Source organism: Centropristis striata, chromosome 16 (assembly GCF_030273125.1).
Source record: "Centropristis striata isolate RG_2023a ecotype Rhode Island chromosome 16, C.striata_1.0, whole genome shotgun sequence".
Taxonomy (NCBI): domain Eukaryota; kingdom Metazoa; phylum Chordata; class Actinopteri; order Perciformes; family Serranidae; genus Centropristis; species Centropristis striata.
In genome coordinates, this window is record NC_081532.1 from 34,284,777 (window position 1) to 34,428,955 (window position 144,179).

General features: G+C 36.7%; 2 protein-coding genes across 5 annotated transcripts in view; both read left to right on the plus strand.

Annotated features, from left to right (window-relative positions):
- The first annotated feature begins 15,643 nt into the window (after window positions 1–15,643).
- arhgap5 (Rho GTPase activating protein 5) lies at window positions 15,644–88,801 on the plus strand. 4 transcript variants are annotated; one of them, XM_059352744.1, is made up of 7 exons: window positions 15,644–15,876; window positions 22,161–26,098; window positions 28,154–28,307; window positions 64,025–64,102; window positions 70,493–70,624; window positions 75,521–75,626; window positions 82,116–88,801. In XM_059352744.1, the coding sequence occupies exons 2-7, from the start codon at window positions 22,373–22,375 to the stop codon at window positions 82,432–82,434; spliced, it is 4,515 nt and encodes a 1,504-aa protein (XP_059208727.1). In that variant the 5' UTR covers window positions 15,644–15,876; window positions 22,161–22,372; the 3' UTR covers window positions 82,435–88,801. The 4 variants fall into 4 exon arrangements, with proteins under 4 accessions (XP_059208727.1, XP_059208728.1, XP_059208729.1 ...); XM_059352745.1 differs by having other exon boundaries at window positions 22,165–26,098; XM_059352746.1 differs by having other exon boundaries at window positions 15,644–15,844.
- A 33,831-nt stretch (window positions 88,802–122,632) lies between these two features.
- Window positions 122,633–144,179, plus strand: part of akap6 (A kinase (PRKA) anchor protein 6) — a 296,322-nt gene continuing 274,775 nt past the window's right edge. The window contains exon 1 of the mRNA XM_059352817.1: window positions 122,633–122,784. The gene's annotated coding sequence lies outside the window, so the exon portion shown is untranslated. The remainder of the gene's footprint in view (window positions 122,785–144,179) is intronic.

A 144,179-nucleotide genomic window follows, 5' to 3' on the forward strand; every position in this document is an offset into this window, starting at 1 on the left:
TGCAACTTTTTTCTCAACCCCATTTTGATATCCACTGAAGTTACCAAATATAGTTCTTTGCCTGATAAAGGGTTAATGTTGTAAATTATTTTTTTCCTTATTTTTTTTAGTATATTTGTATTGTTTTTATGCTTGATAAATAATATTGTGGAATCGTGGAATGGGTGAGATATTATTTTGCACAACATGGAAGCTAACTACACTGAACAAAAATATTAATGCAACTCTTTTGATCTTGTTTCTATTTTTCTCTAAATTGAAATAAAGCATCTGACACTTTCTGTGCACAGAAGAGACTATACAATTTATGTCACACATTTGTTAAAAATCAATGCACAGAAATACTTTTCATTTTAAATTAGATTTAATAATTTTGTTCAGTTTATTATATTATTATATCATGACACACACACACACACACACACACACACACACACACACACACATTTATGTTGCAGATTCAAATTGACCCATTTCAAAGTTTAAAAAAATAAAAATAGTTCAAGTATTTTTTCATAAAATAAAAATGTTAAATAAAATGTTAAATATATATATATATATTATGTAGGTCTTTCTCATGTTCATGAAAAAAAGTTTTAACATACATTTTTTTAATGAAAACCGAGTCATCCTCATTGAACCTGATCTATGAGAGGTAAGGAACACCATTGCACTAAATACTGATTGAATTGGTTTCTGACATTTTTGGATAATTAAACATGCCAGGGTCAAATTGACCCACGAATGATATTGCTGTTCCGGATAACCGAACATAACAGGAAGGTTAATTTTTAGAATACAGACGAAATTAAGCTTAAATTTAAGATTTTATAACATTTATTCTACAATTATTAATGCTTTTAATGTGATACACTCCACAGCAGTAGGAATGCTGGATGCTTATATACACAGTTTGGATTTTCAAAGGGAAAAATTATGCTTCTTATTTTCTGACAAAAATATAAAGTTACAATGACTAGTATGAACCTGAAAATTAGCATAATAGTTCTGCTTCATAGCTTGCTCCAAAACCTGGAGTCAGATTATTTTTTCCTCCTCCTGTGGGCTCCAGAAAGTCTTTGTCAGGTGCTACAAACTTTTTGCATCAGTCATCTGTGCCCTCATTACAGACAAACACACTTAACCCAAAGTGATAAATACAGAAGAAAAGAAACAGAAGAAGAAGGAGGCGGTTCTGCAGTTATGTTATGTTATTGTGTCTGAAATCAGTCCTGCTGTTAGACACGACTGTTGGGACAGACAGACAGGCGGAGACGGAGAGGTCAGAGTCTCAGTATTGAGATGTTTGACTGGAGGCGGTGGAGTGTAATGAAAGTGCTCCTCAGGTGGGAGCGTTCCCACATCAGCACCTGTCACTGCTCCCGCCGAGCCGCCTGATGGAAAACATCCAACACCATAAACAGCTTTGTCGTTCACTCCGACGCTGAGGATCAACTAGGGGAGAAAAACTCACAAACAAAAACTCAGGATCACACAAGGAAAAGTAGAACATTTTACATTTTAATATGTGCAAGTTTGCAAACACAACTACACTGCAAAAAAGCCAACTTGTATTTTTTGGCCTAAAACAGTGATTTCATTTGGTAAAACTTTGAAATATAAATTACAGACATTTAGAGCAATAATGTAAGTTAGCACAACAAAGGAAGCCAGTCATATATTTTCCTATTGGTTCGTTCCAAGTCACGTGACTTTCAAGGTCCCGGCAGTCAGAACAAAAAACATGGCGGACAGTTCTCTCATTTTTAGTGAAAAAAATCAATATTTTGACTTAGTTTCTGCATAAAAATGGATTTTGATCACATTTCTAGCGAGAAATACACGTTTTATTTTCTAAATATTCACTCAGTGAATGTACATAATCACTTTGTATGTTGGAATAGCCACGGGATATGACTGTCATTAACTTGCATTGTAGCAAAATCCGCGTCAGTTTCACGGAAATTTGAGCGAAATCCGTGGCTATTTCGCGGATTCCTGTGAGACCAGGTTGGAACGATGAAACCATGCCAGTGTGTGTTCTATGTCAGCTGACACAGATGGATGAAAATAACAATGTGACATAATTTATCAGCATGATTGTAAAATAAATCCGTACACGGTAACATGACATCATGCCACGAGGGATCCTGGCTGTGAATGAGCAGCCGGACAGAAACAGAATCACGTCTCCGGTTTATGAAACACCGGTCGACCCTGTGAAGCTGGGAGCTGCTGCAGGCGAGGACAGGACGTCCTCTCAGCCCATCTGATGTCTTTTTCAAAGCTCTCACACCCTCCAGGGGCTTTACTTTCAGAGTGGGTTTTAAGGAGATTTTCCCAAGAAGAAAAAAAATGGTTCATAAGCCCTCGAGTGTTACTATTGAATGATGTATGCGAGAGCGGAGGCTGGGAGAGTCTGTCTCCGTGTCCTCGGCTGTGTTTTTTAATCTTTATATTGCTCCAGTAACAGACACACTGCAGGGTTCAGGGTGAGGAGCAGGCCAGGAAATCAGCTTATTAATCTTTAAATCCAACAGGAGGCACTTTCACTATTTCACCAGCCAGGAGAGATTTATTTATAATAACAGGATGTGATGCGGAGGAGCATTTCTCTCTGTAAAAACCTGTCAGAGAGCTAATTCTAAAAACTGCTCTTTTCTAAATTAGCTTCTGTGTGAATGGTGTTATAAAGAGCGTTTCCATCCACTTGTTTTGATGCAGATTTTTAATTTGCATATTTAAATCTTTACACTTGGCCGAGGTTACTTCAATATCCTCAGAAAAGACAAAAAATAGCTGCAGATCTGAACCGTCTCCCTCTGATGTAAACAAACAGTCCATCACGTCAGATTTCTATCAAGTTGTGCACGTTGTTTTTCAATATTTATCTTATTGCTTCTTCTTCTTCTGCACTAGAGAATTCATGCCACCTGCTGCTTATCTCAATAAAACGGTCTCCACTGCGGTAATAGCTCACACTGTAAAAAAAAATCTGTTTAATTTACGGTAAAATACCAGCAGCTGTGGTTGCCAGAACATCACCGTAAAAAATACAGTGAGCGTATGTAAATGTAAATATCAGCAAATGAAAATGAAAATTTTATATTTTTACAGCAAAACTGTGTGTTTTCTACAGTTTATGGCGGTAGAATTTAAAGTTTTATACTATTCTTTGATTTACAGTAAATAAAAGTATCTACTACGGTGATGTACAATGTTTAATTTTACGGCCTATTTATGATGCAATTTGTCAGTTTTTTACTGTAATTTAAACAAACATTTTTTACAGTGCAGTTCACCACCTTTCTAAGAAGAAGGTTGAAGGAATTAAGAATGGAGGCTATGTTTGTAATCTTATCTGGAGCCTTACAGTGAAGATGTAACAGCCTACTTAATTAGCCTACCAACATTAATAATAAGTAATAATGAGCATTTATTCATATGATTTTGTCAAAGTGCAGCAAGGAGATAAGTGCAAATGAGAGGCTGGACACCAAAGAAATATCTATTTGGAATCAGAAGCTAATCTAGCTAGAGAAACTCAAAACTTCTTCATTTTAGGAATATACTGGCGATAATGGTTTCATATGAAACTACAAGATCTAAGGAATCTATAATAGTGTGTCAGAATATCGTGTCGGGAATGAGTCAAAATAACATTGCAAAGTCCAGCTTTTTTTATATTTGATTCAAAAAAGTTCAGAGCAGTGTAGCTTGTTTTTTAAAGTTTGATAAAACGCTGCAGTTGTTGTCGACTGAATAGTTTGTTGGTCGGTCTGTGGGTTTGACTCTCATTGTGGAGAAATAAAAAGACTGAAGTGAGATGAATACACTGAGAATTCTCTCTTATTCGACAAAACAATTCTTGATTGAATTGAATTTTGTGCCCACAAAATCAAATTCAAACAGTTAAATCGCAATATTTTGTATCTCAATACTCACCATATCACAAAATGCTTAAAATCACAATATTGTATCGTGACTCAAGTATCGGGATAAAATCGTATCGTGGGGCCTCTACCAACTCCTCTACACTGCAAAAAAGCCAACTTGTATTTTTTGGCCTAAAACAGTGATTTAAGTTGCTAAAACTTGGAAATATAAATTATTGACATTTAGGGCAATAATGTAAGTTAGCACAACAAAGGAAGCCAGTTGTCTGCTCAAAAACAAGTTGGTGAGTTGTTGTTACTTATATCTTTAAGTTGGGGTTCACAACAAGGGACAATAGTTCTGATAACTCTTATTTCTTTGTTGGGAAATGCGGGAAAGCGGTGAAATTCATTAGCGAAAGCTAGCGGCTAACTGATGCTAGCGTTGCTGCTTGTTACAGCTACAAGAGTAGCCATTAGCGTATCAATGCTAACTCAAAATTGTGGTCGCAACATTAGCTGACATTTCATAGTGGCGTTACAATCGTGCCAATTCAGCACATTGCAGAAGTTAGCAGAAGTAAGGATTAAATGTTAATATAACTTACAGTTGAGTTGACAAAAATCTGAATCCAGAGTTGCGCAAACTCAAAAACAAAACTTAAAATATTTAGTTCAATTATTCAACTTAAAATTTTATCGAAGTTAGTTGAAATTTTGAGTTCACCCAACTTTTCTTTTTTTGCAGTGTATTGCCGACCCCTGGTGTAGACCATCAGGATGACAAAATATCAGACAGTTAAGATGAAAGCAGCCTGTGCAACATGGTCTCACAGGAATCCGTGAAATAGCCACGGATTTCGCTTAACTCAAAATCCGTGGAATAGCCACGGAATCACTCAAATTTCCGTGAAACTGACACGGATTTCGCTACAATGCAAGTTAATGCCAGTCATATCCCGTGGCTATTCCAACATACAAAGTGATTATGTACATTCACTGAGTGAATATTTAGAAAATAAAACATATATTTCTCGCTAGAAATGTGATCAAAATCCATTTTTATGCAGAAACAAAGTCAAAATATTAATTTTTTCACTAAAAATGAGAGAACTGTCCGCCATGTTTTTTGTTCTGACCGACGTGAACCGAAGTCACGTGACTTGGAACAAACCAATAGGAAAAAATATGAACTTGCATAGAAATCTGTGTCAGTTTCACGGAAATTTGAGCGATTCCGTGGCTATTTCAGATTTCTGTGAGACCAGGTTGGCCTGTGCCACCTGCACTCCCTCTCTGATTGCTGCTACTTGAACACAATCCTCCAGTTTTGGTGAATGCTTCACCGCAGCCTGTTTATTGACTCAGTTTGACTCACTCAGCCCTCTGACTCCTCTGTCCATCACTGAGCAGCTCCTAGCAACAGGCTGACCGGGGCCTACACCACCAGCTCACATCACATCACAGCCATCATGTCATTAACTCTGCAGCAGAGCAGCTCTCCACTAACAAGCGTGAGTCAGCCGAAAGAGATCTGCTGCAAGGACGACCACCTCCCTCTGTCAGAGTCAAGGAGGAGAGGCTCCTCCACTTCAGAAGGAGATCTCCACACAGTGAGACAGCCATTAAGGGAGCAGACTGAGGAGAGGAGGAGCAGCTGTTCCAGATGTGACACAAACAGCTTCCATGTCTGATGTTTACTTCTGCTGTCACAATCATTTCATGTGAGCACAGTTATAACAAAGTAATTTGACAACATGTTTGTTTAACATCATGAATGAAACATAGTGGTGAACAAAATGTTTTTTTTATTTGACTTTGCATTTTAATATTAACCCTCTATGGTACACATTATGATGCCAGTTAGGAAAAATAATGTTTGAAGTGTTTTTGTCTTAAAATACACTAAATAAACATAATCTGAAGAATTTTTTTTAAATATAATAATAATAATAATAATAATAATATAATTCTTTTATAAGAAGTTTTTGGGGTTTGTTGCCTGTAGGCAACATTGTACCATAACGGTGCACAAGTGAAAAAGAACGTTTTTAAAATGAATTTTAACATGATTTAACACAATTGAAATAATCAAAAATGAAGGTTTACTCACCTATCAGTATGATTTTTTTCCCAGATGGAAAAGGGCCAGGAAATGACGTTTTGAGTGATTTTTTTGTGGCGCAAAATGGCAAAGCTGTTTCCTTTGGAAAAATCTGCAAAATAGGGTTTCAATATGGCCTCCTGGAGGTCATGTGACAAATTAAAGCATTGCTATTGGTTCCCTATACTCTTCCCTCTTTTTTAAAGTATTGCATCACTCAAAAACATGCATTGCAGAAATTTAACAGGCCAAAAATGGGTATGTTACCTGAGGGCAACACCGTACCATAGAGGGTTAATATCATTATTATTGTTATTAATAATAATAATAATAATAATAATAATAATAATAATAATAATTTATTTTTCTTATCATGGTGGAACATCTACAATTTTTAAACTGTGAGATTAACTTATTTTTTGTATAAAAAAAAATATCTTAACATAAATAACTTTATTTTTGTCATAAAGTGTTTTAAAACTATTTTACAAAGAATCTTTGATTCATATTCTGCATGATATTATTTTTATTTCCCCACATAAAAAGTTAAAGCATTTTTTTAATGGATTACTTAGAAATATTACAAGTATTTAATTAAAAAAAAAAAAAAAAAAAATATTATATGGATAGTCAATAATTAATTTAGGACTAATTCATACAAGTGCTGATTTAGAAAGCTGTTTACAATTTAAAAAAATATATATTTAATCACATTATTTAGTTATTGAAAAGGAGTTACAGAGAATATTAATAATATTAAAAACATTTATTTATATAGCATATTTCCTTGTAATGTTACAAGGATGGAAATGAAATCAGACAAGACAGAAACATGTGATTAAATAAATGGAAAAAAATATTCCAAGAATTTCCAAAAGGTTGCAGGATTATAAAGTATGCATAAAAAATAAAAATAAAAATACATAGTGTTCAAACAGTGGGAAAAATATAACATATATGAAATGAAAATTAAAATGAGTATAGATTTGTTTATTATTTGTATATATGTGTTTGTAAATGCTGCGTCGAGGTGAACACACGTGTGTGACGCTGCAGATTAAAAGCTCTGTAACTTCCCATCAGCCTGATCAGGAGCCTCAGCTTCCTTCATCACACCTGCAACTGTTATAAGACTCATTATGTGTTTTTCTCGACACGTCAGCAGAGAGTGTCACATCTGCAATGCTAATAACTGCTAATGTGTCAGAGCAGACTCAGCTAATGTTCTGCATGAGATGCTTTACCTTTTCGTCACAAGGTGGTGGAGAGGAACTCATTACAAGTCCTCTTAACCCTTAATCGGGCAAAGAACTATATTTGGTAACTTCAGTAGATATCAAAACTGGGTCCCCATGTCTCTCTGGTCGTAGAACCACATGGATTTCTTCCAGCTAATCTGCAAAGATCAGGCTACGTCACAGACGGTGACACCATGACATTTGAGAATATTTCAAGAAAAAAGATTAAAGTAGCAAATCTACAAGAAAAAGAGTTGCAGATTTAAGAGATTTAAAATGGCAAATCTGTGCGAAAAAAGTTGCAGATTTATGAGAAAAAAGTGGAAAAAACACAACTTTTTTCTCATAAATCTGCCACTTTAGTCTCGTAAACTTTTTTCTCAAAATATTACCCCCCTCCCCCGGGTCCATATGTTTTTTTTTTTTGTTTTTTTTTTTTACATATTCTGGCAGTATGTAATATTCTATAGTCCTCCAATATTCTCTAGGGTTGAAATTTGGAATTTGCAAGTATTTCAATGAGTGCCCTATTAAGGGTTAAGATTAATATTCAGACATTAAATTCATATTATATTCCAAGTTACAGTTTGCAAACATGTCTGTCCAGACTCATAAAGCCATGACAGAAGACAATGTGTCAAATTTGGATGTTGCTTCAAAAAAGCTTCAAATGAAAAATAATTGGATGCTTCACTCACATTTTCAACAATCAAATCACCAAAGTGTACGTGGAAAATTAGCTAATTCATTCTTGAGTTAAAGCCAAAAAGTGGACTTTGAACATTTGTGGCAAGTTTGAAGAAATTCCCTCATGGCTCTCCTGAGATATCACTTTCACGGATGGGACAGACATGATGTCACAGGATAATTACACTGACCTTTGACCTTAAAAATCGAACTAGTTTATCATTAAGTTCATGTTCACATTCATGCAAAATTTTATGAAAATCCATCAAGGTGTTCATCCTGAGATATTGTGTTCAGAAGAAAGGAACAGACTGCATCAAAAACACCTTCCAACTCCTCAAACTGTCTTATTTTACAAATGTAAAATACAAAAGATGTGAGTGTGAATTAAACATCTTTGGAGTTGTATGAAGCTTTTGAAACAGGATTCTCTGTGCAGCTTCCAGCAGCATGCAGCTGAATCAGGGTTCTCTCAGCTGAAGGACAGAAAACTTCCAAAGGAAAATGAAAGAACCAGAGCACACGGATTGATGTGCAGCCTGTAATTGTGCAAACAGACATATTGGATTCATTCTCTCAACCATAGACTGTATAAAGAAAAGACAACATGTCTCCTCTTCCTCCCACTTTACAACACTAGGCGTGTTTCCATTAAAGTTGAAACAAATTGAAAGTGAAATTTGATTAATTTGGCTTTAACCCATTAAAGCCGGAAAAGCGGATACGTCGTTTTGTAGTATTTGCAGTTTTTTTCCACCTATTTTCGGTCTCTTGGCCAATGAAATGCAGACACAAAATGACCAAAAAACACAAAATTACCAAAAAAAGACACAAAATTATTTAAAAAAGACACAGAATTACCCCAAAAGACACAAAATTATTAAAAAAGACACAGAATTACCAAAAAAAGACACGAAATTACCAAAAAAGACACAAAGTTACCAAAAAAGACACATAATTACCAAAAAAAGACACGAAATTACCAAAAAAGACACAAAATTACCAAAAAAGACACATAATTACCAAAAAAGACACAGAATTACCAAAAAAAAGACATACAATTACTAAAAAAACTTCAGGTTTTAGGGGATTATTTTAAAATCGCCCAAAGGTTTTACAGGCATTTTTTCCAGGCGTTTTAGGCCTAAATGGGTTAAGGAAAATGTGAATAACTAACTAAAACCAAACTGATCAGAAAAATGCTCTTGAACAATATATGAAGAAACATCAGCATGATAAGAATGACCTAAGATGACGGGAAACATTTATTTTCCCTCTACTTTGAGTTTTTAGTTTCGCTCATGTTCCATCCACTAACATTGAGGGGGCGGGGCTTATAAGCTGTACTGCAGCCAGCCACCAGGGGGCGATCCAGATGTTTTGGCCTCATGTTCTCCATCTTTATCCACAGTCAAGGGTTTGTTCTCGTCCATTCATATGTCTTGTAAGCTCAGCTAGCTGTTCTTTCTGTTGTGTGCTGAAGCTTTAATACTACACAAAGTAAGTACAACAGTTTTTTGTTTTAATTATCACATCACCTCCTGTTGTCCTGTGTCTGTTACTCAAACACATTTGTCACTTCTCCTGTCCTGTGTTTGCTGTAGCTGCTGTGTTTAATTTATTGCTCCTGATCACTTCTTTAACCCTTTATCGGGCGAAGAACCATATTTGGTAACTTCAGTGAGTAATATTTCGAGAAAAAAGTTGCAAATTTATTTGATTCAAGTGGGAAATCTACAAGAAAAAAAGTTGCAGATTTAAGAGATTTAAAGTGTCAAATCTGTGCGAAAAAAGTCGCAGATTTATGAGAAAAAAGTGGGGAAAAAGCAACTTTTTTCTCGCAGATTCACCACTTTAAATCTCATAAATCTGCACATTTTTTTCCCGTAGATTTGCCACAGTATGTAATATCCTCCAATATTCTCTAGGGTTGAAATTTGGAATTTGCAAGTATTTCAATGAGTGCCCTATTAAGGGTTAATGTCGGCTCATGGTTCCACAGGAATTGCATTTTGTTCCTCTTATACTCGCTGTAATTAATGAATGATACTTTAACCTGAAGCTGAACTTCCTGCTTCTGCTGCTGGCTGTAGCAGAAGCACCACAACATCACCACCACAACATTTATAGCGAGGGTCCTGCTGCTTCAGTTTGGCATCGTTACGTTACAGCACCAGACTTAAACTTTGAGGCACGCAGAGAACTGAAGTAGCTGGATGCACGCTGAGAAAAGAGAAAAAAAAAAAAGAAAAACGCTCCGTCAGGATTTTACAAACCAGAAAGGTGTGAAACATGAAAGGCTGACAGAAAGTGAAATATCTGCAGATTCCATATGGAGGTGCTGATGGTGCAGCGCCTGCAGCAGGGGTCGCCTGTGGCACACACACACACACACACACACACACACACACACACACACACACACACACACACACACACACGTCAACCTTCTCAGCAACTTCTCCCCTCGTATTGATTCACTACATCTCCCAAAACAGGCTTTGTGAGAAGAATGCCTGCGTGTGTTTTCGTGTTTATACCAGCATGCAGTTGCTAAAATAAGAGTTGTTATTGCACAATCAAGTTTTGGATTTAATGTTCTTCCTGTGCCTGTGTGCATTTCCTCTGGGTTCTCCAGTTTCCTCCCGCAGTCCAAAAACATGCAGGTTTCGGTGCATTTGCATCTCTGACTTGAACCGTATGTGTGAATGTGAAGCCTGGTGACAAACTGGTCACCTGCTCAGGTGTTCTCCTCCTCTCTCGGCTCCAGAAGAAGAAGGTGTCTAATTATAAACCAAGGTGTGTGTGTGTGTGTGTGTGTGTGTGTGTGTGTGTGTGTGTTTGAGTGAGTGTGTCCTTTGCATATCACAAGAACTGTTTTTCTGATCCGTACAGTGGTGGAAAAAGTTTTCAGATCCCTTACTCAAGTAAAAGTATTAATACACACTGTGAAATTACTCCACTACTATTAACTACTTATAATACTAACTTATATAGTACTAACTTATAATTTTTCATTGTAATAACTTTTAATCCTTACTTCTGCTAACTTCTGCAATGTGCTGAATTGGCACGATTGTAACACCGCTATGAAATGTCAGCTAATGTTGCGATTTTGAGTTAGCATTGATACGCTAATGGCTACTCTTGTAGCTGTAACAAGCAGCGCTGCTAGCATCAGTTAGCCGCAAGCATCAGTTAGCCGCTAGCATCAGTTAGCCGCTAGCATTCGCTAATGACCGAATTTTCACCGATTTCCCGCATTTCACAACAAAGAAATAAGAGTTATCAGAACTATTGTCCCTTGTTGTGAACCCCAACTTAAAGATATAAGTAACAACAACTCACCAACTTGTTTTTGAGCAGACAACTGGCTTCCTTTGTTGTGCTAACTTACATTATTGCCCTAAATGTCAATAATTTATATTTCCAAGTTTTACCAACTTAAATCACTGTTTTAGGCCAAAAAATACAAGTTGGCTTTTTTTTGCAGTGCAGAAAAGTTACATATTATACTTTTTAATCTTTCATTGATTATGGAAAGTGTTGCAATTTCCTTTAAAAACACCAATTGATTATATTGATTGACGGGCTGACCATTTCAGTCGAAGAATGCAGAATGATGTTGACAGAGAGGCTCATAAATAACGACATGTCGTGTGTCCACAGCTCTGGACGAGTCTTTATTCTTGGGGACAGCTGTCCCTGAAATACATCACACTCTGGTTTCTGTCCCGCTACAGATCGGACCCTCTGTTTCCTCTCCTCTGATGGATTCATTCCTGTGGGATTATTACATCACTGGTGCAAAATGGGAGGCTTTAGGAAGAAAAGAGGCACTCACTTTTTAATCCTGATGCACACACACACACACACACACACACACGTTTAATCATCATTTTAAATTACAGAAGCATATCTGTTGTGTTTAGCAGCTGGATATATTTAGAAGAAACGTCTCAAGAAGAACAATGCACCACAAAGCAAGTCTCCAATAATAATATTTTCTCTCCCACAGATTTTTATACTGTTTTTTGGGGATATTTTCCTCACAAAGAACCCATGAGCAGCTTGTTAAAGGGGATTTGACACATTATTAGCCTTTTAAGCTTCTCCCTTTTATATGTCTTTTAATTTCTGTTTCTAATTTTAGATTTTCTGACCCATCCCTGCTGAGTGTGTTCACTTTTATCTGGGTGAGTGGAGTTTTTCTGAGCTCTGAGGCTCATTAACACAGCATTGCACTCGAGGGAATCCGCTGGAACCAGCAGCCCATATTGATCCCAAACCAGAACAACTGAAATATAAATGAAGGATTTTTCACCAAGGACTCCTTTGTGCACTCACCGCACGCCATCATCTCACAGTGGCTGCAGTTTTCTTTTCATTACTGTCAATAACGCGTTGTTTAACTTGCTTATTATGAAAATTGTTTTCATGAAACCTGTGTGATTAACCAGGAAACCAAAACAGATTATCAGCATCCAAATGGATTAATGTTTTCATCACTTGATTGATTAACTGACTTGTTTTATTTTTATTTATTTTTTACTAAAGTAGGACATAATATGGCAGCTATGGCCACTTTATAATGATGGTGATTAAACACAGTGAACCTGCATTCCCTGTTGAGCAAATTAGCTTTTTCAGTTTACAGGAACATTATACATAATTAAACAATTTTCACAGGAAAAAAAAAAAGAATCCCCCAACATAATTACATCACAGAGAGAGTGATAGAGCGAGAGAGAGATTTTAATTTGTGTTTGGATGCTTTGGCAACATGGCTCATCTAACATTCATGCCAATAAAGAGGATTATTGGAACGAAGAAAAGAGACACAAAGATAGAAAGAGACACGTAAACAGGATGAAAGGAATAGTGAGACAATGAGAAAAACAGCACAAAAGACACATCTTTTAACCCTCGTTTAGCTGCCTGGTGTGTAATATATCTTACAGCATTTTTGCTATTAGCATAAATATTAATACAGTGATGGTGAATTTAGGTCATATAAACACTGCAGGTTTGTAAGATTTCTTTAATTTTCACTGATCCAACCTTTCTTTTTGCAATCAGAAGATTTTTATATATTGTCTAGCTCTTTACTTTATCTTCTATTTTGGCAGCACAGACATTTTTATCTGCTGAAACAAAAAGATGATGAAGTCAATTAGATGTCTGATGAAAAACAGATGACACTTTTTACTGCACTCAAAGCCGAATTTTAGTCATAAACTCTCATGGTTCTCACTCTTTTTGAGATATTATTTCTCAAGAGTTTTCCAGAATATTTTCCAGGATTTTTTTTGACAAATCTGTGCACAGATTGCAAACTGTAATATTCACGCTTCTTCCTTTGTCTTTCAGTTGGTCAGAAAATGTCTCAAGGTGGAAATCGTATTACCTTGCAGAGCAACACTGTAATCCCCTGACATTTTCATACAATAATAATCCATAGTTGCAACTCTAATTGTGATATTAAATGTTTTGCATCATAGGACATATGTATATTCATATATATATATATAAAATGTTTTACCTGTAGGACAAAGTTCGTCTCAGCCTCACCTGTAAAACACCACCATTTTTGTGTCCTCCTTCTTGACCACAGACTGTCAATAACAAAAGAAAAACACAAATAAATCATGTTGTCCTGCTGATGATGTAAAACATCTGTTTCTCCACATTATCCACTGAGACATACAGCAAGTTATCAATATAATCCATCTTATTATTGTGTAAATCAGTAGTTCTCAACCTTTTTGAGTTGCGTCCCCCAATTTAACATGCATGTTGTCCATGACCCCCGCTCACTGAACAGAATCTCACACGCACAGTTCAGATCACCCAAAAAAGAAACAAAATGAACAAAAAAAGACACAAAATGACCAGAAAAGACACAAAATGACCCAAAAAAGACACAAAATGACTAAAAAAAAGATACAAAATGTCCAAAAAAGGAAACAAAATGACCAAAACAGACACAAATTGACCACAAAATAATCAAAAAAAGACACAAAATGACAAAAAAAGACACAAAATGACCCAAAAAAGACATTAAGTGACCAAAAAAAGACATTAAGTGACCAAAAAGACTAAAATACATGAACACTTTTATATATATTTAAACACAATTATATCAATCAATCAATTATATCAATTATATCAAAGATTAACTTGTCATCAGGACAACATGATCTTTTGTGCCTCCCTTTCTTGATTGCCAGTCTGTGGTCTTGACGCAAGACACAAAAAAAATCCTGTTGTTTGTTTAAGGTGGAGACAAAGATGCACTTTGTCCTATGACGTATATATATATGTGTATTCATTATAATCAATAAATGTTAGGTGAGACTTTAACAGCTCTCTTATCTCATGTTTCAAGGAGAGAAGGTACATTTTGCTTCTCAATATCAAGATGGCACAACCTTAGACAAAAACTGTCAATATAAACCTGTGATGTGAATACTGTTGATTGATACTGTTTTATATTGACGCTTTGGTAATATTGTTATCTAAACTTTCATGCCAATAAAGCCCGCTGAATTGATTCAAGAGAAGGAGAGAGGGGGGATTTTGTTTGTGTCTTGCTTCTTGACCTCAAAAAAGGAAGACACAAAATATCCTGTTGTTTGACAGGTGAGGCTTTAACAAGTTCAACTCTCTTATGTTGTAAAAAGCGCTTCATGATCAATCAAATTTAAGGATAAAACTCTTCAGAGAAGGAGAGAAGGAGTGATTTAGTACTCACTGAACACAGAAATGTGTTAAAATTTAAATAATTGTTGTTGATTGTAATCAGTATAAATCTGTGAGTGATTGATCCTGTTATATATTGATGCTTTGGCAATATTGTTATCTAAACTTTCATGTCAATAAGACCAGATGAATTGATTAGAGAGATAGAGAGATAGAGAGAGAGAGAGAGAGAGAGAGAGACAGACAGACAGACAGATAGAGAGAGAGAAAGAGAGAGAGAGGGAGAGATATATATAGAGAGAGACAGATAGATAGAGAGAGAGAGAGAGAGACAGATAGAGAGAGAGAGACAGACAGACAGACAGATAGAGAGTGAGAGAGAGAGAGAGAGAGAGAGACAGATAGAGAGAGAGGGAGAGAGAAAGAGAGAGAGAGACAGATAGAGAGAGAGAGGAAGAGAGACAGATAGAGAGAGAGAGGGAGAGAGAGACAGATAGAGAGAGAGGGAGAGAGGGAGAGAGGGAGAGAGAGAGAGAGAGAGAGGGAGAGAGAGAGAGAGAGAGAGAGAGAGAGAGAGAGATAATTTTTTTGATTTTGCAAAAAACACTTTATTTACATATTTTCAATAGCTTTTTATAGATATGTTAAAAATAGAGTGCAATATGCAATTGATTAAAAATATATATTATATGCTGAGAGAGAGAGAAAGAGAGAGAGAGAGAGACAGATAGAGAGAGAGAAAGAGAGAGAGAGAGGTAGAGATAATTTTTTTGATTTTGCAAAAAACACTTTATTTACATATTTTCAATAGCTTTTTACAGATATGTTAAAAATAGAGTGCAATGTGCAATTGATTAAAATATATATAATATGTTGAGAGAGAGAGAGAGAGAGAGAGAGAGAGAGAGAGAGAGAGAGAGACTATGAATGGAAACGGTGGAGCGACATAGAGCCAGAGTGGGGGAGTGGAGGAGAGAGAGAGAGTCGCCATTACTGCCTGGCAGTGGTGCTGAGAGGGGAGGGAGCAGTGAGGAGCAGAGAGGAGCAGAGAGGAGCAGGTTTCGGCTTACAGCGCATACCACACTAACAACACTAAAACACAGTGAAATACAGGCTGGAGTACCGGGACTACACCGCCAGATGAGCCCAACTTCGGACACTAACGGCCGCAGACTGTGGATTGTAACAAGGAGTTTTTCTGCCCTGTAATGTGGGAATGCTTCCTCCTCTTTTCCCTGGTATGTGGATCTGGGAGCGACCATGTTATTAGGTGGGTAGGGGAATGTCTCTGGACCGGGATTGGGACTTCATTAGCTTTGCTAGCACTCTTTTCTGAGGGCGAAACCTGGCCTTAAAATTGCGGTATTATTCCGGGTTTAAGGAAGCAGGCTCGGCAGTGTGAACACAGGCTGTGACGTTAAGCCCAGGGTGTGATTTTAACCCGCTTTTCCTCCCAGCGTTAGCCTGGTTTGGTGTTGCTAATGCTAGCTAGCTAGCTAACTATCCCTCAACCCCCTTTTTTGGCACGCGAGGCTAGCTATGCTAATGCTAGCTAATCGGGATTGGAAAGGTGGTTTTTTTTCTCCTCTCTCTCCTGGAGTACCAGGGCCGAGCCGAGCCGAGCCAGGCCGAGCCAGGCCGAGCCGGGCTTCATATCCTGGCCCCAGGAGGAGTTAATAACCGCCCTATCAAACCCTGTGGTTGTTAGCTACGGTGCATTGACGCATTAACCCTATAAAGCCTGAACTGTGAAATAATTGCCAGAAAATTCAACATTTTCAAAACTGGAGTGTCTGTTGAACCAGCTAACATTTTTTTTAACCCTATAAAGCCTGAACCATGAAATAATTGCCAGAAAATTATATTTTTTAAAAACTTGAGTATTTATTGAACCTGCTGACAAAAAATAAATAAATCAATTTGCATATATACATCAGGTCTTTTTGTACAAGTTGTTGCTCACAGTTTGTTTTTCTTGAACTAAGAAAAACATAAAACCGAACATTTTTATCCTATTAAGACTTTCCTTTTAACATTTAATTCAAATATGCAAGAAAAAAATATTTATCTGCTGATATTAAGTTTTCACCCAGCAATGAACCTGTATCATTTTTGCTACATCTGGTATTTTTTGTGCAATTTGTTGCTCAGTTGTTGTTTTTTAAATCTCCAACACATGTATACATCAGGTTTTTCAGGAAAAAAAAATATCAGACTGATGATGTAGAGGTCTCAACAACTTGTGTATCAAATATGATACACTTGGCTTTATAGGGTTAAATTCTTTCATATATGAATTTAATTTGGATCATATTTGATACATCAGGTCTTTTTGTGCAATTTGTTGCTCACAATTTGCTTTTCTTGAACTCACATCATCACATAAAACCTAATATTTTTAACCAAATAAAACTTTGACTTTCCTTTTAACATTTTCCTCAAACATACAAAATACTTTTTTCCATATAAAACAACATCATACATCTGCTGATATGAAGTTTTCACGCAGTAATGACAGATCCACTAGTGGAACCAGCAAATCTTTTTTGTTACATCTGGTATTTTTGTTGCTCAGTTTTTTTAATCATCAATTCATGTATTCATCAGGTTTTTCAGGAAAAGAAAATATCACACTGATGATGTAGAGGTCTTAAAAACATATGTATCAAATATGATACACTTGGCTTCATAGGGTTAACATACACGTCTGTTGGTTTTAATGTCAATCTAAACCAACTCATTAACTCCTATAACTCACTCTCATTCCCTGGCTGTGCCTCCTTTTTTTGAGAGTTTGATGTTTTTACGTGATATCCACCCCTTTTTAATAGGGTTTCTAATGTTGCAAATGGGCTCAAATGGAAAATTACTTTGGAAATCGAGAGAAAATTCACATTTCAGCGAGTGTGCTGACATCCGAGCTCCGATCATTCCCACTGTGCCATCTTTTATCGCTAATTTTAGTTATTTAACCTATTCTGAGTTCGTTTGGAAGTTGCCAGTTTTAATGTCCAGCTAATCGCTAACATTAGCATTGGGAAGGGATGGATGGATGGATGGATGGATGCAGGGTCAGATCCAGGAGTGCCACTGGTTCAGATTATTAAATGTTCCTACAGTAATCAGGTTAAACGTCTCAGCTGCAGAAGTTTTATCCACACGCTGTCGTTAGCAGGTTATTAACTCTTTTATTCGGTGTGTAGCAGCAGTCAGTCAGGTCAGTGGGTTTGTCCTGCTGCAGCTCTGCATGCCATTTGCATCGACTCGGACTGCTGCAGCTCTCTGTGCCCTTTACCCAAACTCTCTTTAAAGGGATAGTCTGGCCTTTATCACGCAGGCACCCTGATGGTTTTCTCCAGCCTTTGCAGTCCTCTCAGTGCACTCCACATATAAAATATGCCAGATTCATCACTTAGAGAGATTGTTCGAGACATTAATTACGCATGGGGGCCAATAAATATCAGTTCATCTCCTTTTTTGGTCCCATTATCGTCTTGTTTTAGCAAGGAGTCCCCCCTATGATTCGATCAGCTGTTTGTTTTAGCTAATAAGTAAGCACAAGATTTAAAGTCTTGCTTTTGCACGATTCTGTGTGGAGAAAGTCCGTTTTGCAGATCTGTCAGTTATATCAATGAGTTGATTAGTTGACAAAAACATTTTGTAATTTGAATAACCCTGTCTTCAGTTAAGGACAGCCCTGGTTTTAGCTTCTACAAGGGCTCAATGCATGATATGACTGGACTCTGTCTTCATAGTTATTCTCACACATAAACTGCTGTTTTCAGCCTCTCAAATATGGAGATTTCCAGCTTTCTCTGTTATATCATAGTAAAAAATAATATCTTTGGGTTTTGCTGTGCGATTTTATAGATAAGTTAAATAGTCAGCATATCAATAGCTTTTCTCTTGAATCCAGATACAGTGTATGATATATATTATTTCATAATTTGTTTTCTTGTCCTCATGACAAGCAAGAGACTCCTTGTGTTGTCAGCTTTATCAGAATGGATACAGACATGCTTGAAAAGCTTTGCACCCACACCTGCTTTAAGGCTTGCAGAAAAATGTAGATTGGCATATGCTAATATGGTGGGAAATAATCAATATTAGTATTGGCTTCAACAAACCACATAAAGGCGTTGTTACCAATGACCTCTGCTCTGAGTGATGGCAGGGTTGATCGTGTCACTCAGCCAATAAACTGTTGTTGTTACATCACTGACTCCTCGGGAAGAGGAAGTCAGATGAGTAATAATCGGTTTCAGGTCTGGACCTGACTATTTTTGATTTTATTTTTTAGAAATAATCTGTCTGCTTTAGAAAACTTGTGAAGTTCTTCTTAAAGGAAACCATTTCCCAAGAATTTAAGATATCGACGTAGTCAGAGCTTTGTTTTAACTGGCTGCAACAAAGATTGAGCAATTGGCCAGTGAATTTAAAATGTCACCACTAAACGCCCAGTTGTTACAAAATGATTCATATTCCATTAATAGTGAGATGGCTTCATCTATTAATACACACTTGAAGGAGAGTATTTCTGGATTTATTTTGAGACAAGCATTTCATAAAGTCGGAGTAGTTTCAGTGTTGTGTTTTGTTGCTTTGTGTAGTTCCTCTGATGACGAGGGAGCTGAAATTTAAAACCGCATTACCCAACTTGGTGCTCTAGCGGCTGAAAAATGGCAGTGACAGGTAATGGTTTAAAAATTGGAAGTGAGTACCCAGAAACCCTGTGAGGCGGGGTCGGCCCTGGCTGGTCTGTCATGATTTATACTGAGAGGAGAGGGGAGGGACCGTTGTAACGTTTCAGTCCATTTTTCGCTGGCAGGAGAGCTCACTCTTGCTTCATAGGAGGCAGTTTGGAATTTTGGATTTTTCTGCTTAGTTTTGATTCATGTCTTCCTGTGGGAGGAGAGTTGTTTGTACACGAGATCAAAATATCTTCTGGGGGGAACATAATGAGTCTGTGGCACCTCATTTAAAGTCGATGGGATCCTCTTCTCAGTTGGAGTCCTGCTTTGTGATTGAAAAAACAAATTTATTTTTACCTGGAAATCCAGCCGAATGCAGCTTTAAAGGGTCTACCATCCTTGGCAGTGTGTTCTGCTGTGTTTCAGGCTTAACAGCATTTAGTCATCTCTAAAACCAGCTTGCCAAGTGATACCTTAATCCCCCCTGCAGCCTCACAGTGAATAGACTAATCATGATGCATAAGGCTACTTTTAGCTATTAGTGCAGCATATATGCATTTGGGGCTGTAGTGTTTTTCAGTAATAAGACCGTCACAGGCTCCATCCAGGTGTGTACAGTACACAGCTCACTGGCATGCTCCGCCACCCTTCCTCTATTCATACATGTTAACATTTATTCATGAGTCTTGTATCGACCCTGTGTGTGTTGACAGCAGAGCGACTTTGATATTGGCCGACAGAAATGCAAAGCAGATGTTTGCTGTTGGGTGGCTGATCTGCTCAAACACTGTGGTTTGGACGGGGATGCACGGGAGGAATGAAGGCCTGTGATAATTGCTCGGTTAGTCGATCAACACGAAATTAATAGATTTCAGTTGTTGTAATTGATGGTTTTGGTTTATTGGTTCCAAATGTTTCTCAGTTGCAGTGTAATCAGGGAGAGAGGCATGTTATTTTACTGCTTAATATCATAAATTCAACTCATTTAGGATTATTTTGGCTGTTATTTGGAGCGTGGACATGATTGCTAATATATGATTATTTTTTTTTGCCATTTTAAAGTCAACAGTTAGTTAGTGAGCAATGGAAATATTTTTGCTTGGGGGCATTATTGACATATATGTGCACATGTGCCGTGCTTCACCTGCTCATAATCTCAGGTACACGTCTCCCTGGCTGCCTGCTTCAGTCAGGTGTGGCACATGCAGCAAACAGAAGCTATTGTAGGGGCTCGTGGTTAGATTTGTAAACCTGACAGACCTGCTGGTCGGTTTGCTTTCAAACATCATCTAATGTCTTGGGTGTGTTTGAGGGACAACAAGATTCTGGTTAGAGGCGCCTAAATTATAGATCAGCTGACTAAAGTCACATTTCCTGAAGGGAATTTCCCCCAATTTACCCTCAGGTTATGCACAACTGTGTAGTCTCAGAAAAAGGAAAACTGGTTGTGTGATCTCTTTAATATATTAGATGAATTTAGGGAGTAACATTCATGTATCCCGCTTGTTTTGGGTTTCTACATAAATTACCATACGTTGCTTCAGGTTGCTGTAGCTCTGTCTATTTCCTTGCACACAACCCCCACACAGGTGACATCATCACCTTGGCCTCTATAAACAGTCAGGGGAAACCTCATTGCCTCGTCTCGGTGGACTGAATTCCTACTCTGGTGCAGTTTCTCAGGCTCAGCATGCCGCCATGCTGCAGCTAGCGGTTTCCAGCTCATGCAGGCAAATTCACTGGCTGATTGCCATCGTTCTGTAAAACACAACAGTGACTGCAATTCTCTATGCAGTTATCAGTTATCAGGCTCTAGTTAGGTCACGGAAAGGCTCAGGCTTATTTGACTATAACATTCCCAGATAATAATGAGAGAAAGGTTGCACAGTCATCAGATGTCATGTATTTAACTTAAACGATCTGTAATTGCTGAATGTTGGTATTGGGAGTGCAACATTTCATTTTACCTTGTTGTTAATGCTGAATAGATAATGTGCAAGCTGCAAAACAATTTCATCCCACAGATGGTCAAGACTGCCAATTCAGATTAATATACGTGACCAGAATGTCAGGAAGAATATACTAAGAGAATGACAGGCTAAATAATCAGGATTATACGTTTAGCCCTAATCATGTAGCTGTAGGTTATGCCAATGATGATAGCAAATCTGTGAACTGATTTATTTTTTCTGTTTCATTCTCACAGCGAAGCAAATCATTTCTAGGTCAGTGGCTGTCAAAGGGCTGGAGTTGCATGCCATTTTTATCCTGCCTCGGCACAAATTGGTTGAAAGCACTTCTTTTTCTCTGCGAGGGGAAAAGTGACATTGCTGAGCTCGGCCCGTGATTGAATTACTGTCCCTTTTCTCTTATATAAGTTGTACTGTGACACTTGGGTTTTTGTCTTCTCAAAAGTCTATTTTCATATTGTGGTTTTTGAAACAAATCTTCAAAAAATGCAGCAGGCCCTTCCATCACATCTTTAAATTGTAACTCTATTATGGTAGTGTTTGAGACCAACACATTTCATTACTTACAACATGAAACGCAGATCAAAAGTCTTTAATAAAGCTTTTGCTATTTAGGAGGGATTATTTTGTCCTGCACAAGTGTGATAATGGTAACCTTTGTCTAATTTCCTGATAACTCTATGTAATGCCAGATTAACATGTCTGATTTGTTGTTTGAATAACACCGTGCATACATATACATGCGTATCCCAGGGGGATATGCTGAGAAACAAAAAGCCAATTATATTATTTGTGATAAGGAGACTGAAGGGCTCTGAGGACAAATCAGTGCCAATATGTTTTTGTTTGTTCTGCCTTTATCTTTCCCTAATTGTAAATTCCATGTCTTGCAGGCAGGTGATGAAAGGAGAAGCCGGCTGTTCTATCCCAGCTTAAAGAAGACCCAGGATAGAAATTGAGAGAGATACATTAAGTTGGAGGGGGATTCACCACTACCAAGGGATCAGGATGAACGTGCTTCTATACCACTGACGAGCAGAACTGGAATGATATCTTGACCTTTTTTCCTGGAAGTGACCAAGTTAGCGATGAGCGGGGGGATATAATGGCCAGGAACAAGGATGCGCGCCCCCCGTCATTCGCCGTCAGTGTGGTTGGCCTCTCGGGGACGGAGAAAGAGAAAGGAAATTGTGGCGTTGGCAAGTCCTGCCTATGCAATCGATATATTCGTCCTAATGCGGACTGCTACTACTCGGAGCACACCTCAGTGCTGAGCACAATAGACTTTGGGGGACGCGTGGTTAACAATGACCACTTCCTGTATTGGGGGGAGGTGTCCCATAGAGGGGACGATGGGTTGGACTGTAAAATACAAGTCATCGAACAAACAGAGTTTATTGATGACCAGACGTTTCTTCCGCATCGGAGTACGAACCTGCAGCCGTATACCAAAAGGGCGGCAACAACGAAGCTCCAGTCGGCTGAGAAGCTGATGTACATCTGCACGGACCAGCTGGGCTTGGAACAGGACTTTGACCAGAAGCAGATGCCTGATGGGAAGCTGAACATCGACGGCTTTATGCTCTGTATCGATGTAAGCAAGGGTTGCAACAGGAAGTTTGATGACCAAATGAAGTTCGTCAACAGCCTCTACTCCCAAATCATCAAGTCAAAGAAGCCCATCGTTGTTGCTGCCACAAAATGTGATGAGTGTGTGGACCAGCACCTGAGGGACCTGCAGGTCTTTGTTGCCAGCAAGAAAAACCTGATGCTAGTTGAGACGTCAGCACGCTCCAATGTTAACGTGGAAGTCTGCTTCAATGCCCTCATCCAACAGCTGGACAAAGCAAGGGGGAAGCCAAAAACTGTGCCATACCTGGAGGCCTATAAAGTCCAACGGCAGCTTGTTGCCTCAGTAACGGATAGATTTGAGAAAGTGATGGTGCACACGGTGCGAGATTACCACACCACATGGAAAACCGTGATCAACAATCTGAAGGGCCAACCTGACTATGACGAGTTCATCACCTTGGAGGGCTCAAGGAAAGCACGCAACATGTTCACAAAGCACATTGCACAACTGAAGCAGGAGCACATCAAGAGGCGGAGGGAAGAGTACCTGACGACACTACCCAAAACCCTTAACAACCTCCTCAATAACCTGGAGGAGGTCGAACACCTCTCATGGCCTGAGGCACAGAGTGTTATCCGGAACCGGGCTGATTTCCAGTACTGGTTTGTCGTTCTGGAACAAACGCCATGGGATGAGACAGACCACATTGACATCAGTGACCGCAGGATACCCTTTGACCTCCTCGACACACCTGACGGTGAGAGGATTTACCACAACCACGTCCAGCACTTGCTGTCTGAGAAGAGAAGGGTGGAGATGAAAGAGAGGTTCAAAAAGACGTTGGAGAGGGTTCACTTTATCAGTGCGGGGCAGCCTTGGGAGGAAGTCATGTGCTTTGTCATGGAGGACGAGGCCTACAAGTACATCACAGAATCAGATAGGAGGGATGTTTATTGTAGACACCAGCAGGAAATAGTTGAAAGGGCCAAAGAGGATTTTCAGGAAATGCTTTTTGAGCACGCTGAGTTATTCTATGACTTGGATCTGAATGCCACCCCCAGCTGCGACAAGATGAGTGAGATTCACAGTGTGCTGAATGAGGAACCCAGATACAGAGCACTGCAGAAACTTGCCCCAGATAGAGAGTCGCTCCTCCTCAAACACATTGGCTTTGTTTACCATCCCACTAAGGAGACGTGCCTGAGTGGGCAGAACTGTGTGGATCTGAAAGTGGAGCAGGTTTTGGCAAACAGGCTGGTGCAGCTGGACCACGGACGCTCTAATCTCTACTACAACAGTGCCAACATCGATAAGATCAACCTCTGCCTCCTGGGAAGGGAGGGTCTCTCACAGGAACTAGCCAATGAGATCCGAGCTCAGTCCACAGATGATGAGTACACCCTGGATGGTAAAATTTACGAGCTGGAGCTTCTTCCCGTGGATGTCAATTCCACGCTGCTTTTCAGCCACACGTGGGTCTCCACTTTCAAGCCACATGGCTGCTTTTGTGTATTCAACTCCATAGAATCCCTCAACTGTATTGGAGATTGCATAGGCAGGATCAGAGCAGAGATGGCCCAGAGTAGGAGAGATAGGTTTGCTCAGCCACTACCATTCATTCTAATCCTGGCTAATCAGAGGGACAGTGTCTGCAAAAACATACCCATCCTGAGGCACCAGGGTCAACAGCTGGCAAACAAGTTGCAATGCACCTTTGTCGACATCCCCTCCGGAGCCTTTCCACGTAAATTCACTGAGTTCCAAGTTAAACAGGGTCTGCGGGCAGTGCTGGAGGGGCTAAAGCATAACTTTGATGTCTTGGCGCCACTTCCCTCTATCAAAGACATGTCAGAGACCGACCTTAGGATAGTCATGTGTGCAATGTGCTGGGATCCTTTCAGCGTTGACCTTATCCTCTCACCCTTCCTGGACTCTCATTGCTGTAGCGCCGGACAGCCTGGGCAGAGCAACACACTGATACTGGATAAGATAATCGGGGACAGCAGAAAGAGAATCCAGGTCACTGTCCTGTCCTACCACACTGCTATCGGCGTCCGCAAAGATGAACTGGTGCACGGCTACATTTTGGTCTATTCTGCTAAGCGCAAGGCTTCTATGGCGACCCTGCGGGCGTTTCTGGCTGAAGTCCACGACGTGATCCCTGTCCAGATGGTGGCCATTACAGACAGCCAGGCAGACTTCTTTGAGAATGATGCCATCAAGGACCTGATGACGGAGGGGGAGCACATTGCCACAGAGATTGCTGCCAAGTTTACGGCCCTCTACTCACTGTCACAGTATCATCGACAGACGGAGGTTTTTACGCCCTTTTTCAACGAAGTGCTGGAGAAAAGGCCGAACATCGAGAGTTCCTTCCTGTTTGACAGCTCGTCACGAGAGTGCACCACTGGAGCCAGCGAAGACGTCTTCCCCACCTCGCCACATAGCCATTCCCCGGCCTACAACACCTATTACCCAGAATCTGATGATGATAACGAGGCGCCCCCACCTTACAGCCCAATAGGGGACGACGTTCAGCTTCTCCCCACACCCAGCGAACGGGCCAAGTACCGGATTGACCTAGAAGGCAATGAGTACCCAGTCCACAGCACGCCTGTTGGAGACCATGAACGCAACCATAAAGTGCCTCCACCAGTCCGGCCCAAACCAGTGCTCCCCAAACCTAATGTCAAAAAGCTGGACCCCAACCTGCTGAAAACCATTGAGGCTGGCATGCGAAGCAATCGCAGGATGCCACGGGGCCCAATGACGCACAGCGAGGATGGGGACCCGTCAGACAACTATGCAGACCCCGTGGACACCTTGCTGAGGTCCAGGGGCTTCCACAACGACGACATATATGCTGTGCCTGATGACACACACAGCCGTCTGGTGAAAATACGAAACTCCTTCGGCGGGCTGCACGGCCTCCACGGAGGAGAGGAAGAGAATGGATTTGACAGGAAGTCTCAGACTGGACGGCGGCCGTCAAAATACAAGCATCGCTCTAAAATCCTGTTCAGCAAGACAAAGGCCTACCAAAGACGATTCCACTCTGACAGTGACGGGGAGGAGACAGGCCCTGCCACGCAGAAAAAGAAAAAGGGAAGAGCCCACAGGGGCAGCGAGGAGGACCCGCTGCTCTCCCCCGCCGACCCCTGGAAGGGAGGGATAGATAACCCCGCCATCACCTCGGACCCTGAGGAGGACAAGAAGTTGAAGAAGAAGAAGCCCAAGACGCCAAAGGAACCGAAGAAGGTGAGTTTTGTCTGTCACAAATTCAACTTTTACAGAGTTTTGATGTGGGGTTTGAATTTTAAAAACTCTTTTTAGCTAACAGGATATTTCAAAAGGCCTTTATAGAGCAACAAAAGACAGCAAAGATATTATAGCCTCAGAGACACTGAGCCAAAGCTCTCTTGTGCCTTGAGGAACTGAAAGAGAGTCTCAGTGCACTGAATATGAGAGACAGAATGAAAGAGTTTGTATGTGAATGAGAGCAGAAGAGATTGTGTACATTAGTGTGTGAGCATGAGATATGAGCAGATTTCTGTTTATAATAGGCCCGAGACTCATGGTGAGAATAAACTAATTTGATAATTGATTGATCTTCCACACTGCCGAAATGGTTGATGAGCCTCCTCACCTTACAGGCCCTAGACAGCCATTAAAAAGCTTGATAAAAGACACACTGTTAAAAACAGTAGGGCTCTGTCTGTATAATCTCAGAGCAGAGGCTGCGTCTGTGATAAGATGCCTGCTTATCCTTTACAACAGCTCTCTAAAGGCTTGTCTCTGACTGCTGAGCACACACACTGGAATATAAAAGCAAGAGCATTTAATACAGCCACTATCAGTCCAGACAAATACTGTGTGCATACACATGCGGCAATTAAACTCGCACTTTGGATGTAGAAAAACACACATGAAGGAAAATGTTGGCACAAATCAAACAGCTGGTTAAATTGCAGTTAAACGAACAAATTAGCACACTGTGCATCTGCACACACCCACACATGTATCCTTAAAAAAAAACCTCCAAACAAATGACTAACATTCACATTAGAGATTCATATGTGGAATCTAAAATGGCAATATGAACCTCCATATTTAACGCCAGTGCTCAAAATGGATCCTCCATATTTTCCTCTGAGCCATATGAATTATGAGTTAAATTGAGCACTGTTAAAACAAACTTGCACGCATTCAAATTGTGCAAGTCTTAATCAGCAACATCTGATCTCGATTAAAAATGTTTGTATTCACTTGAAAAACATAATGCACAACAAATCTGGCTGTTGGCAGTTATGCTGTTTAGCAATTGCAGTGTTAAGCAAAATAATCACAGCATGCAAGATTTGCCAGTTTCCCCGCAGACTGAATAGAAACACACAATTGGACTTTGACTAACACACACATACAAGCGTGCATGCGGGCGGGCAAGCGAGCGAGCATAACGTCGGTGTGAATCAGATAATAGTGTGCAAATCAGTATAGAAACAGCCGGCGGCTCGACATGGGCGTCGTGAATGCAGGGCATTGTTGGAACATTCAAACTGTCTTTGATAATCAGAGAGGAGAGCGAAAAGTAGAAGCACAAGGTACAAAATGGAAGGTGTTTAGTCGCCGTCCCGGCCAATTAGAGAGGAGCCCGAACCGCTGTAGGCATGACAACACTTTGAAGAGCAGAGGAGTGTGGGAAATCAAAGCCACCTCGGCACCTCGTGTTGTCTTTTTTTCTTCTCGTCTTCCTCCACATGAACCTCCCTCTGCTATCTCCCTCTCTCTCCCTTCATCCCACTAACTTTCTGTCTGATCTATTCCCCACTGCCCTCCTCCTCCCCCTCTCCTCCTCCTCCTCCTCTTCTCCATGTTTATCTTTTGCCTTCTCATCACCCTCCATCACTCTCCATTTCTGCTCCCCTTTGTGCCTTATTCCTCAATTCCCTCCTCTTTCCATCACTTCATGCTCTTCCTTTTTTTGTTTCTAAAATCATTTTTTTCCTTGACTTCACCCGTCTCTGTAATGATCCCCACCTATTTTTCTCTCCTCCATCACACAATTTGGCTTCTTTCCTCTTTTCTTTTCCCCTTTTTAAACTTGCAATTTCCTGTTTTATACATTTTTACTTCCCCTTCCCTATCTCCCTACTCTCTACTTCCCTTTCTTTCTCCCCTTTTCCCCTCCTCTCCCCTTATTTTATTACTCCTATTCCCAATCATTTCCCCTCCATCATTTCTGTTCTTTTCCTCTCCACTTTCCACTACCTATCTTCTGATCTCATCCCTCTTTTTTTTATTCTCTCTTTGCAGCCGAAATCTTCCAAGCCCCCCAAGCCCCTGTACCCCCCCACCCGGAGAACCTGGGAGAGCAACTACTTTGGCGTTCCCCTGCAGAACCTGGTGACCTTGGACCGACCCATCCCACTCTTCATCGACAAATGTGTCGACTACATCGAACGCACAGGTGAGTCATGCTTTTCTTTCAGTTTCTCTCTGTGCGTCTGTCATTTATATACCACTCTTTTTGGTTCCTTTCATCTTCCTCTTTGTCTTGTGCCTGTGCGTTCAGGTGCAGCCAGGCTCTCTCTGGTATTTTGTAACTCTTGCAAGGTACAGCTGGTTTGTTCTTACATGCAAGAGCTTTGTGGTTATTTGCTGTAAAAAGGCCTCTCATGTCTTTCCAAATGCGTAATTGAGCGATGGAAGGAGGGACGGAGGGATAGGGGGGACGATATAAGGTGGGCGGGAGAAGCACATGAATCTAAATTATAAGAAGCTCTGATATCACCAACCAAACATGTTTTGTCTGGTCTGTCAGTCAGCCTGCAGGCTGCCAGTCAATACAAGTCAATTTCAATTCAATGGGCTTTATTGGCACGCTGTTTGATGTGATGTGCCGAAGCACTGCTGCAATGATAACAGATTATGATGGTAAAAGATTACTGAGATCAAATAAACTGATTAAGAAATGGCATTTAAGAGATTTGCACAAGTACGTGCATCAAAACAAGAAAGGAGGAAAGAAAATGAGAAGCCCGTAAGAACATGTAAGAGAAAAACAAATCAGATGTGAAAAAGTTTAGATGAGCCTGAAACAATATTCTTTGGGTTATGAGATGTTTGTTGTGGCTGAAAGTTAACTGGAACAAGCTAAAAAAATAGTTCTAACAGCAAAAATGCCAAATATTTGCTGGTTTCAGCTTCTTAGATGTGAGGATTTGCAGTTGTTTTTATATCATTATAAAGTTATTTTTCTTAGCATTTGAACTGTTAATTGGACCAAGCAAACAATTTGACGGATTTATCAATGAAGAAAACAATGTAAGGTGCACCTAGGGGTGTCAATATTGGATGTTAAGGTCACGATTTGAATCTATTTTCGAGTTAATCTTTTTTTCAGAACTGAAGCTTATGCCATTGTTAGACGATCAAGTCTTGATTCATAAAGATCAATCCTCATCTTAAAAATAACTTTATTTATATAGCACCTTTCAAAACTTTAGTTACAAAGTGCTTCCCAAACGATAAGAATAAAAACAGGAGAACAATCAAAACTAGATTAAAGTCAACGATTTAAAATAAAAACAAAACATTGACTTTTAAAGATTAAAAAAAATCTCTGATTGGTTGTTTTTTTTTCCCTGACAAGATTGATTATGTGTTTTCAAGTGCGATTAAATATAATAATAATAATAATGGAATATACCACATTAAGACTATGTAGTCAGAATTTAAATTGGTCTTATGGTTTCGATAGTTGAAATTGAAAGCTCATTTTGATTGATTTTCCATCCAATATTGAAATTTTACCACCCTTAGGTGCAACCATAGCTTCATAGCTGAGCTGTACATAACAATGGTCAAGGGTTGAAAGTTGAAACCAACAAATCAAGTCAAATTCAAGAGTTTTTGAAAATTTTTTGCTTAATAGTGAGTTGGAAATATCAATGAGAACTCCTTTTCTCCTCTTGGACCTTCAGCAAGTCTCATGACTCCCCATTTACTCCATTGAAACTGCTCAGATATCCGACTGCAGGAGGTTGTATCAGAAGAGGAGAGTTATTCTGGATAAATAATGCTTGAAAATAAGACGAGCAGCCTGTTTGGACATGTGCAGCTCCAACTGGTGATGCTATGCATGCTGGATATGTGTTGGCTTCCTGCCCAGCTGTTATAAAAAAGGCTTCCCCCAAAGTTTAAGAGATTCCTCAGTGAAGGAGTCATGGATCAGTCGGATAGATATTTATAAAGCGTCTCTGGGTGTTTGTGTTTTTTTTTATAGATGATTGCAGTGAGATTCAAACCCAGAAACCAGGCAGTTTTTAATGCCTTGCTCCACACACATGCTTCCTCTCGGCCTGTTAAAGACCCAAACAGCTACTTTTTTCCCTCTGACCACTGATATGAATATTTTAAACACATTTAATATTGGATGAGTTTGTTGCATAATGTATTTACGCATGCTTGAGTGCTCTTTTCCATGTTTAGTGCCTTTAGATGAGCTCTAAGAAGCAAAAGTGTCTCTTGCCGAAAGACCTCAAAGTAACTTTTCTTTCCAGTCAGATTCTTAAAAAAGAATATCTAATGACATCATGTTTTCTGTTGAGTTTTTGCTACTGTGTGTTTGTGTGTACAGTGGGGGATAGTGTTGGCTCAGGGACTCTGTTTTTTACCAAGTTTTTTTTTATTGTGTGCTCAGTGAAAGTTAGACAATGGCTCTTTCAGGTTATTTACATGTTTTGTACTGTGGCTGAATAAAAAAATCCCTTCAAGACGAGACTGAAAACACCAGCCATATCACATTACTACCTTTCCCCTCCTCCGCCCTCCTGCATATGTGTGGCAAATGTATAGCATGAACATTAACAGGAGGTATTTCCTGTGCTGCTTCACAGTGAGCAAGTTTTCTCAGCTCTGTTTTTGAAGGTAGTGTTTGAGCTCCTTTTCGTTCTGGGGCTGTTAATTCCTGTCCTGAAAATCCCCTCCGAATATGTTTTGATATTCAGCTGGATCTACATGAGCCCGTTGGTGGCTGCCAACCAAATTTAGGATTAATCCCGGCGCTGTATGTGTGTGGATGTGTGTGTGTGTGCGGACGCCCGCCAGCTGACAGTAGTGTATTGGAGATTTCATGGGTAGTGCTGTGAAACCCTCTAAGTCCAGACGGTCTGTTGGGTGGATTTAACAGCTTTTCCCCTCCCCTTCTTTTTCTGGAATATCATTTCTCACCAGACGCAACAAGAACATCCTTGTGCCTTTTTTTAAGGCAGCTGTTGTATAAGGTGCAGACAGTTTAAGAGCTTTTACAATTTGATGAGACCTTTCAGGTTGTTTCTGTCTTTGGGAGGAGTTTAGATTCTCTCCTTTGGTTGGGGCTTATCTGCCTGTATAACATATTTGAGTTTATAGCTCTGAGGGTGGGGTCGCCCTGTGAAGAGTTATGTGGGTGTTGGCGTGATAGCTGCTTGGTTAAAAAGACACTCCTTTAGCTGTAAAACTGGGTTCAAACCTTTCTGTCTGCAGAGATCCACAGTACTAATGTTAAAAAAGCCAAAATTAGTCTTTAAATTAGTCTTTGCCAGCTCCAGAGCTGCTGCTCCATCTGACCCCTGACCTCTGAGTGGGAGGAACGACTCCCTCCCAATGGGAACCATTAAAACATCACTGTTATATTGTGCTATTGTTGTTTTTCCATCTGACATCAGACACTTGTCACTTTAATTGGAGGTGAAAGTCAACATGGTGAAACACTCCTCCCCTCCATGGTGGCCTCTAAAAATAGTGTTTCGTTCTTTGGAAAAATACTCCCAAAAAAGGGTTTATTTATAGTGTCATCTACAGAAACTCTAAAGTTCATCAGTTTAAGTAAAAATAAGCCATAATACCACCCACGCTGTTTGATTGAGGGGTCAAGTAGCTGGAAGTTGTTCTGACTGTTTTACTAATCTGTTCTGCAAAGTTCTCCGACAGCTGCTTGTGTTAAGACAATATTTAATATTTGAGAGGTTTAGTTTCTTTTCTTATATTTCTGAAAGCCTTGTCTCCAGAGCCTGGTTGGTATGGATTTTTGAGACTAAATTTTGAGGGGAAAACTTAACTCAATGCTGATACGGTGGTCGATGGGGTGAATTTTAGAGCTTTAATAAAAATAACCCTTTCAATGTGGGTTGTGCATCGATTTTACACCAACATGACCATGAAAAAGTATTCATAAGGCTGCATTTTTAAACAAATAACTTCACTAAATTCATATTTAACATCATGATACATTATTATACAAGCAGTATATTCAATCTCAATTTACTTGTCCATTAATCAGTTTGTATATTTAGTTTTTATAGTTATTTTCCATATATTAAGCGGTACCAACCTCAGTTTTATATAAAACTGATTTATATATTTGGTTTGTATGGTTTTGGCTCTTGGTTGGACAAACTATAAAACTAACTGCGGACTAATTTTGATGGTGTTTTTCCAGTTTTGGACATTTTCCAGACAACATAATTTACCGATTAAACAAAAAAAAATCCAGGCAACTAATGATTATTCCCATTATTATTGAATAGTAATCATTTCTTGGTTATTTGTTCGGTCTATAATATGTCAGAAAATAGTGAAAAATGCCCCTAACCTCACAAATGTTACATTGAAATCACTTGAAACCCAAAGACCCCTCATTTATCACCATAGAATACTGCAAATATCAACATTTTAGAGGCTTGAACTGCAAATTTCTTGTAATTTTGTTATGAAAATCATTCCTAGTTAATCTTTGTTGATGGGTTAATTAATTAATCAGCTAATTGTTTCACCTCCATAGCAAAATGTTCAGTAGCTGAATCCATATTCTCTGTATGGTCAGTGTTTTGATGTTTTTCTGGTGGCAGCGAGCAGCAGTGGTAATCTCCAGTCTCCCGGCCAGACGGCTTGGTGGGTTTGGTTTAACCACATGTAATAAGCTGCCAGCCGAGAGGCACAGAGGCAGAGAGGTGATGATAGCTATTTGTGGTGTCTGTGGTTTCAGACCAGAAAGTGTGAGAGGAAAAACTGTGATTTTATGTGTGTGTGTGTGTGAGGCGGAGCGTGGCTGTAAGTGTGACTGAAAGCGTGGAGATGTGAAGCTGTGATTGTGTGTGTGACCTTTATTTGGTGGGTTGTGTAAGTGATAAGACTGTGTGCTGTGCGGTCGGTACGTCAGCCAACATCTTCCAACCTGCTGGATTTAACGCAGAGCTCATATTTTTCTAAGGGTTTTTATGGCAACATAACATTTTTCAGTAACGGGCTAATTAAGTGCACGTCTGTGTCAAGAGTTGCAGCGTCAAAAAAGTGTTAGAGAAACTCTGAGATAAAAATGCCGCCATTAAATAAGGATGATGTTTGTTCTGTGCTCGCTGCCTCTCTGTTTCCTGTTAGCACAGATCTGCTTGTTATCATTTTTCACTGAATTCCAGTCACCACATTCTAATTATAATACAACTAACAGGCCTCCCAAGGGCCTTGCAAACCCTTAAAGGTTTGTAGATTTTAACGAATAATGAACCCAAAAGCCTTCAAGGTTTCTGAGAAAGAATGGGTGGCCTTGAGAACACTGTTTAAAATTTGTCAACATGCCTCAGCTGTGTGTCTGAGCGAGACGGGGCTGTATTAACTACATCCATAATGTGTTATTGTCTTACCCTAAGAAATACCAAGTCTATTCTTTATTAAAAACACCTAGAAAGATGTGTCCTTGAAGAGATTCTAACACGATATATAACAGCTATATCCACAGGAAACACATTGTTTTAAAGTAAATCTACTGTCTCATTCTGATAGATAAGCTTTTCAATCTTTTTATCCATCAACCATCCATGTGTGCTGCCTTCTTATTAACCACCGAGGCGGTTATGTTTTTGTTTTGGTTTGTTTGTTTGTATGTCAGCAGGATTACTGAAAACCAGCTGGTCTCATTTCCACGGAGCTTGGTGGAAGGGTGTAGCGTGGGGATAGAAAGAACCCAATTAATTTGGAGTGGAACGAATCACCGGGCGGATAAACACATTATTTTTCACTTTTGTTAATATTGCAAGATAGGACAATGCCTCGGTGGAGGTCTCTGCTCTCCAAGGGCCCTTTTAGTTATACTCAGTGATTGGTGGTTACATATGGAAGAACGTACTAGAAACACTGAGGAAACTTGAGGAAAGGCTGCTGGAGTAAATTAGGAAAATATTGCCCGGACAGAAAAAGTATTCTTGGGATTATTATAACTTTCCAGGTACTGTGTGCTACAAAAGGACGTGACATTTCAGCTGTTTGTTTAATATAAGGACACTTTCTGATCAATATTCAATCAGGAAATTCCAGACTAACATGCTTTTTAGTATGCTAAAACAGCATACTAGATATATGTCCAATGCATTAATATGACACCAATAGTATGTTCATTGCAACCAATTTCTGGGTATTAATGGTATTCAAACACTGGATACGCCTCCAAATAATACCAATATGTAAAAGTAATTTGCGAAAAAGTACAATGGAGAGACATGAAGCACATGCAGTGTAGTCGGTTATTTCTTGTCTTATTCGTGTTCACGAAATAAAACAAAGTGGAATGTCATGTTTTCCAACCAGTTTACTACATATTTTTTCATGTTTTTGTGCCCTCTTCTTCTTTGATAGTATAATGATTTACTGACTGCCACCTACTGCTAATATTGATGAAGCAACTGTTAATATTCCCAGTCCATTAGTGGATGGAAACAGGCAGTCATTTGTATTTCCTTTAGAAGATTTCTCTCTGGAATTCGGTTAAAAGTTGCGATTCATTTGGATGAAAATCTGGCTGTGTTTACCTGCAGTTTTACACTTTTTTACACATTTTCTAACAGCTGAAGTACTCACCAGTTTCATCATGCTTGCTGTTAGATGTTATAGATGTCTGTGGAGCTTAGTTTGGCACGAAAACATACCTGCTACTGTTTATCTGTACTAAAGTATGTTGACGATAGTACAGGAATCCTGTCGTTGGTGCATAGTTTATTATGGATGCAGTGTTTAACTGGACCCACTGGTTATTCCGACTTCCAAACTTGTAAATCGTTGTTGCACAATTTCTTGGCAGCAAGTTCTCTCTGCTGCCAGGTTTTTCCCTCCTGAACCAGTTGTTACAACCTGGTCTCACAGAAATCCGTGGAATAGCCACGGAATTGCTCAAATTTCCGTGAAACTGACACGGATTTCGCTACAATGCAAGTTAATGACAGTCATATCCCGTGGCTATTGGTTTGTTCCAAGTCACGTGACTTTCAAGGTCCCAGCGGTCAGAACAAAAAACATGGCGGACAGTTCTCTCATTTTTAGTGAAAAATCAATATTTTGACTTAGTTTCTGCATAAAAATGGATTTTGATCACATTTGTAGCGAGAAATATATGTTTTATTTTCTAAATATTCACTCAGTGAATGTACATAATCACTTTGTATGTTGGAATAGCCACGGGATATGACTGTCATCAACTTGCATTGTAGCGAAATCCGTGTCAGTTTCACGGAAATTTGAGTGATTCCGTGGCTATTCCACGGATTTTGAGTTAAGCAAATCCGTGGCTATTTCACGGATTTCTGTGAGATCATGTTGGTTGTTATTATACTGGTTCAGATAGGGATTCAGTCTGGGCCGGATATCTGTGATCAAAGCGAGTGATCGAAAAAGAAATCCTACCTGAACTTAAGTTGTCAGCTTCACATTCACACATATATTTTCTTAGGTAAACACGAAGGTGTGTCAGCCTGAATTAGTTTATGTCTGAGAAGCGAAATAATTGTATCTTGAGGAGAGTTTGCTCACCATCTCTAAAGGACTAAGTGCTTCTCTGCCTGGAATATCTCTTTATGTGTGTGCGGCCGTTACAGCGCAGTGATAGGTCCTGACCTTACATTTCTGCAAAATGCAGCAGTCAGGGGATCAGGCTTTCAGACGGCCACGCTTTTACCCAACTGTACAAGGTCGGCAGCACAAATCTCTACTCTATATTTTCAGCATTAAGCTCTCGCTGTTATCCGGAACGACGTACAGAGAGCTCAACGGCAGGAAAAACTTCAATTTCTACTAGCATCCAATATGAAGGAGGCGAAGAGGTCAGAGCCGCGGAGACCTGATAATACTCCAGAGAGAGAAGTGCTGTGGAAAGAGAAATGAAAGCTAAAGAAGAAGGTAAAAAGATATATTTTTTTTTTAACCAAGAGAGATGAGAATGAATAGTAAGTATGGAGGAGATGACATGAGGCACTTCTCTAAAGTTTCCTACCCACGCACTCTGCAGCCGTTTCTCTTTGTGAGGAGTGAACTCTCACATATTCAGACAGCGGTTGTAGCTTTTGAAAAATGACTGCTTTAGTGAGGGGAATCGCAGCGTTGTTAGGTGTCTCAGGTGGCGGAGACGTCCCTGTTAACAGAAAGTCTCACTGTCCAACTGTCCAAGAGGGAGACACAAAGATGTCCCGCCTCGTCAGGTGTTTGCTGAATTGCTATTCGAGGTCTGTTAACCATAACATTATGTTGGTAGCCGGGTGTTAAATGGGTTTTTTAGAGGCAGAAAAGACTGATTCTCTGTTACATTTTGTCATTAAAATGACAAAGTATAAAGATAGTTCAACCATTTAAACCTGCTCATTCTAAAACCATTTTAATTAATATACAGCACAGGAGTGAATAATTAACTTTGAGTGCTTGCTGATGCAAATTCTTCACATTTAATATGCCAGCCGTGTTGGCGGCGCAGCGTTTTTGAGCAGCACAGTAGCAATGTTAAGTAACCACATCACTGCACAAGCCAGCTTCTTAAAAAACACACTTAAAAAAAGAAAACAAATAAAACGTCTCATCAGATGGAAAACAGTTTTCCTCTTGCTCCATTTGTCCTCGGTGGTAAAATGCATCACAGAACATGTGAGAGGGGTTATGCAAAGCAGTGTAAGCGAGGCTCACTTGTTTTCTTCCAAAATGCTCTTTGTTCACCCAAAATTGCTGACATCTTGGTATTTTAAAATGGCTAAAACACACATGCCCCGGGCTCCAGTCTGCACCAGTTCATGCTGCATAATCAAGTATCAATGGCTCACTGCAGAAATTTCACATTACTTATAACTTCCAGTGAATAAAATATCAGTAAAATGTAGCCATTCAGCCCTCTGGAAGCCCTGAAACTTCCCTGTTGGCTACCTCTGGGCCTGAAGCCACAATAGGTTTGATTTTTGTCAGGTTTTACTTACATAAAAACCCTCAGAACATCAGTCTGTCATCTGAGAATAAAACCTCCTGACGAACTGGGTCTTAAACTCATGCTGTGTGTGTGTGTGTGTGTGTGTGTGTGTTTGCATGTGTGTGTGTGTGTGTGTGTAGGTGCATGTGTGTGTGTGTGCATATATGTCTGAGACAACATAATAACCTAATTTTAGGCTCTTGAGTGTCTTGGCTTGATTACGTTTTTCCTTTTGAAATGTAAGCACATTCACAGTTTTAATTCTAATTTCTTTTGATTTAACCTACACACACGCACACACACACACACACACACACACACACACACACACACACTTATAACACTTATAACATACTTATAACTTCCAGTGAATAAAATATCAGTAAAATGTAGCCTTTCAGCCCTCTGATGTGGAAGCCCTGAAACTTCCCTGTTGGCTACCTCTGGGCCTGAAGCCAGAGTGTAAAATGCCACAATAGGTTTGATTTTTGTCAGGTTTTACTTACATAAAAACCCTCAGAACATCAGTCTGTCGTCTGAGAATAAAACCTCCTGACGAAGCGGGTCTTACAGGAGGAGGAGAGTCTTTGAGATGACGAGCAGACGGCCACACAGCTCCCCACTGCCCGACTCGATTAGAGAAGTTTTATTAAATGTTTCCTCCTCCCCAGAGACATGAAATGGTATTTGGCACGAAGACCGGAGAAAGGCAAGAGAGAGGGAGAGCAATGATTAAATGGCTTTTTGATGTTGATGCATTTGGAAGTCCCATTGGTTGTTATCTTCCCCAGCACTTAGTATAATGTGAGGAGGGATGGATGGAGGGAGGAGAGCTGCTTTTCTAAAGAACTTCCACCGGCTATTTGACTGAATAAAACACGCCTCAAACAAAGTTTGCTTCTGTTAGATCTTTTAGTTTTTATTTAATTTTAAATATATGTCAGTTTATGCAATTTATCATTTCAGTTTTTAATTCTCTGGCTGTGTAATAATTTCTTAATCCAAACCTCCTGATAACTGAATTAAACATAATAATAATTAAACATACCAAAGAAAAGACAGATTGAGATGGATTTGAATAAGGTGTCCAATCAATTTCACATCTGTGATTTATGACAAACTCTTTTTTTCTTTTAATAAACAAGTTTTTATTTTATTTTAGAGAGTTTTACTGCCCTAAAACAAAGTAATGACAGAGTAAAAGACATTATTTAATATTTATTTATTTTACCTTTTATTTTACCAGAAACAATCTTGTTTACATGGAATACCTGGCCAAGGTATCAAAATCACTACATCTTAAAATACAGCATAAAAAACATGATTTTTTTGTAGATTATTTGAAGCCTAAACTATCTTAAAGTGGTTACTTTAATGTATTGTACATCTTTTTCATGATGGAAACGTAGTCATTTGAAATTAATAGGAATAATAAATGCAATGTATTACGTCGTGAACCAATTAGAGACATGAAAACTCAATATAAAAATGAAGAATAAATACAAATTAATAGCTAAATAAAAATATGTGTATGTTCAGTATCAGTTGACTGCTAACCATTTAAATAAAGAATTAAAAAAAAAAATGTCTCAAAGAATTTCTAAGTCACCCCATGCATCTTTTCTGCATCACATTTTCTGTAAAAAATAATTAATAATAATAATAATAATAATAATAATAAAGATACCGATAGATACTGATATGTATCGATATGATAGGCAAATTGCAGGAGTAGGATAATGCAGTTTTCCAATATTTTAATAAAATTATACAATGCACAAATTTGTTGGTCAATGTAAAGTAAATGCATTTGCATTTGCATAATTTGCATTCCATACTTTTTAACTACAATAAAGAAATGTTTCTGATCTTATTTTCATGATATAGTGTTTAAGATAGATAGATAGATAGATAGATAGATAGATAGATAGATAGATAGATAGATAGATAGATAGATAGATAGATAGATAGATAGATAGATAGATAGATAGATAGATAGATAGATAGATAGATAGATAGATAGATAGATAGATATACTTTATTTATCCCAAGCTGGGAAATTACAGTGTAGCAGCAGCATTACACACAGAGACAATAACAACACAATTAAATAATTAAATAAAAAGAACAACATAGGCATACTTCAAGCAATAAAATATAAAAATACAATAAAATACAATAAAATGTAATGTAAAAATACAAATAAAGTGTCTAAAGAAGGAGTAACAAATAAAGTGTCTAAAGAAGGAGTAGTAATTTAGGGGTTATGTTTCATTCTGTACTTGTAAAATATTACTTCCTTTTAGTTTTAATGGTCAATACTTATGAAACACTCGACTATCAGCCTGAATATCTGATTCCTGGTTGTGTTGTCACGTTGCCAGCTCCTGTTGATGCCCCGGCTGCTCTGGAAGCAGGCAGGGAAACCCCAGCGGACTGGTTTTTAACTTTCACTTGGAGCTCTGCTGGAGAATTATTCAGCATGTCAACCAGGCTTCATACAAAGCTGATTATTGGCTATTTTCAGCCTTGCTTTGAAGTCGGATCACCGCTCCTGACTTTGTAGTGGCATAGAGGGATTTTCACTGGAGTGAAATAGATTTTTATAAAAATAATTCATAGGTTTTTAAGTATGTACTTGAAGGATGTAGCCACTGAGTGGACCCAGAGGTTGGACGGAGAGTGCTCGGAATGATATAAGGGGGATAAAAACATAACTGACAGGAGATAAGAAATAATCTTAATATACTGTGTTCTTCTCCTCTTCCTTGTCAATCATTCTGTCCACTTCTCTTTATTATATCTCTGCCTGCAGCAGAAGAGAGCAGAAATCATTCAAAGTGAGAGTTCAAGTTGAAAATTGATTGGCTGCTGGCGCGCTTCCCGTTCTCCACACTCCCGTTGCTTTGTGTTGTGATCGTGTGTGTGTGTGTGTGTTGTGATCGTGTGTGTGTGTGTGTGTGTGTGTTGTTGTCCTGCTGGCAGCTGCACTGACGTCATGTTCAATGGAAACTTCCTGTTCAATGTGGAAGCGACCAGTGCTCCCAGCAGCCCGATGGGACTGGTCTGACTGTCTGACCTGTGACCTTCTGCTGTTACTGTCTGTCTGTCTGGGGAGAAAAAACAAACAAGTTACGTCATTGTGTCATTGTTATTTCTTTATATCGGAAAGTTGTGACAAATTTTATGAAGCTTATGTGACAAACCACATGAGCTTTACAAAATCCACTAATCAAAGATATTTAACCAATATTTTATTGTTTCATTGTTTTTATTTATACCTATTTGCGTGTGATTTATTCTATTTTAATAACTGTACAGCACTTTGGTCAACTGAGGTTGTTTTTAAATGTGCTCTATAAATAAACTTTGACTTGACTTGACTTGACATAAGAACCCAGATCCAGTAATCCTTAAAGGAAAATTATGGGGGATATACCACAGACCAAGTGGACCACATAGAACACATAATGATGTTAAAAAAAAAAAAAATCTACCGCTAAATGTCAAAGATCTGTGATGTGACATATATGATACATTGGGTGTTTATGGTATTTATGTTTATGATATTTCTTATTTTCAAATACAAAAACTAGACACATTTTCTGCTTACAGAGACACAAATGTGCCTTTTTCTTTGCATCTCCACAACATTTATCAAAATTGTGACATTAATAGTGCTGTTTAACAATACATTTTTTGTCAGATTTGTTTTTAAGTCACAAAATAAGAATAAATCAATAACATATATATAAATTGTGACTTTAATTTGTTCAGGTAATGTGGTCAGTCACAAAAATAAGCTTTTTGAAATTAGCTACTTTTTCACATTTCTGTTCTGAATATGGGAGATTCTGGAAGATTTTAAAGTTTATAATGATTCCTTGTGGCGTTGGGTTGAAACTAAACCCTTTTAACGTTTTGTTTAAAATACCAATATATATATCGTATATCGACGATAATCGGCCTAAAAATACAGAGTGAGTTTTGGTCCATACCACCGACGCAAGTCATCCAAACGGATCAAATCATATGGACACAAAACCCAAAGATCATCATCATCTTATCAGTTATTTCACCAGAAAAGTGAGAAGTGAGTACAAGATGGTTCTTTAAAGTTTGAGATAGTTTGAATTAATTATCTTCTACTTTGGATTCAGTGATGTGATAGCTCTAGTTTACACCTTCAGTTGTACTCGTGAACGCAGTCTGAAACATTAAATCAATCAGAATTGTGACTTTTCAAGCACACTTTTTATTGAAACAGCAAACATACGCCCAGGGAACCTGGTCTCACAAAAATCTGTGAAATAGCCACGGATTCGCTTAACTCAAAATCCGTGGAATGGCCACGGAATAACTCAAATTTCTGTGAAACTGACACGGATTTCGCTACAATGCAAGTTAATATTTTTTCCTATTGGTTTGTTCCAAGTCACGTGACTTTCAAGGTCCCGGCGGTCAGAACAAAAAACATGGCGGACAGTTCTCTCATTTTTAGTGAAAAAAATCAATATTTTGACTTAGTTTCTGCATAAAAATGGATTTTGATCACATTTCTAGCGAGAAATATATGTTTTATTTTCTAAATATTCACTCAGTGAATGTACATAATCACTTTGTATGTTGGAATAGCCACGGGATATGACTGTCATTAACTTGCATTGTAGCGAAATCCGTGTCAGTTTCACGGAAATTTGAGCGATTTTTTTGAGCGAAATCCGTGGCTATTTCACGGATTCCTGTGAGACCAGGTTGGCCCAGCTGTAGGCGTGGATAGATAGGACTCAGTGGTGGATGACTTTATAAATTCATGTCATTGATCCAAGCACCAGCTTCATTCAGAGCCTGCAGAGCAGAGATGTTTGGTCATGTGTGTAATTTGTTAAATAAAATTCCCAGCTTTATGTTCACGCTTTGATCCGGAGGGCAGTTCAAACACTTTATCCCAGCTTTGGTTATTTTTGTTGTGCCTTTTCTTGCTTTACTTCCATACGCAGAATTTCTCCAGTGAACCAGGAAGCCACTGAGTAGAAAATCTTGACCTTTTGCGATTACGTCCGGGTCGCTGCTGAATCTCATTCTCTCACATGGCTGCGCTGAGTGAAGCTCTGGGGGTTTGTGATATTTCAGCCCCAGCAGGTGTTTTCTCCAGCCCTGTTTATGTGACAGCAGTCTGCAGTGATTACCTGATTAACTTCCCGCTGCTCTGCGGGGAAATAAAATCTCCTGATGAACCAGCTTCTGTAACCTTTGGTCCTTTTCTTCAGTCGTGATCTGAGGCTGAGTCACAGCTGCAGAACACTTCCAGGTAGACGTGAGTCACCGGCTGCTGCTGGAGTTTTCCCAGTTAGAGTGACGAACGAACTGGAAGCTCATGGTCGGTTGAGTTTCAACCACATGTAATAAACCTCCGGCTGAGAGGCTGAGAGGTGAGGAGAGCCGTTTGTGTTGCCCGTGGTTTCTGTGTGTGTGTTTGAGTGTGAAAAACACCAAAAAAAATCCAGTGAACACGTGTGTGACGGGATGTATTTGTGGTACGTGTGGTCTCTCAGAGGTGAGGCAGCATCTGGGCTGTTTCTAGCGGTTAGAGAAGATGTCTTAGAGGGCTTAGACACATATTTATATATATATATATACACAATAATTATATATATATACAACATGGGTAAAAAATGACCCGCATTCATTTCCCATGTTATTTAATGCTGCTGTTTCTGTGCTCTACCTTTTGATATCAACTTATTTTATGATTGGATATTCCAAGTATTCTTTAAATATCTTGTTTTTAACAACAAATCATTATTTCCATTTTGCCTCTCATACTTTATGAAGAAAACCGTTTTTGTATTACTACATAGCTAACTACTTGGCTAAGTAGCTTGCTAAGCTAACTACATAGCCAAAAAGTTAGCTAAGTAGTTAGCTTAGCAAGCTACTTAGCTAAATACTTCGCCAAGAAGTTAGCTAAGTAGTTAGCCTAGCAAGCTACTTCGCCAAGAAGTTTGCTAAGTAGTTAGCTTAGCAAGCTACTTAGCTAAAAAATGGATATGGGTCATTTTTGACCCATGTTGTGTATTAGAAGAGAAGTGACACAAAAAGGGATTTTATTAAAAATATAATAAAGGAAAACATGAAATTAGGATGTATGATGATCAAAAACCAACTAATTGAGGAAAACCTGGAATACTGAATGATGCAAATAATTTATTGCAAAGGTATAGAACATAAAAACTCTGTCGGGTCACTTTAGACCATGTTGTGCATCAAAGGGTTAAGTTTTTTCCCTCGAAATTTTAGTATTCATGGTTTTTAATTGTAATTTCTTTTCATTTAACCTACACACACACATTCAACATTACATAATGCTCCGTAGCCTGCATAGCTCTAATCTCTGAGTATGTGTGTGGGAGTGTGAAAAACACTAAAATAATCTGAAAATGTGTGTGTGACAGGATGTATTTGTGGTATGTGTGGTCTCTCAGAGGTGAGGCTGTTTCTAGCGGTTAGAGAAGATGTCAGGGCTTAAACTCATGCTGTGTCTGTGTGTGTGTGTGTGTGTGAATGTGCATATGTGTGAGACAACACAATAACCTAATTTTAGGCTCTTGAATGTCTTGGCTTGATTACGTTTTTCCATAAAATGTAAGCACATTCACGTTTTGATTCTAATTTCTTTTGATTTAACCTACACACACACACACACACACACACACACACCCGTAGCATGTAGTCCTAATCTCTATGTGTTTGTGTGTGTGTGAAAACAACAGTATAATCTAAAAATAAACAAAATAATCTATTTGTGGTATGTGTGGTAGGTGAGGCATCTGGGCTGTTTCTAGTGGTTACAGAAGATGTCAGGGCTTAAACTCATGCTGTGTGTGTGTGTGTGTGTGCATGTGTGTGCACGTGTGTGTGTGTAGGTGCATGTGTGTGTGTGTGCATATATGTCTGAGACAACATAATAACCTAATTTTAGGCTCTTGAGTGTCTTGGCTTGATTAACTTTTTCCTTTGAAATGTAAGCACATTCACAGTTTTAATTCTAATTTCTTTTGATTTAGCCTACACACACACACACACACACACACACACACACACACACACATTCAGCATTACATGCTGCTCTGTAGCCTGTAGTCTTAATCTCTTCCCCTGTGGATGTCCTGGTCACAGACTCAGTGATAGGAGAATGTTGGTGTGTTGGTGTGTGTGTGTGTGTGTGCTGCCTGTGGCTGAATATTTGAGCTCCTCCATTACTCCTCCTCACCCGTCTCCCCCCCCTCCCTCCCCCCTCTCGCTCTTTTCCTGGTGAATAGGTGAAGCAGGGACTCTGACCTCTCTCATCCCGGCACCCCTCCCTCCTTCTGGAGCAAACTCTGCTCTGTCTGCCTCTCTCTCTCTCTTTCTCTTTTTTCTGTTTGTTCTGTGTGTGTGCTGATCGTCCCCGGAGAGCGGGACGTGGCCATGGTGCTGCCTTTGTAGTTTAGTTAATTGAATGTGATTGCCTGCTTTTTTGGCATCAGCAATATCCTTAACATGACCTTCTCTCTGAGACGACTTTCACAAGAAGTCAGCTAAATGTAAAAATATTTTTTTTGGCTCTTGCTCGCTCTAAGCTGCTGTTTTTCTCACCCCAAAATGGGCTTTTTTTTTGTTCTCCAGACGGGATGAATGAGCCTTCTTGAGCAAACTGTCTGTCATCAGCTGTTATCATTAACCTGTATTTTTGCCTTTATTAGCCACTGAATAAAGATTGAAATGCAACACTTTTGTTTTTGCTCCCATTTTTTATCAGCTAAAATAATATTTAAGACCTTTTCTATGCGCTCAAAGGATATATTTCTCTCAAATTTTACCCATAAATGTGTGCATGTTCTTGAGTAGATAATCTATCTATCCGACAGTTGATGGAATAACTTGAATATTAAGATGCTGATTATACAGCATGATTATTACACAGGTGTGCCTCAGGCTGGTTATAATAAAACGCCTGTTTAAATGCGTGGCAAAGGAGCAGGGCTCGTTAATATGAATTTCAACACATTTGTGCACAAGATTGGAGAGAAATATGCCCTGTGTGCATATAGAAAAAGCCTTAAATCTTTTGTCTAGCCTTGAGGAAAAATAGGAGCAAGAACAGAAGTGTTTTGTTAATATTTTTGTTGTGTTGTGTCATAAAAGATCCATATAACTCGTCAGATAAGCAGATACCATTTATGCAGAATGATGAACTCAAACACAAAACATACAACTGAATCAAACATACAACTACATTTACAGTTAAAGCTAATACTCAATTCATAGTGAAGCACTTTGTTTTGAATATCAAATCAAGAAAAACATTTCTTCCAACAAAAATGTCAGAATTGGTTTTAGTTTGTGCAGATTAGCTGTTGTACGTTGTGTTACTGGAGAGTAAATTGACTTTCCTGCTTTGAGTTTTGTTCTCTTTTTGTCCAAAGCAAGTCATTTTAATAAGCACTTCTTTTCTGCATATAATCGTCAGTTGCAGCCCTAGCTGTGTTTGCTATGGGTCTGCTGATTGTTATAATTATGCACATGTTTACTATTTCCCCACATGCACATATTCTTATGCTTTATTCTTCATATTGTGAAATTTTGCACATCCCCCGGTTAGTATTTTGGAGATTTCTTTTCAAACTGAACTGTGCTTTATTATGCCTCTTGACCTTTGCACTGTATTTTCCATTATGCACCAAAACACCAAGACAAATTACTAGAATGTGCAAACTTACTCTGCAATAAAACCATTTCTGATTATACAAACGGAGCAGGAGATTGCAGGACAGATGTTTAAGCAGCTGACACTCGATGACCGTATCTTCGTTTGCATGAAAGAGGAAGAAGAGACTTAACTGTTTTCCTGTTGTTTAGTCATTTCAATGTGGTCGATCTTTATGAAAACAACTTTAACCGGAACATAGTCTCTCCCTCCTTCTCCCTCTCCTTTTTTATATTGCTTAAAGTGAGAGGGCCAATGTGAGGATTAGATCAGGGCGATTGGTTATGGCCCCTAGCGTGCATTTGTGCAGCAGGGTATTAGGGGGGACAGACGAGGCCAGTTTTAACCGGGCCGGCGGCTACATCAGGCTCGGGATAGATGGTGTGTGTGTGTGGTGTTAGGATAAACTAGCATGCTACGGATGTGTGTGTGTGTGTGTGTGTGTGCATGTCTTGGGGGCAGGCTGTGCAGAGAGAAAAGGGAAAAAAGAGCGAGATAGAGGCTAGTGCTCTGCCACCTGGCTCCAAGGCAGTCATCTGGTCTAATGGGGCTTGTGTGTAAATGTGTGTGTGTGTGACAGGGACAGTGTGTCCTGTGGCTGTATTTGAGCAGTCCAGTCGTCCATTAGTTTGCCTTGAAAAGCCCTTATGTTGCCCTTCTCTCCTCCTCTCCCTCTTTTTTTTATCCCCCTTGCATGTTTTCTGCCACGGTGCCGCCAGCGAACATGTGAGTGTGCTGAAAACAAACCGGCAGCAAAGTGAATATCAAGCAGGCGACACAGAAAGTGACCACACTGTGCTTGCATGGACAGCAGTATGGAAATAATATGTGAAGTGGAGCACAAGACAAAGGAGAATGTCCTTCCGTCTGCCAACTCCATTATGTTTCATTTTAATTGGGACATCTTGGATTACATTGCTGGCCTTGTACCAAAGACTGAAAACCCCACCCAAAAATGGATTATCTTAGCTGTAAGAATCTTAAAGACTTACAAAAAAACCCCAAAATATTTTCTCTTCTTTTGTGAATAGTTTGGGTTTTATCCATCCTGGTTTTGAGATCTTTATCTTTAAGGTTTTGATCCCCCAGTGCATTCTTTTAAGAGCCTCAGATGAAGTAAATGTCCGTATGAAAACTATGGTTAATGATATATATTTTTTTCATAATTTTTCCTGACAAAGATCTAATAGGTCAAAACTGCAAAAAATAGAAATTCTCTTTAGATTTTCCAATTTCTTCTTTCTTGAATGAATCATGTGTGATGGATGCTTCCAAATCGTTATTCTTAAAATAGTGATATTTAATCAAAACCACTTTATTCTACTTGTCTTATTTAAAATTTTGCCAAAAATATACAGTTTGCACTAACCAGATCCTGTTAAAAACATTAAATTCTGCTCCTCAGAGACACTGTGAAGACATGATTGATTCTGCTGAGACCAACGGTCACGTGACAAATATTCACTGAGAATCTGTTTACACAGAGCAGAGAGGAGAGGACAGGAGAGGCTGTTTACACAGAGCAGAGAGGAGAGGACAGGAGAGGCTGTTTACACAGAGCAGAGGGGAGAGGACAGGAGAGACTGTTTACACAGAGCAGAGAGGAGAGGACAGGAGAGGCTGTTTACACAGAGCCGAGAGGAGAGGACAGGAGAAGTTGGAAATAGAGGTTGGAAAGGATAATAGAGTCAATATATAAAGCATATTAACAGTTTGGCCTCCATTTTTTTCCAAAATTGCTCAAAGGTGTGGGCACTTGAAAACATGTTTTAGATAGAAATGTCATCATATTTGGCATCACAACCTCTGTTATACTGCACAAAAGTTTTTTATTTAATCCCCCTGACTTCCAGCCGTGATTGTGCTGCAGAGAAAAACAAGGCCAGTGTGAGTTAAATGTGACAGGAGCAAAAATGGAAACTGCTCGGGGTCCAGAGGGTTAAAGGTCACCTATCAGCCAACTGTTTCCATTCAGATCTCTGCATAAGAAATAGCAATTTGTCACTTCAGTCATGTTAACACAAGTAAAAGTTATTCAATGCCAGTTTCTCTAAATAGTGTATGGAGAAACTTTGGACATGTTCAGTCCAGTCAGTTGAGTCTGTTTTGGAAGAAGTCAAAAAGTTTTTGGACAGGCACGTCTGCACTCGAATGAATCCTCTCTTCTGACATTCAGCTGAAAATTGAAATATTAAAATAAACACTGACAACCTTTAACTCCACACTTCCTCCGTCTCTCACTGTTAACAAGACAGCAGTAAAAATGTCCCGGCTCAGTGGTATTGTCATCTCCGTCTGAGCCAATCAGGAGTGAAATGTCACCTTGTTTTCAGCTGCGCCTGCACTTCTCGCTGATCAGTGTCATTCTGAATGCTTTGAATGATCGTTTTCCCCAAAGTTCGGCTCTCAGTAGGATCAGCGGCGGGTGACACACGTCTTTATTTTTAGCTTTCTGTTGCTAGAGTTTTTCCTCATCTGCAGACTTTCTGCTGAGCTTTTGTCGCATTGGGATCCATGTGCTTTTTGTTTCACACGTTGTTTGTAAATGGTTAGAGAGAAACAATGTGTATGGCTTGTGGCTACAGCTGGCATCGTTTTTAATTGGGTCGTGATTATGCCGTTACATAACCGCAGAAACATCCGTAATTGGTTGAAATTAAGAAATGTGATTGTCAGCTTTTTAGGCACAGTGATGGACGACTTCCATGTCTGAATGATACCAAGAAAAAAATAATGGTTTAAAACAGTCAGGGATGCCATGAAAATAGGTTTAGAATTAAAAAAAAACAGTTAGCATAAGTGGAGCAGTCCTTTAACAGCTGGACTGTAGCTGCAAATGGGAAAGTGTTGAGAGGATTTTGAAGTCCTGCTGTTGCAGACATGTCAGTCTGTCACCCTTCTGAGAGCCACTGACCTCACCAGCACCTTGCTGCAGGCTTAACACACACACACACACACACATGCACACGCACACACACACACATGCACACACATGCACACTCTCTGGGCAGCAGTTGTGAGTTTCTGATGATGCAGAGGCTTTGATGAAGGTCTCAGGAGGGCGTTTAGTCGGCCATGTTGTACAACACGAGGTGCTGACTCCGACCTCTCCTCTTCTTTGTCTCCTTTTTAATCTAAATCTTCCCTTCTTTCTTGTCCTCCTCTCATCCCTCACTCTCCCTCCATCCTCTCGATCTCATCTCCATCCTCTTCTCCCTTGTGTCGTTACTTAGCCTTTCCGAAAATAAATGCCTGGAGTGTGTGTGTGTGCACTAATAAGTCAGTGAAAAGTGCAGAGTGTGTTTAACAGAAGTTGACAGCGTAGAAGTGACTCATTAATGCTGCCATTGTTGAAACGTCCCTCAGCGGTAGTAGTTTAATGTTTGTGCTTGTAGTAGAAATTAAGTTTTTGTTCCTTGTCTTGTCATCAAACCAAACTTTAAAGGAGTATTCTGTCATGTTGTTGTACAGATTATATACAGTTTAGTTCTGTTTTTATAATTATTTGATGCTTTTATATCAAACTAAAGCATGTGTCCGCTACACCAGGCTTCACTGATCACTTAGCCATTGTCATGTTTCTTACAGATCACCAGAAATATGCAGAAAAACACTGCTGTCATCTGTTGAAAATACAATATACAGGATCATCTCAATACATTAGAATATGATGGAAAAGTCCATTTCCAGTAGTTCAAGTCAAATAGCCCCAAACAAGTATTGAGTCGTATAGATGACATACTTTTCAGAGGCCAACTTTTCCAGATTAAACATACTTTTTAAAATTGGTCTTTTGTAATATTTAACATTTTTTTGAGACACTGAATTTTAGGTCTTCATTAAATGTAAGCCATAATCATTATAATTAGAAAATAAATAAATAAATGAAGGCATGAAATGTTTCATTCTGTGTGTAATGGATCTATATAATGTGTTATTTCCACTTTTTGAATTGAATTACCAACAAAAATAAACTTATCTATGAAAAATTATTTATTGAGACGCACCTGTAGGTACAGAATTAGAAAAAAAAACATCCATAAATACAAAAATTCAACATTACACCTGTCTTTTTGAGCATCTTTCAGCAAGTGCAATATTTTATCTGAGTCTGTTGAATCTCCCTTTCAAAACAATCCAGCAAATATGCTTTAAGTCATTTTTTAGAACACATTATACTGTCTTAAATGGCTTAAATGTTCATTTATATTTTGTATATTTTATTTTGTGTCGTGTATAACCCATTATTCATTGTGGGGTTTCTTCTTTAAATTGTACAGCTGCAACTTTGCTCAAACGTGTGACTCATTATGATAAGCTGGGGTGTGATATGGTGATATCATGTTTATAATATTTATGACCTGTCCTTTTTATACTCGGTCTACTTACTATTGTACACCTGGTCCTTGTTTTATACAAGGTCAATGTTTTATTGTCTGATGTCCCGGTTTACATACATTACATCACAATTCTACTCACCCAAAGTCTATTTTTGATTACAAATTGCTTTATTCAATAGTGTTAATAACAAACAGGCCTTTATCTGCAGGCCTCTTTTACACACAAACACAAATACTGTCATATAATATAATATAATAACAGGGTGAAATGCCAAAAAGGTGAATGACACAACAAATACCATGCAAGTCTTTACCCTTTAGTGATGAAATCGTCTCTATTATGAGCGACTTATGTAGCCGGCAGAGATGAACTGTAACTAAGTTAACTTTAGTAAAACGTTATTCCTACCAGATTTGTTGGAATCCTTCCTGTAATTAGTTATTCATCTTTTGGCCAGAACAGACAAATTGTCTTTTTTTTCTTGGATTTCTTGGATGGACCGCTTAACTCAACTTCTTGAATACATTTTGGTTGCATTTCCTCCCACATTCGGTGCTTCATGTTCACTATTTTTGAATCAATTCTACTCTTTAGTATGCTCTTTCCTTACTGGATTCTTCTACAAGAATGATTTGTTCCCCTCCTTTTCTTCTCTTCTGCCATTTGAGCAACTTATTGACGATAGAATCTCTAACAGAGCTGGAATGCCCTGAACTCTTTCCTTGACTGAACAGAAAACCGTTCAGAGGTTCTGTGCATTTATTACCCTTAAGTCAAAATAAAGTATAGTTTAAAAAGCAACATGATCTCACAGAAATCCGTGAAATAGCCACGGATTTCGCTTAACTCAAAATCCGTGGAATAGCCACGGAATCGCTCAAATATCCGTGAAACTGACACGGATTTCGCTACAATGCAAGTTAATGACAGTCATATCCCGTGGCTATTCCAACATACAAAGTGATTATGTACATTCACTGAGTGAATATTTAGAAAATAAAACATATATTTCTCGCTAGAAAATGTGATCAAAATCCATTTTTATGCAGAAACTAAGTCAAAATATTGATTTTTCACTAAAAATGAGAGAACTGTCCACCATGTTTTTTGTTCTGACCGCCGGGACCTTGAAAGTCACGTGACTTGGAACAAACCAATGGCCACGGGATATGACTGTCATTAACTTGCATTGTAGCGAAATCCGTGTCAGTTTCACGGAAATTTGAGCGATTCCGTGGCTATTCCACGGATTTTGAGTTAAGCGAAATCCGTGGCTATTTCACGGATTTCTGTGAGACCAGGTTGAAAAAATTGTAACGAGAAAACTGAAATATGCTTTGTGCAAACAGCCCCTGTCACCTTCAGTCTAACATAGTTGATGGTAGTTTTGAGTGTTAAAATATAATTTATTAGGCCTCATTATCATTCACCCCATGCTGCTGCAGATACAGAAATATAATGAGAGAAAATACTGACATTAAAAAAAGGACAAAACAGAAAGTAAACAAGTGTCTGTGTGTGTGTTGTGGTGTGTGTATGTGTGTGTATGTGTGTGTGTGTGTGTGTGTGTGTGTGTATCAGTGTGTGAGTAAATAGAGCAGTAGCTAGGTAGCTGCAGCTTGACGGCTCTATTTATAATACTGGCCCATCTGTCTCTGTTACATTAGAAATTAGTGTGTGTGACTGTGTGGGTGTGTTGTCGGCTGCTCCTGTCGCTTCCTGAAAGCTGGACATCTGTCCCACTGTCAACACACACACACACACACACACACACACACACACACACACACACACACACACACACACACACACAAAGATACACACGCGGCCAGCATAACAGCTCAGGTCAGTGAGTGTGTTTCAATAATTACTGCAGTGAAGAAGCCACAATATGAAAGTTTGTTTTGTTTTTTAAACCTGAGAAGGTAACAGCTGTCTGATATGATTATGGATTGATGTGATGCCAGATATTTGAGTGAATAAAAAATGACATCACACATACATGAAAACATGATTTTTTTTTTTTGTAATGTGTTGAGATTTAACACTCTAAAAACTCATTTAACTGCTGTTTTAAAATTCTAATACACTCACAAATACACTTTTATATCATGATCTTATTTTTGTTTTTATTGTTATTTTTGTTATTGTCATTATAACTTGTTGTTGATGTTATACATTTTTCATCAGTTTATTACTTTCTTATAACTATTCATTTTTAGGTGGAGGTTTTAAATAAGCCCGTCTTGGTTTTCTGCCTCTCCCTGCACTTCATATTATTTGTTATTTTTGTCATTTTATGTAATTCTAACTGTGCAAATAAATAAACCTAAACCTAAAAACACAGTGGAGAACCAAAATACTATTTGTTTATTCTTGTATTTACTCACATTGAAGTAAAGCTGAGGCAACAACTCACATGTTTAAGCATTTATGCATTGAAAGGAGCTGGTATTTGGAGGGAAACAGCCCTATTAATGTTGATTAAAGTTACTGGAACTAATTAATTAGACATTTAGTGAAATCAGTAAACCATGACACATCAAAGCTTTGTGTTGTGACATTTGATTAAAACTGAATATTACATTTTCAGATTATTAGTCCATAAAGACTAGACAGAAACGTCCAAATCGATGCAGCAGAGGAAATAAGTATATTTCGACCTTTTAGTTCCTCTTAATAGGTCAAGCTTAAATATTCCCACAATGCAACCTGATAGCTCCACTCCTCCCTACCGCCCATGTAACTCCCTTGTCTTTCTAAGCTCCATGCTCTGAGTTTTAAACGTTGTAATCTTGTTGTCTCGGAGCCAAGATAATCGTGATGACGTGACTCTGACTTGACAAGCTCCTCCAGAGACACGGGAGACGTTATACAACTGTTTTTACAGTTGGAGCTGGACTCCGTAGTAACTCCTCGTGAGGAGTAAACCGATCCTGACGGGTTCACTCGGGGGACTTCCCCTTTCTGCTGATCTGCCAACCTTCTCTCTGATGTCCTCGGGGCTTCTTTGGTATTTCCACCGGTGGTCTAAAAGTCTTTAAAGGGATAGTTACTGTTTCTTGAAGTGGTGTTGTAAGAGCTACTTATCCATAGTCGGTGTATTAACTGGAGCAGATGTTTGCTGTTGTGTAACTTTAGTGTTTTAAAGCAGAACTTTCTTCAACCAGGGACCCGGTACAAGATGGAGAATTTACCAGGGACCCCTCATGGTCCTTCTTTGATTAAAGTTTAATCCTGGTCAAGCTAAAAGAAAGTTTACTTTATTGTTTCATTATTTATACATTTTATCAGAAAACGAATGACTAAAACCGAGACGTCTTCCTCAGGGACTCAGTCTTTCAGATTCAGATTTACCAAAGTTGAACAAACGCACAAGAAAACTAACAGTCGACTAGCAGCACAGGAGGTTAAATGACTGTTTTTGTCAATGGAGTCTGGTGGGTGTTGAAGAGAACACGGATACCTGCTTCAGTTCTTTGACGTAAACTTAAACCCTGCACTCTGACTGCAAGGTAAAGTAGTTTTTAGGAGGCTAAAATAGATCAAGCTTCTGTATCAGTACTCCTGTGTCCTGCTTCTCCAAACTGGTAGTTTGCCCTCTACCATCTACTGTACATAATACACTGAATATGGATCATTTCTAATAATCATCCCTAAATCAACCCTGTTTGAATTTAAGCTGTCATCTGCTGAAACTTCTGTAGCTCTGATTGTCATAATTTTAGATTTTTGTTTAGTTTTTAACAAGCCTCTGAGAGTGCTGCAGAGATTCAGACAAACATTTAATGAAATAGTGATTCAGGGTTTAGTTGTGGTGCCCTCCCAACTGTAAAGATCTCAGTCTGGAAGCAGACTGCAGCTGTGGGCCTGTTGTCTGCAGAGACTCTGTGTGTGTGTGTGTGTGTGTGTGTGTGTGTGTGTGTGTGTGTGTGTGTGTGTGTATGGATCTTGTTACCCAAGGTGCCCAGATATTAAATCATACTCTCGCAGACACACACACTCTTTGCCGTTGTATTGATTTATATTGACCCGTGGTTGTGTGTAGGGCCGGTCATTAAATTAACACACCAACGGAGAGACTGATGACTCCACCAGACCACAACTCTCTCCGTGTGTGTGTGTGTCTGCGTGTGTGTGTCTGTGTGTGTCTGTGTGTGTGTGTGTGTGTGTGTGTGTGTGTGTGTGTGTGTGTGTGTGTGTGTGTGTGTGTGTGTGTGTGTGTGTGTGTGTGTGTGTGTGTGTGTGTGTGTGTGTGTGTGTGTGTGTGTGTGTGTGTGTGTGTGTGTGTGTGTCTGTGTGTGTGAGTGTGGGGAAAAAACACAAAGAAAGTGCTCACCTCAGGTCATTAGCTCCATACACATAACCCTGCACTCTTTCTCTGACACACACACACACACACACACACACACACACACTTATAAACACACACTCTGGAGGACTGGAGTATTGGCAGCCGAATGACTTCCAGACCACGGAGCTCAGCTCATTTCTCAGCCTGAGGATTGTGGGAAAAGCTGCGTTTGGTCGTCCTCTGGGGAAAACAAACACTTCTTACCTGCACATTCATCTTCTTTAGAGGAGCGGGTGCATGTTAGCATGTCAGAGCACATTTATAACGAGCGCGGGATAAGACCTTAATGTCCTGGATATGAGAAACTGGAACATGCGGGCTGGGATCTGCTGATATGAAGTGGGAGCCAGCAGATCCTGGTTACTGTCAGGTGTCACCGTGTGTGTGTGTGAGATCAGGATAAACAAGCTAACGCACTAGCAACAAGCACATAAACATCAGACTGTTGCCACATAAACAGGTGGATAAAAAGTCAAATAAACATCAAATCCAGATCCAGAACCTCATCCAGGATGAAGCTTCTGTTCAGAAACGTTCACTGAGAAGTCTGTAGACAACCTGCAACCCTGAGCTCAATATATCCTTTTCTAGATTTACAAATATAAATCAGGTAACTTTGATTTAAGCTTTGTATCTCCTCAGATCCATATTTAATGCTCTAGTGAGTATTCTACATATTCAAGATCTGTTGATATAAAAAAAAAACAGTTGAAAACTTCAACTAATGTAATCTTTAAAAAAAAAACTAACAAAAATAAATATATATATATATATGTATTTTTTTTTTTCTACTTTAGTTTTTTTTTCACCTTTTAGTCTTTTGCCTTTCAATACAGTATTTTATTATTTCTGTATTTATTTATGTTTTTATCTTGTGGCTATTTTAGTTATTTTTTTTCCTTTTATGTCTCTAGTGAGTATTCTACATATTCAAGATCTGTTAATGTAAAAAAAACAGTTGAAAACTTACCGATTGAGGCAAGAATTCAACTAATGGAATCTTTAAAAAAAAATAATAATAATATATATATATATATATATATATATATATATATATATATATTTTTTTTTTTTTTTTTTTTTTTTCACTTTTTAGTCTTGTGCCTTTCAATACAGTATTTTATTATTTCTGTATTTATTTCTGTTTTTATCTTGTAGCTATTTCAGTTTTTTTTCTTCCTTTTATGTCTCTTGTGTTTTGCACTTTATTTTGCAGCTGTTCATTTCAATGCCTGTGAAGCATTTTGAGCTGCATTTTATATATGAAAGGTGCAAGACAAACATTATTTTTCTTATTTGTTGCAGCACATCTGTGCATGTGGGGCTGAATCAGAACTACAGTATGTGTTCATGGTGATGGAGGAACATGTCACCCAGTGCAACAGTGTGTCTCATTCATGTGTTTTTGCAACTAAACAATGGAGCTCTGTGCTCCAGAGGAAGAACATATATCAGGCTTTGCATTCGAGGACACATTTATTGTTGCTTTGGGTGTTTTTCCACTGGATTTGCTTGTGTTTGGAGTATTAATTCTTGATACTCAACCCTAAATGTCACAGTAGAAAACACAGCTCAGAACATCAAAGACACAACGAGGACAAAACACATTGTCAGCTGGATAAATCCTTCTTAGATCTTGTTGTAAATGTTTTCCTGTTCCTGCGTCAAACAGAGAGGCCATGTTTATGCGTTGAGCTACTTTATCTGTAATCTGATTATCTCAGCACTGTCGGCCCCGTCCTGTCAACACCTGAAAGTCATTATCTTAATAGGAATAACACGTTTCTGCCCAGTTTGTCAGTTTATAAAGGACGTGTAAACACCGCAGTGCGACCAGTCGGGGTCTTAACTGCTCGGGCCAAAGGTCAAACACACACACGAGGAAAAGCAGCACAAGTTCTCTCGAAATCAATCCGTCGTCAACACCTTTTTATAGTGTTTGGATCTTTTTCTTGGGGTGTTTTATCACAACAATCTGTGTGTGTGTGTGTGTGTTCGAACAGTGTCGGAGATGTTTATTTTTCTAGAAATCAGTCGACTTTGTTTCTGAAACATTTAATCTGTTTTTTTGCTGCAGACAGAATTGATTTCATTGATTTCATTTGTTAACCCATTGACGCCTAAAACGCCTGTAAAACCTCTGGGCGATTTTAAAATCAGCCCCTAAAACCTGAAGTTTTTCTGGAAATTCAACAGAAGTGTCAACGCTTCTACTAAATAATAGATTTTTCAGCCTCTGTAGCAGATAGAAATGAAATTCAAAAAGGATTTGAGAGCTGATACAAATACTACAAAACGACGTATCCGCTTTCCAGGCTTCAATGATTTAAAGTAGTCTAAATAATCACTCATTCTGTAAAGTTTCTGCAGGTTTTTTATCTGCAAGCTATCTTGGTAAAACGGACAAGGAGTTTGTATAATCCATCAATGTCGGCGCTGACTTTCAAACGGGGATGAAAGAGAATAACACACTTCGCCTGGTGAAACAAGAGTTAAAAATAGACAATGATTGACTTTCGCTTATTGAACCGGCTTCCTGTCCCCTCCCACAGCAGATGGTTGTCACAGCAATAAAATAACGGAGGCAACCGGCCAATGAGAAGACGGAAAGACAGAAAGAGAGACAGACAGGTAGAGAGAGAGAGAGAGAGAGAGAGAGACGGTTAAACCACTGTGAGATAAGATAGAGACGAGAAGACAGTGAGTGATGAGAGCAGGTGTGAGACAGAAACTGTGTGTGTGTGTGTGTGTGCGCGCGCATGCATGCGTGTGTGTGCGCGTGCACGTGCATCAGGATATTAGATCATATCACAGCAGGACGAGTCTTATCAGATCCCAACATGCAAACATGAGCTGCACTGTGAGCTTCCTTCCCCTCTATATATATGTGTGTGTGTGTGTGTGTGTGCGTGTGCGTGTGTGTGTGTGTGCGTGTGCGTGTTGCATCCTGTTGAGAATCAAATGTCCTCAGAAGGACAGAGAGATGAACAGGGGTGGTGATGTTTTGGACGGGTTATTTTGAGGTCAGAGGCGAATGAGGGATGCTGCATTCAGGGCACGTGGAAGAATCGTAAAAAATGATTTTCCTTTTTTTTTTTTGTCATTTAACTAGTACTTTGTAGACCTGTCATGATAACAATTTTTTAGGACGATATATTTTCCCAGAAACCCAGATTTTTAAATCTCAAGAATATTAAACATTGGAATTGAAATGTGGAAAAGAAATATTAAAATATCCTAGATAATTCAAGCATAAATTAATTAACTAGAACCAAAAGAAATAAAATAGACTTTCAGGCTCTGTTAACAAAACGTTGCAATGAGATAATCATTATGTTTTGTTTTATTTAATTATTAAAATAACATTTTATTATCATTTGTTTTTGGCAATTCCTACTGCCTGTCAAACATTTGCAGCATTACGTTAAACACAAACACAAAAGAGCACAAAAAGTCACGCATGTAAATGACAATATATCGAGTCAAAAAAAACATGATTAAATTAGTAAATAAGTAATAGTATTTGTACTTACACATAAATTGTTTGTTTACTTTTTGTAAAGCACTTTGAGTTGCATTTATATGTATGAAAAGCGCAATATAAATAAAGTTTGATTGATTGATTGACTTATAGTTATTGTCAGATGTTTATAGATTTCCTTATGCCAAGAAGTGAATGTTTTCACAATAAAAAGAACATAATTTCCTTCATGTGACATATTTCCTATTGAAACGGGTCAGTGAGCGGTTGATTTCTGACTTTAAACAATGGCATTTTGATTTGGTCCAGCGAGTATCCAGAGATACAGTTTTGTGATTCATGATGGCTCTATCAGCATGACATCACCACTGGGAATTAGCTGTTTTCAAAGAAGTATGAATTTGGCAAGAAGACAGGATTTTACGGGAAAGTTTTGCAACATTTCTCCAAGAATAATGTGTCAGAATGTTTGCTCAGATTAGAAAAAAATAATACTTTTCAGTCAGGTTTGCAGAAGCCAGCTCTGTGTGTCTGACATAGAAAACACAGTGAGTCACAGTCCAACCAGATATTACAGAGGAGCCCTGCAGTGTGTGACCTTCACTGTCACCTGCAGAATATCTAATAACAGATGGTAACTCAAGTCTCTACTGCTTAGTCATGATGAAGAAAACTAAAGAATACTCTAGTGAACAGGCAGTCAAGATGTAATGTGACTCGTCTGTTTTCAGCTCCTTTTGTAATCCCAAACATTAAAGTTTAGTGATGTATGAATAAAGTCCTTGAAAGTTGCTTTATTTCCAACATGATCTGGAGTTTCATCGACATAATCGCTCATGAAATCTGAAACATTTTAATGAAATAATCTTGTTGTTATATTAATTTGTTGTCCCCAGCGTCTCACACCAGACGAGCTAAGCGTGCTAATAGCTAGATAAATCCAGTTGATCCCTAATCTGGACATTTTCCAGCATTCAATAATCATAATCAAAATGTACAATCTAGTAGAAAGACTAGGTCAATATGCATTGATTGATGTAGATTTAGATGTTATGATAAAGGCATCAAGTGTCGAAGATGCTTGACAGAAGAAAAACGTTCAAAATGTCACGATTCAGCTGATCCACTTGTCCACATTTTGGTGTTATAACTGCATGTTAGTGCTCTGACCCACAACAAAACTAAAATGGTCTACTTGAGGAATTCTCATGTTCATTTTGCATGTAAACAGCTTAGTAGGAATATTAGGAATTGGAATATGCAAAAACATTTTCGTATTTTTATCTTAACTTTCTCTTCTCTCTCATAATTTCTAATTTATGCAGGAATTTCAAACTCAAACTTGCTTAAAAGTAATGGAATATACTGTGCATTAGTGAAAAATGGCAAACGACTTGTATAACAGGTCTGGACCACTTTTAAATTGTGTTTGTGCAAAATATAAAATTCAAAATACAAAGTTCGAGGGACTTCCCGTTAGGGCTGGGCGATATGGCCCTAAAAGAATATCACGATATTTCAGGCTATTTTTGCGATAACGATATTCTTGACAATATTAGGAAATACTTAAAAAGATATAGAAAATATGATTTTTTTAGTCGGTATAAATAAATAAAAATCTAAAATGTAGTTTGAAGTGCAAATCTCAACAGTTGCCAAATACAAAAAAAATTACTCTAGAGTATGAGCAAATAATAAAAATAACCATTTAGGGGTTTCGGGGGCATATTTTAATGACATTTTGTAAAGGAGAATAAAGGTTCTTGTATGTTTTATTTAAGGCATCTTATTTTGACAGTCTTCTTGTAAGTTCTGTGGTGGATTCTGTCAACACACTGTGCTCTTATTTTGAAAGCTGCATGTGTTTAGCGACAGGAAGTAAGTAGCTTTTTGTGATTAAAACAACTTTAACCACTACATCAAGAAGTAAGAACGTTGCCAATATCATGATATGCATTTTTTTTAACCATAAAAAAAATATACCGATATTATCGTGAACGATATGATATGGCACACCCCTAGTTTCCGTTGTCTGTTTTCGGAAAAAGGGCAAAACTGGGAATATTTTGTGCATGTAAATGTCTTCACGGTTTATATTGCTGTGAGACATTAAACCGTGTGGTGCTTTGCCGACTCAATGTAACAACCGGAATCTGCAGAAAAGTTTCCCGCTGTGACTCAGAGGGTTCACATGAGTCTGAACATCAGAACGATGTCTGCTGCAGCGTGAAATCCATCTGATATCCTCGAGTCGCTGGGCTGAAGGTCGACGCTCCGGCTTGTTAACTGTGGAGGGGTGCAAGTTGGTCCTCACATATATAGTCATTTAAGTCATATTTAAGGCTTTCCACCCACTGAGACACTGCACACACACACACACACACACACACATGCATGCTCTCACAAGAAACTGGGTTGAGTGGGTTGCTGATTACACTGAGGTCATTTTACAGAAACGCAGCTTTCCTCAGATTTCTGTTAACCCAAGAGCTTAGCTGAAGTGTTCTGTCACACACACCTGAGTGCAACACACACATGCACACACACACACACACGCACACACACACACATGCACAAAAAGGCACAGATAAACACCCAGATACCGAAGAACACACACACAATCACCCACACTTGCTCACACTTGACACGATTTACTTGAATCCATTAAAGCTGAATTTACATAATACTGTCTCTGCTTAACTGCCTCTGCATACACACACACACACACACACACACACACACACACACACACACACACACACACAGGCATGTATACTGCAGTGTGGATGACCTTGCAGCAGCGACAGAGCAGAACTTCAACCTGTATGGATCGCTTGTGTGTCTGTGTGTGTTTGTGTGTTTTGTGCTCATCCCTGCAGTCACATTATAGCCCTATAATTAAGACACTCTGTCTCCATATGTGCTGGTCTGAGATCAGCTGTCAGGTGCCAGCTGGCTGTGATTCTTACGGTTGGAGACACTTACAAAACGCTGCTCTCAGACCAGCTGAAGGCTCAAACGCGGAATAACTAAACTCTTTATTCACTGTTTATCTGCTGCAATCGCTGTTGCTCACGGCAGCTGTCACCATGAGATTTTCTGCAGATATTTACTGATCTGAAGAAGGATGAATCTTCATGTTGACATTCCCTCTTGTAAATAAGTAATGGCTTGTATTGTTTCACATCTTTCTGATGCTGAATTATAAATAAATGTGACCACACGCGCTGCAGAAGCTGCAGTGTTGTCGAGGCAAAACCACTGCTGTGTTTGGGAGATTCTAAGCTGTCTTATTCTGGGGAAAAAGGAATAAAATTGACATTTATTTCACACATTTAAAGCAGAAAACAGTAATGCACCTGAAGCAGACACAAAGTAATGACTAAATGTGATAAAAAGGATTATAGCAATGACCGAAAAAGGTGTAGGCCGAGGCTTAGAGAGCTGATTACGCCTACTGCTATTTATTAAGACGCTACAGAGTCCAGACACATTATCACACACAAAGAAACAACTGTACATGGGTGGAAAGGAGTTATGGCAATGCAATAGAATAAAAATCAAATGGAGAATAAAAAATGGTTACAGTGCGATGAGAGATTCAGATAGTCCCAAATTGAACTTGATAAAAATGCAGCAGCAGATAAATGGCTTGAAATCATCAAAAGACGTCCGCGATATGGAAATTTAACACCAAAGATTGTGAAATGATCTATATGTTAAAAGATATATTAATTTCAATGACAATAGCAGATGGTTTTCCTCCTCCATCTTCTGCTGCAGAATCATTATAAGCTCATTATTTGGAGCTACTGATTTTCTCTCTACTGATAAATGATTGTGATGATGATGATGATGTGTCCTTGATTGCAACAAAGCTGTGCTTACAGAAAAGGACAGTGGACAAAAATGATCAATAATCTGACTCAAGCCTTTGATAATAAAGCATTTTTAATATCACGATCATAATATCATATTAAGTGATGCGCCGATTGTGAATATTTGAGCTGATAGAGATTTTATTTAGCCTCCCTTTGTACCAGGGAATCAAATACATCTTTGTTATAAAACACAACTGTTTTTAAGTCATTCAGCATTTAAAAGAGCACAAATTCAACCAAAGTTAAACAAATACATGAAACAACCTTTTAATATGCCATCTTTCAAATAATAAAGATTATATATTTTTTGGAAATAACTGCTTTAATGTTTTTTTAGCTGCTATACAACTACCTCCTCAATGAGAATATTTTTTTTACTATAGTCCAACAAAAACTAGCTAAATGAAATCTAAATATAAAAGAGCCATTTTTCACCTTATACAATACAATACAAGGCTCTTGTCACTGATCTTATTCCTAGACAGTTTAGTACTCCAACACAACTGACATTTTCCATCACTTTTATTTCAAAACAAACACCTTTGCCCTTACTGACCTCTTACATTATCCCAGATTTGTGTCCATCCAGTGGCTTCTTCTCTGAACCAGCAGCTGCAGCAGCCAAATATACTCTTGTTTGAGTCCACCATCAAATAGAGGCAGAGCGCCATGCGGCAGAGCATGGAAAACTATCCCTTCAACAAAATGCAACCAAGGCCTGAAACACTAACAAAATGCCCGTTTCTGGCTAAAACGACAATATTGAAGCATGTTAAATGAGTGTTTTAGGACAAATTAGCTGTTTGAAGGCTAATGCACTTGCAAACAAAATACTGCATAGCTTTCAGATTTATCCAGATTCCATCACATCAGTCAAGCAAAACCTAAAACTAACAAAATGTTCTGCACACATAATGTTGGACATCCCCTTTTCAAATATGTTGTGGCATTTTTATAGAGTGCTTGGCGGCCTCATCAGTGCAGGAGTCACTAGGGCTGACTCCTGTTGATGCATTATTATTGTTGTATTGTTGTTGCATATTTGAAATAAATCATTCAAATCAAAAATCAATGTCAGGACCACAGTTTTCCCCCCATTCTAACTGGTCATCTGTATACGTCTGTTTCCTCGTTTATCCTCTTTAAGAATTCTGTTTTTTGGTTTGCCAGATTTTTATAAACTTAGTCATGGGTTTTTAAATCTCTTGCTAGAGCATTTCACAACACATCAGCTATTAAACATTTTTCTCTTGATTGCTTACATATTGAAATGACAAATACAAAGTCAATGCAGAGCAATGGATTGTTTTATCTTAACTTCCTTTACCTAATTTATTTGTGCAATATTCTCTGTGCAATGGTTGCATTTTCAACTGTCCACATGATATAAAGTATATTTTCCTTTTGTTAATTGTTAATACTTTTTACATTTCCACATGTCTAAATTGTAAGCTGTTAATACTTTAAAAATATTTTTTACTTTTAAGTTTTAATACCTTTCTTATATTTCTAGTTTATACTGCTGGTTTACTATTTATTGTTATTTTTATTGAAGCTCCTCTCTATCTTGCTATCCACTTTATTGCTGTAATACTGGACATTTCCCCGTTGTGGGACAAATAAAGGAAAGTCTTATTTTATCTAATCAACACAACATTGAATGTTGTATTTGCTGATCGGTCAACACAACAAATATTGGTGCATACTGATGTTCAGTCAGTGAATCAGTGCATCCCTAGTTTATGTATTCATGTTTTATTACTGCTTCATGTCGGATCAGAACTCCTCAGAATAAACTAACGCACCACATATCTTTTAATCATTGCTTCACGGCTTGCACACACACAGGAAACCAGGATATGATAAGAAAAGCCAAAATTAGTCACGAGAAACAGTGAGTGCTGTTTCAGAGAAAAGAGAAGTTTTTGTGAAAATTTATGGCGTGAAAGTTTCTAGCTTCGATCCAAAAACAATCTCAGCGTGTGGTTCCAAAAAACCACATGAGATGAAACCCGTATGCTGCTCCCGTTGGTCCATCTGTGTAGATTCTGTTTAATACGATGTAAATGTGACATGAATGAAGTCTGTCAGAGCTGTTACTGAGCCGTCTCCTGTTTGTGTCTGCAGGTCTAACGACAGAAGGTCTGTACCGCGTCAGTGGGAACAAGACGGACCAGGACAACATCCAGAAACAGTTTGATCAAGGTAAAACACTCAAACACACACCTGCACAGACACATGCAGAGCCTCATAAATACATCTCCAAACCTGGAGCAGGAGCACATGTGTAACCGGAGTTTCAAAGCTCGGGTGCCGGTGGTTCTCATTATTTTCACAGATCCCGAATCTGAATTATTTTCCCATGAACGTTTAAGAACTCGGGAGTCCCTCGGAAAGCATGTTACCAATCGAGTAGCGCTCGTGTGATGTGTGCAATAAATCCAGCCCGCCGAGAAAACCGATTCCAAACCTGACCACGCAGCAGAAGTGCTTAAAGAGAACCACATGCCCTGTGGAGCGGAGTGGGACCTGCACACGAGGGCTGGGGAGCTGCCAAACGGGCTGTTAGAATAAATAAAGTCACCACAGGCAGAAATCACCAGCACACAGTCAGCAGTGTCAGTCATTTACAGCCCGCCGGTGAAATACGGAGCCTGGACCGAGATCAGGGGGTTTGTTTTCTCAGTCTCATGCCGGTTATTGATTGCATTATTTCATATTTTATCTTTTATTATAGTTAATCTATTAATGTCATCACTGTGCGTCTCTGTTTGCTTGTAAATCCCTCTGAACATGAAGAGTTTTCAAGATGAGAAAGCCCCAACCTTTACACAATAACGGCATATTTTAGATGATTTTTAGTGTCCTAAAGGAGAAATACACCTTAAATATTCTTCCCACCACCGCCCAAACGAGGAATTTTCCTTAAAAAAAAAAAACAAATGACGCAGCTTCTTCTCTGTGTTATGGATGAGTTTGAATGAACAAGATAATAATCAAAAGTAATATAGATATATTCCAAACATTTTTCCTGGTAAAACCAGGTAAATTTTAACCTGCAATGATTTAAAAAGTGCTCTTTATAAATTCTGATCCTGGCCTGTGATCATCATATTAAGAGGTTTATAACATAAGTAATTCAGTGATAATTATGTGCAGAAAAGGACTGAAGGAAACTAATGCATCGTGACTCAAAAATCAAAATAAACTGACTGACTGAAGCTTTATTCATCTATTATATTCCAACTCTTTACCTGCTTTGTACTGCACCTGCTGCACAGCAATTTCCTCAGAGAAAATAATGTTTAATCTTATCTTCACACCCAGGCCTTGGTGGAGAATATTTGTAGCAAAGCTCAAAACATGTACTTCCCAAAAGAATGAGGAGAGAGAAAAGAACGTTTTATCTGTCTCAAAACATATATAGAACTACTGAAACTATTCCTGCATCCTGGGGTCCCTAAACATTATGTGATGTGCGTAAATCGGGTATGACTGAAAAGCTTAGACCCTTGACCTCTGACCTCAAGATATCTGAATAAAAATTTGTTCTATTTGTACCCACAAGTCTCTTCGTTATAGACATGCACATTTTATGCAAATCAAATGTAGTTTGGGGTAGAAACCATGAAGGTTTTCTTATGGAGCAAAAATGACATGCGGAGTTCCACAAGGCTCCATTCTGGGGCCTCTAATTGATTGGTGCAACCACAATAACGTTCCAGGAGTAATGCAGTAAATTGTGTTACTTTTTCCTCTTGTATGTGAGTCTTTGTGCATCCTGGGGTCCAGAATGTGAATCGTTTTTGAAACTAAAATCACAACATGAACTTTTCTCTCCTAAAACTCAACTAAAAAATGTAACAAACAGTATCAACCATAAAAATTGCTGCAACAATCTTATGAGACATAAGCTGTGTTTTAATCATCAAATTTCTAAAAAACTAGATGGAAACATGGTGGTTTTTGTCTTTTTATAAAAATAGTTAATGCACTAAACAGGAGATGGAAATTATTTTTCTGACGTAGCGAACATTTAACTCACATGACTGATTAGAAGTTGAATCCGATTCCTGAAGACTTCTCTCCATTTCCTCCCTTTCTGTTGTTGTTTTCTCTCTTCTTCTTCTCCTGTTTACTGACTGTGTGACTATAGCAACTTGAGCTGCATCTTTAAGTAATCTTCAGGTTTCAGCTTTCAGGTGAAGCACACCACTTCTATATGACGTCTACTATGTCCCCCTAAAAATCCACTGCTCCCAACCCCAGCTCTCTATGAAATAGGGCAGAACTTTAAGGAGTTAAACTGTTGTAACCCTGCTCGATTAGCTCTGTCATACATGTTGATAACCTGCTGATAATGCCCCTTGGAAATTAAAAAATGAGAAATGAGCTGAAAGGTTGCAGAATAATTTGGTGCAGCGATGTCAGGCCAAATCTTTTAATAAATCATTCCAGAAGACAAAATGGAGTCGTGGAGTCAGAGATCAGAGCTGCAGATCACTGAGGTCGACTCTCAGCCTCAATGTTACCCTGCAGCTCCACAACATATCAAACTAACTCCTCCACAAGGAACATTCAGCCTCTGCTCCTCCTCCTCCCTCCTCCTCTTCTTGTCTTCTTCCTCCTCTTCCTCCTCCTCTTCCTCTTCTTCCTAATCTTTCACCACCTCCTCCACCTCTTTATTTGTTCTCCTCCTTCTTCTTCCCTTCTCCTCCTCTTCTTCTTCCACCTTTTCCTTCTCCTCCTCTTCCTCCTCCTCCTCCTCCTCCTCCTCCTTTTTGTCTGAATTTTTCACCTTCTCCTCCACCTCTTTATTAATTCAACTCCTTCTTCCTCCCCCATTCATTCTCCTCCTCTGTCTTCCTCTCTCCTCCTTCATCCTCCTCCTTTATCCTCCTCTTCCTCTTCTTCCTCGTCCTCTGCCTCCTCTTCCTCCTCTTCTTTCACCTCCTCCTCCACGGCCTCTTTATTCATTCTCCTCCTCCTTCTCCTCCTCTTCCTCTTCTTCCTAATCTTTCACCACCTCCTCCACCTCTTTATTTGTTCTCCTCCTTCTTCTTCCCTTCTCCTCCTCATCTTCCTCTTCCTCCTCTTCCTCCTCTTCTTCTTCCACCTTTTCTTCCTCCTTTTTGTCTGAATCCACCTCTTTATTAATTCTACTCCTTCTTCCTCCCCCATTCATTCTCCTCCTCTGTCTTCATCTTCCTTCCTCCTCCTCCTCTTCCTCTCTCCTCCTTCTCCTCCTTCATCCTCCTCCTCCCTCCTCCTCTTCTTGTCTTCTTCCTCCTCTTCCTTCTCCTCTTCCTCTTCTTCCTCGTCCTCTTCCTCTGCCTCCTCTTCCTCCTCTTCTTTCACTTCCTCCTCTGCCTCTTTATTCATTCTCCTCCTCCTCCTTCTTCTTCCCTTCTCCTCTTCTTCTTCTTCCACCTTTTCCTCCTCCTCCTCCTTTTTGTCTGAATCTTTCACCACCTCCTCCACCTCTTTATTAATTCAACTCCTTCTTCCTCCCCCCTTCATTCTCCTCCTCTGTCTTCCTCTCTCCTCCTTCTCCTCCTCCTCCTCCTCCTCCCAGCAGCTCAATTATATCTGTGTGTGAAGAAGCCCCATTAGAGCCCATTACCCCCTCTGTCAGTAAGAGGGTGGTGGGCTGCCGGCTACTGGCCACTTCCACCATATTAACCGGATCTATTTTTATGGAAATGGTTGGAAGATTAAAGTGAATTTGCTCGGGGAGCAGCTCCGTTCCGATGGGGATTCTTGGGGGGATTCAGGGGTCACCATGGCTCTGCTTCATTAAGGCTAAAAGCAGCGTTCTGTTTGTTTATTAATACACTTCATTTAACAGCTTCTCCTCCTCCTCCTCCTCCTCCTCCTCCTCCTCCTCCTCCTCTCCCGTTTGTCCCTCTTTCCTCTAACATCCCTGCCTCTCTCTGTCCCTCTCCTCATTTTTCCTGCCCTCCTTTTATTCTCCTGTGCATTTCCTGTTGTTTATATCTCTCTCCTCTCTGCCTCCCCTTTATCTTTTTATTTCCTTGAGAGTATTTCTGGTGAGAAATCTCAGTGTGTGTGTGTGCTGGCAGTCTTTCAGATTCAGTGTGACAGCTGTCATGTTGCCTTAGGGCTCTGTCCTCCTTCTTGCTCCCTTTACTCCTCCCTCTTTCTCCTCCTTCCTGTCGTCATTTGGTTGCTACACTGTACCAAAACAGGAACTCATGCATATATACACTACTGGTCAAAAGTGTTAGAACACACCAACTTTTCCAGAATTTAATTTAAAATTATGCCTCAGTGTACTCTGAAATGAATGCACATTTGCAACATTTAAAATTATTGATTGAGCATGATAATGTTTTGAAAGTAAAAAAAAAGATTCAAAATCACATTTTATGTTGGACTAAAGGACTAAAAAAAGACACAAAATGACAAAAAAATGACAAAAAAGACACCAAAAGACACAAAATGACCAAAAAAAGACACAAAATGACAAAAAAAAACACCAAAAGACACAAAATGACTAAAAACAAAAGACACAAAATGACTAAAAAAAGACACAAAATGACTTACAAAGACATGAAAAGAATTCAAAAATGGACAAAATAGCCCAAGACTCCATAGAGTTAAGTTGTTAACCCATTTCTTGTTCCCTGAAAAAGGCCTACTTGTATAATTCTGAAATGTACATTATTTTTCAGTTTTGGTTAAGCTTACCTTTTTTTATTTACCTCTGGCAGTTCACCACTTACCTTTGGACCCTTTCAAGCTGTTCATTTGACTTGAACTGCTTGAATTTCAATAAAAAATTGGGGTGTTCTAAAACTTTTGACCGGTAGTGTATATATATATATGTTTTCGGCCTCTGTGGTCTTTATAAGCCATCATCACACAGTATTTTTACTGGGGTTATTAATGAGAAAGCTGCAGAGATGACCCCGACCTGCTGAAATATCGTCTCTTCAGTGTGACGTGGTGGAGCTGCAGCTTCCCTGCTCTCTCCACAGGAAGAACACAGCAGATAAAATGCTTGTTTGAACTGGACGTGTGTTGTGTTGCAGCCCTGCTGCTCCGTCAGACAGACAGCCTGATGATAACCTCTGTTAGCTGTGATCAGAGAGGAGCTCTGTTCTGCTGCTCAGACACAAAGCTCAGCTGTGAGTCTCACAACTTCTCACAAGCTCTTTGATATCCTCTCCATCTGAAGCCCTGACCCAGGAAAGTCCTGTTTGAATGGATCAACGTGAGTTTACACAGAGCAGAGAGGAGAGGACAGGACAGGAGAGGCTGCAAACATGACAACTCTTCAATATGGACAATATATAATATGTTTTTTTGGTAACACTTGACAATAACCATCTAAGTGATGTTTATAGATGGTTTATAAACCAATTAGTATTAACCATTTACAAAATTCTATACATATTTAATCTTTAAATGTTTTCAAGCAATTTCTTAAAGGTATAAGAATCATTTTGAAATAATTTATATACTTAATATGGTGTTAAAAATGTTATAATGAGTGTAAAGCTATTAATAAACTAATAATTATGTTTGTTTATGGTAAAGTAATCTATTTGGCATTTATAAATTATAGTTCAACATTATTACATTTTCTATTCACCATTCTAAATGGCCTATATATGGTTTATAAATGATGATTAAACATTAATAAACTATCTGTTTACCATTTATAAATGGTCTATTTACCATCTATAAATGTTGGTTATTGTAAAGTGTTACCGTTTTTTTCCCCACTTTTGAGCACTTTGAAAAGTGTTCTGTATGAAATTACATTTTATTCCAATTTTCAAAAAAATAAGCAAAGAAATTATTTGGCTGCCCCTCATTTGCATAAAGTACATGCTGAGGTTCCTTTATGCAAATCAGGTGCATCCAGTACACGTTTTTAAAACAAGAAATAATTAACAAGACAATATGTTAATGTTTTAATCCACATTTAAATATGTTAAAACAGTGATAACAGTGATATTTACAACAAGAATATAACAATAAACAGGCAAATCTCTGCTGCTTTTATTAATATTAAAGTTTTTTTTCCTCCGGCAAGTGCTAGGGAAAAGTGTCCCCTAGTAATCCCACAGTGCTTTTAAAAAAATATCCCATCTTCTTTTAATTTATTTTAAATTCAATTTTGTTTTTGTTTTCTTTGTTACCTTTGTCAATTTAGTCAATTCTGTATTTTATTGCACTTTCTTGCACTTTGGTGCGGCTCAGCCGTCTGTAAATGCGCTATATAGATAAATCTGACTTGACTTGACTTGATTGTGCTTCTGATAATAACTGTTATTGCTTTAAAGTTTTGTTTAGGGACCTGGGACGTTTTAGAAGGCTGAAAAAAGTGGTTAAAAGTGATGTAAATCATGACGATTTTATTCAATTAATCATAAAAGACGGTGCACTTGTTTTTGATCTGATCCGTTTTTCCTCCTGTCAGCAGCATTAGTCTGTGCTCCGGGAACCGCCCATGTACTATTGGAAGTCATAATTACTTCACAGCCCTGCTGTCAACACCTCGTTAATATTCATTACGCTGTGAATTACCCACACACACTCACTGTTCACTCTCTCTTACTGCAGATCACACCATCGACTTCGTGGAGATGGACGTGGCGGTGAACGCTGCAGCCGGAGCGCTCAAAGCTTTCTTCGCCGACCTGCCCGACCCGCTGATCCCCTACAACCTGCACCCGGAGCTGGTGGAGGCTGCAAGTAAGAGAACACACACACACACACACACACACACACACAAGCTGAACACCAGACCAAGGTTATTATAGTTCACGAAAACTAACGAAATAACGAAAACTAGAATTGAAAAAACATTTCCGTTAACTGAAATAAAAATAAAAACTAGAGGTTTTAAAAAAACGATAACTAACTGAAACTGTATTGTGTGGTTACAAAACTAACTAAAACTAACTAAAATTATAGTGAAAATGTCCTTAGTTTTTGTTTTTGTCAACTTTTTTTCATTCATAATTCAGTGTTTCTATTTGAACATGCAACACATGGTGAATATGTTTACTGAGACTGGGATGTTTACACTCAAACCAGAATTCAAAACACCCAGAACTGTAAGAGTTAATAACCTTATTGGGGCTGAGATGATAAACCAAAGGAAATAAAGGCAAAATTTATTATGACCTCTTTGAATCTGGCACCCAACACATAGCCCATTACAAAAAAACTAAAACTAACACTAAAACTAATAAAAACTAAACTAAAACTAAGCATTTTCAAAAAAAATAAAAAATAAACTAAAACTAGAAAACTCACTCTAAAAACTAACTAAAACTAACTGAATTTGAAAACAAAAATTCACAACGAAATTAAAACTAAAACTAATGAAAAATCCAAAACTATTATAACCTTGCACCAGAGTTAGTTTTAATAAAGTATCACAAAATTAGAGAAAAGACTCAAAAATGCCTAACAAGACACAGAAAAAAGGTCGTTCTTTAACAGTTACTAGAGAGATACACACACACACACACACACACACACACACACACACACACACACACACACACACACACACACTCCTCTAACCTCTTGTCTGTTGTAGCAGTAGCTGCTCGAGTCTCGTTAAGTTTACTCTCACACAGCTCTCTGTCACATCACACACTCTTAAGAGGCTTTTTTCAGCTGCAGGATGTCAGACAGCTACACACTCTGCTGTGTGTGTGTGTGTGTGTGTGTGTGTGTGTGTGTGTGTGTGTTTCCTGGTTGTATATTAGTGATACTGAGAGCTGAAACCTCCACCAGGCTGACGACAGCAGATTAATGAGCCAAAAATACACTCGCTGCTTCTTGTTCTTCTTCTCTGAGAAAAATGTCAAATATCGGAGGAACACTTCCTCTCTCTAGTTCCTTGTCCTTCTTTTTCCTCTTTCTTTCTTGCTTTCTTTTTGTTTTGTTATCATGATTTCTTTCTCTCCAGCTCATCACCTCCCCCCATCTCTCTCTCTCTGTCATCTCTCAGACGACAGTAACTGTTTGACCTCTGATCTCCTGAACCGGGGAAGGAAATGAGTTTGTTTTGGGGGTTTTAGTTTTGGTGATGATAAATTCAGCTGCAGGTTCATGTTGAACTAGAAAAGCATCAACATCAGTCGACTCGTTCCTGAATTTAAGGAACCTGAAAACCAGGCACTCCAAAATATAAGAAATAATAACAAAGTATTTTGTTTTTGTTGGCTCTTTATATGTTTTAGCCACAACAATGGAGGGTTTTTTTAAATATATTTGACCTCATTCTTTATATATATATTATATACTATGTGTTGGAGTATCTGTTTTGTATTAAATACAGAAAAATAAACAGATTACTGTTGAATCTTAACTCTACCATTTACATTCATTCGTTAATTCTTTCATTCATGCCTTGCACAGTTTCATACATAGCTTGTTTCCAAGGCTTTTTTAATCTATATTTTATTTTCCTCTGTGGAACAAACCCCCCAGCAGCAGCAGCCTCGTTTCCCAGCTCATTAATGTTTCATGAAACTGTAACTAAAACTCTCCGTTTACAGTTAAATATCACCTTATTGAACCAGTTGCATTGTGGGTGAACTAGTCTTCTGCACCATCACACTGATTTATGTTTATAAATATAATAAAGGGGGATTAAACTCTTACATTGGTCCCATGGTGGATGTTTCTTTGTGTCATATTTCCAGTGATTGTTGAGATATGAAGCCCAGATTAATGACCTCTGACCTCTCGGAGCCATTAGAGGGTCGGAGCTGCTGCCGGCTGCTCGTTAAGATGATTGATGGAGCTCAGGATGAATAAATCTGTGTGTCGTTACGTGTGCGGCTGTAAATTTGAGTCTAAATATATAGAAATGCTTCCCGCTGCTCCTGGAATGTCTGGAATATTCTCCAGGCTGTTCAGGAAGGTCTGAGGCGTGTTAAAGGAGCTTTGTTGTGACAACCCAAAGGTAAAAGCTCTTATTTCACATCTGCTCTTTAAATATTTAATAAGTCAGCTGAGCGGTTTTGAGCTTTCGCCGGCGGGGAAGTGATGGATCCTCTGGAGAGGACCAGAGATATCCAGGAAGCTGCTCTTCAGGAACATGGCAGGAAGCAGAAACTGATGTTTGTTTGTTGTTGTTTAGTTGTTTACAGCCACTCAGGCTTCTGCAGAGCTTTATGCCATATTATTCATCTGATCTTCTCACACTAAATCTTCTTTATTTTTACTTTCTGACTTTCTGACTTCTGATAAAACGTGATAATTTAATTTATTTTATTTTTATTTTTTATTTTTTTTAAATAAAAATTTTAGAATTAGAATTATTTAGAATTTTTTTTAGAATTTAATTTATTTAATAATCTGTTCATGTATTTTCTTATTTCCAGAGTAAAGCACCTTTAATATTGTCCAAAAATTAAATTGTGGGAAGAGATAAGAGACAATTTAATCACAAATCATCTTTTCCTTCATAATTTGTTGATAAATGTTTGTATTTCCAGTGTAAAATTTAAAATATATAATAATAAAAATAATAAATGAAATATAGTCCAACAATAAGAGACGATTTAATCATCATTCATGTTTTATTTAATGGTTTATTCATGTATTGTCCTATTCCCAAAATATTTTTTTAGACCTGATATGAGAGACAATTTAATCACTAAAAATGTTTTTCTTAATAATTGTTGATGAATTTTCTTATTTCAGGTGAAAAACACATTTTATAATAGTGCAAAAATAATTTGTTAGATGAGATAAGAGACAATTTAATCATCATTCATGTTTTATTTAATCATTTATTGATGTATTGTCTTATTTCCAAAACAAAACACATTTTATAATAGTGCAAAAATAACTTGTTGATGAGATAAGCGAGACAGTTTAATCATCATTCATGTTTTATTTAATAATGTGTTCATGCATTTCCTTATTTCTAGTGTAAAACACCTTTTAAACAGCCCAAGAGGAAATGAGAGAGACAATTTAATCACTCATCTTTTTCTCAATAATTTGTTGATGAATGTCTTTATTTCCAGTGTAAAACATCTTTCAAAAAGTCCAAAAATCATTCGTTAGATGAGATAAGAGACGATTTCATCATAATTCATGTTATTTCTAAAACAAAACATCTTTTAAATGGTCCACAAATAATTTGTTAGATAAGATAATCGAGGCACTTTAATCACTCATAATCTTTTCCTCAATAATTTGATGATTTGTTTTTTTTATTTCAAGAGTAAAAACATCTTTTTAAACTGTCCAAAAATGCATTTCTTAGATGAGATTATAGAGAGATTAGACAAATAAAATGATTAATTTCACACTATCCTTTTAATCTTATTAACAAGTTGAATCAGTCAATTTAAAATGTATCAGGTAGTTTTGAAATTGTGTTACTTATCAATGAAATTATTTCAAGTGAAAAACACAACTAACATCTTCTCAAATACAAGAATCTGCTGCTTTTCTCCATTTCAGTGTAAATAAAGATAAAAAATAGAGCCATGTTCTCATCGATTTGGAGATTAACTCCACGAAGACGGTCATTATTATCTAAAATAATAACCATAATAGCAGCAGCATTCATCGTTTTTGCAGCAGAAAATTAAGGCTTCTGTCTTTGTGTCCACTTGCGATTAAGTAATTTACGTTAGCTACGAGCTGTTGAAAAAACATGTTTAAATCTTTCTAAAATAAAAGCTATAATAGCTTGAGCAATCTTTCTTCAAATGGAAACAAAACGAAATAAAAAAAATGTCTAGAAAGGAATTATTCTTACATCTCAACTGTACACCTTCTGAATTCAAGTTTCTCTCTTTAAACAATAACCTAAAACTGGCTGAATGACTTTGTTAACTCATCGTTAAACATTTCATTCAAACTGGAGATAAACAAAATAAAACTCTGGTGTGGTTGGAATAGATCCTTCATTCTCAGAGTTGGATGAAAACCTGCTGCTGTCTCTCACTCAGACCATTAAATCAGCTATATAAAGTGACACAAATTGCCCAATAACACTGTATATTAGTACAATAATACATCACATTAGTCCGACAGTATTTCAGAATTTCAGGTGTCAGTGACATGAAAGGAAGAACATTAAAATATCACAGTTATAAAATAATTATATTACCCCAGTTAGAAGTTAAATAGACATGTTTTGTGTTTTATTCTGTAGTACTTATTTAATAATAACAAGCATTGAGTCTTTAATCAGCTGTTTTGTGCTGCTGTGACTTCATTAAATCCCAAACACAAATATGTTTATTTTCTTACTCGGCACAAACTGACCTGTTTTGTTTTGAAGCAGCTTAGAGTGAGACGTGATGCAGGCTACTATTGTTTCTGCCCACAGGGCTGTGTGTGTGTGTGTGTGTGTGTGTGTGTGTGTGTGTGTGTGTGTGTGTGTGTGTGCGTGCGTGTGTGTGCAGCGTGGGAGTTGCTCTTGGCAGCATCTGAGCCTTTTGTTTTCCAGAGAGTATAATTTCCGTTTCCCAAGAGAGAGTGTGAGTAAAATGTTAAACACCTTCTCTTTTCTCTCTGTGTGTGTGTGTGTGTGTGTCTCTCTGTGTGTGTGTGTGTGTGTGTGTGTGTGTGTGTCTCTATCTCTATCTGTGTGTGTGTCAGAAATCGTGGACTACATCGAGCGTCTGCAGGTTTTGCGAGAGATCGTGGAGAAGTTTCCTTCTGTCAACTACCAGGTGTTTAAATACATCATCACACACCTCAACAGGTAAGACACACACACACACACACACACACACACACACACACACACACACACAATGCTGGGCACACACTGTACAATTTTGAGATTGACAACAAACAAACAGTTTAAAGCAGCAGTTTGTAGCAGTTTGTTTGCTTGCAGAGGTCACTTCAGTTCAGAATGATGCCAACAAAGCAGAAACGTGCTAAACATGCTACACATCTAAACTTGGGAAGCTGAAATACTCAATCTATTCAAGGTTTTTATAGGGTCTGGCTGCCGTTTTTTTGACTATTCTGATTTTTTATTCCCAGCTAGAGACACAGAACACAAAACTACGATTAAATTGAGTGTTTTTTATTTTAATTATTTTATTATTATTATTATTATTATTATTATTATTTTTATAAATCTTGTTGGGTTTGCCATTTTTGCTTATTAGCTTAAAAAAAGCTAATAAAAAATAAGTTGTTTATGTTTTTGCATCTTAAAAAGCCAATAACATTTTTTAAAATAAAACAAATAAAATGATAAAATAATAGATAATAAATAGTTTGTGTTTTTGCATCTTATAAACCCCCCAAAATATTTATAACATAGTAAATTATATTTTTTGCATCTAAAAAAGCCAATACATATATTGGAAATAAATACAATAAAATAATAAATTAAAATAGTTTGTTTTTGTATCTTAAAAGCCAATGAAAATATTTTGAATAAAATAAGAAATTAAAATAAGTAGTTTATGTTTTTGCATTTTAAAAGCCAATAAAGATGCTTAAAATAAAATAATAAATTAAAATAAGTAGTTCATGTTTTTGCATTTTAAAAGCCAATAAAGATACTTAAAATAAAATTAATAAAAAAATACATTTAATGAAGTCGTTTGTTTTTGCATTTTAAAAACCATTAAAAATATCTTAAATAGAATAATAAATTAAAAGAAGTAGTTTATGTTTTTGCATTTTAAAAGCCAATAAAGATACTCAAAATAAAATTAATACAAAAATACATTTAATGAAGTCGTTTGTTTTTGCATTTTAAAAACCATTAAAAATAACTAAAATAAAATAATAAATTAAAATAAGTAGTTTATGGTTTTGCATCTAAAAAGCAACCGATCGCTCCAACATCGGTCCTCGTTCTCCTCTGTACGCTGCACGCCAAACAAACCTCAAATTCCACCCTGAAACACACACACACACACACACACACACACAGAGTGAGTGTGATGTTTATGCTGAGTTAAATCCTCCGTCTGAAGCTCCGTTAGCAGCTAAACTCCTCGACGCTCAGATGTACATTTCCCTGTGATGACAGTGAACACATCACAGCGGCAGGCTTCTTCTTCGCTTCGACTTAATAAACCTCGTCCGACTCGTTGGCTTCACGATACAGTTCTGACATCGAGCTGACACATAATGACTGCTGCACATTTATTTATTTAACATCTGCTGATATGACTGCATGCTGAATTATTCCTTGAGAGAAATGTACATGGTGAGAATTTAGAGTGAATCAAAGTTGCTCTAAAACCTAAAATCCATCCGTCTGATTAGATCAGGGGTGGCCAACCTGTGGCTCCAGAGCCTCTTTAGGCCGCCTGCAGAGGCTCCCCGTGGCTCAGACAAAAAAATTATAGATATATTTTTACATTAAAATTTTCATTTATCAATGGTGTAAACCAAAAACTATTTTAATTATTCAATTGTAAAATTGCATAGCCCTTTTACAGCATATTAAAAAAGTTTTGACATTTAAGTCAACTAAAATGTGCTTCATAGCTTAAGAAAGTCTCCGGCCCGGCGCCTTAACCTTTAAGTTTTGCCAACTTTGAGTTTAGTTTTGAGTCCCCCGAGATCAGGGATGGGCAACTGGAGGCCCGGGGGCCGCATACAGCCCGCACCCTCACTTGAAGTGGCCCTCAGTACAACTACATGCATTTGAGCATGAAATCTTAAAAGTGCAGCGTAAAAATGCACAAAATTACTTGTTGCAATTAATGTTGGTCTGCTGTTCTTGCACTGAAAAAAAGAAATCACAGTCAGTGGTTGTTTTTTATTTGCTTCAAACCTTTTGTATTCCTATTTATACTGTTATACATGCATTTGAGCATGAAATATGTTAAGTTACTGCACTGTAAACATATTTAAAATTGCAGTTTCATCATATCTGGTGAAGTGCTCTGTAGTGTCCATGAAAAATTGTGGCCCCCTCCAGCATTTAAGTTGCCCACCCCTGCCCTAGATAGACTAACTTTCAAAATCATATTAATAAATGCTCAATATGACTGTTAATAATGTTGGTAGGCTAATTTAGACTTATTAGGCTGTTTAATTTTCATTTTAGGCTCAATACAAGGTTTGGAGCTCTATTCCGCAATTTTCCCTTTTTTTTTTTGGCCAACAGTGGCTCTTAAAGGTAACCTACAGTTAGTAAAGGTTACCCACCCCTGGATTAGATGGATGGAGGGAAGTGTCGGTCCTTCTCTCTGGTTCTCTCATTAGTCTACAGTGATTATTCCTCACTGTTTATTTGTTGTGTCTTCCTAAAGAACCAGCGACCCGAACAATGTTTAGACGACTGCATTGATTCTCTCAGAGCTCTCAGTCTCCTTACGCTGCTGCACCAACATTTTTCTCTCCTTTTTTTTTTTTTGTGAGGTTTGTTTGTACAAGTGTTTCAAGTCAGATTCCCCAAAATTGCTCCTTTCAGCCTGATGAATACCAGCAGTTCATGAAACGTCACCATTAGCATAGTCTACACCCACAAAACCGCCAAATAAGGCTGCATGGAGGATACAGAAAGGGAGGAAAGAAACTGTTAATATTGGGCAAAAATGGGGCTCCACATGCTTTACATATTGAAGTATTGTCTACAGCCTCTCCTAAATACCAGAAAAAAGACACAATAACTGAAAAAGACGAAAAATACCAAAAAAGACACAAAATTACCCAGAAAAAGACAGAAAAGATAAAAAAATACACAAAATTATCCCCCCAAAAGGCGTAGAGTTTCCTCCACATATTGTACATATTAAAGTATTGTCGTGTTTCCAGCCTCTCCTGTCCTCTCCTCTCTGCTCTGTGTAAACAGATTTTCAGTGAATACACTTCACAGTGTCTCTGAGGAGCAGAATTTAATGTTTTTAACAGGATCTGGTTAGTGCAGACGCTTTATTTTTAATGACACATGGAGAATAAAGAGATTGTGACACAAATATCAACATTTTTAGACAGTTTTTGGTCACTTTTTATAACGGAAACTTTAGTAACAGATGATCTGTTCAAGGACCGTCGGAAAGTTCAAACTCTAACGATAATGCCTGTTTTTACCGTTTCTTTCTACAATAAAAGGTGTATTTTTGGACAAATGTTAAAGTTGACTTGTTGAATAAAGTAATTTTGCTAATATATTACTATTTTAAGCTTAGATTTGGTTATTTTTCATGACGTCACACATGATTTGTCATATATGATTCAAGGACTGTCAATAATTTGAAAAACCCAACAATAATTTCAGTTTTTATAGTTTTAGCCTTTCATAAATGGTGTAATTTTGCCAAATAAAAAAAAAGAAAACATTCTTTTAAACCTCTTGGTGTATTTTGGGGCTCAGAAGGTCAAATGTTTTGTAGTTTTATATTTTATTGTAGGTCATTTCAGTATCTAATTACTATGAGAGAGGCAGACAGCCTGTACTTGAGTTGTACGACCGGTTTAAATCACCTGTAAGTTTTGATTGGAGGTCAGAGAACAACTAATCACCCGTACGAGCCTCTTTAAAACAAATATGTGCTTCCTGCTGTAGAAGTGTTTCTCAGCTGCAGCTCCACTATTAGTCAGGCTGCTTAGGACCAGATTTAAGAATAAAGGGGACACGTCGGACAAAAGCACCACATTTTTTCCACATGCTCTCTATCACCATAGGTTTCAATTTTTGGTAGGAGCCACTTCATCAAGATTGTGGATCGGAGATGGCACCCATATAAAGTCTATGAGAACCAATATATCTTCCAATTTACTTAAAAGGTCAATCTTGGTGTCAAAATATGCATTTTCTGGGTCAAGGAATCATTTAAAGCTATTGAGAATATCACTAGAGGTCTGACATGAGATTAAAGCTTTCCCTTGATTTTTTTTTTGAGCAGTGTACATTGCAGCTAATCCGCACTCTCCCGTGAACATAGATTCATTTTCAGCTCAGGATTCCCTGCTGCAGCACTTGAAGACCTACCAGTCTGGGTGAAAATGAACATATCTATTTGATCAATTAACTATCTAGTGATATTCTCAATAGCTTTAAATGATTCCTTGACACAGAAAATGTAGATTTTGACACCAAGATTGACCTTCTAATTGGCTTGGAAGATATATTGGTTCTCATAGACTTTATATGGCTGCCATCTCCGATCCACAATCTTGATGAAGTGGCTCCTACCAAAAATTGAAACCTATGGTGATAGAGAGCATGTGGAAAAAATTTGGTGCTTTTGTCCGACGTGTCCCCTTTATTTGGCTGAGCCGCCGGACTATCTGTGCGGCTCCTGAACGCGTCTGTATGAAGTGAAGTGATGAAGTGATCACACGTCTCCCTGCAGAACTCACAGCAGCTGGACTGTGTTCTCTCTGACAGCTGTCATTAATCTAATTAATCGTGTGAACATCTAATAAATCAGCAGATTAATCATGATGTCACACTCACTGATTATCAGCTGATGTTCTCACAGCTGACACTTCCTGTTGATTTAAACACGTACTGAACAGTTATTTCAGCTTCGCTATTCGTTACAGTTTTTACAGATTTTCTACACTTTTCATCGGTCAAAGTTGACGCTGAAACTCTCCTTCAACTAAACAGAAACATGGCTGTCAAAAGGTTACCTGAGGTGATGATAGATGCTCGTCAGCAGAATAATAAAGTCTTAATCTACGAGTTTCAGAAGTGAAAGGCAACGTTAAGAGGATTTCTCAGGGATTGGAGTTGACAGAAAGGAGCATTGTTGGCTAAATATCAAAAGTTTGCTGCCTGTGTGTTAGGAAGAGAAACATTAAAATGTCACGACTCATGCTTTCTGTTGGTAAATAATATTTTACGTACCCAGAGATGTTATTAATATTGGGCAATTGTGTAAACAATTATTATGTAAACAGCATCTCTTGTCCTCTCCTCTCTGCTCTGTGTAAACAGCCTCTCCTGTCCTCTCCTCTCTGCTCTGTGTAAACAGCCTCTCCTGTCCTCTCCTCTCTGCTCTGTGTAAACAGCCTCTCCTGTCCTCTCCTCTCTGCTCTGTGTAAACAGCCTCTCCTGTCCTCTCCTCTCTGCTCTGTGTAAACAGCCTCTCCTGTCCTCTCCTCTCTGCTCTGTGTAAACAGATTCTCAGTGAATATTTGTCACGTGACCGTTGGTCTCAGCAGAATCAATCATGTCTTCAGTGTCTCTGAGGAGAATTTAATGTTTTTAACAGGATCTGGTTAGTGCAAACACTTTATTTTAAATGACACATGGAGAATAAAGAGATTGTGACACAAATATTTTAAGTATTAAGTAGTAAATATTTTAAATATTTTTAACATTTTAAGACAATTTTTGGTCACTTTTTATAACGGAAACTTTAGCAACCGACAATCCGACTGTGAAAATACAGTGAAAGGGTCAAAGTGCTGAGACCATACTGCTAAACCTCCTTTTTTTATAGAGATGTATATATAACTTTATTGACACGTTGCCGTGGATACGCATTGCTCTGCTTCTCTCCTGGTGACGGCTCCCCTTGTTAGTGACCTGTCAATCAAAAGTAGCCACGCCCCAAATCATACGATTCTTTATCTTCTATTTTCTTCTCACTATAGTGTTGTCCTAAAAAAAGTTTCTGAGGTAATAAATCAAGTGAGAAGTTTTCTAATTTTTTTTATTGAAATAAATGGACTGAAATCTTTCCGTAGCCACCGTCAGCGCCCCCTGCTGGAATTTTCAGTAGAATGCAGCTTAAGGCACTTCCTGGTTTGCCTCCCTGCTCAGACCAGGAGGTTGCCGCCTGATCTACATGACTCAATACTTGGTTGGGGCTATTTGACTTGAGCTACTGGAAATGGACTTTTCCATCATATTCTAATGTATTGAGATGCACCTGTAGTTTTGGGAGTTGTTTCTGCTGGTTTGCGGCTTAATTTTACTAAGGCTTTTATTCGGTAAACAGGCTTTTATGTATCGGGCTCCCTCATCCTGGAATCTGCTCCAGAGCAGTGTCAATCTGCAGGACCTGATTACGCTCACATCCTTTAAAAAACTCTTGAGAGATCTGGAAGCAGACTCGTATCACCTTTGCACTTGTTTTTTATGATGTCATGATCTTGTACTGTCCATGCCTATCTTACTGTGTTGTCTGGCTTGCTTGTATTTTACTGTACGTCCATGTTTTATTGTCTGTTCTGTCGTGATGCACTGTCTGTCTTATTGTTGTAACTTTTAACCCCACTTTTTAACCCTTTATGTGCTGGTTTCTTCCTGCAGGGTGAGCCAGCACAGCAAGACCACCCTGATGACGGCGGACAACCTGTCCATCTGCTTCTGGCCCACGCTGATGCGGCCCGACTTCGAGAACAAGGAGACGCTGTCCACCACCAAGCTGAACCAGGCGGTCATCGAGTGCTTCATCGTGCAGAGCGACTACTTCTTCCACGGCGGCGAGGTGGCGGAGAGCTCCAGCAGCGAGGGCACGCCGCCGCCGCACTGCCACAACATGGTGGAGGCGCTGCTCCCGCTGCAGCTGCCCCCGCCCCTGCAGCCGCAGCAGATCCAGCACACGCTGCACCCCGACCCGCTCATCTAACGGCACAGAGGAGCATGCTGGGAAGTGGAGTTTGGGTGGAAAAGAATCAGATCGCCCGGCTGCTGCGGCTGCTGATGAGACACATCGACGTTTGTTGGATTAAACTAATCTGTGCGATCGGCTCGTCCTCTGAGATAAATCCTGGATTAGAAAATCACAATCGGACGTCACCTTTTTTTGGAACTAATTTTTGGACCTGACTGCCCCTTTTAATGATACTGAGAGATTGATTTGGCACATAGCGACAACACTAATCGTTTAGCAGGGTCTGACTCGGACTAACCCCCCCCTCCTCTTACCTAACCCTGATGGAATAGCACACTGGGGTCCTGAGCAGGTTCCCCTTAAACCCCTGTCCCCCTTTCTCCTGCTCAAGAAAAGGGAAAACTTAAAGAGTCCCCCACGACTGCAACTAAACCCCGTTAAGAGATTTGACTGACTGACTGACTGACTGTTTTTGACATTTCGGCACAGGAAAACATTTCTTCTTCTTCTTCTCCTTCTTCTTTTGTTGCCCAGAACTTTTCCCGGTGGATTTGTGGCAGAAATATAACAAATTGTGGATTATTTTTAATCTCGGGGAGGAGCAGGTGGGCGGAGAGGTTTTAATAAATACTAAAAAGAGAAAAAATCCCCTCTGACCCCCCCTAACGGACAGCACATGCACGATTTGTGTCAAAGGTCCCACATGCCAATTTCACGTCTGTTTGTTTTATCATTTATTTCTTTTTTTAAAATATTTTTTTCTACCCTGTTTGTGTGTTTGTGTGCCTGTGTGAACTGACCTGTGGTCTGTACCTTCTCTGAGAGGGGAAGGAGGGATTTAGAGGGAATTAAAAAATAAAAAGCGTGGACTGACGGACTGTAACGCTCCGTACCAGAGACTTTACTGCAAACCTTCAGACGGTCTCGTCTCTTTAGAGCCTCTGACTCTTCATGCAAACGACTGACGTCCCTCGCCGATGACGGCACATGAGAGGAAACCACTACGGCGGCGTGATGACTTCCTGTATGATGACTTCCTGTCATGGAGGACGCTTCCCACTCCTTTTGTTTCTACTTTTCGTTCTGTTGGTTTGTTGGAAACTAAAAATTTGCATGTCTCTGTTTTTTGCCACTTAGTGAGATAAAAAAAAACTTTTAAGGTTTAAAGATAAAAAAAAAAAATGAAATGATGAAACTCTAAAAGGAGCTCTTGTTCAGATTTGCATCGTTTTATCTGAATCTTTTTTTTTTTTTTTGGTTTAAGGGGAACATTTCCACAGAAAAACTCTTATTTGTTTCTTTTCCATCATGCAAGAAATCAACTCTTAATATCATATTTTTGGTTATATGTTGAATAGTTTTCCCTAAATAGAGGAAAGAAGTATATATAAGTATATATATATATAAATCTATCAGCAACAGAGGTGCTGATGTAGTGAATACCACGGGGTACTGGACTGTATAACCTGTCAGAAGCTATAATCATATTTCTTTGTGGTTCTGATGGCGTAATTGAAACCCATCTTTTATTTTGGTGTGTGTGAGTGTGTGGATGTGTGTGTGTGCAGAGGGGAGGGGGGTTTGATAACAGATCTGATGGTTTTAATCCTCTTTGGCTCGTCTGAAAGAGAAAGAAAATCCCTCGTCGCTTCCTTCATCGATGACACTTTGAGGCGGAACGAGCCGGAGCCTCAGAAATCATTGAAGTGGAGATTAAAGTTAATTCAGGAACACCTGAAACTTTTGTTGTGCTGAGCTCCGCTATCTCTCCTCAATCCCCCCCGGAGGAAGTTAAACATTTATCTCAGTCCTTCAGATTCTTTATCTCAAACTCTCTTCTGTCCATCTGGATACAAATAACACAAGATGAAGGTCAGAAATGATGCATCAATTACTTTTTATTCTACAGGTCCATCATTTCATATCAGAGTCATTTCTAGGGATGACTCAGACACTTTTTATGTCAGATAATCTGCAGATATATTCATCTTTTTCTGTCTCTTAAATGTGCAATATGTAAATTTCCTCTCAGTCTAAACCAGGGGTGTCAAACTCAAATACACAGTGGGCCAAAATGTAAAACTTGGACAAAGTCGCGGGCCAACATTGATATTTATTGAAAAAATGGACCTAAACAAGTTCAAACGAAATGGAACAAGCAAAGCTTGACATAACTTAATATTGCAAACATGCAAAATCGAATATCAAATAAAACAAACAAACACATCAACGGCATTCATTTCTTAAATAAAACTTAAATAAAAATCGTTTGTCCCTTTATTTTATATGCGGCCTTCTTTAAATTTAAATTTAGCAGTAATCTTTTTCCACAGGCTAAAAATAAATGTAAGAATAAAATAACAATAATAAACCAAATGACTAATAATAATATCCTTCAATGAATGTGCAGCCATTCAAGCCTTGGACTAGCAAGAAAAAGTGCATAAAGACAACTTTAATTGTTGCTCAGTTTGCTACACACTGATCTACTGTGTTCAAGCCAAAACACCAGCAGAGCATTCTGGGATTTGTAGTATTATTTGCGGGCCAGCTCTGGTTGTCAGTTGGTATTTCCTCGCGGGCCAAATATAATTATACTGCGGGCCAAATTTGGCCCACGGGCCAGAGTTTGACACCTCTGGTCTAAACAATCTCAGATTAAAACCGGTTAAAAACACGAGGCTCTGAGCCGGTGTGTGTGCCGCTAATGTTTTCTCTGGTTGTTTCTCTGATTTCTTAAGATCCAGACATCTGATAACAAAACCTGCTAATGTGGTTAAAAATATACAGAGAAAAACAACCAAGACGTCATAAAAATGTGGCTTTTAACTTGATTTAAAACGTCAATTTATGAAAACTTTTGGTGGCAAACGCAAAGATCCTGCAACACAGTTAGCTTGATTAGACTTACTAGTTTGAAAATTGTTGGAAATACTTAGAAAATTATAATTAACTCAACATATACAGTCATGGAAAACATTATTAGACCACCCTTGTTTTCTTCAATTTCTTGTTCATTTTAATGCCTGGTACAACTAAAGGTACATTCGTTGCACGAATATAATGATAACAACAAAAATAGAGAGACATTTTTCATGGTTTTCTTAATAATAACCAAAAAAATTATCAGAAAAAACATGTAAAATGTCTCTTAAGTTAAACTCTTAAGAGCTATTTTTGTTGTTATCATTATTGAAGAAAACAAAGGTGGTCTAATATTTTTTTCCATGACTGTATCACATAGATATAGTCATTTTTAGATATTTTAAACATCTTGCTTAAACTTAAACTTTTCACACAGCTGCTCATCTGTTTTACTCAAGACACTCAAGGTTCATTTCAGCATGTATTTTAAGCTAAAAGATCGCATAAAATTATACTTTTTTACCCCAATATAAGATCCAGTAATTCTGTATCATATCTACACATCCTTGTCATTTCCAATAAGTTTCCTAGAGAGAAATTTGCAGTTTGCATTGCAAGAAAGTATTTAAAAGTGCAATTTTGAGGTTCTTGTACTTCCCATCTAATGCTACTTACTACTTTAACTTCACTACAGTTCAGTGATAAATATTAAACTTTTTACTCCACTACATTTATTTTAAGTACATATTTTTAATTTCTATTAATGCCACTTTTCCCTGAGTAAAGGATCTAATATACTTCCCTCACTGGAGCTGATTATAGAGCACCGATCGGCACACTTCTAATCAATTAATTTCACTTAATTGCTGGCAGATAATCTTTTAATCAGGACACAACATTCATCTACAGAGAACAAAACACAGTTATTAGTAATAGATGATTCAATTAATTCATATTTATTCTGGTTAATTGCAGCTTTTCTTTCAAAGAAATAACTTTTTTGCTTAATTTAGAACCAAATAACACAGTTCCTTCCAGTTAATGTCCCCTGAAATTATTCAAAATAATAATATAAAAACCTGTATTTCATCAGTTTTAGTGTCTGTATTAATATTATGTATAACTTTTGGTATATTTATAAAATCCCTGATTACAAAAATGTTGGGACGCTGAGTTAAACATAAATAAATGTAGAATGAATCAACTTTAGAATTTTATCAAAAGTTTATCAGATGGAATATGAAATGTATATTGTCTTTTTACAGTTTATTGAATATATTTCAGCAAATAATTGCACTCAATTTTATGTTTCAGCCAGTGTCCCAACACATAAATGTGTTTAAATCAGGAATTATAGTTTTTGTTTTGGTGATAAAACTCAAATGAACTCAAACTAAAAGTCTGAATGATGGAATATAATTGAATCCAGATGTACTGAAGAGACTTTTTGAGGGGAATTAATTCAATTAAAGTGTTTCTAAACTAGTTCATACGACTTGAGATGAGATCTAAAAGGTTTTTTTTCTCAGATCGGAGGTTTTCTTCCAGGAATAAATGAGCTCAGACTGGTTTGAAAAGAGAATATCTGCGCTCTCTCAGTTTATTCTGACGTTTTGATCGACCCGCCAAATTAAAAGCCCTCCATTCATAATTGAACGCGCTTCCATTAACTTCCTATCTGCTCCTGCTGCAGCCGGTCACAGTGTTGTTTCATTATATTATTAATTCAACTAAAAGTTTATCAGATGGATCCTTCAGGGGCTCGTTATACCCACAATGCATCACTCTGCGGGGGAAGAGAGAGAACCAGATTCTTCTCTCAAATCTGATCAGCAGAAGTGACGAGGGATGAATCCAATTATAGAGAAATGTCGAGCGGGGTGCGTCCCATTTCAGACATGTGTCTCCAGTGTCCTCAGATTAACATCAGGAAGTGATTTTTTGTTTTAAGATTTAAGCTTTTACTTTCATTTTTAGTTTGTTTTTTCCCACGAGTGCTGAAACATTTAGTTTATCAGCAGAAAGTTGATCAATTTTAATCATTTTTAGTAATTTATTAAGTAAGAAATGCTGGTTTCAGCTTACCAATGTTAGATTTTACTACTTTTTTGTTATTTTTGTATCATTTTTAAATGTAATATTTTAGGTTTTTGTCAGACAAAACAAGGTATTTGACGAATTTTATATTAAAAATCCCCCAAAAAGTAATTGAAACATTGCTCAGTAATGAAAATCATAATAATTTGTGTCCTATGAAAGCCCATTTTCACCAGTGTGATGGAAACAATTTAATTTAATTTAAACTTTCTCAAAACAATGACTTAGTACTAATGCTAGAATATCTTTTGAAAAAGTTTCTCATTATTCTTTTGAAACTAACTCATTATTTTGAGAATAACTCATCTGTGGAAGGTTTCTCATTGTTTTAACATACTAAATCATTTTTTTCTTTATTATTTTGAGATACTAACTCAGTAACTTGAGAATTTAAGTCATTATTTAAGAAAGTGTCTCATTTTGAGATGCTTACTCAATATTTTGAGGTACTAATTCATTATTTACAGAAAATTTCTTATTTTGAGAATATTGATGAAGTTTCTCATTTAAACAAAAATACTCTTTTGTTATAGTCACTTTTTTAAATAAGTTTTAATTTTTAAAACAAATACTTAAACATTTTTCCAAAGTACTAAGTTATGAATTGAGAAACCTGATTATTTTGACATACTAAGACATTATTTCTAGGAAGCATGTCATTTTAAAGACTTCTTTCTCTCTCTCTATTTTCACTAGACTCACTTTTTATCCTATTTTTTTCCTTTTTATTGGCGATAATTGGCCTCCATAACTTCCTACAACCTCTACTGTAAACATAACAACCTGAGAGGACAAAGCTTCAAACTGAAGAAAAAAAGGAACAAAGTCAAACGACCCAAAAATAGATAATATAGTATATAGAGTGTCGCAGCGAAGCGAAATGGGACGTGGCCGAACGCCGTCTCTTTGAAGGACACTGAAGGGGACACGTGTCTGGAATGAGACAAAACCAGACATCATTTTCTTCTGGGGTGTGAATGTGAGGGGAAAGGGCGTGTTAAAGGGGATAAATATTCAGAATGGAACGTAGCCAAAAGCCCATTTTAAGGTTTTATGATGTTGGACTGAAGGGCACATTGAGGAGAGCGAATGGGAACGGAGCCGAGAGCGTCCTGGTCTCTGTGGGGGGGGGCAGGAGGTTTAGTTTTTGGGGGGGAGGGGGGCTCAGCAGCTGCTAGATAATTAAAGATTAAGCTGTTCGTCTGTAGTTTTTCATCAATCAACTTATTTTTTATCATTTTGTTGATAAGATCTGCTCTCATCCAGTCTCTCCGGTGTACAAACCAACTGACTTTTAACGTCATCCGCTGTGTATTATAGTAAATAAAAATGATTTTCAGAAATGAAAAACTCTAAAACAACTTTTTTTTTCTGTTTTCTCTCCATAATGTTTCCAAATAAAGTTTCTTTTTTTCCAAAACTGCCTTGAGTCTTTTTTTCTTCTTCTTTTTAACTGTATTTTTTATGGGTTTATAAATTCACTTTATATGAGTTTTTTATTTATTTTTTTTATTTTTAACTGTGTGGTCAGGAAAAAGGATTTTAACTATTAACATTTTTAATAAGTTAATTAATTTTTAAACAATTTTTATTTTGCCCTTTTTAAACGTTTTTTCTGTATTATTTCCCATGTCATCTTTATAAAAAAGAAATGTAATATATACATATGTGTATATAAATACAGAAATAAATAACATTCGAGGAATAAATAAAGGACATTTTTAAATAAATAAATGTTTAATAAAAAAAGTGAAAATTAAATAGGAAAGTAAATATGGCAATTATTATTTAGGTAAACATATACAAAAGCAAATTAATAATTTTTGCTGTCTGTCTCTGAGTCTGTCCAAATTAAATTCAAACTTAAGACTAAATTAGTAAAAACTATTTTAAAAAAATGTATATTGAGCAGTTGTAAACATATTAAAATATTGAGATATTTTGAGATGGATAGTTACTTTATTAATTTAGCTTATTCTTATAAAATACACACACACACACACACACACACACACACACACACACACACACACACACACACACACACACACAAACACAAATAAGTAATAGAATTCAGGCAATAAAATAGCAAGAAACATAAGCAAGACCCCACTGTATAATACTCAATGATAATAAAATATCCTGCCAGATAAGCTGAATAAGCTAAATAAACACCAGCACTGGTTAATGCCAGTCAATTGTTGAGTATTTAGATAAAAGTAATCAGCTAAATAAACACCAGTTCTGTATGTTCAGTGTCAGTCAATCACACTATTTAAATAAAAAATACATTCAATTAAAATTGCTGAATAAATATCAGTACTGTGTGTTCAATGCCAGTCAATTACTGACTATATAAATAAAGAATAAATCAATATCAAACAATTAGGTAAATAAACATCCGTACTGTATGTTAAATATCAATCAATTTCTGACTGTTTTAGTCAAGAAAAAATAAAACAAAATAAAATAAAAATAATATTTCAACACAAAGGAGAGAATTGAGGTCCAATATATATATATATATATATATATATATATATATATATATATATATATATATATATATATATATATATATATATATATATATATATTTCTCAGATAAGTCTTGTGTCCCTTAGCACTGGCTGTATAGTAATACAATAATGAGGCAAGTCTTCGCTGTTTACTGTTTTTATTTATGAGATATATAACATTGATATCATTAATAGATATGAGCAGTTTCAGGATCTAGTTTGCTCAGAACCTGCAGACGCTAAGCGTTAAGAAGGTAAATGGCTCCATCTTGTGGTGAAAATCTGAAAATCTTCAACAAAAAAAACCCATCTTTATTTGAGGAAAAACTTCAGGACGGTATATATATATATATATATATATATATATATATATATATATATATATAATATATTCTATAGAAATATATAGAATATATATCTTTCAAAACATATTTTTCTATGATATGATTTGAAAATGATGTTATGATTTGAAATGATGATGTGTGTGTTATATTGTGTCTCAGGGTTCCGTGTGTTCTGTGTTCTGATGTCTGCACATAAATTAGAACACAGAACACACAGACAGTGTGTTTAAACACAGTTGAAGTCTATTAGAGTGTATTTAGAGTGTGAGCTCTCCACAGACTGGACAGACCACTGGGCAGACACACTGTGGATCTGCTTGGATTGGAAATACTACTCAGAGTTTTTACATGTTATGTAGTTTTTTATTTACTTTGTGAAACCTGTGGATCAATGAGACACAAGGAGAAAGTGGAAGCCTTTTTCCTGCATGTTGCCAGAGCCCTGTGCAGAGTCCTGAAGATAACGCTGAAAGAGGTAGGGATCCACGTGCTCAGACTAAGTTATGTCATATTTTGGTTACTGTGTTGCAGTGCAAGGTTTCTGTCTCTGAATTTATTGGGTGATGGTGTATGTCCTCTCCTGAAGCCCACTAAGAGTTTAACATAGTGAGGGATTTTAAAGAAAAATCCCTCACAGAATTGATATTTTTATCAAAAAACAAAATGCAAAGAGAGTGGACGGAAGGAAAATCAAAATCAATATTTAATGTGACCACCCTTTGCCTTAATTTAATTTAATCTAATTTAATTTTAATGGTTTTATTTCATTGTTGTGTTTGAAATGTTTGTCATTTTTACTGTCAAGACACTTGTAAAAGTTGGAAGAAGGTCTCTCTTGTGTTTATCTTAAGGAAAAAAACTTTAAATCACTTGTCTTTAGATGTGAGCAGGTGGGACACCAGAGTTTTCTAGAGTATTTTCCAAATATTTTCAAAGTCTTCTGATGTTTAGGGAGCATAAAGGGAATTTTATGATGGTGTATGTCCTCACCTGAAGTTCACTAAGAGTTTAATATAGTGAGGGATCTTTATTTATTTATTTATTTATATTAACTGCAGAGACCACATTGTGCTGTTCAGCAAGAAACAAAATCCCCAAGTCCACTAATGAGGAGTCTAAAGTGACAGTCACTGTTAGAAGGTTTGTTTCTGTGATATTGTGAACAAGGTTATGATTATTTGTGTTATTGTTGCTGTTAATACCTGCATGCATTAAAAGAAGGTCTCTCGTGTGTTTTTCTTCACAACTTTAACTCACATTTTGGAGCTTTTTCTTGCCCACTGGATAGAAATGCCATAATATGCTTTTTATTAAGTTTTGCTGTTATAGTTTCTGATAGAAGGTCTCTCCTGTGTTTCTTCCAAAGGAAAACTCCAATTTTAACTCTAAACTAAAAGGGTTTTGGGTTGAGTTTTTGTCATGAGAGGCATCTTTATTTAGTTTTATATTTCTTTTGGTTTCATTTTTGTGTTTTTTGTTGAAATGTACAGTACTGTGCAAAAGTTTTAGGCAGGTGTAGAAAAAATGCTGTAAAATAAGAATGCTTTCAAAATCAGAATTGATATTTTTATCAAAAAACAAAATGCAAAGAGAGTGGACGGAAGAAAAATCAAAATCAATATTTAATGTGACCACCCTTTGCCTTAATTTAATTTAATTTAATCTAATTTAATTTTAATGGTTTTATTTCATTGTTGTGTTCGAAATGTTTGTCATTTTTACTGTCAAGACACTTGTAAAAGTTGAAAGAAGGTCTCTCTTGTGTTTATCTTAAGGAAAAATCCAATTTTTACTAAACTTTTTTGGAACTTTTTCTTGTCCATTAGAGAGAGGTGTCATAATATGCTTCTTGTTATAAACATTTTAATTTTCACAATTAAAAAAATCCACCTTGACATGTAAAAATGAATCTTTCAAAACATATCTCTCTATGATGTTATGATTTGAAAATGATGTTATGATTTGAAATGATGATGTGTGTGTTATTGTGTCTCAGGGTTCCGTGTGTTCTGTGTTCTGATGTCTGCACATAAATTAGAACACAGAACACACAGACAGTGTGTTTAAACACAGTTGAAGTCTATTAGAGTGTATTTAGAGTGTGAGCTCTCCACAGACTGGACAGACCACTGGGCAGACACACTGTGGATCTGCTTGGATTGGAAATACTACTCAGAGTTTTTACATGTTATGTAGTTTTTTATTTACTTTGTGAAACCCGTGGATCAAGGAGACACAAGGAGAAAGTGGAAGCCTTTTTCCTGCATGTTGCCAGAGCCCTGTGCAGAGTCCTGAAGATAACGCTGAAAGAGGTAGGGATCCACGTGCTCACACTAAGTTATGTCATGTTTTGGTTACTGTGTTGCAGTGCAAGGTTTCTGTCTCTGAATTTATTGGGTGATGGTGTATGTCCTCACCTGAAGTTCACTAAGAGTTTAACATAGTGAGGGATTTTAAAGAAAAATCCCTCACAGAATTGATATTTTTATCAAAAAACAAAATGCAAAGAGAGTGGACGGAAGGAAAATCAAAATCAATATTTAATGTGACCACCCTTTGCCTTAATTTAATTTAATTTAATTTAATTTAATTTAATCTAATTTAATTTTAATGGTTTTATTTCATTGGTGTGTTCGAAATGTTTGTCATTTTTACTGTCAAGACACTTGTAAAAGTTGGAAGAAGGTCTCTCTTGTGTTTATCTTAAGGAAAACAACTTTAAAGCACTTGTCTTTAGATGTGAGCAGGTGGGACACCAGAGTTTTCTAGAGTCTTTTCCAAATATTTTCAAAGTCTTCTGATGTTTAGGGAGCATAAAGGGAATTTTATGATGGTGTATGTCCTCACCTGAAGTTCACTAATAGTTTAATATAGTGAGGGATCTTTATTTATTTATTTATATTAACTGCAGAGACCACCTTGTGCTGTTTAGCAAGAAACAAAATCCCCAAGTCCACTAATGAGGAGTCTAAAGTGACAGTCACTGTTAGAAGGTTTGTTTCTGTGATATTGTGAACAAGGTTATGATTATTTGTGTCATTGTTGCTGTTAATACCTGCATGCATTAAAAGAAGGTCTCTCGTGTGTTTTTCTTCACAACTTTAACTCACATTTTGGAGCTTTTTCTTGCCCACTGGATAGAAATGCCATAATATGCTTTTTATTAAGTTTTGCTGTTATAGTTTCTGATAGAAGGTCTCTCCTGTGTTTCTTCCAAAGGAAAACTCCAATTTTAACTCTAAACTAAAAGGGTTTTGGGTTGAGTTTTTATCATGAGAGGCATCTTTATTTAGTTTTATATTTCTTTTGGTTTCATTTTTGTGTTTTTGTTGAAATGTACAGTACTGTGCAAAAGTTTTAGGCAGGTGTGGAAAAAATGCTGTAAAATAAGAATGCTTTCAAAATCAGAATTGATATTTTTATCAAAAAACAAAATGCAAAGAGAGTGGACGGAAGAAAAATCAAAATCAATATTTAATGTGACCACCCTTTGCCTTAATTTAATTTAATTTAATCTAATTTAATTTTAATGGTTTTATTTCATTGTTGTGTTCGAAATGTTTGTCATTTTTACTGTCAAGACACTTGTAAAAGTTGGAAGAAGGTCTCTCTTGTGTTTATCTTAAGGAAAAATCCAATTTTTACTAAACTTTTTTGGAACTTTTTCTTGTCCATTAGAGAGAGGTGTCATAATATGCTTCTTGTTATAAACATTTTAATTTTCACAATTAAAAAAATCCACCTTGACATGTAAAAATGAATCTTTCAAAACATATCTCTCGATGATGTTATGATTTGAAAATGATGTTATGATTTGAAATGATGATGTGTGTGTTATATTGTGTCTCAGGGTTCCGTGTGTTCTGTGTTCTGATGTCTGCACATAAATTAGAACACAGAACACACAGACAGTGTGTTTAAAAACAGTTGAAGTCTATTAGAGTGTATTTAGAGTGTGAGCTCTCCACAGACTGGACAGACCACTGGGCAGACACACTGTGGATCTGCTTGGATTGGAAATACTACTCAGAGTTTTTACATGTTATGTAGTTTTTTATTTACTTTGTGAAACCTGTGGATCAAGGAGACACAAGGAGAAAGTGGAAGCCTTTTTCCTGCATGTTGCCAGAGCCCTGTGCAGAGTCCTGAAGATAACGCTGAAAGAGGTAGGGATCCACGTGCTCAGACTAAGTTATGTCATATTTTGGTTACTGTGTTGCAGTGCAAGGTTTCTGTCTCTGAATTTATTGGGTGATGGTGTATGTCCTCTCCTGAAGCCCACTAAGAGTTTAACATAGTGAGGGATCTTTATTTATTTATTTATATTAACTGCAGAGACCACCTTGTGCTGTTTAGATTCCTCATTAGAGGCTTTTGTTTCTTGCTAAAGTCTTTAGGAAGTTTGTTTTTGTGATATTGTTAACAAGGTGAGATATATAATTATGTATATATATTTATATATATATATATATAGTACTGTGCAAGGGTTTTAGGCTAGTGTGGAAAAAATGCTGTCAAATAAGAATACTTTTAAAAATAGAATTGATGATTTTTTTTAAATCAAAAACTAAATGCAAAGTGAGTGAATTTGATCACCCTTTGCCTTCAAATCAGCATCAATTCTTCTAGGCATTTGTTCACACTGCCTAAGACTTTTGCACAGAACTGTCTATATATATATATATATATGAGGACAAAAGGTCAAAATAACGAGAATATAGTCACATGAGAAAAAAAAAGTTGAAATGAAAAAAAGTCAAAATGACAAAAAAAGTTGAAATCATGAAAAAAGTCAAAATGACAAAAAAGTTGAAATCATGAAAAAAGTCAAAATGACAAAAAAAGTTGAAATCATGAAAAAAGTCAAAATGACAAAAAAAAGTTGAAATCATGATAAAAAAGTCAAAATGACATAAAAAGTTGAAATCATGATTAAAAAAAAGTCAGAATGACGAAAAGTTGAAATCATGATAAAAAAGTTGAAATCATGATAAAAAAGTCAAAATGACAAAAAAAATTAAATCATGAAAAAAGTCAAAATGGCAACAAAAAAAAGCAGGTAAGTCATAATGTGTTTTTATTTTATTTTATTTCATTGTTGTTTTTGAAATGTATGTAATTTCCACTGTCAAGACACTTGTAAGCCTTGGAAGAAGGTCTCTCTTGTGTTTATCTTCCCAAGGAAAACTTCAATTGTACTAAACTTTTTTTGGGAGATTTTATTTGCCCACTGGAGAGACGTCATAATATGTGTTTTAATGTTATGATATCTTATCTCAAGAATGGCAACATTGTGGAGGAGTTTGTTGCCCCAGTGACCCTGGGAGCTGTGTTGTCGGGAGCAATAGCTCCTGGTAGGGTCTCCCAAGGCAAAGTGGTCCCAGGGCAGGTGACAGACTAAGAGCCATTCAGAGACAATCCAATTCCTTTTACTTTTTTGTGGAGCTTTTCCTTGTCCATTGGAGAGGTGTCATAATATGTGTTTTAATGTAATTGTATTTTATTTCATTGTGGTTTTTGAAATGTATGTAATTTCCACTGTCAAGACACTTGTAAGCCTTGGAAGAAGGTCTCTCTTGTGTTTATCTTCCCAAGGAAAACTTCAATTGTACTAAACTGTTTTGGAGCTTTTCCTTGTCCATTGAAGAGAGGTGTCATAATATGCTTCTTGTTATATATATACATAAACATATATGTACAGTATTGCGCAAGGGTTTTAGGCTAGTGTGGAAAAAATGCTGTCCAATAAGAATGCTTTTAAAAATAGAATTGATGATTTTTTTTAAATCAAAAACTAAATGCAAAGTGAGTGAATTTGATCACCCTTTGCCTTCAAATCAGCATCAATTCTTCTAGGCATTTGTTCACACTGCCTAAGACTTTTGCACAGAACTGTCTATATATATATATATATATATATATATATATATATATATATATATATATGAGGACAAAAAGTCAAAATAACATGAATATAGTCACATGAGAAAAAAAAGTTGAAATCATGATAAAAAAGTCAAAATGACAAAAAAGTTGAAATCATGAAAAAAGTCAAAATGACAAAAAAACTTGAAATCATGAAAAAAAGTCAAAATGACAAAAAAGTTGAAATCATGATAAAAAAAAGTCAAAATGACAAAAAAAGTTGAAATCATGATTAAAAAAAAGTCAAAATGACAAAAAAAGTTGAAATCATGAAAAAAAGTCAAAATGACAAAAAAAGTTGAAATCATGAAAAAAGTCAAAATGACAAAAAAGTTAAAATCATGATAAAAAAGTTGAAATCATGATAAAAAAGTCAAAATGACAAAAAAGCAGCTAAGTCATAATGTGTTTTAATTTTATTTTATGTCATTGTTGTTTTTGAAATGTATGTAATTTCCACTGTCAAGACACTTGTAAGCCTTGGAAGAAGGTCTCTCTTGTGTTTATCTTCCCAAGGAAAACTTCAATTGTACTAAACCTTTTTTAGAGCTTTTCCTTGTCCATTGAAGAGAGGTGTCATATTATGCTTCTTGTTATATATATACATAAACATATATGTAGAGTATTGCGTAAGGGTTTTAGGCTAGTGTGGAAAAAATGCTGTCCAATAAGAATGCTTTTAAAAATAGAATTGATGATTTTTTTAAAATCAAAAACTAAATGCAAAGTGAGTGAATTTGATCACCCTTTGCCTTCAAATCAGCATCAATTCTTCTAGGCATTTGTTCACACTGCCTAAGACTTTTGCACAGAACTGTCTATATGTATATATATATATATATATGAGGGCAAAAAGTCAAAATAACGAGAATATAGTCACATGAGAAAAAAAAGTTGAAATCATGATAAAAAAGTCAAAATGACAAAAAAAGTTGAAATCATGAAAAAAAGTCAAAATGACAAAAAAAGTTGAAATCATGATAAAAAAGTCAAAATGACAAAAAAAGTTGAAATCATGAAAAAAGTCAAAATGATAAAAAAAAGTTGAAATCATGATAAAAAAGTCAAAATGACATAAAAAGTTGAAATCATGATTAAAAAAAAGTCAGAATGACGAAAAGTTGAAATCATGATAAAAAAGTTGAAATCATGATAAAAAAGTCAAAATGACAAAAAAAGTTGAAATCATGAAAAAAGTCAAAATGATAAAAAAAAGTTGAAATCATGATAAAAAAGTCAAAATGACATAAAAAGTTGAAATCATGATTAAAAAAAAGTCAGAATGACGAAAAGTTGAAATCATGATAAAAAAGTCAAAATGACAAAAAAAATTAAATCATGAAAAAAGTCAAAATGGCAACAAAAAAAAGCAGGTAAGTCATGATGTGTTTTTATTTTATTTTATTTCATTGTTGTTTTTGAAATGTATGTAATTTCCACTGTCAAGACACTTGTAAGCCTTGGAAGAAGGTCTCTCTTGTGTTTATCTTCCCAAGGAAAACTTCAATTGTACTAAACTTTTTTTGGGAGATTTTATTTGCCCACTGGAGAGACGTCATAATATGTGTTTTAATGTTATGATATCTTATCTCAAGAATGGCAACATTGTGGAGGAGTTTGTTGCCCCAGTGGCCCTGGGAGCTGTGTTGTCGGGAGCAATAGCTCCTGGTAGGGTCTCCCAAGGCAAAGTGGTCCCAGGGCAGGTGACAGACTAAGAGCCATTCAGAGACAATCCAATTCCTTTTACTTTTTTGTGGAGCTTTTCCTTGTCCATTGGAGAGGTGTCATAATATGTGTTTTAATGTAATTGTATTTTATTTCATTGTTGTTTTTTAAATGTATGTAATTTCCACTGTCAAGACACTTGTAAGCCTTGGAAGAAGGTCTCTCTTGTGTTTATCTTCCCAAGGAAAACTTCAATTGTACTAAACTGTTTTGGAGCTTTTCCTTGTCCATTGAAGAGAGGTGTCATATTATGCTTCTTGTTATATATATACATAAACATATATGTACAGTATTGCGCAAGGGTTTTAGGCTAGTGTGGAAAAAATGCTGTCCAATAAGAATGCTTTTAAAAATAGAATTGATGATTTTTTTAAAATCAAAAACTAAATGCAAAGTGAGTGAATTTGATCACCCTTTGCCTTCAAATCAGCATCAATTCTTCTAGGCATTTATTCACACTGCCTAAGACTTTTGCACAGAACTGTCTATATGTATATATATATATATATATATATATATATATATATGAGGACAAAAAGTCAAAATAACATGAATATAGTCGCATGAGAAAAAAAAGTTGAAATCATGATAAAAAAGTCAAAATGACAAAAAAGTTGAAATCATGAAAAAAGTCAAAATGACAAAAAAAGTTGAAATCATGAAAAAAAGTCAAAATGACAAAAAAATTTGAAATCATGAAAAAAGTCAAAATGACAAAAAAGTTAAAATCATGATAAAAAAGTTGAAATCATGATAAAAAAAAAAGTCAAAATGACAAAAAAAAGCAGCTAAGTGATAATGTGTTTTAATTTTATTTCATGTCATTGTTGTTTTTGAAATGTATGTAATTTCCACTGTCAAGACACTTGTAAGCCTTGGAAGAAGGTCTCTCTTGTGTTTATCTTCCCAAGGAAAACTTCAATTGTACTAAACTTTTTTTGGGAGATTTTATTTGCCCACTGGAGAGACGTCATAATATGTGTTTTAATGTTATGATATCTTATCTCAAGAATGGCAACATTGTGGAGGAGTTTGTTGCCCCAGTGACCCTGGGAGCTGTGTTGTCGGGAGCAATAGCTCCTGGTAGGGTCTCCCAAGGCAAAGTGGTCCCAGGGCAGGTGACAGACTAAGAGCCATTCAGAGACAATCCAATTCCTTTTACTTTTTTGTGGAGCTTTTCCTGGTCCATTGGAGAGGTGTCATAATATGTGTTTTAATGTAATTGTATTTTATTTCATTGTTGTTTTTTAAATGTATGTAATTTCCACTGTCAAGACACTTGTAAGCCTTGGAAGAAGGTCTCTCTTGTGTTTATCTTCCCAAGGAAAACTTCAATTGTACTAAACTGTTTTGGAGCTTTTCCTTGTCCATTGAAGAGAGGTGTCATATTATGCTTCTTGTTATATATATACATAAACATATATGTACAGTATTGCGCAAGGGTTTTAGGCTAGTGTGGAAAAAATGCTGTCCAATAAGAATGCTTTTAAAAATAGAATTGATGATTTTTTTAAAATCAAAAACTAAATGCAAAGTGAGTGAATTTGATCACCCTTTGCCTTCAAATCAGCATCAATTCTTCTAGGCATTTGTTCACACTGCCTAAGACTTTTGCACAGAACTGTCTATATGTATATGTATATATATATATATGAGGACAAAAAGTCAAAATAACATGAATATAGTCGCATGAGAAAAAAAAGTTGAAATCATGATAAAAAAGTCAAAATGACAAAAAAGTTGAAATCATGAAAAAAGTCAAAATGACAAAAAAAGTTGAAATCATGAAAAAAAGTCAAAATGACAAAAAAATTTGAACTCATGAAAAAAGTCAAAATGACAAAAAAGTTAAAATCATGATAAAAAAGTTGAAATCATGATAAAAAAAAAAAGTCAAAATGACAAAAAAAAGCAGCTAAGTCATAATGTGTTTTCATTTTATTTCATGTCATTGTTGTTTTTGAAATGTATGTAATTTCCACTGTCAAGACACTTGTAAGCCTTGGAAGAAGGTCTCTCTTGTGTTTATCTTCACAAGGAAAACTTCAATTGTACTAAACTTTTTTTGGGCGATTTTATTTGCCCACTGGAGAGACGTCATAATATGTGTTTTAATGTTATGATATCTTATCTCAAGAATGGCAACATTGTGGAGGAGTTTGTTGCCCCAGTGACCCTGGGAGCTGTGTTGTCGGGAGCAATAGCTCCTGGTAGGGTCTCCCAAGGCAAAGTGGTCCCAGGGCAGGTGACAGACTAAGAGCCATTCAGAGACAATCCAATTCCTTTTACTTTTTTGTGGAGCTTTTCCTTGTCCATTGGAGAGGTGTCATAATATGTGTTTTAATGTAATTGTATTTTATTTCATTGTGGTTTTTGAAATGTATGTCATTTTCACTGTCAAGACACTTGTAAGCCTTGGAAGAAGGTCTCTCTTGTGTTTATCTTCCCAAGGAAAACTTCAATTGTACTAAACTGTTTTGGAGCTTTTCCTTGTCCATTGAAGAGAGGTGTCATAATATGCTTCTTGTTATATATATACATAAACATATATGTACAGTATTGCGCAAGGGTTTTAGGCTAGTGTGGAAAAAATGCTGTCCAATAAGAATGCTTTTAAAAATAGAATTGATGATTTTTTTAAAATCAAAAACTAAATGCAAAGTGAGTGAATTTGATCACCCTTTGCTTTCAAATCAGCATCAATTCTTCTAGGCATTTGTTCACACTGCCTAAGACTTTTGCACAGAACTGTCTATATGTATATATATATATATATATGAGGACAAAAAGTCAAAATAACATGAATATAGTCACATGAGAAAAAAAAGTTGAAATCATGAAAAGAAAGTCAAAATGACAAAAAAAGTTGAAATCATGATAAAAAAAGTCAAAATGACAAAAAAGTTGAAATCATGAAAAAAGTCAAAATGACAAAAAAAGTTGAAATCATGAAAAAAAAGTCAAAATGACAAAAAAAGTTGAAATCATGATGAAAAAAAGTCAAAATGACAAAAAAAGTTGAAATCATGAAAAAAGTCAAAATGACAAAAAAAAGTTGAAATCATGAAAAAAGTCAAAATGACAAAAAAGTTAAAATCATGATAAAAAAAGTTGAAATCATGATAAAAAAAGTCAAAAGGACAAAAAAAGCAGCTAAGTCATAATGTGTTTTTATTTTATTTCATGTCATTGTTGTTTTTGAAATGTATGTAATTTCCACTGTCAAGACACTTGTAAGCCTTGGAAGAAGGTCTCTCTTGTGTTTATCTTCCCAAGGAAAACTTCAATTGTACTAAACTTTTTTGGGGAGATTTTATTTGTCCACTGGAGAGACGTCATAATATGTGTTTTAATGTTATGATGTCTTATCTCAAGAATGGCAACATTGTGGAGGAGTTTGTTGCCCCAGTGACCCTGGGAGCTGTGTTGTCGGGAGCAATAGCTCCTGGTAGGGTCTCCCAAGGCAAAGTGGTCCCAGGGCAGGTGACAGACTAAGAGCCATTCAGAGACAATCCAATTCCTTTTACTTTTTTGTGGAGCTTTTCCTTGTCCATTGGAGAGGTGTCATAATATGTGTTTTAATGTAATTGTATTTTATTTCATTGTGGTTTTTGAAATGTATGTAATTTCCACTGTCAAGACACTTGTAAGCCTTGGAAGAAGGTCTCTCTTGTGTTTATCTTCCCAAGGAAAACTTCAATTGTACTAAACTGTTTTGGAGCTTTTCCTTGTCCATTGAAGAGAGGTGTCATATTATGCTTCTTGTAATATATATACATAAACATATATGTACAGTATTGCGCAAGGGTTTTAGGCTAGTGTGGAAAAAATGCTGTCCAATAAGAATGCTTTTAAAAATAGAATTGATGATTTTTTTAAAATCAAAAACTAAATGCAAAGTGAGTGAATTTGATCACCCTTTGCCTTCAAATCAGCATCAATTCTTCTAGGCATTTGTTCACACTGCCTAAGACTTTTGCACAGAACTGTCTATATGTATATATATATATATATATATATATATATATATATATATATATATACATATATATATATATATATATATATATATATATATGAGGACAAAAAGTCAAAATAACAAGAATATAGTCACATGAGAAAAAAAAGTTGAAATCATGAAAAAAGTCAAAATGACAAAAAAAGTTGAAATCATGATAAAAAAAAGTCAAAATGACAAAAAAAAGTTGAAATCATGAAAAAAAGTCAAAATGACAAAAAAGTTGAAGTCATGAAAAAAGTCAAAATGACAAAAAAGTTGAAGTCATGAAAAAAGTCAAAATGACAAAAAAAGTTGAAATCATGAAAAAAAGTCAAAATGACAAAAAAATTTGAAATCATGAAAAAAGTCAAAATGACAAAAAAAAGTTGAAATCATGATAAAAAAGTCAAAATGACATAAAAAGTTGAAATCATGATAAAAAAAAGTCAGCATGACGAAAAGTTGAAATCATGATAAAAAAGTTGAAATCATGAAAAAAAGTCAAAATGACAAAAAAATTTGAAATCATGAAAAAAGTCAAAATGACATAAAAAGTTGAAATCATGATTAAAAAAAAGTCAGAATGACGAAAAGTTGAAATCATGATAAAAAAGTCAAAATGACAAAAAAAATTAAATCATGAAAAAAGTCAAAATGGCAACAATAAAAAGCAGGTAAGTTATAATGTGTTTTTATTTTATTTTATTTCATTGTTGTTTTTGAAATGTATGTAATTTCCACTGTCAAGACACTTGTAAGCCTTGGAAGAAGGTCTCTCTTGTGTTTATCTTCCCAAGGAAAACTTCAATTGTACTAAACTTTTTTTGGGAGATTTTATTTGCCCACTGGAGAGACGTCATAATATGTGTTTTAATGTTATGATATCTTATCTCAAGAATGGCAACATTGTGGAGGAGTTTGTTGCCCCAGTGACCCTGGGAGCTGTGTTGTCGGGAGCAATAGCTCCTGGTAGGGTCTCCCAAGGCAAAGTGGTCCCAGGGCAGGTGACAGACTAAGAGCCATTCAGAGACAATCCAATTCCTTTTACTTTTTTGTGGAGCTTTTCCTTGTCCATTGGAGAGGTGTCATAATATGTGTTTTAATGTAATTGTATTTTATTTCATTGTGGTTTTTGAAATGTATGTAATTTCCACTGTCAAGACACTTGTAAGCCTTGGAAGAAGGTCTCTCTTGTGTTTATCTTCCCAAGGAAAACTTCAATTGTACTAAACTTTTTTTGGGAGATTTTATTTGCCCACTGGAGAGACGTCATAATATGTGTTTTAATGTTATGATATCTTATCTCAAGAATGGCAACATTGTGGAGGAGTTTGTTGCCCCAGTGACCCTGGGAGCTGTGTTGTCTGGAGCAATAGCTCCTGGTAGGGTCTCCCAAGGCAAAGTGGTCCCAGGGCAGGTGACAGACTAAGAGCCATTCAGAGACAATCTATTCCTTTTACTTTTTTGTGGAGCTTTTCCTTGTCCATTGGAGAGGTGTCATAATATGTGTTTTAATGTAATTGTATTTTATTTCATTGTGGTTTTTGAAATGTATGTCATTTTCACTGTCAAGACACTTGTAAGCCTTGGAAGAAGGTCTCTCTTGTGTTTATCTTCCCAAGGAAAACTTCAATTGTACTAAACTGTTTTGGAGCTTTTCCTTGTCCATTGAAGAGAGGTGTCATATTATGCTTCTTGTTATATATATACATAAACATATATGTACAGTATTGCGCAAGGGTTTTAGGCTAGTGTGGAAAAAATGCTGTCCAATAAGAATGCTTTTAAAAATAGAATTGATGATTTTTTTAAAATCAAAAACTTAATGCAAAGTGAGTGAATTTGATCACCCTTTGCCTTCAAATCAGCATCAATTCTTCTAGGCATTTGTTCACACTGCCTAAGACTTTTGCACAGAACTGTCTATATGTATATGTATATATATATATGAGGACGAAAAGTCAAAATAACATGAATATAGTCACATGAGAAAAAAAAGTTGAAATCATGATAAAAAAGTCAAAATGACAAAAAAGTTGAAATCATGAAAAAAGTCAAAATGACAAAAAAAGTTGAAATCATGAAAAAAAAGTCAAAATGACAAAAAAATTAGAAATCATGAAAAAAGTCAAAATGACAGAAAAAAGATGAAATCATGATAAAAAAGTCAAAATGACAAAAAAGTTAAAATCATGATAAAAAAGTTGAAATCATGATAAAAAAAAGTCGAAATGACAAAAAAAAAGCAGCTAAGTCATAATGTGTTTTTATTTTATTTTATTTCATTGTTGTTTTTGAAATGTATGTAATTTCCACTGTCAAGACACTTGTAAGCCTTGGAAGAAGGTCTCTCTTGTGTTTATCTTCCCAAGGAAAACTTCAATTGTACTAAACTTTTTTTGGGCGATTTTATTTGCCCACTGGAGAGACGTCATAATATGTGTTTTAATGTTATGATATCTTATCTCAAGAATGGCAACATTGTGGAGGAGTTTGTTGCCCCAGTGACCCTGGGAGCTGTGTTGTCGGGAGCAATAGCTCCTGGTAGGGTCTCCCAAGGCAAAGTGGTCCCAGGGCAGGTGACAGACTAAGAGCCATTCAGAGACAATCCAATTCCTTTTACTTTTTTGTGGAGCTTTTCCTTGTCCATTGGAGAGGTGTCATAATATGTGTTTTAATGTAATTGTATTTTATTTCATTGTTGTTTTTTAAATGTATGTAATTTCCACTGTCAAGACACTTGTAAGCCTTGGAAGAAGGTCTCTCTTGTGTTTATCTTCCCAAGGAAAACTTCAATTGTACTAAACTGTTTTGGAGCTTTTCCTTGTCCATTGAAGAGAGGTGTCATAATATGCTTCTTGTTATATATATACATAAACATATATGTACAGTATTGCGCAAGGGTTTTAGGCTAGTGTGGAAAAAATGCTGTCCAATAAGAATGCTTTTAAAAATAGAATTGATGATTTTTTTAAAATCAAAAACTAAATGCAAAGTGAGTGAATTTGATCACCCTTTGCCTTCAAATCAGCATCAATTCTTCTAGGCATTTGTTCACACTGCCTAAGACTTTTGCACAGAACTGTCTATATGTATATATATATATATATATGAGGACAAAAAGTCAAAATAACATGAATATAGTCACATGAGAAAAAAAAGTTGAAATCATGATAAAAAAGTCAAAATGACAAAAAAGTTGAAATCATGAAAAAAGTCAAAATGACAAAAAAAGTTGAAATCATGAAAAAAAGTCAAAATGACAAAAAAAAGTTGAAATCATGAAAAAAAGTCAAAATGACAAAAAAAAGTTGAAATCATGAAAAAAGTCAAAATGACAAAAAGTTAAAATCATGATAAAAAAGTTGAAATCATGATAAAAAAAAAAGTCAAAATGACAAAAAAAAGCAGCTAAGTCATAATGTGTTTTAATTTTATTTCATGTCATTGTTGTTTTTGAAATGTATGTAATTTCCACTGTCAAGACACTTGTAAGCCTTGGAAGAAGGTCTCTCTTGTGTTTATCTTCCCAAGGAAAACTTCAATTGTACTAAACTTTTTTTGGGACATTTTATTTGCCCACTGGAGGGACGTCATAATACGTGTTTTAATGTTATGATATCTTATCTCAAGAATGGCAACATTGTGGAGGAGTTTGTTGCCCCAGTGACCCTGGGAGCTGTGTTGTCGGGAGCAATAGCTCCTGGTAGGGTCTCCCAAGGCAAAGTGGTCCCAGGGCAGGTGACAGACTAAGAGCCATTCAGAGACAATCCAATTCCTTTTACTTTTTTGTGGAGCTTTTCCTTGTCCATTGAAGAGAGGTGTCATAATATGCTTCTTGTTATATATATACATAAACATATATGTACAGTATTGCGCAAGGGTTTTAGGCTAGTGTGGAAAAAATGCTGTCCAATAAGAATGCTTTTAAAAATAGAATTGATGATTTTTTTAAAATCAAAAACTAAATGCAAAGTGAGTGAATTTGATCACCCTTTGCCTTCAAATCAGCATCAATTCTTCTAGGCATTTGTTCACACTGCCTAAGACTTTTGCACGGAACTGTCTATATGTATATATATATATATATATATGAGGACAAAAAGTCAAAATAACATGAATATAGTCGCATGAGAAAAAAAAGTTGAAATCATGATAAAAAAGTCAAAATGACAAAAAAGTTGAAGTCATGAAAAAAGTCAAAATTACAAAAAAAGTTGAAATCATGAAAAAAAGTCAAAATGACAAAAAAAATTGAAATCATGAAAAAAGTCAAAATGACAAAAAAAAGTTGAAATCATGATAAAAAAGTCAAAATGACATAAAAAATTGAAATCATGATTAAAAAAAAGTCAGAATGACGAAAAGTTGAAATCATGATAAAAAAAGTTGAAATCATGATAAAAAAGTCAAAATGACAAAAAAAAATTAAATCATGAAAAAAGTCAAAATGGCAACAAAAAAAAGCAGGTAAGTCATAATGTGTTTTTATTTTATTTTATTTCATTGTTGTTTTTGAAATGTATGTAATTTCCACTGTCAAGACACTTGTAAGCCTTGGAAGAAGGTCTCTCTTGTGTTTATCTTCCCAAGGAAAACTTCAATTGTACTAAACTTTTTTTGGGAGATTTTATTTGCCCACTGGAGAGACGTCATAATATGTGTTTTAATGTTATGATATCTTATCTCAAGAATGGCAACATTGTGGAGGAGTTTGTTGCCCCAGTGACCCTGGGAGCTGTGTTGTCGGGAGCAATAGCTCCTGGTAGGGTCTCCCAAGGCAAAGTGGTCCCAGGGCAGGTGACAGACTAAGAGCCATTCAGAGACAATCCAATTCCTTTTACTTTTTTGTGGAGCTTTTCCTTGTCCATTGGAGAGGTGTCATAATATGTGTTTTAATGTAATTGTATTTTATTTCATTGTGGTTTTTGAAATGTATGTAATTTCCACTGTCAAGACACTTGTAAGCCTTGGAAGAAGGTCTCTCTTGTGTTTATCTTCCCAAGGAAAACTTCAATTGTACTAAACTGTTTTGGAGCTTTTCCTTGTCCATTGAAGAGAGGTGTCATATTATGCTTCTTGTTATATATATACATAAACATATATGTACAGTATTGCGCAAGGGTTTTAGGCTAGTGTGGAAAAAATGCTGTCCAATAAGAATGCTTTTAAAAATAGAATTGATGATTTTTTTAAAATCAAAAACTAAATGCAAAGTGAGTGAATTTGATCACCCTTTGCCTTCAAATCAGCATCAATTCTTCTAGGCATTTGTTCACACTGCCTAAGACTTTTGCACAGAACTGTCTATATGTATATGTATATATATATATGAGGACGAAAACTCAAAATAACATGAATATAGTCACATGAGAAAAAAAAGTTGAAATGAAAAAAAGTCAAAATGACAAAAAAAGTTGAAATCATGAAAAAAAGTCAAAATGACAAAAAAAAGTTGAAATCATGATAAAAAAAAGTCAAAATGACAAAAAAAAGTTGAAATCATGAAAAAAAGTCAAAATGACAAAAAAAGTTGAAATCATGAAAAAAGTCAAAATGACAAAAAAAAGTTGAAATCATGATAAAAAAGTCAAAATGACATAAAAAGTTGAAATCATGATTAAAAAAAAGTCAGAATGACGAAAAGTTGAAATCATGATAAAAAAGTTGAAATCATGATAAAAAAGTCAAAATGACAAAAAAAATTAAATCATGAAAAAAGTCAAAATCGCAACAAAAAAAAAGCAGGTAAGTCATAATGTGTTTTTATTTTATTTTATTTCATTGTTGTTTTTGAAATGTATGTAATTTCCACTGTCAAGACACTTGTAAGCCTTGGAAGAAGGTCTCTCTTGTGTTTATCTTCCCAAGGAAAACTTCAATTGTACTAAACTTTTTTTGGGAGATTTTATTTGCCCACTGGAGAGACGTCATAATATGTGTTTTAATGTTATGATATCTTATCTCAAGAATGGCAACATTGTGGAGGAGTTTGTTGCCCCAGTGACCCTGGGAGCTGTGTTGTCGGGAGCAATAGCTCCTGGTAGGGTCTCCCAAGGCAAAGTGGTCCCAGGGCAGGTGACAGACTAAGAGCCATTCAGAGACAATCCAATTCCTTTTACTTTTTTGTGGAGCTTTTCCTTGTCCATTGGAGAGGTGTCATAATATGTGTTTTAATGTAATTGTATTTTATTTCATTGTGGTTTTTGAAATGTATGTAATTTCCACTGTCAAGACACTTGTAAGCCTTGGAAGAAGGTCTCTCTTGTGTTTATCTTCCCAAGGAAAACTTCAATTGTACTAAACTTTTTTTGGGAGATTTTATTTGCCCACTGGAGAGACGTCATAATATGTGTTTTAATGTTATGATATCTTATCTCAAGAATGGCAACATTGTGGAGGAGTTTGTTGCCCCAGTGACCCTGGGAGCTGTGTTGTCGGGAGCAATAGCTCCTGGTAGGGTCTCCCAAGGCAAAGTGGTCCCAGGGCAGGTGACAGACTAAGAGCCATTCAGAGACAATCTAATTCCTTTTACTTTTTTGTGGAGCTTTTCCTTGTCCATTGGAGAGGTGTCATAATATGTGTTTTAATGTAATTGTATTTTATTTCATTGTGGTTTTTGAAATGTATGTAATTTCCACTGTCAAGACACTTGTAAGCCTTGGAAGAAGGTCTCTCTTGTGTTTATCTTCCCAAGGAAAACTTCAATTGTACTAAACTGTTTTGGAGCTCTTCCTTGTCCATTGAAGAGAGGTGTCATAATATGCTTCTTGTTATATATATACATAAACATATATGTACAGTATTGCGCAAGGGTTTTAGGCTAGTGTGGAAAAAATGCTGTCCAATAAGAATGCTTTTAAAAATAGAATTGATGATTTTTTTAAAATCAAAAACTAAATGCAAAGTGAGTGAATTTGATCACCCTTTGCCTTCAAATCAGCATCAATTCTTCTAGGCATTTGTTCACACTGCCTAAGACTTTTGCACAGAACTGTCTATATGTATATATATATATATATATGAGGACAAAAAGTCAAAATAACAAGAATATAGTCACATGAGGAAAAAAAGTTGAAATCATGAAAAAAGTCAAAATGACAAAAAAAGTTGAAATCATGAAAAAAAGTCAAAATGACAAAAAAAGTTGAAATCATGATAAAAAAAAGTCAAAATGACAAAATAAAGTTGAAATCATGAAAAAAAGTCAAAATGACAAAAAAAAGTCGAATTCATGAAAAAAGTCAAAATGACAAAAAAGTTAAAATCATGATAAAAAAAGTTGAAATCATGATAAAAAAGTCAAAATGACAAAAAAAAGCAGCTAAGTCATAATGTGTTTTAATTTTATTTCATGTCATTGTTGTTTTTGAAATGTATGTAATTTCCACTGTCAAGACACTTGTAAGCCTTGGAAGAAGGTCTCTCTTGTGTTTATCTTCCCAAGGAAAACTTCAATTGTACTAAACTTTTTTTGGGAGATTTTATTTGCCCACTGGAGAGACGTCATAATATGTGTTTTAATGTTATGATATCTTATCTCAAGAATGGCAACATTGTGGAGGAGTTTGTTGCCCCAGTGACCCTGGGAGCTGTGTTGTCGGGAGCAATAGCTCCTGGTAGGGTCTCCCAAGGCAAAGTGGTCCCAGGGCAGGTGACAGACTAAGAGCCATTCAGAGACAATCCAATTCCTTTTACTTTTTTGTGGAGCTTTTCCTTGTCCATTGGAGAGGTGTCATAATATGTGTTTTAATGTAATTGTATTTTATTTCATTGTGGTTTTTGAAATGTATGTAATTTCCACTGTCAAGACACTTGTAAGCCTTGGAAGAAGGTCTCTCTTGTGTTTATCTTCCCAAGGAAAACTTCAATTGTACTAAACTTTTTTTGGGAGATTTTATTTGCCCACTGGAGAGACGTCATAATATGTGTTTTAATGTTATGATATCTTATCTCAAGAATGGCAACATTGTGGAGGAGTTTGTTGCCCAAGTGACCCTGGGAGCTGTGTTGTCGGGAGCAATAGCTCCTGGTAGGGTCTCCCAAGGCAAAGTGGTCCCAGGGCAGGTGACAGACTAAGAGCCATTCAGAGACAATCCAATTCCTTTTACTTTTTTGTGGAGCTTTTCCTTGTCCATTGGAGAGGTGTCATAATATGTGTTTTAATGTAATTGTATTTTATTTCATTGTTGTTTTTTAAATGTATGTAATTTCCACTGTCAAGACACTTGTAAGCCTTGGAAGAAGGTCTCTCTTGTGTTTATCTTCCCAAGGAAAACTTCAATTGTACTAAACTGTTTTGGAGCTTTTCCTTGTCCATTGAAGAGAGGTGTCATATTATGCTTCTTGTTATATATATACATAAACATATATGTACAGTATTGCGCAAGGGTTTTAGGCTAGTGTGGAAAAAATGCTGTCCAATAAGAATGCTTTTAAAAATAGAATTGATGATTTTTTTAAAATCAAAAACTAAATGCAAAGTGAGTGAATTTGATCACCCTTTGCCTTCAAATCAGCATCAATTCTTCTAGGCATTTGTTCACACTGCCTAAGACTTTTGCACAGAACTGTCTATATGTATATATATATATATATATATATATATATATATATGAGGACAAAAAGTCAAAATAACATGAATATAGTCGCATGAGAAAAAAAAGTTGAAATCATGATAAAAAAGTCAAAATGACAAAAAAGTTGAAATCATGAAAAAAGTCAAAATGACAAAAAAAGTTGAAATCATGAAAAAAAGTCAAAATGACAAAAAAATTTGAAATCATGAAAAAAGTCAAAATGACAAAAAAAAGTTGAAATCATGATAAAAAAGTCAAAATGACGAAAAGTTGAAATCATGATAAAAAAGTTGAAATCATGATAAAAAAGTCAAAATGACAAAAAAAATTAAATCATGAAAAAAGTCAAAAATGGCAACAAAAAAAAGCAGGTAAATCATAATTTGTTTTTATTTTATTTTATTTCATTGTTGTTTTTGAAATGTATATAATTTCCACTGTCAAGACACTTGTAAGCCTTGGAAGAAGGTCTCTCTTGTGTTTATCTTCCCAAGGAAAACTTCAATTGTACTAAACTTTTTTTGGGAGATTTTATTTGCCCACTGGAGAGACGTCATAATATGTGTTTTAATGTTATGATATCTTATCTCAAGAATGGCAACATTGTGGAGGAGTTTGTTGCCCCAGTGACCCTGGGAGCTGTGTTGTCGGGAGCAATAGCTCCTGGTAGGGTCTCCCAAGGCAAAGTGGTCCCAGGGCAGGTGACAGACTAAGAGCCATTCAGAGACAATCCAATTCCTTTTACTTTTTTGTGGAGCTTTTCCTTGTCCATTGGAGAGGTGTCATAATATGTGTTTTAATGTAATTGTATTTTATTTCATTGTGGTTTTTGAAATGTATGTAATTTCCACTGTCAAGACACTTGTAAGCCTTGGAAGAAGGTCTCTCTTGTGTTTATCTTCCCAAGGAAAACTTCAATTGTACTAAACTGTTTTGGAGCTTTTCCTTGTCCATTGAAGAGAGGTGTCATAATATGCTTCTTGTTATATATATACATAAACATATATGTACAGTATTGTGCAAGGGTTTTAGGCTAGTGTGGAAAAAATGCTGTCCAATAAGAATGCTTTTAAAAATAGAATTGATGATTTTTTAAAATCAAAAACTAAATGCAAAATGAGTGAATTTGATCACCCTTTGCCTTCAAATCAGCATCAATTCTTCTAGGCATTTGTTCACACTGCCTAAGACTTTTGCACAGAACTGTCTATATGTATATATATATATATATATATATATATATGAGGACAAAAAGCCAAAATAACATGAATATAGTCACATGAGAAAAAAAAGTTGAAATCATGAAAAAAGTCAAAATGACAAAAAGTTGAAATCATGAAAAAAAGTCAAAATGACAAAAAAGTTGAAATCATGATAAAAAAAAAAGTCAAAATGACAAAAAAAGTTGAAATCATGATAAAAAAAAGTCAAAATGACAAAAAAGTTGAAATCATGAAAAAAGTCAAAATGACAAAAAAGTTAAAATCATGATAAAAAAGTTGAAATCATGATTAAAAAAAAGTCAAAATGACAAAAAAAAGCAGCTAAGTCATAATGTGTTTTAATTTTATTTCATGTCATTGTTGTTTTTGAAATGTATGTAATTTCCACTGTCAAGACACTTGTAAGCCTTGGAAGAAGGTCTCTCTTGTGTTTATCTTCCCAAGGAAAACTTCAATTGTACTAAACTTTTTTTGGGAGATTTTATTTGCCCACTGGAGAGACGTCATAATATGTGTTTTAATGTTATGATATCTTATCTCAAGAATGGCAACATTGTGGAGGAGTTTGTTGCCCCAGTGACCCTGGGAGCTGTGTTGTCGGGAGCAATAGCTCCTGGTAGGGTCTCCCAAGGCAAAGTGGTCCCAGGGCAGGTGACAGACTAAGAGCCATTCAGAGACAATCCAATTCCTTTTACTTTTTTGTGGAGCTTTTCCTTGTCCATTGGAGAGGTGTCATAATATGTGTTTTAATGTAATTGTATTTTATTTCATTGTGGTTTTTGAAATGTATGTAATTTCCACTGTCAAGACACTTGTAAGCCTTGGAAGAAGGTCTCTCTTGTGTTTATCTTCCCAAGGAAAACTTCAATTGTACTAAACTGTTTTGGAGCTTTTCCTTGTCCATTGAAGAGAGGTGTCATAATATGCTTCTTGTTATATATATACATAAACATATATGTACAGTATTGTGCAAGGGTTTTAGGCTAGTGTGGAAAAAATGCTGTCCAATAAGAATGCTTTTAAAAATAGAATTGATGATTTTTTAAAATCAAAAACTAAATGCAAAATGAGTGAATTTGATCACCCTTTGCCTTCAAATCAGCATCAATTCTTCTAGGCATTTGTTCACACTGCCTAAGACTTTTGCACAGAACTGTCTATATGTATATATATATATATATATATATATATATATATATATATATGAGGACAAAAAGCCAAAATAACATGAATATAGTCACATGAGAAAAAAAAGTTGAAATCATGAAAAAAGTCAAAATGACAAAAAGTTGAAATCATGAAAAAAAGTCAAAATGACAAAAAAGTTGAAATCATGATAAAAAAAAAAGTCAAAATGACAAAAAAAGTTGAAATCATGATAAAAAAAAGTCAAAATGACAAAAAAGTTGAAATCATGAAAAAAGTCAAAATGACAAAAAAGTTAAAATCATGATAAAAAAGTTGAAATCATGATTAAAAAAAAGTCAAAATGACAAAAAAAAGCAGCTAAGTCATAATGTGTTTTAATTTTATTTCATGTCATTGTTGTTTTTGAAATGTATGTAATTTCCACTGTCAAGACACTTGTAAGCCTTGGAAGAAGGTCTCTCTTGTGTTTATCTTCCCAAGGAAAACTTCAATTGTACTAAACTTTTTTTGGGAGATTTTATTTGCCCACTGGAGAGACGTCATAATATGTGTTTTAATGTTATGATATCTTATCTCAAGAATGGCAACATTGTGGAGGAGTTTGTTGCCCCAGTGACCCTGGGAGCTGTGTTGTCGGGAGCAATAGCTCCTGGTAGGGTCTCCCAAGGCAAAGTGGTCCCAGGGCAGGTGACAGACTAAGAGCCATTCAGAGACAATCCAATTCATTTTACTTTTTTGTGGAGCTTTTCCTTGTCCATTGGAGAGGTGTCATAATATGTGTTTTAATGTAATTGTATTTTATTTCATTGTGGTTTTTGAAATGTATGTAATTTTCACTGTCAAGACAGTTGTAAGCCTTGGAAGAAGGTCTCTCTTGTGTTTATCTTCCCAAGGAAAAATCCAATTTTATTTCAGGTTTTGGAGCTTGTATTTGCCCCCTGCAAGTAAGTCATAATGTCTTTACATTTTATTTTATTGTTGTTTTTGAAATGTATGTAATTTCCACTGTCAAGACACTTGTAAGCCTTGGAAGAAGGTCTCTCTTGTGTTTATCTTCCCAAGGAAAACTTCAATTGTACTAAACTGTTTTGGAGCTTTTCCTTTACCATTGGAGAGAGGTGTCATAATATACGTCTTGTTATATATATATATATATATATATATATATATATATATATATATATATACATATTTGTGCAGTACTGCGCAAGGGTTGTCTTCAAATCAGCCTCAATTCTTCTAGGCATTTGTTCACACTGCCTGAGACTCTTGCAGAGAACTGTCTATATGTATATATATATATATATATATATATATATATATGAAAAACTTCAATTGTACTAAACTTTTTTGGAGCTTATACTTGTCCATTGGAGAGAGGTGTCATAATATGTGTTTAAATTTAATTTAATTCAATTTAATTTAAATAAGTGCTTGTTAGAGATTAATAAAATTAGCAATAATCTGCATTATGACCTTCAGTAAAATGCCACTTAGAAATGTATTTAGTAAAGCATAAAACGCACATTTTATATGCCAGCACACAGAAATAAGGAGTATCAACAGAAAGGATATACTGATAACGCTTTGCACATAACCACAAATTTGAGGGCAGATGAAACACTGAAGCAATCTTCGTGCAACAATTCAAGGCCACGGGCCCAGGTGGAGACAGGCACTGACAAACACTAGACAAGATACAGAAGTGTGCTGTTGGTTGTTTTCTTTCTTTCCACAGGGTGGTGGTGAGTGGAAGCTGAAGCACCAAGAGGCTAGGACTAGCCTGTGTGCCAACGTAATGGGCGGGCTGAGTCTAAACCATGGTGCTGCCCCAACAGTTTTAACCAATCAGATAGTCGCACATTTATATTATAAAACTCTGTGTAAAAGTAAGTTAGGGATCCTTTTCTGGGAGGTGGTTACAGCTAACTGCTTAGCAGCCTGTGATTTCTGAACAGAAAAGGTTGATGTACATCATTTACTCTTTCATTATTGTCTTAAATAAATAGTCAAAAGGATTTTACTCTCCTCTCATATGTTCTGCAAAAAAAACAACTCTGACATACTGTATCACATTGCCTTGATGCCTAGCTAAGGAGCTAGCTAACTAAAGAGTGGTGTTAGCATTGGGCTAGCCTATTACTAGAGAATGCCAAAGGAGAGAAAGAAAGTTGAACGAGTGAGGGAGTAGAGAAGGATAAAGGTATGCCAAGTCATCCATTGCTAGCTATACTGCATTCCCTTCTTGTACAGACAATTTAAAATTGATTTGTTTTGTATCAATCCACACACAAGTATAAAAGTATAATACAAGTATAAATCTCTGCAAATGTATTATAATTGAAATACAGAAATATCTTATGTACATAAGTATCTAGACCCTGGCTGTGACACTAAAATGCCTTCATTAAAATCAAAAAAATTGGAATGTATTTGTTTTTATAGGGTCTCAGATTTGCAAAAGATCATTACACACTCAGTACGTTTACTTGACACTTGAAAAAAACTAATTATTGCCTTAATCTGACTATAACTGGACAACTGAAGTGCATGTAAACGTGTTAGCGACTCATGTCGCTAGTAGTTTTCTGCATAAACCTCTTAAACAACTTCCGCTCTGCTCAAAACTACCAAACATTCAAAGATTTTGATGATATTAACCCTTTTTATTTTCCATATAAGAAATATTTTTTGGCTGGGGCATTTTAATTGTTTTTAATCACAGCCTTGGATATGTCAAAGATTAGCAACAAAATAGATTTTTGATGCATTTTTAGTTTTTTGTGTAGTGTCAGATTTAAGATGTAAAAACTAACTTATGGCCACTTGATGGCAGACATGTCCACTTCTAAAAAAACGCAATAAAAATATTACTGGTATACATTTTTTTCAACTTTTTGGGGTTAAATATTTCAATCAACTTCAGTCCTGATCAAATCCATCTGCCAAAAATGATTTATTATATGGAAAATAACTACATTACCTAAAAAAAAAAAACCATCAGTGGCACCATGCAATCAAACTGGCATTTAAATGGCTAAAATGCCAAAAATAATGTTTAAACATTTAGTAGTTTTGAGCAGAGCGAAAGTTGTTTTAGAGGTTTATGCAGAAAAAAGTAGAAAAAAATATTAATCTGTAAATGTTTTATAGCATTTTTGGATTTTCAGCCTGAAGGGTCTGGAAGGGACCAGCAACAGCTTTAAATATGTACAGTGTTAAATCTTTCTTCAGACGAGTTTTATTCTCACATTCTATTTATTCTAGCAAGGGTTGAATTTGACAGATTACAGCCCACTCATTCCTTTTTTACCCATTTAAATACCTTTATAGGGGCAACATGTTTCCACTTTTCCACCTGCGATTCCAGCTCCTATGAAGTTTTTCTTTCTGCCTCAAAATATCTTGATTTAATTGAAGAAAGTTAAATTTAACAAATATAAGTACATTTATTCCTTCCTTACCCGTTTGAATACCTTTAACAGGGAAAAAAATAACCCATAAAATGCACATTTTCACTTCCCAAAAAGAGATTGCAGCTCATTCCTTGTGAATGAACGTTTTTTTTCTGCCTCAAAGTGACCTGATTTAATTATTGGTGGTTCTTTTTGACAGATCATAGCCCACTCAGCTCCTTTTTGACTCGTTTAAACACATTTGAAGAGGCAATATATATATATACACCCATAAACTGCACTTTTCAACCTGCAAAAGATGATTGCAGCTTCTATATCAGGTTTTTATGCCTAAACATATATTGATATCATCAATATTTAATAGATTATAGTACATCCAGCCCTTTATATTATATTTATACCATCTTTAAATAAATATAATCTATCATCAGATTATAGTCCACCAAGCCTCCTTTATGTGTTAAAATCATAGACTGTATATATAAATAAAATAAAATAAAAATAAAATAAAAATTAGTTAAAATACCTATTAAATGGCAATAGAACCAGTTACGTGTAGTTCTCCACCTACGGAGCCCCTTAAGGGACATTTCAATTAACTTATATACTTTATATGAATAACGACGCACTCGTTATTAATTTTTACCGTCCGTTTTTCATTAACGTTCCACCGGGTATTTCCTATCACTACCTTTCAAAATAAAAGCACCCGTTTCACACTGGACGGCGCTATTTCTAAATAAAAGCATCACAACATTGTAAAACACCTAGAAAATGTACAAACATGAAAAACAAGCTATATAATACAAAAAAATCTCAATAGGAACCTTGATAAAGGTCATTTACAGTTGTGTTTAAAATAAATGGAAAAGTGATATAGGGATTGGAGTAAATTTACTACTTTTTACTGCGATCTTTGACTTACTCCACATTAAAAGTCATATCATAAAATGTATTCTTACCAGTAGCAGCTAAAAACGATAATGTACTGTATTGCATGAAGCAATTAAATTAATTTTGAGCAGAATTAAGTTCAGCAGGCACCTGCCCTTTTGCTCCTTGATGCCCAAAGTGCCCTTTTGTCAGTGTGGGGTTTTTTTTGTTTTTTTTGTATGCGTGTGACACGCATACAAAAAAAACAAGTCCGTACAAGTCCGTCTGTGTATATCTGTGTGGCCCAAAATAATAATAAATAAACCCAGTGGCGGTTTTACACAGGGGCCTCCAGGGGCCACTGCCCCTGTGAAGAAGCCTTTGGCCCCTGCTGTGGCCCCTGTGTCAAATTGTTCAAACAATATCTCATTGCACACAAAAGGAACCCAGAATGTGTACATTGTATAATAGTTTAACTCTCTGGAGTCTTATAGTCTATTTTGTCCATTTTTTAATCCTTTTCATGTCTTTTCGTGTCTTTTTTGGTCATTTGTGTCTTTTTGTGTCTTTTTTTTTGGTAATTTTGTGTCTGTTGTTGTGTCTTTTTTAGTTATTTTGTGCCTTTTTTTTTGTCATTTTGTGTCTTTTTTGTCATTGGTGTCATTTATGTGTCTTTTTTAGTTATTTTGTGTCTTTTTTGGTAATTTTGTGTCTTTTTTTGTCTTTTTTGTGTCTTTTTCAAGACATTCACAGATTTTGAATGCTTAAATATCATCTTTGCCATTTTTTTCATGTGCTAATGTGCCCCTCTGATTAAACACTGGCCCCTCCTTGGCCCCCACAGTAAAATTGTTCTAGAACCGCCGCTGAATAAACCAAATAGTAATAATTTAGATCTACCTTGTTCGGTCACATGATCCACAATGTGCCCTCACTGCCCTCACGCGCCCAGGCACGCGCCCTGCTGCTAATCGCTAAGTTGCTGGAGAGGCCACTGCGAGTCTCGTGTCAACAACTGGTCCGGTGAGTAAGTTTTGCAGCGGTATTCGTTTGTGCACGGTGTATTCTTGTAAGATGACTGACGAAGTGAAGTGAGCAATGAGCATCCTCTGTGTCGGACAAATCTGCACACACACCTCTCACAAGTTATAGCCACACAGCGTGCTGTGGGGAAAAAGTACGTCAGGCGTTTTTTTGTTGTTGTTTCTGTGTGTTTCTCTTGTCATGAGCAAAGTGCATTAGAGAGATATCGTGTGCAGTGGTGGGAGAAGTATTCAGATCTCTTACTGCAGTAAAAGTACTAATACCACACTGTGAAATTACTCCACTACAAGTAAAAGTCCAGCATTCAAAACTTACTGAAGTAAAAGTAAAAAATGATCAGCATCAAAATGTACTTAAAGTACCAAAAGTAAAAGTACACGTTATGCAGAATGGACCCACTCAGAGTGTTTTATTAATATCAAGTATATTATTGGATTAATATTATGATGTATTTATGTAAGCAGCACAAGTAATAAAATGTAATTTGATCAAGTTAGGGATCGTTTTAACTATTTAATATACTGTTACAAGGTTTAATTAAAAAACAACAAGTCAAATCACTTTAAATGTATTTTTTTTATGTTAAATCTCGACCTGTAAAGTAACTAAAGCTGTCAGCTAAATGTAGTGGAGTAAAAAGTACAATATTTGCCTCTAAAATGTAGTGGAGTAGAAGTATAAAGTGACATAAAATGGAAATACTCAAGTAAAGTACAAGTAAGTCAAAATTGTACTTAAGTAGAGTACTTGAGTAAATGTACTTTGTTACTTTCCGCCACTGATCGTGTGTTATTTCACTGTCAAGCTGTTTTCCCCTATGTTTCTAGAGGCAACGAGGCATAGACTATGTTATTTCACTAAAACTATGCAATATGCATATTCACATAATTTTGGACTATTACAGTATAAACACAACAATAATAGAAGAATATTTGTCTTGACTTCCTCAACCTCTCATTTAAACATATCAGTACTTGTTTATTTATAACATTTATACACAAATAATATAATATGCATACAAATTATATAACTTTTAGAACTTTGCTGTCTTGCGCAAAGTCGATAGTCAAACTGAATAAAAGCACAAAAATATTTGAATATGTGAGTTCTATATCATTTAATTATTTTTTTACTTTATTAGTACCATTAGGAATAATAAAGAGCAGATTATGAGTGGATAAAATTTGTGGCTATACAGTACAATTTTTGAAAAGGTATGAAATGTCACTCTGTGTGTTTAATAAATATAGGATGAAACATTTCATGTTGAAGTCATGTTTGTGTAAAAACAATTGGTTGCATTTGGTTTTACTGAGGTTAGAAAACAAAAATAAAGCTGTCAAATTAAAATAAAGAGGTGTCAGAATTGATTAATTTGTGTCCTCCAGATTGATTAAAACTGAAAAGCAAGGACTCCAGGAAGAGTAGCCACAGTTCAGAAACAGGCCAGTGTGCAATGATGATCTAAATTCAACCTAATACATTATCTTCATATGTCCTAAATTAATGCACAGCTTGAATTATGGCTTTGGATGAGCAACTTGTTCTGTTTAGTCTGTTTGGGTTATACTGCAAGGTATGCTTCTCTATTGTGTTTCAAATCCGTGCTCCATGTGCCCCCTTTTAACTTTGAGCACCTGCCCCTACAAAGGTCTCTGCACGGCCCTGAAGTTCAGAGTACTGGTCCAGAACGTCTAGCCCTGCTCTAAACCATAAACTGTACAAAACAGCCGAGTCCTCAGTGTGTTTAAATTGAGCCGGACTCTGAACAATAGAACAAGACATTTTTCAAACGACCAAACATGTGATGAAGTAATAACACAGAGAAAAGGGTTAAAGTTCAAAGGTAAAAACACACACACAGTGGACTTTTGGTTGCGACCTGTCAATCAAACGGTAGCCACGCCCTAAAGTATTTTAACGTTTATTTTACTCTAAATGGAGTCATAACTCGGAGATGTGAGTGAATGCTAGGCTATTAGCTTGATCTCAGTGCGGCCATTTATAACTATTATGTCATATAACATCATATCCTTAGTGGGGGTGCATGAACTGATAGCACCCACTGTATCAGTAGTTACATAAAATATTCACATCACTTCTCCAAATTAATATTGTACGAACGTTACCAATTTTCATATAGGTTGTAGGCTAGCTTAGGGGTTTCGACATGGACTGTATACATTTTCGGTTAGCATTAGCTTAGCTATGTGGCCAACATTAGCATAAGTTTTCTGATTTCGATAGCATTAACGTAGCTAAGAGGCTAACGTAAGCTTAACGGTTTCTAACTGATTACCATAGTATTAGCATAGCTAAGAGGCTAAAGTTAGCTCAACGGTTTCTAACTGATTACCATAGTATCAGCATAGCTAAGAGGCTAACATCAGTTAAAAGGTTTCCTTGATTGCTTCTATAAGATAAACAGAATTCAATTTTTCCCAAAAAAACTTTTCAACCTGCAAAAGATGATTGCAGCTTCTATATCAGGTTTTTATGCCTAAACATATATTGATATCATCAATATTTAATAGATTATAGTACATCCAGCCCTTTATATTATATTTATACCATCTTTAAATAAATATGATCTATCATCAGATTATAGTCCACCAAGCCTCCTTTATGTGTTAAAATCATAGACTGTATATAAATAAAATAAAATTTAATTTAATTAATTAAAATAGCTATTAAATGGCAATAGAACCAGTTACGTGTAGTTCTCCACCTACGGAGCCCCTTAAGGGACAAGTTACCTTGTGAAAAACACTTATTGCTCTTTGCATAAAGTAAATAAATTGCTAGTTTACTGCATCACATACATGCTCTAAATTGTTTTTGTGGTTTTAATGTATGTCAGCCAGCCACTATAGAAGCCTTTTTGATACTTAATATTAACTTTATATGAATAACGACGCACTCATCAAAAATGTGTTCGTTTTATACATTTAATTAAATTATCATTTTTTTCCGATCGAGCCGTGTCAGAGAGGTTTTTCTCCTGGTTCACCCCACTGTAAATTAGCCATGAATTTCTAATGTTGATCTGGAGGTACTCAGTTGTTTAAAAAAAATTTCAGCATTTGTTAAAATTAAGATTTTTTTTGTGCACACACGCACTGAAACAGTGACTCTGTCCTCTACATTTAACCCATTTTGACTTTCACAGTTGAAATTAATGACTTCAATGATGAATTAATTTATTTCAGGTGAGCCTGTTGTACACACTGGCGTACTGAGGTATTTAAGGAGACACTATCCATCATTAATGTGGTTGTTTCCACCTGTACCTGGTTAAACTGTCTGGAGAAAAGGACTTTCTGCTGCTAATGATAGAAATATCAGCTGCATGTTGAGATTTCATCAGTGTGTCAGCAGATGGTGCTATGGTTTAATTGTGAAACTGACTTCTGCAATGATTGTGCCTTTTTCTTCTTTCTTTTTTTAAATCAGGAAAGAGGGAGGGGAATATTTTACCATTTACTTCACACATGGTAAAATTAACTGCTTTCCTTTTTAAGTAATTATATTATTATAATAAAGTTCTTTGGATTTTTATTTTTCATTGTAGATCTTTCTGCATTAAGCACTAGTTTTAATACTCCTTATACTACTTATTAGACTTTTATGTTAATAAAATTTTACACATATTTATACAAAACAGTCATAATTTTAAATGGATATTGTGTGTCATTTAGCAAGCATCTTACAGATCATTACAGAAAACTAAAATAATAAGCAGATTCAGTTTTAGCCCACAAATGACATCATTCTTGTTTTTCATTCAAGTTGCATTTTGATTATTAGAAAATAAAAGAAAGCCCCCAAATAGTTTAAGAGCTTCATATGATTAATAATAGATTTTAATTCACATGCAAATTAAAAGCTTTAATTTCATATACATAACACATTTTTGGCCAAAATGTCATTTACACCCCTCTGGTTCTCACACCTTGATTGTGGTAAATTATGAGAAAACTCTAGGTGAAATAAAGTGTATTTTATTGATAAATATTTATTATTTTATTGTCTAATAATCCTCTTCTTCTGCACTTCCAGGAGTCACCACTCGGGGGCGTCGATGGCTTCCCCTCCTCCCTGCGCAGCGTTTCCTCCTCCGGCACAGAAAAAGAGAGAGCAGCTGCTTCACACATCCCAGCCTTTGCTCTGTCATCCCCCTCTCCCTCCTCCTCCTCCTCCTCCCTCAGGAAGGGGAGCACCACACCCTGTCAGCCAATCACAGCTCAGCTCCACCTTCCCCATCACATCATCTCAGTTTCCAAGGTAACAGGGCACCCCTCTCTCCCTCTCTCCCTCTCTGTTTCCATACTGAAAGGTGCCGCATCATCATCATCATCCCTCCCATCCGTCCATCCCACCGTCCCATACTGAGCTGGTTGCTACTTTAGCTTTAGCTTCCTCTCTGCTAGCACCATCTCTCCCTACTCTCTCTCTCTCTCTCTCTCTCTCTCTCTCTCTCTGCAGTGGGATTGCCACAACATCAAAGGCACCTCCCTCCCTCTCTCTCTCTCTCTCTGCATCCTCCAGCATCCGACACTCAGGAAGAGCAGAGGGGAACGACCTGGACTCAAGAAGAAGAGATGTGGTACGTACTGCTGAAGCTGCTCTCTGTCACCTCCCTCCTGTTTTTGTATATGTGAAAGTGTGTGTGTGTGTGCTCATGAATGTGTGTGTGTTAAGCCTAATCCTTCCTGGAATGCTGATTTAATGAGCTGTCTGATGCTACCAGAATGATGCAAGGAAAGAGAGAATAAGATAAAGAGAGAGACAGAAGCAGAGGGAGGTGACTCCCAGTGTCTCTCTCTCCCTCTCTCTCTCTCTCTCTCTCTCTGAGCTTTTGTTATGGAGGCCTGCTCTGCAGAAGAGCTCGCTCTGCCTGCTGCATACAGAAAGAGGCCAACACCTCTCTCCTCTCTGTTCCCAATCTGCTTCTCTGCTTCAGTCCAGCTGGTTTACTCGGCTGCTTTAAGTGTCTTTCACTGGGTTAAAAGCCTCATGCATGTGAGGAGAATCCTACTTTCTAACACTGTGTTTACTATAGCGAGTATTTCTCACCTGCTATGTTTTTCTTTCAGTTTAGATTGTGAAACAGGGATCAGTGCAGTATACTTGAAGCTAACAAGTTTATATCATGTGTCGTTCAACCACGTCGAAAGGTGAAAGTGTTGACATGTTGCAACTTAAGGAGGGGCGGAAAGTCTGCTGTGATAGGGAGGGACGAGATGCAATTACTGTACAGAGCATGCTGTCAGACAGTTTAATCAAAAGCAGTCATGTTTGTTTGAAGAAAAAGTGACAGAAGTAGTTTTGTGAGCAGGTATCTCTTTGACACCAACATGAAACAGGTTGTGTTTTGGTTCCTGCACCTAATTTTAACCCGTTCAGAGGATTTTGACCACAAATACTGTCGAACTTGTAAAAAAAATAGCAGGTTTTTCCTTGACCAGAAGTGCGACCTGTGATGACGCCAGTGGTTGTGGCACTCTACCTACTTTACTCACTTTATTTTTCATTTTTATATTGTTATATTTATACTATATATTGTTATTGTTACATATTTTTTTCATTGTTTTTCTTATATTATCCTATATTGTGATTGTTTTTGTAACATGAAGCAGTCTGGAACCAGAATTTCCTTCAGGATTAATGAAGTAATACCTTATCTTATCTAACTTATCTTATATTCCATCGTTTGTAAAGAGAGAGAGAGTTTTCTAAATGTTCTTACCATTACGAGTTGGTCCATGCTTGGTTTTTGGATGAACAGAAATATCTGTAATAACAGAACAAAAGCTTGCAGGTAATCAGTACGTCTTGCCATCTTGCTCCTCCTGTTTACATCCTTGATTACAATTACTTCTGCTCGAAACTGGGGAATATGCGGCCTTATTCACTGGATAGTACCAAAGTTCCAAGAGTTTGTTTGAAATGGGGTGAAGGAGAGCTGGAGAGAGAAGTCCAGACGTGTCTCATTCTAGCTTCCTGGTAATGTGCATTCTAACTCTCTGCCATTGGTCATGAAACTTGTTCACCTGTGGATTTCCTGCTATTATGAGTCAAAATGTTTGTCATGAAGAAGGTGTAGAGGTGAAGACTGTTAGATGATGTAATGAGGACTTCAGGTTAGGCAAAGCGAATTGTACTCTTTCCTGTTAATTGCTGAGTTCTGGGATCATGGTGACATCTTATGGGACAGTCAGATGAGACAGGATGGGAAAAAAACACAAATTTATCTAGATTAAACAACTTTTTTTGTAAGGTAAACTGAATGTGAATGCACCTAAAATGTTGGTATAACACGGTTTCCTCAAGTGGTTTGTATGTTTTCCCACAAATCCTTTCCCTTAGACTTTTCCCAACTTGTATAAACACGTCGACATGCCTCTCTGATTAATTACTGTAAAGTGAAATCATGATGTGGTCGATAGGCTCTTTCTGAGCTAAGATCCTTACGCATCACGTCTCTTAATGCATTCAGTTATCCATGTGGTCACTGGATGACGGCATGAACAGTAACAGCCTCCCTTATTAAATATGTGGTCATTGTCTGTAGTCATCTTCCAAAGTTTACAGTACCATACCAGTGGAATTTAAAAGCTGTGTGGTGTGAAGATTCCTGCTCAGTGTTTACATGTAAACAAGTGAGTATTTCTGACCTCACCTGAGCATTGTTGATTCTTAAAGTCCTGATTTACTTAAATTGTGTTCATTTTGTCTCATTTTTGGACTAAGAGAGTTGATCCTGTCCTTCCTCCTGTGTTTCTCCTCCTCTAGGAAGTAATTCAAAGAAGGCATGGAGAGGAAATAAATGATCACTATGCTGTTAGCTATAATAGTCTTCTCATTCGTCTACTTTCAGTCAGACTTCTATACAAGCATTTTAAGTGACTCATGTAAAAATTATGTTTATTTGGAAACTGCATCGAGGCTTGTGTGGCTCTCCCTTGAGTCCTCGTTTACACGTATCTCTATAATGAAGGAGTTCAAGTTAGCATGACACCAGAGAGCAACGACAGACACATCAGTAGGAAATACAGCAGGTTGAATCAACATTCTCCTATGATATTTTTCCAAGAGATAAATGTAGAGGAAGTTGTTAATCATCAGCCATGTCTGCTGATCAAAGGTTGAGTGAAGCAGCTTTTGTGTACAAAGTCGACCCAAAAATCGTCCCTGTGATGTGGCGTTAAATGGACCAGGAATCAAAGAGACTTCCTGTTGTTGTTGTTGTTTTTGGAAAGCTTCCTAAAGGATGTTGCACAAATAGTTTCCTCCAGTTTTTGACCAACTGGGAAAAAAACTGTGCCCAGGTTAATAAAAGAGGACGTAGGGAAGGAAAGAGGGATGCAGGGAAGGAAACAAGGAAGGAAAGAAAAGGAGAAAGGATGCTAAGGAGGAAAGAAGGGGGGTAGGGGAAGATGGATGTGGGAAGGGAAGAAGGATGTTGGGAAGGAAAGAATGATGTTGGGAAGGAAAGATGGATGTAAGACAGGAATAAAGGACCCAGGCAGGACAAGAATGATGTAGGGAGGAGAAAAAAGGACGTTGGGAGGGCAAAAAAGATGTAGGGAAGGAAGTAGACATAGACAGAAGGATGTAGGGAAGAAAAGGAAGGTATAGAGAAGGAATAAAGGACACGGGGAGAGCAAGAAGTACACAGAGACAAAGAAGGACCCAGGGATGAAAAGAAGAATGTGGGGAGGTAAAGAAGGAAGTAGAGAAGGAAATAAGGATGTAGGTAGGTAGAGATAGATGTAGTGAAGGAAAGAAGGACATAGGGAAAGGAAAGAAGGATGTTGGGAGGTAGAGAACGACTAAGGAAAGGAAAGAAGGATGTAGAGAGGTAAAGAAGGATGTAGCGAAGGAAAGAAGGCTGTAGGGAGGTAGTGAAGGAAAGAAGGATGCAGGGGTAGACAAGGATGTAGGGAGGAAAAAAAGATGAAGGGAGGTAGAGAAGGATGTAGTGAAGGAGAGGAGGATAAGGGAGGTAGAGAAGGATGTGGGGAAGGAACAAAGGGCATGGGGAGGGCAAGAAGTATTTACAGAGAAAAAGAAGGACATAGGTTGTGGGGAGTTAAAGAAAGAAATAGCAAAGTAAAGAAGGATGTTTGGAAAGAAAGAAGGATGTTGGGAGGTAGAAAAGGCCGTAGGGAAGGAAGGAAGGTTGTGGGGAGGTAGAGAAAGAAATACGTAAGGAAAGAAGGATGTAGGTAAGGAAAAAAAAGAATGTTAGGTGGTAGAGAAGGACGTAGGGAAGGAAAGAAGGTTGTTGGATGGTAGAAAAGGATGTAGGGAACAAAAGAAGGATGTAGGGAGGTAGAGAGGGATGTAGGGAAGGATAGAAGGCTGTAGGGAGGTAGAGAGGGATGTAGGTCGGTAGAGAAGGACATGGAGAAGGAAAGAAGGATGTAGGGAGATAGAGAAGGACGTAGGGAAGGTAGGAAGGATGTAGAGAAGGAAAGAAGGATGTAGGTAAGGAAAAAAAAGAATGTTAGGTGGTAGAGAAGGACATGGGGAAAAAGGATGTAGGGAACAAAAGAAGGATGTAGGGAGGTAGAGAGGGATGTAGGGAAGGTAGAGGAGGATGTAGGGAAGGAAAGAAGGATGTAGGTCGGTAGAGAAGGATATAGGGAAGGAAAGATGGACGTAGGGAGGTAGAGACGGACGTAGGGAAGGAAAGAAGGATGTAGGGAAGGAATGAACGTTTTGGTGAGGGAGAGGAGGATGTAGCAAAGGAAAGAAGGACGTAGGGAAGGAAAGAAGGATGTAGGGAAGGAATGAACGTTTTGGTGAGGGAGAGGAGGATGTAGCAAAGGAAAGAAGGACGTAGGGAAGGAAAGAAGGATGTAGGGTGGTAGAGGAGGATGTAGGGAAGGAAAGAAGGATGTAGGGTGGTAGAGGAGGACGTAGGGAAGTAAATAGGGATGTAGAGACGTAGAGAAGGACATAGGAAAGGAAAAAAGGATTTAGTGAGATGGAGAAGGACGTAGGAAAGGAAAGAAGCTTGTGGGGAGATAAAGAAGGACGAAGGGAAGGAAAGAAGGACATAGGGAAGGGAAGAAGGTCGTGGGGAGGGAGAGGAGAACGTAGGGAAGGAAAGGAGGATGTAGAGACGTAGAGAAAGATGTAGGAAAGGAAACAAGGATGTAGAGACGTAGAGCAAGATGTAGGAAAGGAAAGAAGGATGTAGGGAGATGGAGAAGAATGTAGGGAAGGCAAGGAAGATGTAGGGAGTTAGAGAAGGATTTAGGGAAGGAAAGAAGGTTGTGGGGAGGTAGAGGAGGACATAGTGAAGGAAAGAAGGTTGTAGGCAGCAATAATGAAGGAAAGAACTATTAAGAAAAGGGAATAAGGATGAAGGACAGGAAAGAAGGACCTTGGCAGGACAGGAATGATGTAGGGAGGAAAAAATGGCCTGGTAAGGGCAAAAAAAGATGCAAGGAGAGTAAAAAGGATGAAGAGAGAGAAAGAGGGACAACAGAAAAGGAAGAAGGATCTTGGGAGGGCAAGAGAGATTAAGGGAAAGTAAGGAACGGGGACAAATGTAGGGAAACATCGAAGGATATAGAGATTAAAATACGGATGTAAGGAAGCAGGAGACAATGATATCAAAGATAAATATGTGGAGGACATGGTTTTTAATATTGCTGATGAGGAGCAGGAAGTTGTTGCAGTACAGTATGAGTGGTCAGTGTCTGCAGTTTCCACTCCACAGGACATGATGTAACTATCTCCGGGCTGTTAAAGGGGCTGAGTGGCTGCAGAGGAGCACAGAAGCGTAGATGTCAGGGGAAAGGCAGGGAAGGTTAAAGTGGGTGGAGGCTTCTCCTGTTACAGATGCTTCATGGGATTAAATCCTCAGTGAAACATCGAAGGAAGGAGGAGCGGTAACCTGACCAGAGTTCATCTGGACATGCACTGTAAAAAAAAATCTGTTTAATTTACGGTAAAATACCGGCAGCTGTGGTTGCCAGAACTTCACCGTAAGAAATACAGTGAGCGTATGTAAATGTAAATATCAGCAAAAAAACTGTAATTTATACTTAATAATCCCATTACTTTCAGGATAATTGTGTCATCATGGTATTTCTCCATTCATTTTACATGAAAACTGTATATTTTTACAGCACAACTGTGTGTTTTCTACAGTTTATGACAGTAGAATTTAAAGTTTTATACTATTCTTTGATTTACAGTAATTAAAAGTATCTACTACGGTGATGTACAATGTTCAATTTTACAACCTATTTCTGATGCAATTTGACAGTGTTTTACTGCCATTTCTACAAACATTTTTTACAGTGTGGTGATACTAATAGGAGCTAACCCCTGCTCCATCAGCCTCAGCGTCATCATAGACTTTTCTTTTTATCATGTGATTTTAAAAAGATACTGATGTTTTCTGTCCATATAAGTTACAGTAAATGAGGCGTCTTCTCTCACACAGGGCTGTAAATAACTTTTTAGATTCAAGATTCAAGACTATTATTTTAAGCATGTGAAGTAGTTCATAGGTTTGGATTTAGATATTTGTTTACACAGAGTCTAGGGCAACACCAGTACCCTTATAAAAATACAGAAATCAGTAAAGTACTACATAGGGAAGGAAAGAAGGATTTAGGGAGGTAGAGAAGTATTTAGGGAAGGAAAGAAGGATGTTGGGAGGTAGAGAAGGAAGTAGGGAGGTAGAGAAGGAAAGAAGGATGTTGGGAGGTAGAGAAGGATATAGGGTGGTAGAGAAGGAAAGAAGGATGTGAGGGAGGTAGAGAAGGAAGTAGGGAGGTAGAGAAGGGTGTAGGGAAAGAAAGAGAGATAATGGGACGGTAGAGAAGGATGTAGGGAAGGAAACAAGGATGTAGGGAGGTAGAGAAGGACTTGGGGAAGGAACGAAGAATGTTGGTAGGTAGAGAAGGAGGTAGGGAGGTAGAGAATGATGTAGAGACGTAGAGAAGGAAAGAAGGATGTAGGGTGGTAGAGAAGGACGTAGGGAAAGAAAGAAGGATGTAGGGAAGTAGAGAAGGACGTAAGGAAGGAAAGAAGGATATAGGGAGGTAGAGAAAGATGTAGGGAGGTAGAGAAGGACGTAGGGAAGGAAAGAAGGATTTAGGGAGGTAGAAAAAGACTTAGAGAAGGAAAGAAGGATGTAGGGAGGCAGAGAAAAATGTAGGGAAGGAAAGAAGGATATAGGGCGGTAGAGAAGGAAAGAAGGATGTAGGGAAGGAAAGAAGGATGTAGGAAGGTAGTGAAGGATGCAGGGAAGGAAAGAAAGTTGTAGGGAGGTAGAAAAGGATGTAGGGAAGGAAAGAAGGATGTAGGGAGGTAGAGAAGAAAGTATGGAAGGCAAGAAGAATGATTTTGTATTTTAATCATTTGTTTACACTGAGTTTAGGGCAACACTAGTACCCTTATAGAAATACAGAAATCAGTAGAGTACTACGTTTAATTTCCCTTTTTTTCCTCCTACTTAATAAGAGATCCATCATTTGAGTCTCTTCTCACGGTTCAGGGCATGTATGTGCGCAGTTCCTCTTAACCTCACATATTTTAGTCAGAAAGGGTTGCACAGAAGAAAAATAACTTTTAATTAAAGTTATTGGGTGGGAGAAAAATCCTTGTGCCTTTGTGCAAAGTACAGTTAGGGTACATCTGGCATGGTTTCGTCCTGCTGTATAGGAGCATTACAGATTCAGTGTTGCAGTGTCTAATGTTGTAGCTTCTGCCAGCAGCATAATGTGAAGGTGCATTTAGGAAGGCATCATGCAAGAGGTAGAAAGAACAACTCTTTCTCCTTCCCTGCAGCATTTAAACAGCCTCTCCATGCTGATTCAGACTGGGGAAAGTCCTAACTGAAGCATTGGGGTTGTTTATAGCTAAAGATATGCAGCCTGATGCAGTTTCGGCTAACTTGTAGGGGCAGCTGTGGTTCAAAAGTTCAGTCCTTGGTCCAAGTATCCATATCTCATTTGTTATAGGGGTGTGCCATATCGTATCGTTCACGATAATATCGGAATATTTTTTTAATGGTTAAAAAAAATGCATATCATGATATTGGCAACATTCGTACTTCTTGATGTAGTTGTTAAAGTTGTTTTAATCACAAAAACCTACTTACTCCCTGTCGCTAAACACATGCAGCTTTCAAAATAAGAGCACGGTGTGTTAACAGAATCCACCACAGAACTTACAAGAAGACTGTCAAAATAAGATGCCTTAAATAAAACATACAAGAACCTTTATTCGCCTTTACAAAATGTCATTAAAATATGCCCCCGGAACCCCTAAATGGTTATTTTTATTATTTGCTCATACTCAAGAGTCAAGAGTAAATTTTTTTGTATTTGGCAACTGTTGAGATTTGCACTTCAAACTACATTTTAAATTTTTATTTATTTATACAGACTAAAAAAAAAATCATATTTTCTATATCTTTTTAAGTATTTCGTAATATCATGAAGAATAATCGTTATCGCAAAAATAGCCTGAAATATTGTGATATTATTTCAGGGCCATATCGCCCACCCCTAATTTGTTATATAATCATATCATCTGGATAATTGGTGGTGCATTTATGTGGCTTTAAATGATTGACATTTAGGTTTTTGGAGTGAAAGTGTGGCATCATTTTGGCATCTTTGCTGTATGTCAGACAGATCTGTCGACTCTAATAAGACGACGTCCTCCAGGTTGATGCATAAACTGATCTTAATGCAGTTTAACCAGGTGTTATTGCAGCCAGTGGAACAGGACAGATCCAGAGGAGTGAGACGTGTCCTGCTGTGCGGTGAGGACAGGTTGATTGGCATTAATGCAGGAGATTCACTCCACACTCTCAAGCATCACTCAGTTAGCAGCACATATATAAACCTTGAGCTATTAGCCTCCAGACCTCAAGCTGCTATCCCAAAAGATGCTTCTTCTACTGCAGACACCTGCAGCTCAACACCCATCTGCTGTGATTTGCATTTTATTCTTGGTTTAGTATATTTTGTGTCCTATTTCCATTCATTTTAAGCCATTTATTTCTCAAGAAAGCTGCTTTCTTTCTCGCTGTCTTACCTTTAGCCAGCCTGCAGCCATCCGCCCCTGACCTTAATCTGTAACCTCCAGCTTTACTCCCTCGTCTCCTGCGTGTGGGTTCATATTTTAGAGATGGTTAATGAGGGAGACTCGTGCTGGATCTCCCAGTACAGCAGAAGAGACTCCCCTAGGATCGTCTGTAATTAGCCAGGAGCAACTTGTGTTTACTCAAGTCAGTTCAGGTCAAGTTCATTTGCAAAGTACTTTCTAAACACATCTGGACGTGTTTAAGACATACTTGGTGAGTTAGATTTATCTGCAAGATGGTCTGTAGTTTCCTATCAGTGTTTGTGTTTATATTAGGGGTGTGCCATATCGTATCGTTCACAATAATATCGGTATATTTTTTTTATGGTTAAAAAAAATGCATATCATGATATTGGCAACATTCGTACTTCTTGATGTAGTGGTTAAAGTTGTTTTAATCACAAAAAGCCACTTACTCTCTGTCGCTAAACACATGCAGCTTTCAAAATAAGAGCATGTGTGTTAACAGAATCCACCACAGAACTTACAAGAAGACTGTCAAAATAAGATGCCTTAAATAAAACATACAAGAACCTTTATTCTCCTTTACAAAATGTCATTAAAATATGCCCCCGAAACCCCTAAATGGTTATTTTTATTATTCATAATGCTCATACTCAAGAGTCAAGAGTAATTTTTTTTGTATTTGGAAACTGTTGAGATTTGCACTTCAAACGTACTTTTTAAGTATTTCGTAATATCGTGAAGAATAATCGTTATCGCAAAAATAGCCTGAAATATCGTGATATTCTTTTAGGGCCATATCGCCCACCCCTAGTTTATATCCCTACATTTTAAAGTGGCTCAGATGGAAAGATGAATAGATAGATGAATTGAAGCTTTCTCTGCTGGCTGTGACAGAAGTACAGGGTTAGCAGCTCTGTGTTCAGCCACTGAAACTTGTCATAAATCCATTCTGTAGAGAAGGATGTAGGGAAGGAAAGAAGGATGTAGGGAGGTAGAGAAGGACGTAGGGAAGGAAAGAAGGATGTAGGGAGGTAGAGAAGGACGTAGGGAAGGAAAGAAGGATGTTGGGAAGATAGAGAAGGATGTTGGAAAGGAAAGAAGGTTGTAGGGAGGTAGTGAAGGATGTAGGAAAGGAAATAAGGTTGTAGGGAGCTAGAAAAGGATGTAGGGAAGGAAAGAAGGGTGTAGGGAGGTAGAGAAGAAAGTATGGAAGGCAAGAAGAATGATTTTAGAATTTAATCATTTGTTTACACTGAGTTTAGGGCAACACTAGTACCCTTATAGAAATACAGAAATCAGTAGAGTACTACGTTTAATTTCCCTTTTTTTCCTCCTACTTCATAAGATAAGACATACTTGGTGAGTTAGATTTATCTGCAAGATGGTCTGTAGTTTTCTATCAGTGTTTGTGTTTATATCCCGACATTTTAAAGTGGCTCAGATGGAAAGATGAATAGATAGATGACTTATAGCTTTCTCTGCTGGCTGTGACAGAAGTACAGGGTTAGCAGCTCTGTGTTCAGCCACTGAAACTTGTCATAAATCCATTCTGTAGAGAAGAATTTAGGGAAGGAAAGAAGGATGTAGGGAGGTAGAGAAGGACGTAGGGAAGGAAAGAAGGATGTTGGGAAGATAGAGAAGGATGTTGGGAAGGAAAGAAGGTTTTAGGGAGCTAGAAAAGGATGTAGGGAAGGAAAGAAGGATGTAGGGAGGTAGAGAAGAAAGTATGGAAGGCAAGAAGAATGATTTTAGAATTTAATTATTTGTTTACACTGAGTTTAGGGCAACACCAGTACCCTTATAGAAATACAGAAATCAGTAGAGTACTATGTTTAATTTCCCTTTTTTTCCTCCTACTTCATAAGATAAGACATACTTGGTGAGTTAGATTTATCTGCAAGATGGTCTGTAGTTTTCTATCAGTGTTTGTGTTTATATCCCTACAGATGGAAAGATGAATAGATAGATGACTTGAAGCTTTCTCTGCTGGCTGTGACAGAAGTACAGGGTTAGCAGCTCTGTGTTCAGCCACTGAAACTTGTCATAAATCCATTCTGTAGAGAAGGATGTAGGGAAGGAAAGAAAGATGTAGGGAGGTAGAGAAGGACGTAGGGAAGGAAAGAAGGTTGTAGGGAGGTAGAGAAGGACATAGGGAAGGAAAGAATGATGTTGGGAAGATAGAGAAGGATGTAGGAAAGGAAAGAAGGTTGTAGGGAGCTAGAAAAGGATGTAGGGAGGTAGAGAAGAAAGTATGGAAGGCAAGAAGAATGATTTTAGATTTTAATCATTTGTTTACACTGAGTTTAGGGCAACACTAGTACCCTTATAGAAATACAGAAATCAGTAGAGTACTACGTTTAATTTCCCTTTTTTCCCTCCTACTTCATAAGATAAGACATACTTGGTGAGTTAGATTTATCTGCAAGATGGTCTGTAGTTTTCTATTAGTGTTTGTGTTTATATCCTTACATTTTAAAGTGGCTCAGATGGAAAGATGAATAGATAGATGACTTGAAGCTTTCTCTGCTGGCTGTGACAGAAGTACAGGGTTAGCAGCTCTGTGTTCAGCCACTGAAACTTGTCATAAATCCATTCTGTAATGTCTGAAATGGTGAAGTGCATGCTGGTCCGTAGCCTCAGAGTCTCCCTGCAGAGGCGACGCCCTGCATGCCCATCAGCAGGGACAGCACAGCGAGCAGGGAGGCTAATGATCAGCTGTAGTGTCAGGATGATACAGCAGCAGGTTACAGTGCAGCACACAACATCTGGTTTAACATCTGCTCGCCACACTTTAACTTCAATAGCTGAAAATCTAAAAACGCTTCTGGTTTAAACACAAAATCTTTTTCTAAAGTGGAAACATATTCATTTATCTTGTATTGTTTCTTTGATTATAAATCATACTGACTCACATCAGTCAGCATGAAACAATAATGGAATCTAATTGCTCTGGCAGCAATAATCAATATAAAATGCTTTTAATTGCTATAAACAAATCTTAATTGAATGTACTTCCTCTTCTGCCAGGATGGAAAAATTATAAACCCGTTCTGTTATTACTACAATTATAGTATTAATATTAAAGCTACTCCTGCCAGTGTCAAAGAGTTTGTATTTTTCAGTTTGAACATTGAATATATTGTCTTTTACATTTTTTTAACTGAATATTTTTCAAAAAGATTATCAAAATATTAAGTTTTTTTCCAGTTTTAGAAAACATTCCAGCTTTTATGTAAGCTTGACCTCAGCAAACACATTTTTAAAAGTATTTTAAATTATATAGACTTTAAATAATCAGAATTATGGTGTTAATAATTTAAGGGTAGCGTCATTGCACATGAATATACAAATTTGGTGAATCTTTAAAAAAAAAAATTGATCTGGGGGAAGAAAAACAAAAAAAATTCTTAATTCGAACCACCAGCTCCAACAATCCAGTCAGCTCAAAATCACTGTTTAAACTTAATTAAACTGTAACAATAACTATTATTTTGCTTTACAACTGTTTGACTCACACATACAGACATGCATCTAGCAGGAACATGATAGGGCTGTGCCATATCGTATCGTTCACAATAATATCAGTATATTTTTTTTATGGTTAAAAAAATGCATATCATGATATTGGCAACATTCCTACTTCTTGATGTAGTGGCATAAGGCTAACAATTAAAGTTGTTTTAATCACAAAAAGCTACTTACCCTCTGTCGCTAAACACATGCGGCTTTCAAAATAAGAGCATGGTGTGTTAACAGAATCCACCACAGAACTTACAGGAAGACTGTCAAAATAAAATGCCTTAAATAAAACATACAAGAACCTTTATTCTCCTTTACAAAATGTCATTAAAATATGCCCCCAGAACCCCTAAATGGTTATTTTTATTATATGCTCATACTCAAGAGTCAAGAGTAAATTTTTTTGTATTTGGCAACTGTTGAGATTTGCACTTCACACTACATTTTAGATATTTATTTATTTATACAGACTAAAAAAATCATATTTTCTATATCTTTTTAAGTATTTCGTAGTATCGTGAAGAATATCGTTATCGCAAAAATTGCCTGAAATATCGTGATATTATTTTAGGGCCATATCGCCCAGCCCTAGAACATGAGATACATAATATTATGTTCATTGAATCCCAGTGTGACATGTTAATGAAGCTTTCTGTCAGATTCAACAAGAGACCAGAGGCCCCATCCCTCATCACACAATAGTGCTGGGAACTCAGTCAGCTGTGTGTGTGTGTGATCACCCACCATCCCCCCCATCTTTAAAATTGAACAAATCACCCACTGTGTGTGTGTGTGTGTGTGTGTGTGTGTATATATGTGTGTGTATGTGTGTGAGAGAGAGGTTGGAACTGGTTGCACATGATGAGGTTCAGGGTTCAGGGTTATCCAGCTCCTCCCTGGAGAATAGACTGCTATAACCCCAAACACACACACACACACACACACACACACACACACACACACACACACACACACACACACACACACACACACACTGGAATATGGGGGATGGTTTGGGCATTTACATTTGTGTTCCTCTCACATTTTCTCTTAAAACTGCAGCGTTGTTGACTACAATAATTCAGGCTTAGATTGCTGCTGATCACTCCCCAGGTGGTGGAATAATTGAGAAATTGTTGATTAAACGTGAACTTTCTGACTCTGATGATTTCTACGTGGCTAAATATATAAATGTAAGTGAACTAAAGGTACACACATATTTATAAGCAGCACACATAAAGACCTCAAGAAAAAACGGGGTTATTTATATATGAAATTATCTTGTCTTTGTTGCTAAAAATGATGCTAACTGCAGTGTTGATGACTCTTTATTTGGCTTGAATTGTTGGTAGTTTAGCAGGATTGTACCTTGCACCATGAGTGAGCAGTGGTTTATATCTTCAAAAGTATATTTTTGTATCTGTTATGTTATCTTTTCTCTCTTTTTAGATTTCCTCTTTTATATTTACTATTGTTCTTTCATATAGCAAAAGTATTTCTTATGTTATTAATGGATGGATTTATCGGTGGAATACTTGATTACTGAAAGAATCACAACTACCAAAACAAAGACCTTGTAAATAATTGTATTAACTAAAGGGGAACCCTACAGAAAAACTTTGAGAACCGCTGCCCCAGCATGATGTTGGTGCAGCTTGTTGTGCTGTTAGCTTATTGTTGTTATTAACCCTTTGATGCACAACATATTGACCCCCTTCTAATGCACACATGGGTCAGAAATGACCCTCATCCATTTTCTTCATGTTATTTAATGCTGCTGTGTGTTTCTGTAATCTTTTGATATCATCTTATTTTATGATTGAATAGTCCAAGTATTCTTTAAATATCTTGTTTTTGATAACATATCATTATTTCCATTTAGCCTCTCATACTACTTGGCTAAGTAGCTTGCTAAGTATTAAGCTAAGTAGCTTGCCAAGCTAAATACTTAGCTAACTTCTTGGCTAAGTAGCTTGCTAAGCTAAATACTTAGCTTACTTCTTGGCTAAGTAGTTAGCTTAGCAAGATACTTAGCTAAAAAATGGATATGGGTCTTTTCAGCACAAACATTGCTGTATATAAAGATAAGGATCAGCTGTTTGGTGTTCATGTTTGTTTTGGTACAGAACATGTGACAGACTGCTTTAAACAAGAACCTTCTTGTTTCATCTTGTCTTCAAATGTGTCTCAAACTCTAGTTTAATGATACAGTGTTGCTCCTTAATCCAGCCTGTTGTTAGCATATTTTATTGTCTGTGTTCTAGTCTTCTCTGGTAAACTTATTGTGTTTTCATTGAAGTTGGTATTGATGTCCTGGTTGCAATGTTTTGAAAAGACTCTGCTCCCGTTTCTGTGCCAGACAGAAGAAATCCAGTTGTTCTTTCTTTATCTAATTTTGCTTCTATCTTCGAAAATGCATCCTTTTCTCTTTTCTCCTCATCCCCCTTTCCTTCAGCCAGACTCGATCTGTTTCTCTCCATTCTCCCTCTCTTCTTATAATTCATCTTCTTTTCATAATCTCTCTGTCCTTCACTTTCCCTCCAGTCTCATGTGACTCTCCTCTCCTTTCCTAACCTCCTCTCTACTCACCTTACAACGTCCATTTCTCTTCAATTTCTCCTCCACTCCTCCAATATCTTTACTCTGATTTTGCCCCTTCTTGTCCTCCTCTTGCCTCCTGTTTTGTGATCCACATTTACCATCCTCTCTTCCCTCTTTACCTTTCTGTCTCCTCTTCTTTTTCTCCTCTCATCCTCTGCATGTTCTCTCCTGACAGCCTCCCTTCTTTCAGTTTTTCATTTCTCCTCCTCCTCCTCCTCCTCCTCCTCCTCCTCCTCCTCCTCCTCCTCCTCCTCTCCTCTCTCAGTATCGATAACATCTGCTCAGACCTCGGGGTGTGGCAGAGGAAACTCAGCCCTGGCTTTCTGTTTCTGCCTGTCGCTCAGAACAAGAGAACATCAAACCAGCAATTTAATCAACAATAACGCAGAAATAAACGGAGGTGCTGATTGAATAAATTAAATTAGACCTTATTGTGTTTTTTTTAATTAATTCATTACTATTAAAGATCACAGCAACGAGGCAGGTTTCCAGCAGGGAAAACCACACTATCACTCTCTGACTCTGCCTTTCTGCACCAGCTTTTGAATGCAAATTAATATTTGTATTGAGTAGCATTCTGGGAAACAGAAGAAACCCTGCTACTTGAAAAGACTGCTTTAAAGTCCCAGGGAAATCTCTGGATTCTCTCTCACAAATATCAAGTCTAACTGAGTCTTTGATGCTCAGTTGTAGCTGCATGTTTGTTCCTCCTCAGCGCCGCAATATTTACTCAAAATAGGATTTTCTGAGCAAGTAACCAAACCAGACAATGCATGTTTTTAGTCAGTGAGGCACTCTAATCCAAACACAAATTCAGTTTCATGATGATATATGATTCCGGGGACAGAGAGAACTCAATTATGTCTCTAATTTTAATGGTTTATTCAGCAGTTTTGAATCTGTGTTTATTGAATTGAAGCTGTCATTTTTTACACTCAGCAACACTTCTGATCCAAGTTGGTTCAGTCAGACAGTTTCAGTGACAGAGAGGCAAGAGAGCCATTATCTGTGACAAATAAATTATTGAACACTGACACACACACACACACACACACACACAGAAATCGAACAGTGATCTGACAGAATGCAGCTCTGGCAGGATGCTGAGTGTTCAGGACTGAGGAGTGTGACCTGCGTTGGTAAAATCACCAGTTTTCTCTCCTGTCGTGTCCTTCGAGACTCTATTGACTTGACATACTCATACTGATTTTTCTTTTCTTACTGGATAACCTACCTTTGTTTCCCAATCATTAACAGCAAACAGACAAGATTGGTGCTGTGTCAGCACTGCCCACCCGACACAATAACACATTGCACAAACAGAGTTTTTCCCCAAGTTTGTGAAAGATTTAGGAACATGTTTTTGTTGATATGTGTACAAAAATTGTGAATAGCTAGAACAGATAATAAACAAACAACACTCCAAAAGAAATAAATCCACTGGGGACCAAATACAACTTGTGGATTTGAGAAAAGTAATTTACCTAGTTTTGATGCTCTTGGCTTTGATTTAACTGCTCAGCAAAATATTAGCAAAACACAACAACAGTAGAGACTTACTTATTTTAATTGCCTTTAAAAAAAAAATATATATATATATATATACATATATTATTTAAGTATTTCCATTTTATGCAACTTTTTTACTTATACTTCACTACATTTTGAGGTCAATATTGTACTTTTTACTCCACTACATTTATCTGACAGCTTTAGTTACTTTTCAGGTCGAGATTTAACATGATAAACATGATCAATTTATAGTGATTTGTTTTCAAATGATACCTCATAACAGTAGATTTGAATGCAGAACTTTTACTTGTAGTGGAGTAATTTCACAGTGAGGTATTACTTCTTTTACTTAAGTAATGGATTTGAATATTTTTTTCACCACTGATATTTTGTAAACTGTTTAACTGACTGAGTAAATGTCAAAAAGTCAATTATTTACACTCCTGTTGTTGGTCAAAATGACTTCTTCTTCTTCTTCTTCTTATTATTATTATTATTATTTGTTTGCAATCACAGCAAAGTATTAATGAAGTGTATAAATGCATTTTTTTGTCAATACAATGAAAAAGAATAGATATGTACCTGTTGAGGTTTAAGTGTTAGGCAATCTCTTACTTGTTGGCAGATTAAAAAAAGTCAGATATCTTGTGGAATTAGTTGACACAAGAAGAAAATCTGGTCCATAATATATTCACTTCTTTTTGACAACATATGCACCATAGAGAAGCTGTGTCACATTATCATTACCTGAAGAAAAGGCTGTTAATCTCCAGGATATTGGCAGAGCACCCAAACACATCAGATTACCTCCAGAAGAAAAAACTAATTATTGAAAGTGTAATCTTCACTGATACATTGGTGCTAATTTTCCCAAATCTGCAGTTTGACATCTCACTTCACCTCCTTCTTCTCTTTCTTCTTTTCTCTGCTTCAGTTTTAGTTCATCATCTATCTGTAACCTGCAGATCTGCCTGGTCAGCCAGGTCTCCATGAATAACCATTTATTTAACATCTCTGTCAGACTGTCATCTTTTAATAAAAGTTCATTTAATTACACAACAGATAAAATCAACTAAAATCAAATAAGTCAATGCATAATTGACTGAATTCAGCAGCTAAGACTGAAATTAAATCACATCTTAATTAAAGTTTTTACTTCAACTTTAACTTTTTTGTTCCTGAGGGAAATTCTGTCTCAAGCAGCCATTAAAACATAAAAGACAATAATGTAAAACAAGAAACCTGGAGTTTGTTTTGCTGCTGCCAAAAAACATCATTAGCCCAGAAGACTTATTAGGAAGTCCAACAATCCTTTTTTGCAAAATAAATAGAAAAAATAATGATAAATGTATCTTTTAAATAGAGCTTTTGTTTGTTTGGTCGCTCAGTAATGCTGGAGGAAGATGATCACCATGCTGGTAATGAGGAATGTTGATCTTTTGGTTCTTTGTCAGTTTTTAAGATGCATTCAGCCGCGTTGCTGTAGTAACCGCTCTATCAATGAACATCATATCAGAGTCAAGGTTAAAAACACACCTGCTTTGTGAGATCAGAGAGTGAGAGAAACAACAGTTCACTCCTTACAGCAGCTCCAGAGTCAAAACAGCAAAGGAGAAAAGTGATAAATAAAGATGAAACATGAAATAGATATAAACACTTTATACACATTTTACTCATACACTGCAAAAAAGCCAACTTGTATTTTTTTGGCCTAAAACAGTGATTTAAGTTGGTAAAATTTGGAAATATAAATGATTGATATTTAGGGCAATAATGTAAGTTAGCACAACAAAGGAAGCCAGTTGTCTGCTCAAAAACAAGTTGGTGAGTTGTTGTTACTTATATCTTTAAGTTGGGGTTCACAACAAGGGACAATAGTTCTGATAACTCTTATTTCTTTGTTGTGAAATTCTGTCATTAGCGAAAGCTAGCGGCTAACTGATGCTAGCGGCTAACCGATGCTAGCGGCGCTGCTTGTTACAGCTACAAGAGTAGCCATTAGCGTATCAATGCTAACTCAAAATTGTGGTCACAACATTAGCTGACATTTCATAGCGGCGTTACAATCGTGCCAGAGAAATTCAGAGTTGAGCAAACTCAAAAACAAAACTTAAAATATTTAGTTTAATTGTCCAACTTAAAATTTTAGCGAAGTTTGTTGCCTTGAAATTTTGAGTTCGCCCAACTTTTCTTTTTTTGCAGTGTACAAGGCAAGTTTATTTATATGTTAAAACATTTCAGCAACAAAACTGTTAAAACATTTTTTCATTTTAACCTATTTAACATGCTACAATATATTTTCTCCAATGTGCAATATATGTAAGAACGCAAAGTGCTCTCTGGAAAACAAACAAACACAAAAATATATATAAATAATAGATGCCAAATAGCAGACATGTATGTATATAATGTGTATAGAATGTATGTATATGTCTTAATTTTTATATTCTTTATTCTGTTTTCTAGTCAGTATCTTGAGCTGCTTTTACAACAAAATGTTCCCACTGCGGGATAAATAAAGTCTGATATTATCTTTTTATCTTACATTTAAAAAAGTTTGTAAGAATGGAGCAGACAAACTGTAAAACATTTATATATTTTTATTTTATTATATTGTAATTGTGTTTAAAGTTCTCTTTTTTTCTCTCTTACAGTTCTTTCCGCAACAAAATGTCTTTGTTGCCTTAGTTTTTGTTGGCAAAATTAATCTTTAAAGATATGTGAAATATCCAACTTTTATAAACTCTTTCATAAGCCAACGTGCAAAATTATTGCCAAGCATTTTATTCAAGTGAAATGCAAAAAAATAACACTCTTCTTTATTTAAAGTCTCTAAAATGTTAATGAAAGTTCAGCTCATTTTGATTGTGATAAAACGATCTAGTTTATTTATTTTTTAACCCTTTAACAGGCAAAGAACTATATTTGGTAACTTCAGGTAAAATTTCGAGAAAAAAGTTGCAAATTTACTAGATTAAAGTGGCAAATCTACAAGAAAAAAATGCATAGATTTATGAGATTTAAAGTAGTGAATCTGGGAGAAAAAAAGTTGCTTTTTTCCCCACTTTTTTCTTGTAAATCTGACTTTTTGACTTTTTTTGCGCAGATTTGCCACTTTAAATCTCTTCAATCTGCAACCTTTTTTTTGTAGATTTGCCACTTTAATCTAGTAAATTTGCAACTTTTTTCTCGACATATTACCTGAAGTTACCAAATATAGTTCTTTGCCTGATAAAGGGTTAAACAAGTAGTAGTTGTTGTAGTAGAAGTAGTAGTAGGGTGTTTAACTTATTAATAAAGCTGCTCTAAAGCTGCACAATGGAGCAGAATCAGAGAAAAACTATATAAACCAACTAACACTTTAGAGTCAGATTCATCAGGTTTGGAGAAAATCTATCAAATCCTGGCTGTTCATATTCATGTTACTGGAGTAGAAACAGCCACAGACAGATTTAACACATTTCCCAGACAAAATAATCAATCTTGGTGCTGGATCGTCCTTTCCTTTGACCTTTCTCTCTCTCCGTCCGTCTGCAGCGAGAGAATTTATCAGCCTGACCAGTTTGTGGAGAAATCCGACTCGGAGTGAAACAGTTATCAGCTCTGATAGAAAGAACATTTATCAGATGATTAAAACTGTTCTGTGTGCAGCTCTGCAGGAAATACTATGCTGTAATATTACCCATAATTAACAAAAAACACACATGGCCTGCACACAGTAATGTGCTCTGGTCCCAGTGGGAATCCAGAATGGAAAGTGAAGTAATGTGATATAATCTGATGCAATGTACAAGAAACCACTGCAGAGGAAGGATATCATGTTAGTAATTATATAAAGGTGTGTACATAAAGTGTGTGCGTGTGAAGTACATTATACACATGCATGGTGCTGTTATAAAGTATTGATTGATGAACAAATCAATACATGTAGAAGCCTTGTAGGAAGTTAGAAAGTAATCATAACCTGATAAAAACTGTAATTTTAGCCTTCTGTTCAACTGCTGTTTAATATAAACTGGGTCATCAAGTGGCTCAAAGCTTAAATAGAAAGTATTCCAAATTAAATTAATATTAAATAGAGTGTAAAAAATAATAATTTTCCCTAAACGGTAGGTTTTATATGACACCATTTAAGGGCCATTGTAGTTTTTTTGTTTTGTTTAAAAATTACAAAGCCAAGAGAGGCAATATTCTGAGATTAAAGTTGGAATAATGACAAAATAAACTCAGATAACAAGTGACAAAATTTACCAAAAAAAATCGGAAATTATCTGAGATGGTGAAGTCATAGATTTGTGGGAAAATTAAAATTAAAGGGATTAAAGTGTTAAAATTAAGATAAATGTGATGTTTAATCAACTTTTCTCTTTTTGTATCTGTTATTTGTTTAGTAAAATTATTATTTTTTATAAGATCACACAACAGACCACCCATCATCCAGAGTGGAAATATTACCTTGCTCTTCATCTTAAAACAATTCCTTGACTTGTTTTAATCTGTTGAATATTTCCTTGATTAATAGAAGAATCGTATGGTCAATAAAATGTCAGACTCTATCTTAAAGTCAAAATAACGTCTTGTTTGGTCAGTCTAAAACTCAAAAATAGAAGCAAAAGTTTAACATGATAAAACAGTGACAAGTAGGCTGTCCACACATTACTGCAATTTTTTTGTATGACAAATTACATTAACCAATGTATCAAAATGATGACAATTATTTTTTATTAGTTGATTAATTGTTGTAGTTCTACTATATTATAAATAACAGCAAATAACAAATAATCAGATAATTCTCTGTGTCTGTCTTAGTGTTATGGGCAGGACTCCTGTTTATGGCCACAATACATGACTGAGTTTGCTATATTTTTTATTTTTTATTTTTTTTAATATATTTTTTATTGGAAATTAGCATTCATAAGCATCAGTAGACAGACATAACTTATTCCACAGCTGTTTTCCACATTTTTGTTTTTTAAAGGGTACATTAGAACAAAGAACCACAAAAGAAAAATAAATACAAAACAAAACCAAAAACATAGTATTATAATAATATATAATAATATATAGGGAGGCAAAAAAGCAGAGAAACAGAAACATTAACAATGATGCTAATAATACCAATACATAAATAAACACAGGAGGCCAAGTATGCTCATTAAAAAAATAAAAAATAAAAAAAGATTTTAAAAAATACCTTAATAAAATAAAGTTTGCTATATTTTTATATTTATTTTACCTCTGCTGCTGCTCGTTAAGAGATTAACGACCAGGAACAGA

Bases quoted from the DNA above. Each gene is read 5' to 3' on its own strand.
- arhgap5 (XM_059352744.1), top strand. From the start codon at position 22,373: ATGGCCAGGAACAAGGATGCGCGCCCCCCGTCATTCGCCGTCAGTGTG. The intron at 26,099-28,153 runs GTGAGTTTTGTC...CTCTCTTTGCAG, and splicing joins CGCCAAAGGAACCGAAGAAG to CCGAAATCTTCCAAGCCCCC. The intron at 64,103-70,492 runs GTAAAACACTCA...CTCTTACTGCAG, and splicing joins CCAGAAACAGTTTGATCAAG to ATCACACCATCGACTTCGTG.